The following is a 144,179-nucleotide window of genomic DNA, read 5'->3' on the forward strand; positions in this document are numbered from 1 at the left end:
ATAGTCACTTTAAAGGAGCAACTAGGCTCTGGTAACGGGCTGAAGGTAATAGTCATCAGTGACCTTTAACAAAGAGTTTTACAATATCACTAAAGTGAGATAGGATTTAGTTATTTTACTTTTAATTAGAGAATCATATCTTTTTTTTCTCTCCATCAACAGCTCTCACGTTAACACATTTGGCAGTGAATAACAAAATGTGAGAAACGGAGACAATGTCCCAGCTGTACCAATTGTAACCATTTTTCAAAGCACTTCACTTTAGTGTTCTTAATATATGCCCTTCTCTTTCCTATCCCCCATTTTTATTTTTTTTCTCTCTCCGTGCTCTGAGAAATACGTCAATCTCTTCTCATTAATGGAAATTTAGATTTTGTTTCTGCACTGATTTAAGGCAAAATTATGCATTCATGACAGAAAAAAGTAACTAGACAATCATATAAACCAAGACAACCTATGGACATGTCATGTAGTTAGTATATTCTGCATCTATTTACATATGTCTCTGAATTAAATGATTGCTTTTTGATTAGACCTCTGCTTAGATTGATGTAAAGTGGTGGTACATGACATCACTAAACTCCATATACTGTACCGATTAATACTAATGGTAATGGTGTTAGTTGTATCGCCCTTGCAGATAAAACAAAAAAAGAAAAGAGAGTCGGGGCAATCCTGTCCTGTCCTATAAATGATGTTATACTTACAATTTTTGGTTTCTTAAACACATGTACACAATGTAATTGCTGCCTGGATTATGTTCCCTGCTTTTCTGTAGTGTAGGAAGTGCTACATTTATGTACCCGCCACACATCTGGTGGGTGCACAAAACAAAGGACGCAGGACTGGCGACCTGCCTGTGGTTAGGTTTACTCAACAAAAGCACTTTGATGAAGTGGAAAGAGGGTAGTGATAATGATGACGATGATGATGATGATGATGGTGGTTTCGGTTAATAGCTAATAAAATAAACATGTAGTGTTTAATGCTTTAAGTCACTTTTGGCACCTTTTCCAAGTGCTGTAAGTGCCTGAACAGTACTATAAAAATATGCTATTGTTATATTGTAATGCAAGACCGTATATTGTCAGACAAAAAAAATGAAATACATTGTCAGTGAACGTTTTACATTCAGTCAACATTTTGCATACAATTGCAGTATAAAAAGGTCCATTGTAGGAGCAACCTTTCTCCTAGAAGTTATGTGAACATAAATGTAGCTGTTCAGTCAAACAACAATCGTTGCCTTTGAACAAAATCTGAGCCAATTACATTTGTCACCACAATGTGGAGACAGAGGAGGGTTGTTCAGTGAGATGTCAATCACACCACAGATTAAGTGAAAACACCTGTGTGGGTGGACACTGACTGTAGAGGCTTTAAAGGGATCAAAACACTATTAGTTCAGCCAGAGGCACTTACGTATGTGCAGCTGAATAAGAGTAAAACGTGTCAGGTTATAATGGCGCCGCTGTACACCTGCATGACTATGATTGGACATTACCAGTCAGCTGGTAGCAAAGCAACTGGTGAATGAGCCAATAATGGTGAAGCATGAAGCAGCAGATACCAATTCGCTAATGCAGGGTGCATGTCATGTGTTGCATTTGTCACATTTGTAAAATGAGCAACATTTAAGGACAAATTATGTGCCAATAAAGTGTTTCTCAGTTGTCCTAATGCATCAATAGTGTTGTTTCAGTGTTTACTGAACATGATTATTAACTGTATATAAGACATATGGTTAGGACAAGTCCCATAGAAAGTAGCAGCTGAGGGAGTTAAGTAATCACCAGCAAATAGGAGGCTGTGTACTCAACAACAAAGTGCAATCCTGGGTAAATCAATAAAAAAAATGTTCCCGACAAGAAAGTACATCTCAGGGATAAATCAATATTTTTTCTTTTTACCTTTGTTTAAAGAAAGTATTTTGGATCCACTCTAAAATCCCAATGATTTTTTGCTTTAGTTGTTTAAGAGATTGATAAATGACAAGATTCTCATTCCAAGCAACTCTTGGCTGATCAGTTAAGTGGCAGTATCTGGAACTATAAAACTAGTGTGTAAGCAGAAAGGTTGGAGTAGAGCTTACAGTCACACTCTGTATGTGTGCAGACTGGACAGTTTATATGTAGCCTGTAAATAGCTGCATGGAACACAATATGTGTGAATATATAAACATCATAGGCTTATCTGCATACACATGCAGATGAACACGCATACACTCTGAAAGGTACAGTAGTTATTTCAGCTCTGATTCATTTTCTCTCATTCATTCTAAGACAAGCAATTCATTCACCCAGAAGTAAAGCCGATCCTGCAATAGCTATCCAAGAACTTGCATTACAATAGAGCAAATGGATGACACTGTGACAGATTTACAAATCACATAAACCCACAGTAGGCCCCTGAACAAACAAAAAGAGCAGCATGTATATTCCTATTCTTGTCGCAGTTTAATATTTTATCACTGTATGTCATGTTCAAAGGCAGAACTAATTGCTGACATTAATTACTAATTTCACTGATGGCATTAGCGCTGATAAGTGTGATGATGATCGGATTAGTCAAGCTGTATTACTGTGTGCTTTCAGACCCAGAGCAAGATTGTGAGAGTACAAACATGGGGGACAATGACAGGCAGTAGTGGAAGAAGTACTCAACATCTTTTATACAAGTAAATGTAGCAATACCACAGTGTACGACTACTCTGTTGTGCAAAGTTTTACTTAAGTGAAGGTACATAAGTATTAGTGTCAAGATATACTTAAAGTACCCACAGTAAACGTACTCATTATGCAGTATGTCCCATTTCAGAATCATGCACATTATAGGCTGTTATTGGAAAAATAATTGTTGATTCATCAATGTGTGCATCACTTGTAATTGGTAGAAGTGGGGCTGATGACTTAATATTCAGCTGGATAGCTTGTGGATGTGTTCACAATAATACATTTGATCTAAACGTTTATTTCAGAGTGGGCTAAGATATTCTATGTCCTGAAATATTATGAATTATCACGTTATTCTATTATGTATAACTGACCACACAACATGCTTGAACAAATGTAGGAAAAACTGTCAACAATGCAGTCTCAGCACCACATATCCAGGGCTTAGTTATAGTGGGGAAAAACAGCACCGCCAAAACAAAATTCAATTGAAAATTTTTTAATATGACTTTCATGTTTCTGTCCTTGGTGACTCAGCATAGGTGTATCTCACTCTCCTATAGTTGCTTTAGCAGCTTAGACTGGAACTAGGTAAGTGAGTGTTATGTGATTTGTGTGAACAGATAGCCGTGCTGAGACCGTCCTGATCTTGCGACTTCCAGTTTTCCACTCGCAGATCAGTCTGGCATCTTGAGATAGAGAAAATTTGGAGCCGTTCGCCAAACCAGAATCAGCCAAATCAGCCGTGTTTTGAGGCGGGTTTAGGTGTGATGCAACGAGAAGCGACTGTTCAGTCTAAACAACATGGCGCCTTCCACGGATGAGATGAGCGTAGCTATCGCGCAAGTTTTATCCAAATTAGAAAGTATTCCTTCATTGAAAGAAGTGCAAAAAACGGCACTGGAGGCTTTTTTCGGAGGAAAAGATGTTTTTGCTCTTCTCCCGACTGGTTTCGGCAAGAGTTTGTTATATCAACTGGCTCCGCTAGTCGTGAAGAAGGTGGCGATAGACCAAGGTTTATCCAATCAGCTAACCAGTATTTTTGCCCCTTCCCAAAAGTTCTCCAACGGAAAGTTCCCAGATGGATATGCCGAGCAAATGCGAAGCAATCTATCTGGCGGAGTCAGGTTAGTGAACAGACCCTTTAGGGACCGTTCGGTATTTATGGTATGGACCACCGGAGGAAAATAGGGGAGGGTCATGTCTTTTTATTCTTTGTTGAGGGTAGGGTCACCCAACATTTTTTAGTCTATGAAGGGGGTCACCCAACTTTTGTATTCATGAAAACAGCAAAATTTCAAAGTGGCTTGTTTGGTGCATATTTTGTCATGTAGCTCTTACTCTCGGCCCTCCTTCGCTACCAGATGGGTCTGACCCCCTGGTGGCTGAAACGGGTAATACATTGTTTAAAAGATGAGTGGAATAATTACATCTGGTATGACCAGCTATTTTATAAATATCTTAAATAACACAAAACAACGAAATGGTGGTAGGTAATACATCTGATTTCATATACTGCTTTAGTAAAAAAAAGATTACCTGGCTAACGATGGGAGCAGCAGGACGCAAAAAACGAAGATTACTGTTGCACTAGTCTGGACATCTTGCCGTGCCAACCTTGCAATAAAAGTTTCCTAAATACCATGTATATAAATGTTATGTCAGCTTAATTGATTGTGGGTTTTGTGTAGATTTGGACTTTCATACGTTTATTCCACTTTGTTTAAATGGCGAAGTGGAGAGGCCTCGTTCACCTGTTTGGAGCTGACTGGTGAATGTGATGCTCGTATTGGCCTTGCTGGATACACCGTGACCCTTTTTGTGGATCTACTGATCGCTGTGGATTACTTTTTTTTCCGTGTCATTGGATTACGGCAAAATACGGATCTTTTTTCTCAACGTTTTATGGTGTGACTGCGCTTCATTTCTGCGTTTGGAGAGGCATCTCAACAGACTGTAGGTCGGACACTGATTGTTCACTGTTACATTTTAGTTGAATTTAAGTGTCGGGGCATTCCGCCACCGTCTGTCTATTGCGTTCCAAAACAGCCGTAATTGATTGATAAGGCCGAATTGTTAAATTGTTACAATGTAATTTAAAATCTGCTTTAAAAATAAACATATATGTTTTGGAATATAATGTTCAGCTTCGGCACCTATGTGCTAAAATATACAATGACTGAGGACGAGTCCATAGCAACCAGTGTTAAATTTGTTGTTTCCCAGTGTCCTTTACTGAATGGTCTCAATGTTTTATTGTTTTATTTCATGTGAATACTAGTTTACTAGAGGAGTAACTTAGTATTTGAAGTAATGCAGTAATGCAGGAAATGTGCATTTAGTTTCTATGCTTATTGTGTTTCCACAATGTTAATGAGTAAATCTACTGAAATGGCCACCACACCATAACAGATGAGAGTGATGTGTAAGATGAGAAAGCAGAGGTTAACTCATGTATGTCATGGCTGACAAAAAATCACATGGCATCTGTACATCTTTGCTAATCACAAACTAGCACATAAGAGGAGGGTCATGCCTCTTTTTCAAATCATTTTGGAGGGTAATAGAAAGATTATTACTGGCGAAGGGAGGATCAAGTCTTTTTAGCCTAAAGGTCCCAAAACTCCTCCAGTGGCCCCATAAATAAATAACGAACAGTCCCTTATGCTGAAATCCACATCTCTGCATGTTGTCACTATCTTCAGCCACTAGAGGTAATTAATACTGTATGTTTTGCAGCAAATGGTAAGGTGTTGTGAAACCAAGCAATGCAACACTTTTGTAATGTGTGGCAAGCTGTTGATATGCAATCAACAACATGGGACATATACCGTAGCATCCACCATGGTTTTAACAGAATTGGCTTTGTTCACCAGGACAGATTCAATTCAATTCAATTCAATTTTATTTATAGTGTCAAATCATAACAGGAATTATCTCAGGACACTTTACAGGTAGAGTAGGTCTAGACCACACTCTATAATTTACAAGGACCCAACAATTCCAGTGATTCCCCCAAGAGCATGCATGAATGCGTAAGTGCGACAGTGGCAAGGAAAAACTCCCTTTTAGGAAGAAACCTTGGACAGACCCAGGCTCTTGGTAGGCGGTGTCTGACGGTGCCGGTTGGAGTTATGATGAACAATGGCAATAATAGTCACAATAAAGATATTGTAATAGTTATAATAGTTCATGGTGTCGTAGAGCGCAGCAGGGCGTAACATGGCGTGGCAGGGCGTTGGCCGGACATAGCAAGTCAAAGCCAGGCATTGCAGTGCGTAGCAGGGTGTAATAGGGCACAGCAGGGCGTAGGGCATGACCACGGCAACAGCTGCCACCATGATGTAGGTGCCATCATGATCCAAGATGATGATGCTGGGCGGAAAAAGAATATAAGGTCTCCGGGGAATAAGCTCCCCGGAGCTATGTTAGTAACAAGCATTTCTGTGACACGAATACACACAAATGGAAAGAGAGAGGAGAGAGAAGCTTAGTGTGTCAAAGGAGGTACCCCGGTAGTCTAGAACTATAACTGCATAACTAAGAGCTGCAGAGAAGGGGATATAGGGAGGCTGTGTTCCGTGATTGTGGCTACACACCTTCCCCCGCCAGTCTAGGCTAACGCTGCGACTCATTACTCCCTAAGTATATGTAAGCTTTCTATGAGGAGAAGCAGAGATAGGGTGGGGGTGCGCCATGACTACACACCCACCCCCGCCGGTCTAGGCAAACGCTGCAACTCCTCATACCCTAAATATAGTAAGCTTTCTATGAAGAGAAGCCGAGATAGGGAGGCAGTGCATCATGACTGTGGCTACACACCTTCCCTCGCCGGTCTAGGCGAACGCTGCAACTCCTCATTCCCTAACTATAAGCTTTATCGAAGAGGAGAGTTTTAAGTTTACTCTTAAAGGTGGTGACGGTGTCTGCCTCCCGAACCCAGACTGGGAGCTGGTTCCACAGGAGAGGAGCCTGATAGCTAAATGCTCTGGCTCCCATTCTACTTTTAGAGACTCTAGGAACCACAAGTAACTCTGCATTCTGGGAGCGCAGTGCTCTAGTGGGAGAATAAGGTACTATGAGCTCTTCAAGATATGATGGTGCTTGACCATTTAGAGCTTTGTAGGTCAGGAGAAGGATTTTAAATTCAATCCTGGATTTTACATGAAGCCAATGCAGAGAAGCCAACACAGGAGAAATATGATCTCCCCTCTTAGTTCTTGTCAGAACACGCGCTGCAGCATTCTGGATCAGCTGGAGAGTCCTAAGAGTTTTATTTGGGCATCCTGATAATAGGGAATTACAATAGTCCAGCCTGGAAGTAACAAATGCATGGACTAGTTTTTTCAGCATCGTTTTGAGACAGGATGTTCCTAATTTTGGCAATGTTACGAAGGTGAAAAAAAAGGCTGTTCTAGAGGTTTGTTTTAAGTGGGCGTTAAAGGATATATCCTGATCAAAAATAACTCCTAGATTTCTGACAGTAGTGCTGGAGGCCATGGCAATGCCATCTAGAGTAATTATATCTTGGGATAATGATGTTCGGAGGTGTTTAGGGCCCAGCACAATAACTTCAGTTTTGTTTGAGTTTAACATCAGGAAGTTGTAGGTCATCCATGATTTGATATCTCTAATGCATACTTGAAGTTTGGCTAGCTGACTGGTTTCGTCTGGCTTGATTGATAAGTATAATTGGGTGTCATCCGCATAACAGTGAAAGTTAATTGAGTCTTTCCTAATAACTTGCCTAGAGGAAGCATATACAAGGAGAAAAGAATTGGTCCAAGCACTGAACCTTGAGGAAAGCCATGGCTAACTTTAGCGTACTTAGAGGATTTATCGTTGATATTGACAAATTGAGATCATCAGAGAAATAGGACTTAAACCAGCTTAGTGCGATTCCTTTAATGCCAACTAAATGTTCCAGTCTCTGTAAAAGGATGGTATGGTCAATAGTGTTGAATGCAGCACTAAGATCTAATAAGACAAGTATGGAGACAAGTCCTTTGTCAGCAGCAATTAGAAGGTCGTTTTTTTCACCAGTGCCGTCTCTGTGCTATGATGCTTTCTAAATCCTGACTGAAAGTCCTCAAATAGACTATTCCTATGTAAAAAGTCACATAACTGATTAGCGACTACTTTCTCAAGGATCTTGGAGAGAAAGGGAAGGTTAGATATAGGTCTATAGTTGGCTAAGACCTCAGGATCGAGGGTGGGTTTTTTCAGAAGAGGTTTTATCACAGCTACTTTAAATGACTGCGGTACATAACCTGTTAATAAAGACATATTGATCATATCTAGTAATGAAGTGTTAACCACAGATAACGCTTCTTTAAGTATCCTCGTTAGGATGGGGTCTAATAGACAGGTAGATGGCTTTGCTGAAGAGCAAAGCCATCATTAATTGTTGAATGTCAGCATTAATTGTTGAAGGTCTATAGGAAAAAAGCAGTCTAAGTATATGTCAGGTCCTGTCGTTCTTTCTATCACTCCTGCATTCAAAGGTCAACCGTTAGAAGTTAAGGGCAAAAGGTGATGAATTCCATCCCTAATTGTTATAATTTTATCATTAAAGAAACTCATTAAGTCGTCACTACTAAGAGCTAGGGGAATAGATGGCTCAGTAGAGCTGTGGCTGTCAGTCAGCCTGGCTACAGTGCTGAAAAGAAACCTTGGGTTGTTCTTATTTTCTTCTATCAATGATGAGTAATAGTCTGATCTGGCATTTCTGAGGGCCTTCCTATATGTTTTCATAGTGTCTTGCCAAACTAAACGAGATTCTTCCAATTTGGAGGAATGCAAACAGATGCAAACTGATCAGAACTAAAGAAGTGCTGATAGTGTATGGTACATTAATACATTAGTTTTAGTGTTTTACTGAAGTACTAATAATAAAAAAGTGTCACCTCACAATTCTATAAACAGAATTTCTAAAATGTTAGCATCATCTCTTTATCTCTACATTTTGACACACTTTATTTAACACATAAAAGAAGTCCATGATGAAGATACACATTTTCCTAGATCCTCACACACAGTTTTTGTTTTATGTACTTAGATTATACAGAACATTTGGAAAAGATAGAGTAAGTCAAATACATCTATGATTGGCAATAGTATATGGAAAACACCTCAATGATACATTCTCTTTTTTCAATAACAGCTGACAACCAACTAATAGTATGGTCCATTGTGCACTGAGTAGGAACCAATCAGGATGACTTAAATGTCAAGACCTCTAGTTGTTTTTGTCTTTCTGCTGCCAATCAATAAACTTGAGTGTCGGGCCCAGAGAAAAATGTGGCCACGGCTTGCTTCACAATTTATGAGAGCTCTGTTTGAACTCTGACAGCTGACATTTTAATCTCAACACGGTCGAGCCCACTGAAACTCTTTCTCATCTTAAATGAACCCACCTTGTCTTATTACAGGCTATCAAAGTTTTGGTCAGAAAAAAGGAAGGAAAATTATATTTTAGCAGAACAGGTCACAGGTTCTATTTGGATAGCAGATGTCTAATGCAAGGAAAGAGTAATATGTGTCAAACGAAATTATGAGTATTTGTAAGCAAAATCAAAACCTGTTTTTACCTGTGTGTTAATTATAGATACCTTTTATTATTGTATGCTATTGATCCAACATCTTAACCATACTGCTGAACCATTTATCAACATTGTGTCAACCAGGATCCTTAAGTAATAATTCCCCTAAAAATATGAATTTGTTGTTAATATCAACAGTTCACAGGAAGAAACTTGAACTCAAGTCATTGTGAAGCAGTGCAATTCCAGTGAAATGGTCTGTGGGTCTCTCTCTATTATTTGCTTTGGGTGGTTTAAACATTCCACTCACAGACATTGATTACAACAGAGTCAGATGCCAAAATAAATGGTATATAACACTCAAGCTGAAATTAGCTGGCGCAGCTCAATGTCAGCCTACTTCAAAACTACTTCAGTGGTTCAGCATTATTCCTTTAGAGCAGGGATTCCCGACCTTTTAAGTTGTGTTCTCTTAATGTAAAGCAATGTCTACTTTTGATTGCTCGTTACAGACTTGTGAGTTGGGAGCGGTTCATCTGAGGAGTGATTTGACCTCACTTAATGTTTCTTTTGAATCATTTTCAGAGGCCTCAAGGGGTAAAACTATACAGTATAACAAAAAAAGATCAGAAAATATAAAATAAAGGTTACGTAGAAGAAGTATACTTGGCCGTGGTTTAGCAGAATTTCATTTTTTCTTACTTTGTCCTAGTTATTAGTTTGTGGAGCATAATTTACATTTTCTGAAGCCAAACAGTTGCCCTTCATACCAATATTTAGAGGTACATACTACTTTGTTTTCTATGTGCATGTCACTTTGTGTTACAACATTCGAAAGAGCCTTTTTCAACGATTTACACCCCTTACTACGAGTTTAAACAAACTTGACTGACTCTTGAACTCAGTAACATTTGCTTGGCTTTAAAACACTTGGATTGTGCTGCTCTATGAAGTAATTTCATCATCAGTTTTTGCAGTAATCTGCAGTTGCCAACAACACAAAACACCAAGTTCAGAATGACAAATGCGACTACAAAAATCGGGACGACTAATTCCTTTAATGGGGTAATGCCACGTTGTCGAAGATAGAGGGTGCCAACCCTTCTGAGAGGTGCAATATGTCTCTCTCCCCTCTTGGAAGTAGTTGGATCGACTGACAAAGTTGGCAATTCTAGCTCACATTTTTAGGGACTGATAATAGAACTCCAAGAATACAAATTAAAATGGGTTGCTTTCCACCTCATGCCACCATTTACTGGGTTAAAAAAGTACTACAACTTAATTTTCCATATTCTGTCACGTCACCTTTTTGACATAGGCCTACACGTCTTATTTAGCCATGGATACAGTGTTCAGCAAAGGAGTATGCTATCACATAGTAACATTATACAACAGTATCAAACTTTATACTCCCTTATGTTGGTCAGCGTGTAAAAATGCTGCCTGCATCCTGATATAACTCTGTACATAAACCACGAATGAGGGATGTTCCTCAATAAAACCTAGCCCAAAGTGTAATAAGGAGAGATGTCCAATAAAGCCTAGAACTCACGGAGCAATGGACCAATCCTTATGTAGCATGATGAGTCACTCTGTCGCAGAGAATGTTCTCAACAGTGGAGAGTACATGCACCCATACCCATGGAGGATGGAGATGGAAGTATGACACATTTAAGAGTTCGCCATATGTCTAACCAGTGTAACAACAACCTTGGTAATGTGACTCATAGTCTACACTGCAGAGAAAGGAAAATAACTCAAGAGGTAGGTTAAGGAAATGATTTTAAAATTAAACAAAATAAAACAACAGAGATGAAAAGGAAAGTTGTGTCTTCTCATATAGCTCTGGATTGTTTGACAACAAAGAATAAGTCATTATGGTATTAACCAGAGAGAAAGAAGTAATATTTGTTTTCTGTCCTATAATTGAATGTTCATGTAGTCCTGTAGCTATGCTCTCAAAGGACTGGAAAGCCTCTCTGACCAGAGTGAATCATCTGAATAATGAGTACTCAGAGGCTGTGAGGTAAAAACCATATTGATAGCTTGTAATACACATGCCACACTCTCTAAAAGCTGAAAAGGCTGTTGGTTGCCAGAAAGCTTTGAAGTAAGATCTCACCTCCTAACCTACCACCATTTCACGTCTCTTCTTGTTTTCTTCTGTTCTTATTAGGGAGCTGGCAAAGACTTCAGGCACATCATCCAGAACTACTGCATGAAATAAAGGAATACATCAAAACATCTGCTGTGACCTGAGTTTGTGCGTGTATATACATTCATTTATCTTTGTTGTAGCTAACAGGATGCCTTGTTAACCAGCAAGAATTCATAATTTCTAAATTGCATCTACAGAGTCAGCTTCCAGCTTGTCAAGCTTGTGACCTAGAAAGGCGGCAAACAAGTTTTTGGGTCAGAGCGTTTTTCATGATGCTCTCTCGCTCTTTCTCTCTCTCTCTCTCTCTCTCTCGTGCACACACATACAGTACATATATACACAGAGGCAAATTTTGGACTGGCAGGTAATGCAGGAAGGCCAGTTTTAGAAGGCATCAAATATTCATGTGTCTATAAAGTGCTGGCCAGGTTTTCTGGCCCGCAGGTGTATGCTGCTGCCTGTGCTCTTTTATCACTGTCTGGCTGCAAAGACCCTGAGGTGCTGGATCCTTCATAGTAGTAGGCCTATGATTGGACATTATGGGGGAGCCAACAGTGAGCAGGGCCAACAGATTCTCACTCTCATCTCGTAAAATACGGACGCTTGGTCATCGGCTGGCACAGCAATGTTATAAAATATAAGTCAGGCTGAGAGATCAGCCTTATGCCTCCCACCAGCCGCTGTGACAATGTTTCGGTGATGAACACCTATACCAAGTGAAGTGGGGGAGACAGTTGTAACACGGGGTGAGTAACACTACCATTTCCATGAATCAGGGATAAGATAGGAGTCATGTGACAGTTTCAGTTTCCTCAGGCTTCCTTAAGGGATCCCACATGGAGGTTTTCCAGTCTGTGTTGCTATCTCTCCTGAAGCTACAGCAGAAAATCTAATTGAGGTAAGAAAGTAAAAAAAAAAAAAATAACAAGTTAATATTTTGTTTAGTATTTCTACCGTTGCAGATAATGTTGTATGAGTTATACCAGGTCAAACTGTAGTTTCTCTAGTAAAGAATGGTGTATCAACCTCCTGCTAATTTCAATGCACCATGCTAATAAAGCTAGCTAAACAATGGGTGACAGTGGCGGGTAGGTTGTAACACGTGTTATGAAAGTGTCACAACCACCAAGTGTGGTTCAAGCGTGTTTTATGTAGCTTTTGGGTCCACCAGGCATGCACTCCAGGCCTGACCAATTTCATTTGTCACCATTTTGACTTAGATTAACAATGCATTTAATTAGTTTTTTCTTGTCACCATTGTGACTTAAGAATGCATTTAATTTGTTCATTCTGTGGAATGGGGGTAAATATGTTTATGTTAATTTGCTCTCACTCACACACACACTCACACACACGCACATACACACACACAAACACCCATATCAATGTGCATGTACACACAAAACGCACACGTGTGCATGCACATACACTCCCCATATTCACACATATTTTATTGTTGCAGCCATTCGTTTAAAAAAAAAAAAACTGTTGTTGTGGCATATCACTTGAGTACCCTTAGTTTATGTTCATTTTGTCTACCTTTTACAACTTACCCCAGTATGTGTTACGTAACAAAGGACCACCTTGTATTTGTCAACATCTCACAAAGTCTCTGATATAGTTGAAGAAATTTAAATTGTTGCCATTTGTAGTAGACACATGTGGGTACTTTGCCTAAAAGTTTCAGATGTGTGGCTAAAAAAAGAAAGGTAGTTTTAGTTGCTGAAGAAAAAAGTGTTACAACCGTACCCGGTCTCTCTGCTCCTCTCTGCTTTGTTTATGTCACATTGACTATGAGTGCTTCATTATTTATGAGGAGATGTTTGCAGGAGGATTGTCTCTTGGCTTCAGTCTAGACAAGAAGACATTCAGCTGATAACAGTGTATTGCATTACTACTGGATAGGAACTCTGGACTTATTCATCTGTGAAGTAGGCTAGGCTATAGTGAGTGGTGTTCCAGAAACTTCTCGTCATCTGATTCTCCAAAGTGAAGCCAAGATATGAGAGAGAGAAAGAGAGAGAGAGAGAGAGAGAGAGAGAGAGAGAGAGAGAGAGAGAGAGAGAGACACAGAGAGAGAGAGAGAGAGAGAGAGAGAGAGAGAGAGAGAGAGAGAGAGACTCTGACTCTGACTCCATACACACTCGCCTCAGACTCTCCTCTCTCTTCACTTGTCTCCCATCATCACTTCCCCCTACACCTCTAATGTTTTCCCATATCTACTCCAAACTCTAGCCCAGTTGAAGTAATTGGTGGAGTGGAGGAAGGACACATTCACTCTGTAAAGGAGCAGCAGCTGTCAGCAAAAGAGTTGCGATAAAGAAAATCGCCCGAGGGGGATTGAAGCAGACGGAGAGCAGCGGAGACAGGCGAAGGCGAAGGAAAGGGGAAGACTGCTTCAGGTGACCGAGTCACGATGGAGGCGCGCGGCGTGAGTGATTAGGGAGCACCGCTTGTGGAAAGCGCTCGCTTTGTTCAGGTGGATTACAAAGTGAACAAGCATCAGAACTGACCGGGACCGCCTTTGTCTTGCTATTTCACTTGGACGGATTATCTCACAATCATGAACGTGTCGCCCCCGGACCGCAGGAAAAACGTGCTGCGAGAGCTGGCTTTGGAGATTGGCATCCGAGTTCTGCTTTTCGGAGTTTTTGTGTAAGTAAAGCCTCGAGCATCTGAGATTTCCGATCTCTGAACAACATTTTTTTTTTTTTTTTGGCATGATGTGCCCTGGCTATGGCTATTCAGTTCCATGACTGGCGTTATCCATGTTCCTTGTAGCCTATGCTTTAGAAACACAACACCTGTATTCAGGTCCATTTGCCGCGGTGTGGTGCTGGACGGTCCCTGTGTTGAGCCGCAGTTGAATGGCAGATCACTGCTGAACGAATAGGACAGTAGACAGAAGCTGAGTTAACAGGTTGCAAAAAACAAAAACAAGTTGAATATCCCACAGCATTTTTTTTTTTACTTCATGTCATAAATCAGTGTTTCACTGTTCAGCTCCACTCCAGCTTTTCTTTGATGATAGAGACACTCATGTCATATAGAATATCATAGGGACATTTTTGGTCTGATTAGAGATGGCTAGAGAGAGACAGAGGCAGCTTCTTTGACCACTTCACAAGAAACAGATCTAAGGGAAGCCCAGCACAGTGATATGTGAGAGAGTGACTGCGTTTAGCTTTGGAGAGAGTACTGACTCTAGAGTGATAGTGAGAGAAACAAAGTGTCTCCTCTGTGTTTTCTGACCAAGGTGGGAAATCTGTAGCATGAAAAGTTAACCCTCTCCTTGATTTCATTTTGTCTATGGAGAAGGAGAACCAGGAAATGAGACAGGGGAAATGCAACGCTACCAAGCCACGGCCAATCTATGCTCAATACAGTGATATCTATGCTCAATACTTCGTAATAATAATAATAAATAATTCTTTCTGCAGAATGACACTTTGGGGAGAAAGAAGGTTGTGCCTCACATGCAGCAGCCTTCAAAACTAACATAAATATGAAATATTAATTGTTTGTCTAGCCTGGAGTGATTAAACGCTTTGTTTGCATCAGGATTGTGTCACGTATCAACTTTCTGCTTAATAACATCTGATAAAAGCCCCAGGTAGGCTACTTTCATCTGAAATGACTCACCTCGCTGTGGCTTTCATTCCATCTGTGGGAAGAAGAAAAAAAGAAGTCAAAAATCATACCTACTGATTTGGAGTGTTTAGCTACACTCTTTACATAGCATGTGTACATTTATCATTAACATCTGTCTTTGGGCTAAGTGGTCCAGCTGTATGTGTGCTGTCTAAAAGGATTATACAGAGAAGAAGAGCCTATGCTGCATGTTCAAATTGTTTGGGGGAAACTCAGCTGGAGGGATCAGACCAAAGAATGAAACATGTCAAGGGTGGAAGCATTAAGCCTTCTGGCATAGCCCTTTGTGTGTTTGCACGCGCGAGTCTGAGGGTTTCACATTTGTGGCTGATTTGTTATTGCGTGTCAGTGCTCGAGGCTAAACAAAAAGCAATTTCACACAATATCATCATCATCATCATCAACTAACTGCTGTATGCTGCCACAGAAGCCCCTGTCAAAAAGTCCTTGATCGCTGTAATGAATTGAATTTTACTCCCCATATTCCCTCTTCGCTATACAGAAAGCAATGTAAAAGGCTAATAAACCGTGTTTGTAATGGGGCCCCTATCAGTAAACTTGATCTGCTTTGTACTTAACAGCAGTGTTCTTAAACTAACACATGAAATGAATATGGCTCCACGGCCAAGTTGACTTCTTCTACGTGACTATGCATGCATACAGACATGCAACATCAAATGCCACATGTACATGTCGTCTTCATACCTGCACATGGTGAAATTTTAGCATGACATGGGCAGTTGTGATTGGATAGTGATAAATACTGGTGAAACACAGAGCAAAGAAATCCAAATTCCATTATGTAGTTAATTGTATTTTTATTGGATTTAAGTCACACAAATAACAATGTACTATTGGTATTTGTGCTTAAGATTTCTTGGGGGAATTGTTGTATTGAACCAGCTTTGTGCCTGGCAGATCAGAGAGAGCTCTGTGCCCCGTGGGGCAGCAGTTCCCTGTTCTTGTCTCACCTCAAAGCCCGAGGTGAAGGCAGGATAATTGGGGTCAACTAGAATCGCCTGTTTTCTTCACTGGAAGTGTAAAGGACAGTTTTTAGCTGTCTTCTTTTGTGTCTGCTGTTCAGTGTAGATGTCATATACTGTAGTTTTATCTTGGGAAGAAAATGGCAGCCTTATCCGTGTATGTTTACCAAAAAGATTTAGCAATCGTGTATTGCTTGCCTTGCTTTATTGCTTAGTTAAAATCCTGCTTCTCCCATTCAAATTACAATCTTATTGCTTTCTCTGCAGCTCAGTATTACATTTGACTAACTGGAAGAACCAATCATCACCAAACATGTACTGTACCAAGGGATGCTGAAATTGAATTAATGAGTCCTTAAGTTTGGGCTCATAAGCTGATATGAATGCATCAGAGAGGTGTCTTTAATCAGAGATAACATATGCAAGTTCTGTCATTCTTTTTGTCTTTGACAGAATTCTCACTGTGCGTGGTCACCCACACAAACTGCTCTTGTTTTTCTCCGCTACACAGTAAACCACGTCTTTGTACTCTCTGAGGACTGTTTCTGTAGGAGAGGACATTTTAAACCCAGTGCCCTGAATTCCCTGCATTACTCACATCCACATTTGGTCAAAGATATCCTTTTTTTTGCCCTTGCTTGCAAAGCTGCCTGTCTGTTCCAGGCCTCAGGAGGTGCACTGACCTTAAGTGACTGGCCCAGCCTGTGACGGTTGACCCTGTGCTGTCAAACAGGTAATGCCATGTTGTCATCATAGCTTGGTGGGAACCCCAGGAGTCACACATCTCTAGAGTTCAGAAACTTCAATCTAAATGAAAATAGATACTTAAAATTAGGAAAAAAACAAAAGCTGAAAATTGCATCAGAGTTCTTTTTCTCCTGTGGTTAGCTACTCAACATAGAAAGGGAGGATAATGAGATTGGTGCTATTTTACTTTTCTTGTAATCTGGAGCAAATCAAGCAAGAGCTGAGACAAATACAACAAAGCCATTTCTTCCTTGAGTGGCTGTGCAGCGGAGCTCTTGTCCTCAATCAATCAAGTTTCTATGTGTTTTTTCCCCAGCTCATAGTTGGACACTTGAATAAACAGATGGATTCCAGTAACTATAAGAATACTGGCTCAAGGGACAACAGGAGACAAAGCAAGAAGGATACATGGACAAAAAGAAAGAGACAGAGTTGGAAGATAAGATGGAGGACGTGGAGTTAGAAGGATCTAGGTTGTTTTGAGATTTTGCAGATTAAAACCTGAGGCATAGCCAATAGAGAGGCACCAAAACCACTCTGAAAACTCTTTATCAGGGCAATCTAAAAGCTTTGCGATGGAGCGATTTGGTCAGGGAAAGATCAGCTGTTTTACAGGCTGATGTACATAACAAAATAGAATAGCTAATAGTTTGTGCCAGGGGTAACAATTTGAATTTAAGCTCAATTGTCTCTTTTATTGCAGAGAATTATAGTGATTGAGGAGGACTTTTCTTTTATTGCATGTATTTGCATTGAAGCATGCCCGAATGTCCGATATGAGACGAGCTACATACCCTCTAACATTGATCTGATCTTGGAATTTTAAGGATAATAATATAGTTGTTGTCAATTGATGTTAACAGCGTGTGCTCGAAAACAACACCAGTCATTCCTCAAAACAGAGTTCTCCTCACTGCATATCATCCTCTCCTCTCAGGCCAAGGCTTAGGAGCAGCCCTGGGATTCAGCCCAGAGGCTTGGCAAGGCTCCGGAAGCCTTGTGAGATGTTGGGGAAGAGTGGAATGTCAGGCCTTAGACTGTTTAAGAATAAGTGGATTGTTTAGCTTGCCTGTTAAAACTATAGTGTGCAACTATTTTATATTAATGAATGTCCGTTACATTCAAGCCATTGCCAAATGAGTTGATACAAAGCTAATTAAGCCTATCAGCTCCCCACAACTCTCTCTGTATTTCTCAGTAGGGCTATGTTTACAAAATGGTGTAGTCTGGCGACTCTCGCGTGCAAAAGCTTGGGTGATGATAATTACTTCCATCGTGTTTTTTTAATCCTCCATGTCCTCCTTGGCTACTAGCAACTGTGTGGAGGAGGGGTGGGGGTGAGAATATATTAAGACGTAATTACAGAATATTAATACATTGAATGACTATTGCAGAAAGAAATGCGACCATAAATAGATTAAACAATTGGGTTTGATTTAATTACTTTATAAGTACATTTTTGTGGTAATGTACTGACACTAAAACACTCTAAATGATCTCATACTTCACTGACAGAAATTTTGAAAATAGTTGAATCTTTAAATAGGATGTAAGTAAAGATATTTCCTGAAAGGAAATGTTCAGCCAAAGGCCACAGGTGTGAGTGCCACTTTAAAGATTTATTAAATGGTGTTTAATATAAATCCCTGTAATCTGAAAGGCTTGGTAATACTGCCGATCCCAATCCCCCAGAAAATGCACTCCACTCTGCAGCCCTGAAGCTTTCAGCTCTTTGTTTTTATCTCACTTGTCTGCATGGTTTAGTCCCAACGGCTCTTCCCATGGGCAAAATCAGCAAAAACAAGCTCACTCAAGCTGATTTTACGATAGCTGCACAGCGGGTAATGGCAGAGAGCTGAAGTAAAATAGTTGCTGATGAAGAAAGCCCAACATCTAGCATTCAGAACCAGGCATTTTTCTCAGAAGCTGGTTGACCAAAAAAAGGCACGTGATCACTGGAACAGGTGGTGAGAAAGAGGACTCCAATGAATACCTACCTGTGTTGCTCTGTTTGTGACATATACATACACCTCAAGTTTGTTTTGGTCTTCTATTGTGGTCAGAAATGACTTTTCCAGAATGTGACTCTTAAAACTAGAGTAATCTGCTTTTTGTTTACTTTTCACTGCATGTGTGATTATTACAGTGTATTCTCTTGCCAGGTTTCGTAATTTTGGCAGCCAACATCTGAGGCACTGAATCACAGGTCATGCAATCTGTAACCCTTATTATCTTGAATATGAAGGAAAAAATGAGATTGACTGTGGCTGGAGGGAGGTGGAAACAAATTCTGACTGGATTGACCATAGACGGAGGGAAAACAATGACCGAGTGTGTCCTCCAGTTCATGTTCATTTATTGATCTTTGTCTGAAACAGTACAGAGATACCACCTACTGTTGTACATCATTATGCAAAATCAATCTGATGAATTACTTAGGTCATAGCTTTTGAAAAAAGGCCGTCTATTCAGGGACATCCAATTAAACCAAACAAAAGAGAGATAATTCGACAAGTACAGATGAAAGAATGAGAGGAAATACATAGATGGAAAACAAAGCCAGAGGTACAAGGTTTTTAAAAGGACTTGTATGCCAATTTTAATTAGTGACCATAAGAAAAACGATGAAATAATGGAATATAGATGGATGGATGAATGCCAAATCAGAGAAAAGAAAAATTGTGTAAAGAAAGGATGGACAGAATGGAACTATTTGTGTTAAGGATAGTTTGGATCAACAAACTCTGCAGGTGCTGTGACAGAAATAAGCATTATTCCAATGAGAACAGAGGCAGCAGACTATCACAGCAAGACCAGGGATTCCTTAACAGCCCAGTCTGTCACCGCTCTAAGCTACTCTGGCATTTCATTCTCCACTATCGTTTGATCAGCTCATTATGTCTCGCTGTCCCTGCTGTCATCTATCCAACCCCATGTCTTTATCCTTCCACAGACATTAGATCACTCAGTTACTCTCCATGGGCCATTTTCACCGTTTCTTCTTAAAGGAAAACCGTTTTTATGGAGATTCCGCCGTGAGTCGATTTAGCCATTCGATGATGAAATGTAGACAGAAGAAATACTATTGGATGCACTGCCTTAAAATTGTGTTCAGATGTGCATGTCCCTGTGGTGATCTCTTAACTTTTAATTTAGCACCATCATCAGGTGAAATTTTTAATTTTTCCAATGCGTTGGTTTATGACTAAATATCTGGTACAAGTAAAAGTCAAAATTATCTCTTCTTCTCCATAGACAAAATGAAATCAAGGAGAGGGTTAACTTTTCATGCTACAGATTTCCCACCTTGGTAAGAAAACACAGAGGAGACACTTTGTTTCTCTCACTATCACCCTAGAGTCGGTACTCTCCCCCGTCACTCTCTCACTTCTCCCTCGCTCTATCACCTACTCCCCACACACACACACATGCTGGCTCGACGCACACACCAACGCAGAAGTATAAACATCAGGCCACTTACGTAGGCTACGGTGAAAGCTCTGCATGGAGCCTCCGCAGAACTGTAAAACAGGCTTAAGCATCACTTATATGTTGCAGCTGGTAAAGATGGGGCAAATGTTAACACATGTATGCACTGCTGGGTTGCTAAATCTATAATAATACATCATCATTCATATGTTATATTTTATATTACTAATCTGAATCTGCAAAAAAAACTACAGCTGTCAAATAAAAGTAGTAGTAAAAAGTACAATATTTCCCTACAGTAGTAGTAGTAGTAGTAGTAGTGCAGTAGAAGTATAATGTAGCATTAAATAGAAAAACTCAAGTAAAGTAAAAGTACTTACAAATTCTTAAAGTATTGCTTGTGTAGTTGCAACAACACTGAGTGGCCAGTTTATTAGGTTTATAACCTTCATGACAGTACAACCTTGGTGTACCTATATAAACTGGCCACTATGATTATACACACAGAAAATAGAAATACATAGATTTTTGCATAATTTTGCATATTTTTGCATAATTCTTGTGAGTTTATGACATCATGTCTGAAATGTTTGTGAAGTGTTTCATCTTCGGTTACAGCCAGTCTTCACCTGTATCACAAAAAGATTTGGGAGAAACCATAACCAATTTTCCCAACTAAATGGTGTAGTCATTATTTACATGTATAATAATCAAATGTTCTCATATTTTGTTGCAGTCTTCATCCCAAAACTGACTGAAATCCAAGCCCCCCCCCCATAGCTCGCATTACAAAGTGAAATTAAGAAAATGTATCAGACGCCGCCATGTTTACAGGGGGCAATTAATCAAGAATCCAGTCATTAAGACCACAGTCACAGTGGGGATTGTGCTTATGCTGGTAGGCATTTTGCTAAATGAATATGATATGCTGGAATATAGCTGCTACTGTCATACAACTAAATTGTACATTTCTGATACTTATTAACTTATTAAATTAAATACTGCTGCAAATTAATCTGTTTAATCCTATTTATTTTACCCCGAAAAAAATAAATTCACAATCTTGATGTCGAAAATGAAAAACATGTCACAAACGATTACGAATATGTAGATAACACTTTAACAACTCCAAGCCCAGGAGATGTAATTGATGACAATAATATTATAGAGACATGCTATTATATGTATGGTATGTGCTGTAGCCAATACCATTTGTCTAGAAATGTTCCATAAGAATGTACCCATTAGTCTAGTAAATGATGAATTATTTGTTCCTGTCGGCGGAGAGAGAAAGATCCCTGCACTGCATTACACTTTCTCCAATCGTGATATTTCTATTCTATTCTACTCATCTCTCTCTCTCTCTCTCTCTCTCTCTCTCTCTCTCTCTCTCTCTCTCACCTTCTCTCTCTCTGTTACTTCTTCTCTCCATTGCCCCTTTCTCAGGTATTTTCTTAGATCTGCTCCATTATTGTCATTTCCAGCGTTATACTCTTATCTGTACAAAGACAGATGAGGGGCTGAGGAGATGAAAAAGCCCTCCTCCAACACACACACACACACACACACACACACACACACACACACACACACACACACACACACACACACAAATGCAGCAGTCTCCTGGCCCAAATCTCAAAATATATAACAAGCAAGCCCCTTCTGGAGAACCCTTCATCGTGTCTGTGTGTGTGTGTGTCTCTCTCAGGCCTCTGGGTTTTGCTGTCAGATCAGACTCTTTCCTTGATGGTTTGCTTTAGACAATGCACTGAAGAATGATAGCTCACTTTTTGCCACAGCAAGGTGACTCACATACTGCATATAAAGTGTGTTATAGTCAACGGGAGGAAAGAGGTAGAGACATTGTATCTGACAACTTTTATAACTTTAAGGTAAACAGCCATTGTGTTTTGTATCCATTGAATTTGCATCAGCTTTACAAGTCTGCTAAAGCTGGGAACAGGCGTGGTTGTTATTGATACATTTAAAGACCAGACCCTCCTCATGCAACAGCTCATTTTATTACACACATATTTTAGTCTTGACAGCCGAAGGAAGCACATATTGAACAGTGGACACCACACTGAATGACAGCGCGACTATGATTAGAGTTGTGTCATAAGGCAAACCCCAAATTCTCATGCTGACTTCTCAATGACGACGCCAGTCCTTTCAGGTGAAAGGACTTTCATACTGTACCAACATGACATTACAGGTCGATTGCCAAAGACTCCCAAAATGACACATACGGCGCTTTTATTTACTGCCACATGGTGGCGGTTTAATTATGTGACCGTAGTAATGTGACCATTCTATTTAACCCAACGGGGCACAATTTTAAACACTTAGTAAACGCTGTGAAATGGAACTAGTTACATTTAGGCAACACAAATTTAAATCACATGGAATTTCAATTATTTTGGCTGATAAGAGCTCTTTTCAAGGCTGTGTGGGTGTGTAATGCCTGAGAGAGGGCTTGATTAGCATCTTTCTCTTTCTCTCATTTTGTTAGCTTTGTTGCCTTTATCATCCGACCGTATTGATTAAACGTGCCAAATCAGCGAGCTAAACTATGATAACTTAATTCCCGTTGTTTTAAGGACACTGGCATGCTGCCTCTTTCACCTTGAGAGCAGTATCTTTATCTCATTTTCTCCCTCCGGATCCACCCTGCAACCCCTTTAACAGTTTGAAATCCCCTGGTTTAAACTGAAGGATATAAGGTCAGTACTTTCTTCTTTTTAGCCATCAATCATTTCCAGAATGTCTGTTTATTGGGAGACAATATTCTGCGTCATGCGATTGACATAAGAGGTAATAAAAATAGGATGCTCCTGAGCTGGCTGGTTGGCTCCCACTCTGTGACTCTCTGCCCACGCCACATGGCTTCACCAAGCTGTTTCCTTAAACAGGTTAATCAGCAAGAAAAAAGAAAACACCTATTTGAGTGTACAGGGCTTTAGCTGGGATTTATCCTTACATCCTTGTGTGTTAGTGACATGTGCAATGGGAATATTTTTTATTCTTACTACTATCCTCGGGTATTGTTTGTTTGCACATGCAGATTGTGGAAATCTAAAACAACATCACAGGAAAATGAGAAAAACAATCAAAATGACAAAGGATATTAAAACTCATGACAGAGAAGAGTGCTTGACACAAAACAAACAAATAACCAGGAAGGGGAAAACATAAATTCAAGCCGTAGCAATGAAACTGAAATAGCCTGAGGCACAGTGAATACACTTACTAATACAGATCAGCAGATGTATTGTAAGTGATTATAGATCCATGAAAGTATAACATCACTTTGTGTATGTTTGTGTATTTGTTCATGTTTGTAAGAAGAAGAAAAAAGTAATCGTGTATTGAATTGTCTTCAGTTTGTATCTGTGAGTGTGACAGCATGCGTACATGGTTGTGTGTGTGTGTGTGTGTGTGTGTGTGTGTGTGTGGGCATCTATCAGTGCACCCTGGCTCCTGATGCTGCAGCTTTAGCACTCTGCAGATGCTGTTCGGGGGTGTGTATTTTCAACCTCGCTTTGAATGAACAAAGAGCACAAGGCTGGAATCTCTCTCTTCGACTGCAAAGTCGCTGTCGACTTTGATATTTGCTCGAATGAACAATGAGCATGACAACACTGATAAACGTCAGCCTTGTGTCCCAGTCCCATATCTGTGTCCACCATCACTGCAAGTGAATGTGATCAGGGTGTCTCTGTGTATTTCTTGCCACCTCGCTTCCTTCCTCTTGTCTTTTTTTTTTTTTTTTTCCAAGCATGGTTACCCTCAAGGCCTTACTTCATATACAAAAAAGTACACATATGCACAGTCGCAGTTTCTTTATATACCTTCTGTTGAGATTTGAAACGCTAGATGCTCGCTTTGAGCTGTACAGAGACACCTTAACCTCTGTGGCTCACAGGTGTCAGTTATTCTACCTGCAGATTTCATTATCCGTGCCTCAGCAGTCATGTTTTTGTTTTAATAATCGTAAATGTCAAAGCCAGGGAATGTAGTGAAACTCAGATTTGACCTGTAGATTTAAACATTTTAAGGTTAACTGATTAATACATAATTCCCATGTGTATTCACACTTCAGTGACTGGGTTATCTACAGGTGGCAGGATAATTACAGAGCACTGGGGTGAGCGTAGCTGGAACAATCTCTCGTCCTAAATGTACAGCAGGTGCAAATAGTTTAATTTCATACCAGTTATTAAAGAAAAAATCCACCATAAAACAAATAGGCACAGTTAATAAGCAGTTATTTATGTATTGTGTAGACAACAGTGGAGGTTGACAGCAGAGTGCCAAACTAAAACATCAATGATAAACATCAGGTATTGCTGCCAGGTACTTAGAATTATGCTTCTTCCTAGAGCAGCCATTCTTAAATCACTTGAAGAGAACGAGATGCCACTTTCTTAATAAATGGTAGCCTCAATAGATTGAATTGTTGCCAAAGCACGACTTTTTTGAAGGATGCTGTGGAAATCACTTTTTCCTACCTACACTGCAATTTATAGTTAAAGCAATAGTTCATTCCACTATGACATCTAGTCATCATCATGCATAGTGGAAAAATAGGAAATGAATGGCTAAAGTTCATGTAGATGAGAAGAAAAGTGGGGTACACCACAACATTTAACAACACTTCATTACAGAAGTACTCCTGTGCACTACAGTACTATATAAGACCCTCCAAAGATTTTTTCGTATACAAAAGATCGAGAAAAAGCACACCACAATTGATGATTCGACTCCAGTGGGCCGGTAAAGTCGATGCGTTTACTCATCAAGCTCAATGAATATAAGCTAACACCTGTGGAGCATTTGCAAAGCCTGCTGGCAAATCATCTGCACGTGGCAGCCTGGCTCCTTGCTTTCCTGCTGTGGGTTGGAAACTTATCTTGCATGCCCACCCCCACCACCCCCGCCAGGCTTCCTTGGTTCCTGAATCCCTCTGTGTCCCTTTGGCTTTGTCCTGCCAGCTTCAGACCACTGCATTTCCTAATGCCTGTCTCAAATATGTGTCTCTGACCTTTCTCAAAGTGTCTCTGGGGCTTTTATCGGGAACAGACACCTGTATTCTGACCAAGCCAGCCCTTGTTTGCTTCTCATTATATACTAGCTTCTTTAATACATCTTCTTGAATTATCCAATATGAATGGGTTATTGAAATTAAAATGACCCTGCATTTCCCACTGTATTCCCCAGCAGGGTTCAGCGTGACAAGGATGACATTTTCTTTTTTTCTCTCCCATTTAGCCAACTTGAGGGATCTCTCGAGGGAAGCCAGAGCTAGCTGAGTGTCACTCAGTATCAATCCCACTCACCTCCTCTCTCCCCTGCCTGTGACAGGACCGGTGCTATGCTTTCCAGACACATTCGGTCAAAGGCCTCGACTGTTACCACGAACACAAACAGAGACAGAGAGATGGGATGTGACGTTTATTGCACTCGCAGAATTCTGACTTCAGAGTACAGTATAAGAAGCCTCTAGGAAAATACACAAATGTCCTTTTTGAACACATCCCAGATTATGTTGATTGAATGTGATTATAATTGCTATGCAGTTTGCTGTATGGCAAATTGAGATGAGGATATTAATATTATGAGTGTAGTTTCCCTTAGTTGTGTCTCCAAACTTCAGCCTTTGAATCCACTGCCATAACCTGCCACACAACCTCACCTCCAGGCTTAATACCTTCTGTTTCTACACATTCCCCCCCCTGTGTGATCCCTTTCCAGCCATTTAAATGCAGCCTCAAATTACCTGAATTTAGTTTCCTGTAATCCTAAGGCAATCTAGTAGATTGTTTGCATGATTGAAACTTCCATTCCTAAAAAGCACAGCTATCCCGAGGCCCTCTACAATTAACACATAAAGACATATTAGTTGCCAGGGCAGCAGTGCTTTGCTCTGGTCTACGGGTCCAATAATGAATCAAATAAAACAACATAATGAAATTAAGAATGTATCCTTAGTCTGTCAGTCGGCTTCCCTCTTTCTCCACTGTGACCCATCTCTCATCGAATCGCAGTGAATTTATTCAATCGCAGATACCTGTGGTTGTCTTTATTTTAATCAGGCCGAGCCAAAGGAGTTAGATTTGATTTTGCTAGAACAGCAAATGCAGGATTTTTTTTTTTTTCTGTGTCGAGTAAGGAACGGAAACTTGAGCAAAACCTGTGCTGTACTTTTTCCTTTCAGCTGTGTTTACTGTGTAAGTTGTGGCAAATGTGATAAACCGCAGCTCACCTGCTGTGACTCTCATCCACCAATCATTACAAAATTCTCTTCTGGTGGTTAAACCATTGTGACTCAGCACATTTCTCAGATGCACAACTCTGAAAAAGCTGATGTGAGCTGAGTTGCGCTGTGAAAATATATCCATTTAATGTACGTATGCAAAATAGACAAAAAAAATGACCCACATTACTTATCATTAGGTGCACTTAGTACCTTGTAATAGCACCCTATACAGCAAGCTGACATTTAATGTTGATTTTGGAACACTAATCAGTTTCTGTTAACTCTGTGTGATTTGCCAAATAACACAACACAGTAGTTCAACATTTTGGGGAATATTAACTTTCTCGCTGTGAGTTAGTTAGGAAGTTCCATACCACTCTCGGATCTGTACAGTCAATATGAAGCAAACAGTCAGCACCTGCTTTGCTTAGCTTATCACACATTATATTGTACCTAAAATAAAAAAAATAAAAATACTTTTTCCACTCCAAGATGGGTGGATTGTTCATGTAACATAAGTCCTCTGGGAGGCCCAAGTTGGACTCGGTTAACTTGTTCTTATACTGCACTGTAAATTGTATTCTCGTCTTTTATCTGTTTTCAATTATTTGTTTTTTTTTATCGTTTTTAACTGCTCTTTAATGTTTTCATTTTTTAATCGTTTTTAACTGTTCTTTCATGTTTTATGTAAAGCACTTTGAATTGCCCTGTTGCTGAAATGTGCTATACAGATAAATAAAGCTGCCTTGCCTTGTCTTGCCTAAAAGGTTAAACAAACAAGATCAAATTAGTTAGTGAGGTTAGAGGTGCTGATAGGCAGATTTTTTTGCCTTTGGATAGAGCCAGGCTAGCTGTTTCCCCCTGTGTCTTTATGATGAACTAGCCGGCTGCTGGCTGTTGCTTCATATTGAACAGACAGATATGAGAGTGGTATTGATTCTCTCATCCAATTCTCGGCAACTACATTTTCCAAAAATGTCAAACTACTCTTGTAATTTATACATTCTATTACAATGCTGTTCTGACTGTAACATAATGCTAATGCGGACTTACAGTGTCTTTGTCCTTCTACGCCACCCTGCCTTTATGGTTCTTCATGCAAACATGAATATATGCACTGTGCAAGGTTATAATAGTTTTGCATTTTTCATTAGTTTTTATATTTATTTCATTTTGAATTTTTGTTTTCAAATTCAGTTTAGTTTTAATTAGTTTTTAAAGCGGGTTTGCTAGTTTAGTTTATTTATTTATTTATTTTTTTTAAATGCTTAGTTTTAGTTTAGTTTTCATTAGTTTTAGTGTTAGTTTTAGTCTTTTTTTTGTAATATGGGTTATTTGCCAGGGGCAAGATTCAAAAAGGTCAGAAAAAGTATTGTGTGATAACTCAACAAAAACATCATACCATTTTAGAAATATGTAGGCTATTCACAATGTATTCAACAATAACACCTGTAAGTTACGTAAAATGTACATATGATGAGCACAAATATGTAAACAGTCTACACAAGACGCCGCAGTAAGTGGAAAATGTGTAAGTGACGTGTTCCAGGAAAAATCCTAAATAGACAATAGACTAAAGAAGACATACTGTACATGATGTTTTGTTGTTACAGGTGTTTTGAACTTTGGTTCGAGTAAAGTGGGGAACTTTTAGAAGTCAGTCGACTCACAGTTGTGTAGACATGCCCGTATCAATCCACATATTAACCCACGCTTCCTCCCACTTTTGGTGTTCCTGCGTATTTACTAACCAGCAGCTATTGGGTCGCTGGTGAAAGCCCTCCTATAGTGTTCTCTGTCATGCTGCCTGGCCCTGTATCCATACATCCATGCCCTGTACCTGTTAGCTTCTGTTTCGGGGGAAGAGGGCTTTGCATTCTCCTTTACCTTGTTAAGGTAAGCTAGGTTAGCCTCCTTGTGCACGCTTCTCAAATGTACTTTCAAATTCGTGGGATTTTTTTACCACCTTCCACTGCAAGGCACTTGCTTTTATCTGACGCAGTCATTATCAAATAGGTCTCTGCCGCTTTCTTCCGACTTTCGGTACCGCCATGATGCCAGGCGAGGGGCATATGGACTGTGTTGTGTTCAATTTGACATGGAATGTTAGAATTTTTGGGTTCCCAGTCAGAAACTATATAAATGTCTATGGTATAGACTGTATAAAACAGGTCTATGGTCGGAAATGTCAACTCTGAAAGATATAACGTTATTTGCTCTATGAAAGACATTGACTTGGACGAAAGCTAAGGACATTTACTCGATAATTTAATTTAATTTTAGTTAGTTTTGCAAACAGACATTACAGTTTTAGTTAGTTATCGTTTTTTTTGTAATGCCTCGTTTTTATTTTTATTTCAGTTAACGTTTTTTCCCACCTAGTTTTCGTTATTTCGTTCGTTTTCGTTAACGATTATAACCTTGGCACTGTGTCATCATCAGCTTTGTGATATAACATAAAATACTTTACGACTTAAAAGTAAAAAAGTAAAAAAGAAAAAAACAATCTGCTCAGACTTTAAGGTGTCCATCCAAGCAGTTTGTTGCTGATTTGTACACACAGACAGGCCGCCACTGGGACACAACTCGGCCAGGAATCAGAAAGCCAGCAAACAGTCTGTTCAACAATTCTCTCTCTTCACATCTCTTATTATTTCTGCTTGAATCCCTCCTCATTTTTCTACCAGTACAACATTCCCAAGGCCCAAGCTCTTCACCACTGACCATTTAGCTTTATTGACCAGCCCAATTCTCCAGTTGGATTTGATGGCGAGTAAGAGGAGCAATGGGACTTTACCAGTGGTAAATGAACCAGAAGATGCACTGAACAGAGACAGATGGGAATTTCCCCCAGGGCTCTTCACATCCTCTCATTCTAATAGCTTGTAAATCTCATAAATCAGTTTTTCAATAGCTCCCTGCTATATGATTAAATGACTGGAGAAATAAGCAGAGAATGACATGTGGGTGCCATCAGAGTGAGAGAAAGACTGTGATGATTGCCCACTTCTGATCTGATCTGGAGGGAAAAGTCAGTTCAAATTCTGTCCAAGATCTAGCAGATGGCCAGCTCCAATTCTTTCTCCCTCAGTCCCTTCTCTATACCCACACAGCTCGCTCCTATTGCCCAAATGTGCACCTCATGAGAGTGCAAATGCAATCAAATATGAATTGACACAATGCACTGCATCCTTTTGAACGTGTCACTGGTTGCAGCAGGCCACTGTAGTACTCCTGTGAACAGCAGCGGTGAAAGAGTGACAAGGTGAGGAAAATAGCTCAACCTTACCACTGGGGAAGGACAAGACTTGCCCCGAGCTAAATGTCAGACATCCGACAATCTCTCGCTCTGTCGGGGGCTCTGCACCTCTGTATCGTGGACATTGCAAAGCTCCCTCATATTTAAAATTTCTTTTGAGAGGTGAAGGTCACACGCTCTGTCTGCTAACTGAGCTATGCAGCTGTGGAGCTGCTCTGCGGCCTCCTGAACCTGTAGATAAACGCTGTGTGACCGCAGTTCAATAAGGGCTCTCAGTGTTTGGTTCTCGCTCGACCGGCCCCTGCTAGCAGATAATATTGCGATCGATATAGATGGAAACTCAGCTCATGTTTGGATATATCTGTGATAGGCTGATGCACGAAAATACACACTGACAATCAGCCAAAAGATTACTTTCACACTTAGTTTAGTGAAAATGGGAGCTTGCCTGAAGTTAATCCAACTAAGTTATTCCACTCTTCTGTATGCGTCATTGCTTTGCAGCATATCTAACTAATTAAGGAGGAATTTCTAGATTTTTATTTTTTTTACTTTCTGTCGTTGTGGCACAGCAGAAGATATGTATTCCCAAGGCCATAGACACAGATTCTGCAGTGCATAGTAAATCAAGTGCTTTTAATCAGCTGCTCCTACTGTTCGCGATGCTGCTGTATGCTAAATCTCCGAAATGTTTCAGCAATTCAGTTTTATATCCTCGGCTGTGGCTGCACTCGTTGAATTAGAATATACATCCAGCAGAAATGGAAAGGAATCGGTGATGATATATTGGCCCAAATTGCAGAGCTTTAATGAAGAGGATTAGGAATGAGACAAAAAGCTAAAAAGTTCCTGAGTTAGAAAAGGTCAGATGTGAAGATTTAAGGACTAAGACTTAGGTGTAGTTATGGACTGCTCTTTATGTGAATTGATGTGAATGTATGTGGCGTATCGCGCACCTTGTGGTCATTGAACATAAATTAAACCATTTACAGAAAAATGTTGCTTCCCACTACTATAAATCTAAAGTATTTGAAACGTGTGATGCCAACAGCGGTTATCTAACAACTTCACACATTCACCTTCTAACCCGTGTCAGTTAATCTATAATGTTTTGGCCCCTATATAAGCCATTATGACTTTGCTCAATAACGTCTCTACACAGAGCAAACTGAAGCAGATAAAACAGAATGAGGTGCTCCCCAGGCAGCCAGCATGCGGTGCTGAGTTCAGGGCTTTTTTGTGTGCCTTGTGTTTATGGGCACTTAGAGAGCTCATCTATTCTGGCCAGAGATGATGTCAGAAGGCCTTGTATCTCTTTGTGGCACTGATGAGAGTCCGATCCTTTTTACACTTCTTTTGTGCATTTTGGAGAGATTATTTTTTCGACATGGTTGGTGTTTCTCACTATCTTTATTCCCTTCTCTGTCTCTTCTCAATGTCTCTATAGCTCCTGCCCTCATAGTTATCTACAGAAAGTGTTGAAAGGGTTTTAAGAAAATAAGGAAATAAGCAGAAAAAAGGGGAGCAAACAGGAAATTAGCCACAAACATAAGCCTTAAATGACACTCCTGCTGTTATGCAGGCATTTCACTGGGCCAATTCTGAGTTTTTTTCTACTAGAATGCAGCCCACAGCCCCCTTCCACCCTCTCAGTCGCTCTCTTTGAACAAATGTGATTACAATTATTTCCCAGCAGGATAAATTGGGGTGCATACTGTGTATGTCATTACCTCTCCAAGCTCTGACATTAGCTCTACTAATATGAATGTTTTCCACATTATCCTTCCTTCCTCCCTCAGACAAATGCATACTCCGTCACCACCAGGCTGTAAATGACGCGCTCCATACTGCTTTTATCTCAGCCTGTAAATTACAACAAAAGTAAAATTCATTTCCACAAAGGCCATGCTCGTCCATCCATGGAATTAAGGATGAAGCCTTGATTCCAACTAATCCAACTGTGTTTCACATATGGAGCCTGGAGCCCTTAAAGTACATCTTAACCATATTGGCGTATTTCTTTTACTGTAATAATGATGGTTGGAAAAGAAAAGAAAAGAATTAATTGTAAGTCACTTTGGATAAAAGCGTCAGCTAAATGACATGTATACAACAGCCAAGGGAAATCCTTTGAGGGCGGTATGGATTTGTTGGAGGAGATTGGATACAAGTTCTCCAAAAGAATAATATTACATGTCGAAAAGGCATTTTAAGTCATCCTGCCCAGCAGTGATGGTGAAAATATCTGAAAATAGATTGCCATAATGAAATTTGAGGTGTCCATTGCAATCTGTAGCGCATCATTGTGAGGTGGACCACAATCAGCTGTATTTCCTTGAAGGACCTTAGACCGAATTGTGGCCACTGCTACATATTTTCTTGCCTTTGTTTTGCTAGTTGAGGTAGCACAATGGTAATTACACAATGTACATACATTGAAAAACTATTCCAGAAAACTATTGACCATGAATCAAAAATGGGGTTTGATATTATGAAAGTCTTTAGGATTTTAAATTTAAAACCTGATACAATGGCCCATGTTTCATATCCCACTGCAGAAAGTTTATACATGCTATGCAGTCCAGCCATTAGGAATTATGGACGGGGATAGAGTATTCCAAATTTGGCCCCTCATTCACATCCACTCTAATACCAACACCACCCACATTATGCAATTCCAAGACTGTTTAGGGACACCAGTTTGCAGAAATATTCAAATACACCATTTTGAAAAATGGCAATGAGGCTTTTTCCCTCGCCAAGAGTAAGCCTAACTTTGGAGCGTTATTTAGCCCCTTCCAGACTAGCTTGCATGACATGGTTGGTACCAATGGATGCCTTACTGTGGGTCGTCTAGCTTCCTATGATACTAATATCTTCACTCTAGCTTTAACACTACAGCAGGATTTGCTACTCTGCCTAGCTCCTCACCGTTGCCACATTCAGCCTCTCCTGTCATATCTGGCGCTTCTTCACACTTTTTTGGGCCAGAAATTTGACAATTTCCTCCCTGCTCTTTTTTATATTATTTTTCTCTCTGTACCCTGTTTTTTCTTTTTTGATCTCCTGATTTTTGTTGAGACATTCTGACTGTCTCACTGTCAGTTGCAGTTAGCCTTACATATTTACATTAGCGGCATGTGTGTTCTACACATCTGAACGTGTTTTACAATTACTACAGGGGGTGGGGTATCAGTGTGGGCTGTATCATGTGTTTTAATTAAACAAATGTATCATGTAAATACATATAACTTGTATTGTCAGTGACATAAGTCAGTAAGTAAATTGTTGTACTTGATCCCATTAAGGGGTCAACCATAGACCTTTGCACGGGCCCCACCTGGGCCAGGGTCATCTGTACCATTTGACGGCGGGCCTCGTGCTGTGTGCATTCTAACGTGAAAGCAAATATTGTGAAGATGAATTGTATATTTACCTTGGGGGAGTAAATGTGTTTGCCTCAAATTCACTAAGACGTCAGGGGTTGGATGCAGAAGTCTAGCAGAGTGACAGTTCGACCAGAGCTGTATTTAATGACCTGAGAGCTGTGTGTGTGTTTGTGTGTGTGTGTGTGTGTGTGTGTGTGTGTGTGTGTGTGTGTGTGTGTGTGCGCGTGTGTGTGTGCGCGTGCTTGCGTGCGTGCGTGCTTGCGTGTGCGTGTGTGTGTGTAACATTTCCTGTCAGTGAGGAGAGAACTGAAGAAAGGACAAGCTGGGAAAATGGGAGTAATTCAAGAAGCATATTGTGTGTCATTTGTTTGTCATCTTTTGTTTGCCACATACTGTAACTGTAATGTGGCTGAAGTGAATCATGCACAAGGAGAGCATGCCAGGATTTGCAGATATTTACTATTTTGGGATTCGTTATTTTAAAGGATCCTAGAATTGTTAGTGGCTGCACTTTTTTGCTGATTTATTTTTAAACTTACATGGGCCTGTTCTTTTGTGTGACGCACACACACACACACACACACACACACACACACACACACACACACACACACACACACACACACACACACACACACACACCAAGATTAGTCTTCACAATTCTGTTCTGCTATAACAATAGCAATGCCTTCCTCATTCCCCATTTGAATACCAAATTCCCCCAAAGAGAGTAATAGTTTTTACATTTTGTTGCAAGGAGACAATATCCTAGCAACACAAAAAAATATTATTATATTAATAATATTTGGATCTCTTCATTGCTCTAGTAGGTACAGTATCTCACAACCCCAACGGTGGAACAAGCAACCTCTTTTTGTTGCAGTGACAAAAAGACTTTGTTGAGACGACAGAGAACAAGGTCGGCCAGGGCCAGGGAGGGCGGGAGGAAGCAGGAGCATGCTAATTTGTTTCCACTCAGTAACAGTGTGACACAGCAGAGCTCTTCAGTGGAGGTGATCTTGGGTGAAGTTGCCCTGCTTACTTGGCCTCATGTCCAGTTCCTTTTTTTATTGTGCCCTGCAAATGTCGAACGTCCCTTAACCAATATACATTGAAATAATAATGTGCTAATAAACTTAAATAAGAACATAAATAAGAGCATGATCAGACTGTGCATCAGAATGTGATACCTGATACAGTGAGTTTGAGAACATGAGTAACTGATCAGTGTATGTTTGTTCTTTGCCACAGATTTACAGAGTTTCTGGAACCCTTTGAGAGAGTGATTCAACCAGAGGAGCTTTGGCTCTACAAGAACCCTCTGGTTGAGTCAGACCACATTCCCAAGAGGGTCATGTTCGTAAGTACCTGCTCTCTAATTATGCATTCCTCTTATTACAGACTTGATTGCCACTAAACACTACTTAATTCTTAGTAATCTTTGTGGTGCAGAAATCCTTCATTTAGGACGATCAATACGGCAAAGCCTCTTCTTTCCACTCTCGGGTTGAGGCCTGAATCATGTTGATAGCTATGAGAAGGGCTTTACAGAACTGTGATGCTTAGTACTTACAATGTAAATAATCTTCTCTCGGACAGAAGTGGGCGGTGAAAGGTTCAGCGGAATTTCTAAGCAAGAAATGAAAAAAAAAATGTCTCTGGCTCATGCTGTACACATTTCACACATTTCTTTTGACAGTGCAGTTCTCAGTGACAATCACTGGCTTCAATACACTTGAAATACAGCATAGCCTACTGGGCATTACAGAGCTCATTCCAGTATTGTTGTGAGTCATACTGCACATTGTTTTCATACTCGGATGGCACCAAATGGTCCTATAAGAGTGATTATGGTGAAATATGACAACACCCACGATGCCAAAACAAACAAGTTGTTGTTATACTGGAGAAAACTGCACTAATACTATTCCCATCTGCCACCAACATAGATGACTAATGACTAATGACATTTATGGAAAAGATTAATATCATTCTCATGTCTGTACCAAAGTACGATGCTAAGAGGCCATTAGTTTAGCTTATCATAAAGACTGGAAGCAGGGGGAACAGCTAGCCATGCTCTGTCTGGAGTAAAAAAGAAAGAAAAAAAGCATGCCTAAATTTAAATCTCCGGTGCCGGTGTGGAGTTATGCGGTGTAACTATTTCTTAGCTAACAGATTCCGGGCTCTGTGACTTTCTGCTGTCTTGTCGTCACCGTGAGGAGGTTGCCATGCAACCAGTAGAGACACCAGGGCCATGTTCTTCAAAAGTAGCTTAACTAATTCAGGATAACAAATAGGCTAAACAAATCTTGTTTTTGTATTCTCATCCGGCTAATTTGGTTCTTTGAAAGCAGGTGGAGAATTAGCTTGGCTAACAGTGCTCTCTTATTTTGAAATAAATGCAAAATTACTGGAGAGTTGAAACCATGAGCAGCATTCATATGATTGGCTGAGTGCTGATCATGTGATATACATGATGTAGGTGTTTTGAGAACTGTCTCAGCATGCACTGAGGCTATAGATTCATTTATAATCTTATTTCATGTGTTTCTGCGTTGTTACTGGTGTCATTTTGTTCTACACTGTGCTCCACAACGTTTCCACACTTTGTGTATTGTTAAACAGTCTACAGTACGAGTATGTTGTGTGTGAGGTCCTCCTCATGGACTAGCAAGATACTTTTAAGTGATAATCATCAGCCTGTTATGAAAATGAAACCTCACTAATATCGCTTAAAAGCAGCTTTGATTGCATGACAAATTAAATGCCATATGTTCTGGCGCCATTGGTCTTTGTAACAGTTAGAATCTTTTAGTTGAGTTTATGCCCTATACACTTTACTACTGGTTCTTTGTTGTTTACAAACTTTTATTTATTTTAATTGTATTCTTATTAGATTTATTTAGTTCTATCGTGTATAAATGTAGGTACGTTTTCATCATGACTATTTAATTGTGATAAGTACAGATTATGGTGAGTTTACAAAAACCTGCATGTTTTCATCTAAAATCCTCATTTAATCAACTCTTTTATTATAAATCTAATAAAGCAAGCCATTTGTATGTGGTCATTACTTCAGGTATGTGGTTCACAGTAAACCGTCTGGCTCATGATCCAGGTAACTGTTAATAAGCCTGCCCTTTTGCAGGTTTGGGTTTATATGAACTTAATCCAGCTTTAAAGAACCAAAAAATCCATGTGTAATGTCAAATCGTCAACATTTCAATATGGATAACTGTATTATCTACGGGGCTCAGGGGTCATAGCACCAGGACGAAAAAATAGATAAAAGATTTCCAACGGTTCTGTAACTTTAAAAATAACCTGAACATCCAGGCACTATTAGCAGAATGTGCTTCACATGAAGCAGAACTGCTTATTAAATCTGCTGTAATATGAATACCTTCATATTGTGTTTTCCATACTGGTGCACAAAGACTGAAATTGAGTCCTGATTATGATCGGGTGACCATGTTCTCTTATATAATAAACTCTTTTCAAAGAGTGATCAAGCAATCTTTCACAGACTTTACAAGGCTGCTGCCCTGATGTAGCAGGATTTGCATGACGTTGTGAATTTTAGCTGAATGATCCACAGTTACAGTTATTCTCTGACAGGCTGATATGTTTAATTCTGTACAGCTTGACAGCGCTTGATCCTACATTTTTCAACTTGGGAGCAAAACGTGCTCTTTTGGGGGGAAAAAATTTCCATAAAGCCCTGTTCATGCTATTTTAAACAACTGGACCTTGGGGTCAAGTGTTGTCGTATCCAGCCCATATCCCAGATGTAAAAGACCCCTTACTAGACTACTGAATATAAGAATATTCCATTATATTTTGTATTTTGACTTGTTACCTGCCACCAGAATTTTGTGATTTCCTTGCCATAAATATAGATGTTTTTACCATAAATTGGTGCCTAAAAATGTATCAGAATGCAGGGATTGAAGTCTTTTACCCTTACAATTTTATGTGTTCCCCCAAAGGCCAATTTTGAGTAAGGAAGAACCCTGAAGTATAATCACAGCCATAAAAACATATTTAAATTGCAGAATTAGAGAGTTAAAACAGATGAAAAGATGGAGAACCAGACAGACAATATGTACAGTGTCAACAGAGAGAAACACGGACAATCGAACAGACAGACAGTGACAACATAGAACAATAGAGAATGACAGTAACAGCATACAAACGGCATAAACAGGCAGTATGTGTAAATTTGTTATAAACGTGTGCTCTTTAAAAAGTAGTAAGCATTGTTTGCCAGTTACTTACATTAAACGTTTAAAAATCTGTTACATAAGGTACTGCTTATATTATTTCACCATCTGTACACAAATGTATTTAGTGAATGCACTTGTCCGTGGGTGGGGCTGCATGGGTGTGGTAATGTGGGTTGGTGTGGCTACAGTGCCAGGGCTGAATTTTTGTCCCAGTCCACCCCTGGCTCCCACACACACATCAATCATCTCATTATGTACAGAAAAAGCTTCAGAGTAGGTGGTAAGCACTAACTGTCACTCATTTCAAGCTAGAAATAACAGCAGGTCGTGTATACTTTAGTATATGAAATACTTGTCCCCCTATATTAAAAAAAGGCTGAATAAATGTAATATCAACAGTAGATACTGTAGCTTTGCTCCACTTAATGATATTAAAAAGCATTCATGCCAGACCAATTTAACCAATAATAAACATAAATGGGTTAAAACATCAACAGAAGTGCATTTGCTCAAATAAAACAGCTTTAAATTGTTCATCAAAAAAACATTTGTTATAAGCATGTGAAAGTGCATTAATTTTAGCCTCTACCAATCAAGCAGAAAATTCACATACACACAAACGCCTACAATCTGCATGTCTGTGGTGCTGAGCATCCAGCAAAGGACGCAGTGGATCAAACCATTGCAAGGCAAAGGGTAGGGGGGGGGGGGTTCACCATCTTTTGAAATTTAAAAACATGCTTTTAAGTGTCTATTATCAGCAGTGCAACATCATTGAGTATTGTTAATACAATTGAAATAGTTACAGTGATATATTACATATATATACATTATACATAATGTATACACAGTTTAGATGCAAATACACCCATAGGAACAGTGTGGCACAAGCTGTAAGATGAAAATTTGGCCAAGACATTCAAATATCCTCTGAAAAAAGGTTTTATTTGAAAGATTGACCCCGAAAACGTAGGAAAAGACCCCAAATATGTTGGTTAGCAGTACATAGACCCTCCAATATTAACACTATTTAGAAAACATTGAAACTTTGCTTTATAACTTTACAAAAAGTATGTTACATTAAATCCATGAAGGTATATTTTAATGCAGAAGGGTATTAGGATACATAAAAACTAGGAAACAGTTTCTCCTGGGTTGGACCTTTGTTGAGTTAGATTGACTGGACTATAAATCCCTGAGCTTATCTACAGTTTATCTGAACTCTATTATTTCTTACTTCCTTTTTCAACATGCTTTATTAAAAATGTTGACAGTTTATATTAACTTCAATGTCCATGGAGCTTTGCTAGTGGCAGGCCACTAAATAATGAGTGGGAGAGAAAGCCCCCCCCACCCACATGCCTCTTTTGGGAAAATGCTCCCAGTGCTGAGACCCAACAGTCAGGCTTCTTCAATGTCATTGCACTTGTCATTGACAGTAGCCCTGAAGGTGTGGAGAATTTATCTGGCCATTAAAAATAGTCCATAGAGGGGATTTACATGAAGCTACATCATGACTCACTGCGACCTTAAGATATATGCTGTATTAGCCTGTGTGCGCCCTCAAGAGAGTCACTCTCTGTGCTTGTTATTTATTGTTGGACCCAATGATCTTAGAGTACTAACCCACTGATCCGTATAGCCAAAGGTCACATTATAGGAAGAGACTAATAGTGTAGCATACAGCCCTCAAATCAGCGCCTATCAAAATCTCATGTTTCAGGAAATCTTTGCTGTTCCCATGTTCTGCAAAGTTCCTGTAATTCACAGGTAAAACAAATAATTAGCATGTCCAGAAAAAATATTCAGAATGAATCTAAGTATAAAACAAACTGAAATTGATTGAAAATTATTTGTACCTGACTATAGCCTGCATTGTTGGCAGTGAGAAGAAGTTCCCTGAGAGCCGCAAATGTGAATATAGTCCACCCTCCAGGCAGAGTTAGGTTAACTAGGTTACAGTTATTCATTTCACGTTTAAACAGACGCACATACAGAATGTATCTTTTGAAAGGGAGTTTTAAGTGAACGTGCCAGATCATCTAGAAATGTGAAAAAGATCATAATAAACCTTAAGGCCACATGCCAAAAATGCATCTCTTTATTAATATATATATATATATATATATATATATATATATATATATATATATATATATATATATAAATATATATAAATATTATGAGACAAGATAATTTACGCTATAGCTACGCGAGTACTTTCGACCCGAATCAGTGCAGGCAACACGGAGTAGCTGCATTTACCATTACAAGCGTCCCCTGAGCTAAAACGGCAGGTGTCGGGGCAAGTTTAAGAGTGCCTTTGTGCCTCATACACAAACAGACACAAAATGCAATTATGTCTGTGCCACATGAACAGGGCCCTTACGTGTCAACAAGATGCCTTTTCAACTCAGACATTGTTTAAATTCACCTACCCTGGTCCTTGTCTCGATCCTGCCGGTAGCTAGCTTGCCCTGCTAGCTGATAGCCGTTAGCTGTTAGCTGCTAGCTGCTAGCTGCCGTCCGGTGAGTTTATTCAGACAGGCTTCTGTGATAATCATCCCAATAACAATACGGTGGTGTGGTGGATGTCCTGCATAGGACTGATCATGCCTGAATTTAAACAATGTCTGAGTTGAAAACATATCTTGTTGACATGTAAGGGCCCTGTTCATGTGGCACAGACATTTCATTTTGTGTCTGTTAAGAGGCACAAAGGCACTCTAAAACTTGCCCCGACAACTGCCGTTTTAGCTTAGGGGACGCTTGTAGTACGTAGTTGCAGCTACTCCGTGTTGCCTGCACTGATTCGGGTCGGGGTTTTTTCTATCGAAAGTACTCGCGTAGCTATAGCGATCAAGATTAATGTAAAAATTGGCCGGAATTCTCCTTTAAGAGGCAACGTGTTGCATTAGCAAAGCTATTCTTAAAATGTTACAATAGAAATAGAAGGTTACTCTAAGGCAGGGAATATCAGCTAAACACACTATGGTCTGACTGTCATTGTCTCTTGTCATTGTCTCTGTGGCCCAATACCAATGACCCCCTAAACCCTAAGCCCTGAACCCTCAGGGACTTAATTGATGTCACCTGGTAAGTGCGTAAGTGGGCGATGCTGCAAGTGCAAGAGTTGGTTTAATAGAAAGGGGATAATACTTTGCAACATATCACGTTACCTTGAAAAAACATGTACAATTGTAGGTATGGGACTTTATTATTTATTTTTTTTTACTTTTTTTACGGCCAAGGCAATTCAGGGAAAGGTGGTGATTCATGATTTGAATGCCTTCCAGGCTCACAGAGTGGACAAGAGGTAATTGTCAAATAATCGATTTACTTGTTTTTGTCGAAGCAGCACCATTAAGTAGTTGCTCAAAGTCCTGAGTCCGTGAGTGTGGACATTGGAATTGGGCCTTTTTCACAGCAGACATTTTGACTTGTCATAGTAGGAAAAGCACAGGTGTCACTAACAAGACTAATGATGGCCCTGTTCTATTCAAGTGTTCCAGTGAGAGTGACAGTGACAGTGAGCCAGAATGCACAATACCAGGATTCTGAAATCAAAGCAGCTGAATGGAATTCAGCCATCATTAATTTGAGTTTTTACACTGGTGCTTTTTGTACTGTGACAGGTCAAAATGTCTTCCATGAAAAAGGCCTATTGGGCCTGTGAGAGTGTGTGTGTGTGTGTGTGTGTGTGTGTGTGTGTGTGTGTGTGTGGGGCTCTCACTCTCCGAGCGCCTCACCTGCCTTTAACAACTCATCACCTCTCCTTCATATTAACCATGGCTCTACTCCAACTGGTCGCCAGATCATTATCTCAACTACTGATCATCTTCCATCTTCCTGCATGCTAATCCTTGATCCTCCCTGAGCCACTCATCCTCGTCCAGCCTAGTCTACCATCCATTGCCCCTCTGCCTCAGCCAGTCATCTTCTTCTTACCACTCACCCACCATTCCCTGTAGTGCTGCAAATAAACCACAACACTGACAAATCACAGTTTAAACTTATCTAACCACTGAGTAGACTGCAGAGGGCCCAACGAAAAAAGGATTCGCAAAATATTTAGAGGCCAATTGCATCGTTGTGGTTCAATAATGATTGAGTGTCACTTAACTCTTTTCTGGACTGGAAAACTAATTCAAAATCAAATTCCAACAGTATTCTCCCGTCATGGAAGTTTTAAAGGGGAACTATGCAGTTCTTTTTAGCTTAATTTACCTTAACTGAAAAGCTTCGGAGTCATTGGAATGGTTATATGACTTTGTTCGAGTTGAATGGTGGTCGTCTCGCTTCCCCCTAGCGCCTGTGAGTGGAAAAACCACCCTTGCAACTTTGGGCCGGCGAGCCTCCGGGCTTACTAGCTGTCTACCTCAGTGGACATGGCTCTGTGCGTTCGCCGGCTTCTTTGAAAACAAATGCACATGACCTGAGGGAGAAGATGGGAGAGGGGAGAGTCGCCAACGAGTTTTTACAACAGTGTTGCCAAATATCTATTCCGAAGCTGTAGGGGGAGCTCTATAGAGAAACCTGCGAGCAAAGAGCGAGAAAACAGCAAAGAAATTTCCCAAACTGCCCCTTTAATCATTCAATACTTCTTTTGGGGCAAAAACTAAACTTGTATCTCAGCCATTATTGAAGGAAAGAAGAAAGACATCAATATGACGGGTGATTCCAAACTTCTGAATGGTAGTGAATATCCGTGCCCACGTCACGATGACATAAACAAATCGTGGCTAATTTAATTTCTAAGTCAGGTAGTGAGTAATAATTCACAAATGAAACATGAGCTGGCATATTCGTCTGATTTCCGGCTAGTAGTAACTTTTAGTGCACTTGACTCCAATTGTGTGAAGAACTTTGGCTCCAGCTACTTTAAAGTGGTGCCTAGGGTACAAAATTAGTTACAAACTGGCAGAGTTAGATGGATGTACACACGGCTGAACTGATGAACAGCACTTGAGGGAAATTTTGGATGTGTTTTATAATAATGGAACTGAAACTCTGCCTTTGTTTGTACTACATTTGTTGCTTAAGGCAAAGCAAATATATTAAATTTGGCCAACATGTAATTAATCCATTCTGAGGCATGAATAATTACCAAAGTGCTGTGGAGGCCCAAATCTTATCAAGTGAGGAGCAGAATTTCCCCTCTTGTGCAGGCAAGAGACCCGGATGAACAATGAAGAAGCTTGTTTGTCCCCACAGTTTGCCTTGTTAAAATTAACTCTGAATAATAGATAGGTTCATGACATTCACTGAGGCAAAAGTTATTTGACGATTAACCTGCAAAACAGACCCCGTGGAAATGCTGCAGCAGCACATCTCTAATGTCACGATAACTATACTATATATATATATATATACTTTTTTTGTTTTTATTTCCTCCCAGGCAATTTCTTTCCTCACCCCGCTGGCAGTGATATTTGTGGTGAAGATAATTCAGAGGACGGACAAGACAGAGCTCAAAGAGGCATGTTTAGGTACGTGGAGCCAATTACTTGAAATGTCACAAATGTGATGTTGTTTGTCACAATCTTATGAGAGGTCTTAAAATGACAGCATACATATTATAGTTGCTGCACATACTGCATTTGTTGAAGTTTTTAATAACTACAAAATATCATCTTTCCCCTATGCTACCTGGAAGCATGGGCTAATTGTTCACCTAGTACCTAGGTAAAAAAAGTAAAAAGTACTTTATTGTGCTTAATGGTACAGATATTTCAACTCTGTGTGCTACAGTCAATATGCTACCACACAAGTTAGTGTTAATCACAGAAGCCATGCGTATTTACGAGTGTTTAATATTTTTTACGCTATTTGTTTAATTTTCACAGCATATGGACATTTCTCTCACACTGATACATTTATCTGTGTTTTAAGCCCCCAACGTCCCAACGCACTAGGATTAGGCAATGGGTATGGTTAGGGTTATGGTTAGGGTTAGGTGCCTTGAAGTCAACGGTCGCAGCACTGCCTGGAAGTCGATTAGGCAATGGTTAGGGTTATGGTTAGGGTTAAGTGCCTTGAAGTCAATGGTTGCAGCGCATCCTGGAAGGAGACGTTGGGGGCTTAAAACACCATCGAGCCCCCCCCCAGAAGCTTTGGCACATCTAAGAGCATAACACAAATCCAGTTAAAGAGACACACAGTAATGAATCTGGTAAAGTGAGTGTAGCTCAGTGCATCAGTGTAGTGATGTAACACAGATGCAGTGCTGTATGTAACAGGCCACCTGCAGGGAAAGCACTTCTACAAGGCTTCATATTAGTCGTAGAGGAAAACAACCCTCAGAGGAACAAAGACTAAAAGGGAGCCCATTATTCTGACACGATACATGATCATAGTTTTGAACATTGCTTTTGAACTAATGCTATCTCTAGACCTAATGAGAAAGACAGATCTTAAAAGCATTTTTTGGGCTGGGTGTGCAGTTAAAAAGTACTGTACTAATTTATTTTTACATTTCAAGCTTAAGTCACAGAAAGGTAGCCATCCCTGTATTCCTGCAAATGTATTGGGTTTAAAGTTGGCCGTGAGGGTCGTCTAATTCTAAATTCACAAATCAAATTTTCAAACAGATGTAATTAAGCTGGGAGGGTTTTTTTAGTTAGATTTTCTCTCTTGTAATACCAACGGAACTTGGTTTTGCTTATATTGTGCATTTATTGTTTGAAACAGTGCAATCTGCAATCACATCCGCCTCTTTATTTCCCTTTAGGAGTAAAAAGGACACAATGTTCCCTTTGTAGAGTTGTCCAGTAACCATTTATCATTCCCAAACTCCTGCAGCTTAATTGTGTGATTATCCATCAGTCGAGATTTTGAAAGTTTGATTATATTTTCCAAAAGATTTTGCTCTGAGAATGACACAGAAATTATTCTGCAGCAATTATTTTTAATTTAGGTTTCAAAGCTAGAACGATATTATTCATCATCTTAATGTGAGATCTCGCAGAGACTTTATTGTTTGGTGTGTGTTGGGGGAGTAATCTTCCAGTTGGTGAGACAATGAGAGCTATTTTAATAGCAGGAGTTTGTGTGGTGTCTGCATATCTGGTGTAATTTGTCAAAACTTCAACCATAGCTTTGATAATGAATATCAAAAATCAAGACACTGTTATAAAATATTTAGACAGTAGGATGTCACTAAGAATTGTTTTGACATACAGAGATTGGGTTCCAATCAGCCTCAACAGATGGGCTGTCTATATGAGTTGAATGCAAAGGATTTTGGTAAAGTAATGGCAGAAACGCTGTTTTTACTCAATGGGTCTCTAATTTCCTGAGACTGAACCCTAGGGGAACCACCACTGCAAACTCTGGGGTAGGTGCATGTGACCAATTTTGATGACCAGAGGCACAAGCACAATCCTAATGCAGCACAGACCAAAGAGACTTACGCTGGTGGAATACATTATGAGGAGGAGGAATGCTGTATCAGCAGGTGCACTTGTGGCGAGCTGCAAGAAAGGCCAGTCACATCAGTTTCTCTCACACCCTTTAAAAATTGCAGATGCAAGGCTAAAGTGGAGGCACAAAACCACGAGGCAGAAATATACAATATAGCACATTACTAATATAGCACCCCACATGCTACAAGGTCAGAGGATATATGTGTTCGACCAGCTATGCCATTCCAGCTAACTCGGCAGACACTGGTTTGTTTGGTATGAGGAGGAGGAGGAGGAGGAGGAGGCATATTAATTAATACTTAAATGACCATCAGACTAAGTAGACTATATACTGTATGAGCTGGAGCAATAGATTTATACAGTAAGTGTTTGGCCTGGGATCTGACAAAGCAAACACATTGCGGTTTATTGTCCCATTTTTCAACTGGTCAAACAGAACATGCCTCATTTAGGGGTTTCATCTGATCTGCCCAGAGTTTGGCCAACTTAACAAGCTGTTAAATAACATTGACACTCTGCTCCTCTCAGCAGCTCAGGAAGATAATATGCTTGAGCTCTGGCAACGTGAGGTGCATTCAATTGACCTGCAGACTACTGGGATTAACGTGTGAGGGCAGGAACTCTGGCTAATGATGAGTCCTAGTGGATTTCCTCGCAGCTAATTAAATGAACGCACAGTTACAGTGCAATGCCCACCTGTCAACCAACAACAGTCCTGTTTCCCATTACCAAAGTTGAGTTGAAGCAGTTATTGCTTTACAGTTAAATAGGCTCTAAGTAGGTGCAATCATTTGCCAGCACTGTAGAGATACCTTTTCTCCCAATTGGTGACTATTTTTTTGATCTGTCTATAGCAATGTCAGTATGTCATTGATCTGTTTGTCCACTACTTGTACAGAAATTCATGGTGCCCATAGTTTAAATGCTAAAGACTTTGGTGACAGACTTTTCCTCTAGGGCAGGGGTCTTAAATGTTTTTTAGGCCAATGACCCCTTAGCTGAAAGAGAGAGTGGTTCCCAACCTGGGGTCCGGGGACCCCTCAGGGGGGGCGACAAAGATCAGAGGGGGTGCGCAAGTCTTTATCTGGTTTGAGGTAAAAAAAATATATTTGCACATGTTAAACAAATTATGATAATACACTAAAATATATCATATATACAAAAGTCTGTATAAAAACTATATATTTTTGTTCTGGCTTAAAATTGTAGGCAGGCTACTTAGTAGGCCAAACCTCCGGGACCTCTTAACCTGGGACCCTTGCTGTCATCAGGTCAGCTGCTAGCTGCTATCATCCTCGTTTTTCCTGCCGCCACGACATCACTATTTTATGAATGAAACATGACGGAGAAATGTAAATGTGCTGATTACTTCTCTGTATCAAAAAAGAAAGTAAGGCTCTATCTCGAAAGTTACCTCAACTTCGGTTACGGAGGGGGGGCTCAGCTTTTCTTAGACATAAGTAGGGGAGGCACCAAGGAAAAAAGGTTGGGAACCACTGCCCTACTAGGTCAAATAGACGGTCTCACATTACCCCTGTTATCAAGGCTCTTTGCTGGCTTCCTGTTGTATATAGGATTCAGTTAAAAACATTTTTTAACAAAGGCTAATAGCATTTAGCTCAGAGCACCATTGTGCCAAAGTAGCGTCACAAAGCTGCTAGCGTGGCTGTAGACCCTTAGCTTTGTTGAATGATCGTTTACATTCAACTATATCTATTGTGTGTGTGTGTGTGTGTGTGTGTGTGTGTGTGTGTGTGTGTGTGTGTGTGTGTGAAAGTTAATGTCTGTGTTTGTGAAGCTTTCACTGTGCTTAAAACCTGCTTGCTACTGTTGCTGCTTATAAAGTATGAAAGGCTTCACACATTTATCCTGACAGCCATCTGTCCAGCTGCAGGGGGGAAATTCCCATGAACCTAATTGGCTTTTTTATTTGTACATTATGTCAGAAGAGCAGACAACCTGCCAGAACCTGGATTGCACAGATAGTAAAAATCAATTATTTTACTAAAGCATCACAGTTTCCATGAACGCTGCTTACATTCAAAATGCTGTGTCAACCTCGTCTGTTTAACATAAGATGCTTATTTGACTATGTGTGTCAATCTTCCTTCTCCAGCTGTGTCCCTGGCCCTCGCCCTGAATGGAGTCTTCACGAATACTATCAAGTTGATTGTTGGCAGGTATACTGAACAAACTGAAACATTCAGGCTTTGTCAGTGATGCTAGAGATTAAACGGATAGTTTGAATATTTTGAAGTACTTATCCATAGTCAGTGTATTACCTACTGTAGATGGCCTCGATCAGTCAGTTTGTTTGTGTGATTCTGTGACTTTGTAGTTTTAAAGGGTTAGTTTGGATTCACTGTTTTAGTCTGGTGGCTTTGAAGAGAGCACAGATAACGTCTTCAGTTCCCCGTCAGAAAGGACTGTCTAACAGCAAGATAAAGTGGTGAAAATATTCTAAATATAGTGTTCACTTAAACTGATATTGACTTTTTTTTAGGTGGGTATTTTTTAAGTTGGCTATAATATGTTTTACTGCTGTCTGTGTTGCCCCCCATCCACAGCGGTACATTGCTTAGCTTAAGTGTCGGTACTCTCTCCTGTCTGCTTCTCTAAACTGGGGGTGTACCAACCGCCATCTACTGTAGGTAATACACTAAATATGGATAAGTACCTCATATAACCCCACTTCAAAATATCCAAACTATCCCTTTAATCTGTAGGCTCTGTGCGATCACATTTTCCAGCTTTCACTTACTGGATTTATGGACAATGAATTGTTTGACAAGTAGATGGAATTATCTCCATCAACGACACAGAATCCGTTTTTTTTTTTTTTTTTTGATTTTCAGACCCAGGCCCGATTATTTCCAGCGTTGTTTCCCAGATGGACAAGTAAAGGGGGATGCGAGGATGCTGTGCACCGGAGAGCCAGATCTAGTCTCTGATGGACGCAAGAGCTTCCCCAGCAGCCATTCCTCCTGTGAGTATCAGTTTTCAGTCCAAGCTGTTCACCATCCAGCAGTTGCAACACAATGCCAAAAGATATCAGAACTCATACACTGACTCATTAAAACTGCATGCAACTGTAGCTATTCACTCAGTTTGATCTCGACGCTCTGAGCAACATTTCACCAAGTAAAAAATACCAATGTGTGCTGACTGTGTGTGAAGGTGTTTACTTCACATAATAATTACATGTAGGGACGAGTTATCATTCAATTTATACATCCTGAGGCAGCTTGTCGAGATGCTCATGGGTTTGGTTGATTGAGTCAAGCGCATTTAATCTTGTTCATTTGGTGTACAGCTGATGTTGAATGCACACCTACTGTTTCAGCTTCATTGGACTTCCTGCTGTGTTCAGCTGTGCAGGCCAATTTGGGACACTGGACTTTTTTTTTTTTTAACCATATTGCTTTCCAAGCTGTTTTCAGTTTCAGCAGGATGTTAAATAATTCACATGTTTTTCTGTTGTCCAGCAGATGAATGTTATGTGTTGTGCTTGGAGTGTTTGCTGTTGGCCACACAGATGTTGAATAGCTGCTCTGAATTATTTGGTGCACCAGGCATGTAAAGACACATCTATGATAAAACATACTGGTGACTGCATGGCTTAGAAGTTTCTTTTCTCTCTTGCTCTTGTGACTCAGAAAAGTCCAACAACAGTAAAATGTTTACACTGGAGTTACACTGAACGTCTTGCTATCTATTATGCAAAATGAAAAATATATCTTTATATCTTCCAGTGAGCTGTGCCCAGACTGTTGCTTGCTTGATATTTACAGTATAGTGTTTTCTTTTGTTCAAACATCCTTATTACAGGGCGCCCAGATTGCTCAGTCGGTAGAGCGGGCGCCCATATATAGAGGTTTACTCCTCGACACACCAGGCCCAGGTTCGACTCCGACAAGCGGCCCTTTGCTGCATGTCATTCCCCCCTCTCTCTCCCCTTTCATGTCTTCAGCTGTCCTGTCAATTAAAGGCCTAAAATGTCCCAAAAAAACATCCTTATTACATTCTCACCCTGGATGCACATTCACATTTAACAAGGTAATTGTGCAGAATTCCAGAAGTACTGCAGGTATGTGTAAATACAAATGCATACAAGTGGTTGGCATCCAACTGATGGATTTAATTGTTGAAAAGAAGTAAAAATCTGTGGCTCTGTGAACATTTTGTACTCATTTGTTTGTATGTTACAGTAATGTGGCAAGATGTAATGTCGTGTTGTTTTAAATTGATGTTTTAGCATAATGTTAAAGCTGCATATACTTCTCAGACACATGCTTTAAGAAAGAAATGCTGGCTGTGTCCCATTAGAAATAGCAGAGGACATTTCTCTGTAATTTACTGCAGCACTGTGTATGGATTACATCCATCTCCGCAGCAGCTCTAATAGCCTTATGTTGTTGCGCTGTGAGTGAGAAAGTGATTGAGAGAGCCGTGCGACGGGGGATACAGGGAGCACCAGTATGCCAGCATGTCTAGAGAGCAGAAGAAATCCAATTTCCTGTCTGTGTCCCCTTTCACCAGGACACTGCTTGTTGGACCATGCATACGTTACAGAGCTTTTACCCAGGCGAATCTGGCAATGAACAGAGAATAGGGGCAGACCATGGGGCAGACTGATAGCAAAAGTGGCATCTGGATGTATTGCAACACTACTTCTGGCTGGTATGAAGCCTGAGACACGGACTATAGGTAAAATAAACAGTTTTGCATGTAGAGACTCTGCATGGTAAAAATAAAACCCAAACTAATCCATCAAAATCAGCCAGGACAAAAATATAAATATGCACTCGGCTTTTGTGTTTGATGACAGCTATTTAAAAAAATAAATAAATAGAAACACAAACTATTATTGCATTTCAAAGTTTTAAAAGCTGCTCGGGTTCTCTGTGATTTAATTATTTTCTTCACCTCATTGCAAAGTAGCATTCATTGGAGTAGACAGGTCCCAGAAAGAGAAAATCAAACAGATAAATACTAACTCCCCTGAAACCACTGCACCAACACGGCTGCAAAGCAAGCAGGTCCTGAAGCATTAGCTGTAGCTTGTCCCCTTCTTATTCATATTCATCTCACATCTCTTCCTGTGCATATTAAGCCATTAGATATGATTAAAAAAAATGAATCCTGTGAAAGGGACCTAATCACATCTTTGAATCTCCACATTGCTTCTTTCACTTGAACACATCTTCCTGTATTTAAAGTAATAATCTTGAAGATTTCCTTTAAATACATGTCTGTTAAGTCCCTATCTAACACAATGGTGATTGAGCCTATGGCTCATGGTGATAAAAGCCCTTGCATTTGATTGGAATGTCCATCAAATTAGTTCAGTATCTAGAGAGAATGACACTCCTGCAAAGTGTGCTCTCATATGTTTACTATAACTCACTCAGGAACACTTCAGTCCGTCTGGAGTGTCCGAAGAGGTTGAGAATCAGCTTGTGTTGGAGTGCTACCGCAATTATACAGCTAATAATGAGTTCCTGTTGGGCTTTTGTATGTCAATGGGTGAAATACATTCAGAGCCCAGTGGTTGGTTAATATGCATCACTTCTGATGGGAGGCAGAGGGGTGTCTCACGGGTTCTTGCAGGGGTCAAAGGTCAAATCCGAAATGAGAAAGAGAAGGAAGATGGCTGGGAGATGGAAAACAGAACTGCTTCTGTCAGTAATTGGTTAGACAGTTTGTGTCTGCGTGTGGTCTGGTAGTTCAATGATATATATTTTAACAGAAATACTGGGGAGGAAGCTAAAGAGACTGATATTATTATCACTATTAGACTATGCAGAGGCATTGACCAGAGCATGACTCCACTCTTTGAATCTACAGCCAAACCCTGTACTTTGAAAGAGCACTTATCTACTTTGAAAGTTATCCTCTGTGTTCACTTGTCAAAAATCATAACAGGTTCAACAGAACACCTCCTCATTTACTGTGGCTTCCTTTTTTTCACATACAGTCTGGGCTACTTCTCCTCTTACCACCCATTCCTTCAGTCTTCTTGCCTCATCGCATTACGCATTTAGACCATTTTGTATGAGCTTCTACCCAGTGGTCACCCAGCCAACCTCCCTCACAACTGACCCCTTCCATCGCTACCATACTTACACACAAAATGAAGTCATACTGAGCTCAAACGTACTTTTAGGGGCCTTTTTTACATCTAAGCTGTTTTGTCGCATTTCGTCCGGTTCGGTTTAGGGTGGTGAGAAAGCTCATTCTAACTCTGGTCCACTTAAAAACTGGGTTCTCGGTTCGGGTGTCACATAGAGGATTGTTAATGTTTTCATCCTGGTTTGATATGCCTTCATAATACACCTACATACACATGGGATAACTGTGTTGATACTTATCGCATATTGTTCTGAAGCTGATAGCCTATGTCTCAATTCTACCTTGTTTACAGAAATCACCCCCATGTGCTCTTTAAAAAAGTGCATTCAGACTTCTTCTTCACTTGCATCATCTGAACAAACCTGTGCTTGTTTAACGATGAAGAAAGCAATCACACTGCACTCATCCCTCTAATTTTTAATTGCACGAAGCGGATTTATTACCAAGATGTTTTTTCCTTTTGTTAGCCTCCTCTCTATCCTCTGGCCTTTCAGGGTCCCTTGCTGCCTCTTGGGGAGCATCCTTCAGTGGTTGCTGGGTACACCTAGTATTCATTGTGTCACCCTACTGCTGAAAATGTTTTGGCTTAGTTAATTATGCTAATTTTAAATGGAGAAATGTGTTTATGTGCGCATGTAGATGTGTGTGAGGGACACACACTCACTGTCCCCACTCATGTATTATGCATATCCCCGAAACATTACTGTTAGTGTAGTCCTCAAGATGTTGACTCTCTGTGTCTGCAAACATATTGTCTGTATGCAGTATGGAAATAAAACAATTTTGCTTAGTTTCATTAAATCTATTCATACAGTGTTTTGTTACAATTCTAAACTAGTCAACAGACTAGTCAGCAGAATAATGTGCATTTCATATGTTTCTGTCTTTATTACCACTTAGATTAAATTGCCATAAAAGCCCAATACTTTAAAAAGAGACACATAGGTTTTAAATGGACCATTAGCGCAATTTTGGAGCCTGATACCTACAATGTCTAATAACCAAAAACACCCTCTGAGAGTTTGGTGACCTGTCCACCATGTTTCCTATGCCTTGCTTTGTTTTCAAAGCATTCTTGGATAAGCTCCAGCCCGTATCACTCTGAATGAATAATTACAACAAGTAATAGTGGTAAACTGGGTCTCTGCTGGATCCCCAGCTTTGTTGTGTGCACTGTGTTTAGAAATAAATTGAATTTGGGAGATGGATTTGATTAATATAGAACAAGAGAAAAAAACCCAAGTAAGAAACCAGAATAAGCTATGTATTGTTCAAATAATGCAGATGACATTGCATTTTGCGATAAGGAAATACATGTTTTGATTGCTTGATAGAAACTTAGACGACCAGTGTTTTAAAAATGTGTGATTTTGTCATGTAAAAGTGCTGTGGGGTTTTCCACAGTTAACGTGTTTAGTCAGATTTACTCGTTCATGGATAATTTAGTTCTGTCTATTCAAATGAGTAATGTAAAGTCTAAGCAATTGTTAGAGCTATTAAAATGAATGGTGTGAGCTTCTGTGTGATTGGAAAAGTGGAGAGGTCGCCCAGAAGTGAGATGTATGGGCCCCGAGGGATGCTGAGGCTGCGAGTCTCAGATGGATTGTTCATGACCTCTGAACAGAACTGGACTGATGAACTGAGCCAGAAAGCATGAAAGTAATGTGTTGTTGTCTGTTGAACACATGTGGCATACTTTGTGGGTGGTGATGATGACTCTGTGCAGGATTTTATATAGCACAGGGTGTCAATTCATTTTTAACATATTGTATCCTCTCCACATGGATTGATATAATTGGTAGAATGTATTAACTTGGTTAATCTAGCCCTGGGTGAATTCAGTTTCCAAAATTCTATGAACTACTGGTCCGCTTTAAAGCTTAAGGACCCATTGGCCAAATTTAATCTTGCCACCTTAATCACCATATGGTTTCTAGTAAGTGAGATTGTATAGGCCACCCAATTGGCACATACACTCAGCAATACCGGATCCATTTATTTAAGCTAGGCCAATTCGAGGCCATGAATTGCCATGACATTCTGCCCAGAAATTCATGGTTACCAGACGATGACGCCTACTGACTTTGACGATGCCCTGAATTTTCCTCGAGCACCACCATCAGGTTAACACTTTTGGTATGTGAGTGAAATCCTTGAAAAATCATTAACTTGGATATGAAGGCTGCGACATCAAGAAAACACAGTGCACCACACATACCTATGTGGAATCCAACCAAAGTCCCATATTAGACTCAGTTCTGTTAAAATATTCAATATAGGAGTAATAATTAATTTTTTTAAATGCAACCAAGCAAACTACATCACATCCATAATTTCCAACCCAATATCAGCCCGTACCAGCCATCCAATACATTGGTCTCAATTGCCCAATGGAAATTGCTGAGCTCTTGTAATAGAGCCAACTTCTGCTCCCTGGCAGCAGGACAGCCACTGACTCAGCTGGGCTTTCTGCCTCTGCCCTTTCTTCACACCATCCGTTCTCTCTCTCTCTCTACAGGCTACACATGTGTCCTGGTGTCCTAAGTATTCCTGGCCAGTTTGTGGGTTGAGTGACAAATGGGCAGCTGATGGGTGCTGTTTGGCCCGCTGCAGCAGTAAACTAATGACCCTCTCTCAGCACAACCTTTCAATTTATACAATTAGACCTCTGCTGTTTCTCTTACACTAACCACCATCAATTAAGACCTCTATCAGCACAGCACTACCAGCAGCTTAGCTTTCACTGCGACCTCAGACTCTCAGGCTATTGGTGGGTCAGTGCAGAGGAGGTGTGATGTTGTGTAATTTGGGACTGACATAGTCTCCTCTCTTATCTCAGTTCGACAGTGTTTGCATAGAAACCAGTCTTTAGGAATCTTATTTTGTACTGTGTATTGGCTCAGGGATGCACACTGACACCACATTCAAACTCGCATCACATCGCTTGATAAGTCTCCAGTGTTTTGGTTGTGCTTAGTATAGCTGTGTAGATCTGGATGTCTGTTTGTCTTCACCTGCTCTTAGTCACCTGTCGCACACAGTGATTTAGTACGGAGGCATTTTTTCTAACAGACTGAAGTTTCATTCCTTAGTGAGCTTACCTGCGAGTGGTTGGCAGTGGACAGGCTGCAATCTGCCATCTGCCTTCTTTGTTACCTTTTTCTGTCTAAAATGCTTTGTCATCGCACAATAGCTGTCCATTTCATTGTTGGTTTCATTATTTTGCACTAACTGTTGCACACTTGTCCCTCATGCAGTGTAATTGACTTTTACAAGAAATTCCATTGAGACATGGTCACAGTTTATGTCTTCGCTGATATACAAGAGGAGAGTTTATATGAATGCTGTAGGTAAATTTCAATGTTGACCCTCTTCTCTTCTTTTTCTTTGTCTGCCCACTTCTCTGCTTGCTAGTTGCATTCTCCGGACTCGGCTTCACTTCCTTCTACCTGGCGGGGAAGCTGCAGTGTTTTACGGATCAAGGTCGAGGGCGTAGCTGGCGTCTCTGTGCCATGGTGCTGCCTCTCTACAGCGCTATGATGATTGCACTGTCCCGGACCTGCGACTACAAACACCACTGGCAAGGTCCGTCTAACAGCTCAGACATGGGACACATGAATAGGATTTTCCTGTATTAATCAGAATTAATTTCACCAAAAATGCTGCTTTGTTAAAAACTTACATAGTGTTATATCTGCTTGTGTCAGCCCGAGAAGGATTGCTGTGCGGAAGTCTTTTTCAATCACACCTGGCTCAAGGTGTTTTTATAATTATTATACAGATCATTTATAAGTCAAACTCAGGGTGATGCTCATTTCATACAGCTGTGCTGCTGTAATTTAAACATGTGTCAGAATGGCTGATCAAAGAATCAAGGAAAGGCTAAAATAAACTGTACAGTAAATCAGGCTGGGCAGCTTGCTTTTTTGCCCCACAGACTGAAAGTTGTGTTGGTTAAAATGCTGTTTTTTGTCTGCTATAGCATTTGGATTTCCTGAAAAGTGCCTGAGATGACAGTGAGATGGCATTAAATTTAGCAGCCTGGAAAGAATATTATAACTACAAGCTTGAGTTTTTGCATTTCTTGTCTGGAAGAACTGGAAGGAGACTTTGGGGGGACAGAGGGAATGCATATGTGGTTGGGGTGTGGGAGAGAATATGTGGTATGATTACAGCTCTGTCGTATGGTGTTAATTAGTTTTAGAAAGCCATATGTTCATGGGGAGCAGGGCAGCTACAAAACAGACAACTCTTTTAACAATCAGGGTGTACAACACATAGAGCAGTTACAGGCAAGCCAATCACTTTCTGAGTCCTCATAGCATTTCTTGGCTCTACACATACTTTTTCTCCTCCCTCTCCCTGGCAGACTGTAAGTAAGCAGCAATGGTGCAGCCCATTAAACTCGAGGGGGCCCCAATCTGCACTCAGTGTAAACACAAGATGGGAGCTCCAATTAGCCATGGCTGCTGAGCCATGTTTGATGGATTATATTCTTACCATCCCTTTTCGCACTTTGGAGGTGGGTTCGGTCTGTCATCTGGGGGGAGAGGCTGGGTTTCTGTCAATGAGGCCACCAAACTAATATATTGCATCAAGTCACAGTCTATTACATTCAGTTGACAGCAGTCGATGAAACATTTACAGAGCAAGCTCATGCATTGTATAGTTTACAAATGGTGGAAAAAGAAAGTACATTATATTTCATTTCACCCAGAAGGAGAAAATAAAGGGAGAACGGTGAGCGCTATATGGAGAAATACCATTTTTGATATTATGGAATCCTCTACTTCAGCTGTTCCAGCCACCAGCTGGCCATGTCACATTGATCTATACCCAGCAATATTGCCTTAATATTCAGCATGGCAGTGTGATATTATATGAGGTATTATAGCTTAAAGGGGGGGCAGGTATAATTCCAAACTGTTCAGCGTAGATGACAAAATGACAGAGACAGCCTGTCCAGAGGCAAGAACAGAATCATCGCTTTGCCTTTCAGTTTACTTTCATCATGCTCTAAACTAGCCAGGAATGATAAATGCTGACTGGAACACTATTGCACATACAGTACAGTGCAGTAATTCCTAAACAATTGTGCTCATTCCAAGAGCAGGTGTTATTTTTCTTCCTCCGCATAGGCTAAATTTAACTATAAATACATCCCTTAAAATATATGTGTTTGTGTGACTTTGCAGACGCCTTTGTTGGAGGAGTGATCGGGTTGTTGTTTGCATACATCTGCTATCGCCAGCACTATCCACCCTTTCTGCACACGGACTGCCACCTGCCTTATGCCAGCCTGGCTGCTGCCGCCCATACGCCCTCGCATCCCCAGGACGACCCGCTGCCCACTGACAATGCCACCACCCTTCCCCTGGAGGGCTTGACTGAAGGGCCAGTATGACTAGTGTCCACCACCGAGACTCCCCCCAACACCCTCACCAAGCCACTGAAGCCACCTCCCCATTCCCAGTGACTGACTGGCTCTTCTATACATTCCAGTGGACAATAATACACCTCACCCATCTCCATACTGTTGCACCCTGTCTCGGTGACACCTACATTTTTTTCCGTTTGTTTCGCTTTTTATTATTATTATAATATATCTGGATCTTGCTCAGCAGCCGTGAAAGTCTATATTTAGATTTATCTACGATTATGGGACTTCACCGCTGAGAGGGAAGAGAGAAAATCATGTTGAAAACCAGAGAAAAAAAAAAAAGTCTTACTAATGGCTGTGAAGGAAGATGAAAACATTGCTAGTCTTTGCTGGGATTGTTTTGGCTTTATGAGAAAAGTGGTTGGCAGGTTGTTTCATGCTGGAGTATATGTATTGTTTGGCTGTTAAAGGATTGGAACAGCAGGTTGGGGAGACTGAGAAATCCCCTAAAATGTCACAGCAATCAAACCATGAAATCAAACCACTTAAACTATTAGATGATTGTATGTTGTATGTCACACTATGAAACAAATTATGATGCTGCATTTTCATTTAAAATCCAAGGACATGGGCACGGCTTTTAGTGATTTTTGCAACATAATGCTAGATATAGAACTTACTTGTACCAAGTAAGAACCACGTATTCAATGTTACCTAACTTTACTCTTCTGCACTCACCCATTTTTTGTTATTCCGTTTCTCCCCATTCTCTTGGGGGCTTGTATAGTTTTCCAGTGCAGTCCTACATATCACCCCTTCCCCTCTTCTCTTCTCTCCTTGTCACCATCCAACTTTGTTTTCCACAATCCCTGCATTTAGCAAATGTTCCTAGAGGTTGCACGGAGACATAAACCAAAATCAATGAGTGCAATCTAGTACAGGCGGGTGGGAATGACGTGGTGAAAGTGTGTTTGGACAGCCACAAACTCAAATCTGATCCTGCATTAATCCTCATTAAGGAAGGTCAGCCACGGCTGCTTATAAGCACATTAGGACTGTATGAGGTGCTCCACGGATTGACTGAGCATTGCAAATGGCTTTCAGCCCACTGTAGCCCCACAAATAGACAATCTAGCATTCAGGAGACGACAGGCCTGAACCCGGGGCAGTGATGGTGATGTATTATTCATCCATTAATGTTCCATTATTTATGAAAATTTCCAGCCTTAATTTAGGGACATCACGTCTAAACAAACCAATAGACACCAAAGATTTGTAGGTTTTTTTCCTGCTTGGGTTGTATGCAACCTGTTATGCTTTATTAAACAAACAATATGACACAGCCAGATTACATCAACAAAGCAATTTGTAGCCTTACAAGTTTTGTCTGAAAGGATGGATCATTTTGTTGCCTTGGTCTTTTTTTTGCCATTGCTGTGACATAAATGGGAAGGTGCAATCTCAGTTTACCTCTATTGCCCAACCAAGCTACATAGGAAGGCGACGATTATATATTTGCACTGAAAAAGTGAAGGGTCAAAAAACAGGACGTAGCACATCAAAACGGCATGATATGAAACAAGCAGCAAACCAAATGTAGAAGGTTATTTTGTTATTTTATTATCTTGTCAGAATGTTAGTCAAGCCTATTTGTACATTTGTCTCCACTGTCAAAAGACCACACGATTTTATGTGAAACAGCCATACCTTCAGCTGCTGTTTGCTTAAACAGACAAAAAACTTCTCTCTGTTCAAAATTCTTTTATTAAACACAATTTACTCAAATCAGCCACAATTAAGCCTCTATCACTAATGCAACCCATTGGCAGCTTCTGTGTGCGTTTGCGTTCAGATTTTGATAAAGCCTGTCCCGCACAGATGCAATACAAATTACTTTACGCAGAATGAACCTTTCATTAGAAAGGAAAAAGGTGCTGGTTATGCACATCAGACTCTGTGATGGGAGAGTTGATTGGAGAGAAACTTGTAACCTCCTGGCTGGTTCCACATTTCTTTCAGCAGCACCGGCCCTGAGATCTGTGACTGTGAGATTTTGACACCTTGAGACAGATTTGGGGATGAAATGATTGTGACACAGATGCATTGTGTTCTATTGACCTGCATTCACCTGACTTGGCGGCCTGATGTTTGTACTTCATTATGTATTGTATGTCATTTTAGTATTATCCTATTAGATGGTGCAGTGTATATTGGAAAAAATGTTGTTCAGGAGTCATGTCTGTAACAGTATTTTCGCTTTATCCACAATGGATGTACGTTTGCCTTCAAATCATTCCATGATTTGTTTTAATTTGGTGCTATACATACTTTTTTAGCAGTAGGTGTCACTTTTTTTCAAATGGTGAATGCGTCATTTTGACATGAAAGTTCAATCATTTTCTACAGAGAAAAAAATCTTATATTAGAGTACATATTTCTTTTCTTTTTAAAATCATATGCTCAAGGGCAACCAGTGCTTGTTATTCTGTGGATTCTTTCATTTCACCTTCCCATGGACTGAAGGTATAAAAGTAACTAAAAAAACAAGAATTATATAATATTACCAATTATAATGAATAGATGTCTGAAGAAAAAAAAAAATTTAAAAAAAAGAGTAAGACTTAAGTAAGACTTATGAATCTTTGTTCATGGCATGCCAGTTCCATTTGTGAGAAAAGACTTTTCTATGAATAAGCATGTCTGGCCTTGAGAACTCTGAACTGTGTTTTGCCGTTTATATACTTTATGTACAATAAAGGACTGCAGCTGTGTGGAATTTGTCTGTGAAGAAAACAAAGGAGCCTAATATATCTTGTCAAAGTGTGATCGTTGGAGCCTAATTTGTTCCTGTGATGGGAATTATTAACATAAGTATTTCTACATTATTCCTTATATGCAAATGATAGTCTGACATAATGCATCCACAGACCTTGAATGAGCTGTATCCCAAGTTCAGTCCAATTAATTTATGCTTCAATGGATCTGCTGTCAGATTTCACAGTGCTACTGAGGCAGTTGAGTGTGTGTGTGTGTGTGTGTGTGTGTGAATGTAACTCTGTTCTAAATATGTGTTGTGCCTTTCTGCATCAGTTGTGTTGCATTTTGTTTAGACAGTTTCCAATAAATGTGTGTATATCAGTGTTTTAGTCAGGCTGTTGCTTCTTAGAGCTGAGGAAACTTTTTCCAAGACATTTGTTCCTATTTATATCACTACTTTTTAGTCTGTATGTTAGCCGTCATGTACTTTCAAAACTAACTTTTCAGAGTAGTGTTTTTTAGCCATGCTAGAGATGGCAATGAGTGTTCAGTCAGTCTGCCCACCACTTTGGTTCAGACTGAAAAATCTTAACTGTAGCCTTGCTACATATATTGCATGTGTCTAGAAAATGAATTCAAATGACATTGGTGAACCCCTGACTTTTCATCCAGCGCCATCTTCAGGTCAAATTTTTTATTTTGCCAAAGACTTTGGTTTGTTACCAAATATATGCAAAACTAATGCAATTCCCAGTGGTGATCGTAGACTAAATTTCTAAACATCTGTATAACAGAGTATTTACGACAACAAAGAATGAGGCAATATGTAACAACAGGAGCAATATGTACATATGTAACAAATCAGATTAACACAATATCAACACTAGCGTGACAAGCCAGACCCACATCCAGATGTTGGTCTGGGAACTCACCATTGACAGGGCTCAATCTGAGGGGCGGGATAAATGGTTGTCTTTCAAATTCTCTCTGCACGCAATAGGATAGCGCTACAACCAAGCAGAGCAATGAAGAAGGTAGCGGAGCTAGATGATAGATTAAACTTTTGCCGTATCCGGTCGGCAAAACTCCGAACACATCTTCCTTTTAAGATAAGATAGACTATTAATCCCTATTATTAATTAATGAATAGATATGGCATATTGCACAGTTGGAGGGAACAAAGAGTGATAAATAAATATGCATAGTGCAGAATATTGTCCAGTGATGGATCATATTGCAGAAACAGCAAGCAGTGCTACATTATGATGTTGCATTAAAGAGTCTGACTGCTGCTGGAATGAAGGACCTGCGGTAGCGCTCCTTTTTTTTTAAAGAATTACTTTGCCGTTTTTTGTTCTTTTCTCAAAGTCTTCCAGAGTCGCGGCCAAAGCCAATTCGAAAGACCGTTGTTCCCAGCAGCAGCAGCCATAAGCCCGCCCACCGACTCTATACACAATGTGATTGGCCGGGCCAGAGTTTGGTTTTTCCAGCTCGCAAGCCAACAGAGAGCTGCTAGACCCCCTGGTTGCAAATTACATTTGCTGCCGCTAGGGTGTGTCTAGATTTCTAGGCTATAACACAATAATGCTTAATAGAACTCTGTAACACACTCACACATTCTGAAACAGCTGGTGTTCTTAGCACATTGCACAGCTAGAAAAAAAGCCTTAAGAATGGGGGCCCTTATAGGGGAGGTTTAAGGGGGTTTATAATTGTCATTGCACAATGTGCCAAAATGAGTGGCCATCAGGGGCCCCTTTTTCCCCAAAATGTTTTGGGGGCCCCCCATTTGCCTGGTTTTCCTTTTCTGACATTGAAATATGTCTAAGGTGGTGCACCTGATAAAGATTAGCTGCTACTCTAATCATGTGGGCATAATGATGTTGAAGTTTTATATTTTCCAATACATTGGTAAAGTATTGTAACCATCAGCCTCAGCTGTACTTCAGTTGAGTGCTTAGCACTGTGCTAAAACACTTAACTATGATGGGGAACGTGGTAAACATGATGGCCTACCTGCTAAACATCAGTATGAGAGCATGTTGACATTAGCATTTAGCTTAAGGAACCCCTATGCCTAAGCATAGGCTACAGCATCACAGAGCAGCCGCATGGCTGTAGACTGTTAGTGGGCATGTTTAGTCATATGTACTTTAAGAACTAATTAGAGTAGACCAGTTAACTTGATTTTGGCAAAATGACCACATGCTCCCAATGCATTACATCAAAACTGCAGATAATTTGGTTTGAAATAAATTCTTTCAAAGGGCTGAAAATTGAGTCGCTGAATGTTTCATTCAGGCTTTTAAGCCTCATGGCCTTGTTAAAAATGGTCCCTGTTATAGCAAGACAAAGACACCATAGATCAATAAGGTTGTTACTCTTAAGATGCTGCATGTAATACTCTCATACTCAGTGTTTTCAAATTGGTATTTAAATAGAGAGGTCATGAGCCTGCGGTTACATTAGTTCACATCAGGAAATAAGGATCGTAGCATGGTGATTAGATGTTGTAAAAAGAGCCTTGTAACTGTGCACAGCAAATGTATTTGTAAGCGCTGCTGCTTTGTTGCAAGGGCTTAGCTGCGCTTACAAATGTTTTCCTGGTAAACATCTTGTGTAGATAAAGGGGTACTCCACTCCAGCAATTTAGTATTGCACTTCCGTAAAGTTTTGGGGGTCAATGTCATATTTATACAACACATTTAAACAACTCTGGTTGACCAAAGTGCTGAACAAGACAGAATGTTATATACAAAATAATCACGTCAAAATAGTTACAAATAAAATAAACAAAAACACATTAAGACATTCAACACCCACACTCAGCTAGGGCCAAAAGCCCGAGTAAAAAGGTGTCTAACATCCATCCATCCACCCACCCACCCACCCACCCACAATGGAAGGCTATTCCAGAGGACGGGAGCACCCACCGCAAAAGCTTGATCCCTTTACTTTTTAGCCTAGTTTTTGGGGCATCCAAAAGCAAGTGGTTGGTTGACCTTAGTGTTGTGACTAGTGTATGGCAATGTAAAAGTTCAACCAGATTCAAAGGGCTGAAACCATTTAAAGCCTTGAAGACAAGACAAAAAATGGCCGCACAAAGACTGGAAAAACACAAGGAAAACCTCTGAGGGAAAACTTACAAAACTAAAGCAGGGAGGAATCCAAAACAAAGGCCCAGGCTACACACGCAGACAGGATACAGGAACAAACTGACAGCACAGGAACACAAACAGACACAAAACGCTCTGACAAAAGACAATGGAAACACAAGGGCTAAATACACTGGGTAATGAGGTAACGAGGGGCAGGTGACACAGCAGGTGAAACATATTAGGAGAGACAGGGTAATCAACAAAGGCGGGAAAACACAGGAAGTAAAACTCGACATGACAAGACAGAAAACCGACTATCAAAATAAAACAGGAAACGGAACATAATACAAAACAGGGAACAGAACTATACACAACAAAATCTACACAAACCACAGAATACAATAACCACAACACTAAAGGGCCCAAGGCACTAACAGGATCACCCACATAAGAATCTCAGTCTTACTTTCACTTAAATTGAGAAAGTTAAAAGCCATCCATTTTATGTCCTTTAAGCAGTCTAACACAAGCTGCGCAGAATCTTCACAGTAATTGTAGTTTTTATCGGCAAATAGATTTGCACATCATTGGCAAAACAGTGAAAAGCAATATTAGTTTCTATAACATAGAACTATAAACTATAATATAGTTTCTTAAAAATGGGCAACATATATAGTGAGAAAAGAGCAGGGCCCAGAATGGAGCCTTGGGGGACCCCACAGGTTAGAGGTGCCGTGGTCGGGGAGTAATCCCCTAGGTGGGCAGAAAAACTCCTATCTGTCAGGTACGAAGCAAACTATTTCAGGTCATAACCTTTAATGCCAACGCACTGTTCTAGGCACTCCAAGGGAATCCAATGATCCACCATGTCAAAGGCAGCGGTCAGGTCTAAAAGCACCAGAATGGCGGAGCTCCCTGAGTCTACAGTTACAAGAAGATCATTCAAAACTCGTAAAAGTGCTATTTCAGTACTATGACGTTGTTTGTTAAAACACAAAAAGGGATTATTCATGAGTGTATAAAATCTTAATTTACTGCTCACTATAGAGTGAACTGCTGAGTGTCTATTATATAGGGAGTAATGAATTAGTAAAAGAGGGAGTGTAGTATAGCTCATAGCCGTCACACCAAATGCTTGCTCTTGGGAGAATTGTTGGGTTTATGTAAATTGTAGAGTGTGGTCTAGACCTACTCTATCTGGAAAGTTTTTCTTAAGTAAATAACCACAGAAAATGAAATGATGCAGTAAATTCGTGAAAGCCTGAACTTCATTCACGTTATTGTTATTAGTTATTTGATAGTTAAATGCACACACGCATGCACGCACACACACACACACACACACACACACACACACACACACACACACACACACACACACACACACACACACACACAGAGAGGTAGAGAGGCATTTACTGCAAGGAGGTGTATTCTCATGAATAACTGTCATAACCTGTTGGCTTGTAAAAGCACTCAGGGAATAATGCATGAACTCTTGTTCCAACCTTCCTGTTCACTCGTTTTGCCTCCTACAAATGCCACAAAGCCTTCTAAGAAGACAGTTATGGCTTAAATTATGTCTGAGCTGTAGTAAGGTTGAAACTTGTAGTTCTGCAAGACAATGTTTATGTATTATTACTATTATCATTTCATTTATGTTGTTTTTGCATTTCAGAAAATGTTTTAAAACAATGTAATATGGAACTAAATGGGTTTAGTTTTTATTGAATGCAATTCAAGCAATATAAATGTAGCTTTTTCTTAAAAGGAAACCATTATCTTTTGTGTATTTACTGCTCTTCAAAAAAGCAAATGTATTTCTTATCTGAAATTAAACGATGGAATAATCGGTAGAATACTCGATTCCTAAAATAATCGATAGCTGCAGCCCTAGAGTGCACCTTTAGGTTTTGACAAAGTTTTTCTGCCAAATGTTTTTTTGTCACAGCTAGACTGTGTAATTTTTAGATAACATTTTAGATAACGTTTTTGGGACTAATCAAGTTCAACTTTAACCATAGTTTTGTCCCTGTTTCCTACTGCAGTAAGTAATAATGTAACCATTTTATGGAATTGTTTCATAACAACATAAATAATGAATACCTTTTTTCTCCCCTACTCCTCTAATTTGGTATTGCTTTTTTGACAAAATGCGACATTCCTGAATAATGAATGGATCTGGATTCTGAAGAATGTGGCAAATAAAGGAGTCTTCGGATTGGCTCATAATTAATGGATCAGCCAAGGAATGTGAGACTTATCTGTTAGAAGTCTCTTCGGTGGAGCTATAACTGATATTAGAACATCCAAGGCTCCCCAGAAGTACAGTGGATATGCCATTCACATCTTTAGATTACACAAGGCACATTAGTGACTCTTTCTAAATGATGGCTTTTGGGCAAAGACATGTTTTTCTGTTCTTGGGTCTATGACTTGGTCTAACTTCTTCACAGGTCTTACTCTGAAATGGAAAAACAGAATCAGATCTTCAAACATGCTGTAGATGCAGATTTCCATTAAAGGGTTCTGTACAGGTCTGCAGGTTTATGCACTGATATACTGACAGCATTAAGAAAATAATATGAATTGTATTCAACATCATATGGGTTGAAAAAGCTCTTCCTGTATACTTTTTGAAAGGTATTATAAAAACTGTATATATGTAAGGCAGCATGCACAATAGATTCAGCATGAATCACAGCCTAAGTAGATGCTCCCATTCGTAATAGATCAATAGCAATGAACAGACAGCTGTAGATGTACCTTTCATGCTCCTGCAAATTCCTCGGGGTACTGTGCTATATTGCAGAACTCAGTGAGTTCCGTCATGTCTGCCTCATTAATAACAAACCCCTTTTCTTTTAAAGTGCAACATTCAGTATAAACCATCAAGGAAAAGGTTCTGGGGAATTGTCAGCAGAGTGAGGGGCAGGCTTGCTCTCTCGTTTAAATGCTAAGTACTGATTGCACTATTGTTTGGCTCACTCAGAGAATTGATCCACATCATTCAAAAATGTGGCATAGTCAAAAGTTAGCAAAGGACAAACACTTGAATGGAAGAAAAGAGGCATTTTCTAAAGGAAACCTTGTTGATTAATTATGAAAATGGCTTAATTATGAAAACTCTTTTCTGGTGCTCAGCCAACTTTAACTCATTTTATGTAATACTGAAAAAAAGGAACTAATGCTCTTCTATGAAAAGATTTATTCTTTAAAGACCAAGTTGCAGGTTCAACACATTCTCACTCCCAACTAGGGTTGGGTACCGAAACGCGGTGCAAATAGGGCACCGGTTCAGACGTAAACGGTAGTAACGAGACCGAATAAGAACGAATATTTTGGTGCCTGACTTTTTTTTTTTCAGAAGCATTGCTGCACGGGACGCTACGTTAACGTTAGCTAGTAGCTGGATTAAACACAATGGTTAAAATGCTGATAGCTTACGTTAAGCGGTGTAAACTGTGACTGTCTTTCCCTGTAGAGGATTCCAACAGCGCGACATAACAGTGCGTTGTCGGAAAACAACACAGACGGTGCATTTACTTGAAACTCGCCAGCCTTGTGGTGCATTTTAAGTTATTGTAAAATACCCTTTTCCCATTTGGTACTTGTTTTGTCGTTTACCAGCAATTTACTGGTGAAATAAGTCATTGTTATAAATTATTGTTATTACATTGTTAATCAATTATTTAATTTTGACCATATGGCCTTAGCAATAAACAAGCCGTTCTTTAATGTGGTCAACTGTCGTTTTGTGCTCCTTTTTTATATTTTATATTATATACATTATAAATATATCATATTTCTGTTCAGGCAATGGTTCAGGCACCGTTTAGGCATCGGCACCATTTTAAAAGTATCATTTTAGCACCGGTATCGGAAAAAACCCAAACGATACCCAACCCTACTCCCAACTCATCACATGGCTTAGTCAGGACCCCTTGGCATCACACGTTTAACACTCTAGGTACCCTCTGGCGTAATTTTTCAACATGCAGGGTAGGGTAAGGCAACACATTTAATGAGTTAGGTTTAGGAAAAGATCATGGTTTGGGTTAGGTTTGTTGGGTAACGTACGTATGTGATGGTAGTTACGCAGGTGATGTTAGTTACTTAAGATATTTAGGTAACTTAAGTTACGTAGGTTTGCGTACGTAATGTAAGTTAAAATAACTTTATAAATAACTGACCTTTGATTTGACACTGGACACAAACAGCTATGTCCTGTGTGAAAATCCTGTGTTTGTATGATCCATCCACTTGGACCTCCTCCCTATGCAGACGTTGCTTTTTATACTACGGCACTGCGTTAACCTAACTTGATTACTGGCAGTAAGCCCTGAAGGCTAACCGTGCAGATCCACCTGGCCGTGCGACGCTTCTGTCGCGTCGCGCTCCACTTTATTCCTATGGGTGACGTCAAGCGACTTTAACGCGCCTGCTAAGCAAAGCCAATAAAGTACAAAATAAAACACCCACATCAATCATACACACACTTGAAATAACTATATACATAAATATATAGAAATAAGTAATTATACATTGCACAGGGTGCCATATGCTTATAGGAGGCCCTGTTTTTGCTTTGACACAGCTCCAGCCATTACAGGGTTAAAATTTCAATATTACACAATATTTCATATTTGGTATCTATCGACTTGTCTGCTCATTGGCTAAAAATGTAGATGGGTCTTATAGCATTTAAATCTAACTGGTCCGAGCAAATGTCGCTCGAGTACACGTGGGCTCAGATCGCGTCAGAGGACTCTTCATCTTTCCATTGGTGTATCACAGGCAAACCTGCACCGATTGGCTTATACCAGGTCTCTATGGAAACCTAAGTGCATACAGTGACGCCCACATCAAGGTGGTAGCAGCCTCAGGAGAGACGCGAGGAAGCAATACAAATACGGAAATGAAAAACAGTTTAGCGATTTTCCGTTGTGATTCGGCCAGAAACGTCAAGATTGTGAGGCGAACAGCTCGTTTTGGATATAATGGCTTGGATATTCCATTTACTTGGACTCTTGGTGATTTAAGAAAAAAACATTTTGGGCAAAGAAATCCCCGCAGTGGCTAAAGGGACAAGGAAAAAGGTATGGATGCACTAGACATGGGCTGCGCTGTTTACGCTGTATTGTTTTATTCTCTCTAACTTTGTAGCAGTTGTGTAACTGCTATAAATCATCTTATGCTTTGTGTGTGGGCTTAATGGAATCCTGATAGTCTAAGCTTTCAATTGGTGTGTTGCATGGCTGTATATTTTGAAGATGTAATGCTTTAAAGTTATAAAAACGTTTATGAATGGAGGTTACAGCGACGCCACAGCCACAAGGTGTACCGTACACAGTACAGTGAACTTTAAGAGGTTTTAAAAGAAGAAACACATTTTTATTCAAGCCTATTATTCTGTTTGATTCCATTACTTTCACATTGCCTCCTCCCTGTCTGTTGAACTTCTACTGCATTCTGTTGTTGAATTCACTCCCACACATTTCCTTCACAGACCTGTGTAAATGTGAAAACAGTGAATGTTGAAATAGCCTTTCATACAAAACGAATAACTACTCAATGAGGGGCAAGCGGTGTTTCTCAGACTGTAAAACAAGATGTGAAATGTTTGAAATTCGTGCTGCTGAAGTTAAGAAGTTTCAATCTCAGCTATGGCAGTTATGCATAAAGTGGATATCCCCCATTAAATCGGCAGGCTTAGGCTCACTCTGGATGTCATTGTTTTATGCTCTTCTTTGCTTTTGCTTTTTCATGGGCGTTACTGATGGCTGAGGTGTGAGAAGAGCTAAGTGACACACCGAGAGAACAAACCCAGTCTGCACTGTCAGCACAGCTAAACTCGGATGTTTGGCACTTCTAACCTTTCACAAAACTTTCCAAGGTGTAAAACTTTTAAAAGGTTTCACAAACTGGTGGCATTTAGGGCTTTTTCATCATGAAGTAAATGCTTCAATGTGGTTGGTAACCAGTGATATAATGAAGAGATAACTCATCTAAACATGCTGGAAAAATCTTTTTTTTATGAGCTGGTGTTAAATGAGTTTTTCACCCATTAAATGGCTCTAAGGCAGCCTGTCAACCACTAGACAGGAAGCTTCCTCTACAAAGATGTCCGTATGCAGTGGGCTGTTCAAGGAAAGGAGTCAGTCATTAAAAATAATGAAAATTAATAAGTATAATCTCCATGGTAACATTGTGATGCACTACTGCAGTAAGCCAATATTGTCAACACTGCATACAATGTTCTCTAAAGCTAAAGCAACTGGGAGCTTCACTGGAGGAGAGCTAAAGGATTACAAAAAGTATCTGCTCTGCACCAGGTACAGCCGCTACAGGTGAATTGCATTATGCTAACAGCTACTGACCTAGTTGTGAGGACTTTTAAGAAGTGGAAGACCAGAAGAGTGTCTGAGCCTGCAGGGACTCTGAAGAGAAAGCACTGCCATGGCTGCGTCAGCTGGTTGCTAACATATACTGAACAGTAAATCGCAAATACACAGTCCAGTGGATCTGATAGATTGGGGGAGAAATCTGGAAAGTGTTATAGGTTTTGGTTTAAAGTAGTTCTTTTTATGCCATGCCTAATTCCCCAAACATGTTTGGCTACCTTTGATTAGGATATATAAGAAAAACATACTGGAACTTAAACAGAGAATAGCAGAACATACGGTATACGTACTGCACGAGAGAACTTAATGGAAATAAATACCCCACTATCATCCTTTAAATATATAGAAATAAAGAAGATATCTTTATAAAATCAAAAGGGAGATGTAGAGAAGTTGCTCTAAAAAAGGGAGGGATTTTGGATTTCGGAGACATCCTTTGGGCTTAAATTAATTAAGGAACTAGATTTGAAGCCATTTTTGTAAAGTTTTATGGAATCTCTGCTGTATAAGAGATAGAGGAGATTTGAGTATACTGTGGTTGAGTACAAAATTTGCTATTTTGTATTGAAAAATGGACAATCAATCTGTTTACACATTTAAAAATATTGTATATATTTTATTATTTATTCTATTTATTGAATTTAGAGCATAGACTAACAGTCTATGATTTAGAGTCAATATTGTATTCTGTTGATTGTAGATGATTGTAATCTTGTTCTGTATACCTTACATTCATGGTGACTGGTAAGTCTAATTGATAGATTGAAGAAACTGGAAACAACCTCTGGAAACACCCTGATGAAGGCAACAATATACAGAGAAAAAGGTGTGCAACGTGTTTAATTTTGACAGACTTTTACTCAAATTCACAATGACCTGCACCTCACTGTGTGCTCATTCTTAGAGACTAAGAAGTTAGAAACTTGTTTTTCATGTAGAACATAATCTGGCTCAACGAATGTACATTGCTGCGATAAAGCCTAACATCCGGCGCGTCTCTCACGCACCGAATATCCATCCCCTTCCGTTATTTCCGCTATCTATTTCGCAAGAGCTCCTTTGCTGCATCTGGGGCGTAGCGCCACCCAGGAAGCTTGTCATTGGTTTAAAGAAATACAAGTAAGCCAAGCGATTTCCCCCCCTATCCCAGAATAGATAAACGGTGTAGCCAGGCCTTACTCAAGCGCTGTGGAGATGTGGCAATGCAAGACTATGTAGAACATAACCATGCTTAGTTTGGAACCTATAATTCTAATCTACATGCCATCATATTGGTCAGATGAATATTAGTTATATATGAACATGGGATGTGATACTCTACTACATGATCTACAGCAGGGGCTAGATCTAGTAGCAGTAATAAAGTTATAGAACTGAAAAATCTAGTGATTTTTGGAGATTTTATGCATTTTTGTAAGAAAAGTAGAAATATGACTTGGGTGTTACAATCAAACAAATTAGCACATGTTCAGCTTGTTTTTCTGCATGACTCTGAGATCCTCAAAACCCAAACAGCATGTTTTAAGTTGTACCTTTTTTCTGTTCCTGTACCTCATGCAGGGAGTCAAACAACATTTTGCTGAGAAAATGATTAAATCTGTCAACACTGATGATTTATTTTAGGAGCTGCATTTCAAAATGACAATGTGATACCAACTCCGCCAACAGCACAACAGTTTTAAAACTATGCGTCTAGGGGGAGAAAATGATAGCAGGTAATGTCTATCTGCAGTTGACACATGGCTGGCACCTTTACAGGTTGGATCATCAGGTTAGTGTTTGAGATACTGAGTGATGTTCATCGTAGCTTATTTTCAGAATAGATCATTTGGTAAAATTAGTCATTTTTATGGACATAATCTCTCCCAGATTAGTTTCTATAAATCTGTACTGAAGGTAAAAGTTTAATCGACACCACTGAAATATGGACTTACCTGTATCTGCTATCTACAGACCTGTGGGATGAAGATGCCCCAGAGAAGAAGAGGGGGTTATCTCAGCTCCACCAACCTCTCCATCAAAACACCATGCCTGATCACTCCTCTTTCTGATTCTGTTTGTGGTGTGTGCATACAGTATGCTGTAAATATGAAACACTACAGCAGATTCTCACAATGATGTGATGTGGCAGGTCATTGGAAATCTCCAATGTGCTCCAACAGAATATGTGTGTTTGCACATCTGTGTGCATCAGAGAATAAAAAGAGCTTAAGTGAGCAGGAGAAGAAAGCCCAGTGTTGAATGAATACATATTTTATGATAACGAAGCGCTATGGACCAACATTAAGCCGGCTGGTAGACCTGGTAATGCTGAGGTGGAACCCAATCCATACAAGTCCATACAAACCCATTAAGGCAATCCGATTTTTAAACGCCTATAAAGCAATTGCGAAGATATTGTATTTTAAATCATGATAAAAGCACAGGATAGCAGAATTGGATTTCAGATGTATGTCTTTAACATTCAATACACCAGCTGAGACAACTGCAGCATTGCTGCATTCACTGTGGGAAAAACAGAACAAAAATGACCTTTCCAATATCAGCTCAATATTAAAGATGTCTAAAAGAATCTATGTGCCACAAGTTAATGTTGTAAGATTTCTATTCTATTTCTATATAGGTTGATGTTAAAGGGTAAGATTGCATTTTTTAAAGTCTGGTTTAAAACAATATACTCTCATTCCCTATGTACATGGAAAGAGTTATTGATTTATGTACAGTAAATGTACCTGCTCATACTGGCCGTATAAAGATCCCTTCCTAACATCATTCCAATGTAAGTGATGGGGGAGAGAATCATCAGTCCTCGCCCTGTGCTGTACAGCATTAGCTATTGTCCCACATCAACCCACATACTGTTTTAATTTATTGATCTATGACAATCACAGTGCAAAGGAAAATAACAGATCCCCTAACAATTACAGTTGCCCGTCTGTAAGAAAAGCCCTGAGATACAGTCTTTTCCCGCTGAATGACTCGAGTAGCATTAGAAACCACAGGACTACCTGTCAACCTATTAACAGACACACTGACTCTGAGGATACAGCATGCACATCTCTGTGCATACTCCCATGCATACACCAGGGACGGACTGACAATCTATGTGTTCGGGAAAAGTCCAGAACGGCCGTCCAACCGACAGCTGTCGGCACAAAAAAAGTCTAATAAAGTGATATTAACAGCCAACAGCAAGGGGCGCTAATACGATCACTTACTGTATATGCTACGTGTAAAAAAAAAAAAAGCTGAGGAAGAAGAGTAGGACTACTAGTCTGGCTATCACCATAGACAGTTAAAGAAATGAAACAACAGATCCCGTTGCTCTGGACAGAGACCAGTGAAGGATATTAGAAGCACTTTTCCAGTGATGGCTGAGCGTTACTGCGCAGCCTCCAACTGAGAGAGACGACGTAGATGTGATGTGAGCAACCTGTCTGAAAGTTGGAAGTCTTCTGGTAGCTGAGCCAGGAGAAATCTCAATCATTCCGAATCTTGCAGAGACGGAGAGCGTAGGTATATGTGAGATAACATAGGCACAGGCTAACTATTGCTAACTAAAATGCTAGTCAACATTAGAAATTAAACTTAAAACAGCTAATGTAAGTCAAAACTGCCTGGGAGCTTCTCCTGTACTATACGGTAATTCCTCTACTATACGACAGTAAGTCCCGCGGTTATGACACAATTGTTAGCCTATTTTTACAAAAACGTCTGCTACGGAGCCATAACATCAGATACAAGGTAATGGAGCCTTTTATACATTGTGTTTCTTTAGAAATAAACAATGGACAAATAGAGTCTTTAAACGCTTCAGATGTGAAGTTATTCGCTGTCAAAGTGACGTTAAAATGAATGGCAGTCAATGGGATGCTAACGGTGGGTGAGTGCTTGTTAGCATCAAAATGGCGCCATAGGAGCTACGCTTGCCAGATGCTCGCTTACCCCCTTGGCTATCACCAATCCACAGCCTGGTCATGATGAGGGACAGACAGCAGTTAATTTCACATCAGCAAGAGGTAGGCCTACTGGTAAGTGTCAGGAGCAGGACACATTATAATAGGCTGCCTTTATCCCTATCTTAGCAGATTGCATAGTCAGCTATCAACATGCGTCATGATTATGAAAATGACGTGCCATTTAGTGCTGTCAAACTTAACGTGTTTAATCATTTCTGTTAGGTTAATTTAAAACATTAAACGCGTTAGAAATTAATTGCGGGTTGACCGCGATTTCACTTGGTTGTATATGAGAGGTTGTAGTGAGCTAACTTTTGCTGCTAGGATGAAGACTATGGTATTGAATTAAATGGGAAACATCAGGCATGCATTGGTACCACTCTAAACGTGCTAACAAACAGGGAAGGGGGCTAAATAATTCACCAAATTTAACCAAAGTTTAACCAAAAAAAATCCTAGCTTGCACTTTCTGTCTGTCTTCCATCAGAGTGCAGTTTTTCCTTGTCTTTCATATTGGCGTTTACTATTGTGGAACTGGCAAAGACCTGGTGGTTGTTTGTGAAAGAGAAAGACAAAATGTTCTTAATTTCACAGCCTTAATATGAATCAAAGTGTAATATGACATTGACAAAATGTTAAATAGCTTATTCAATGCTAATTCTTTAACACAAAGCAACACATATTAATAATAGCTAATAATCTATCTTTAAAATAATTTGTTTATTCAGGTTGAAGATAGTTGCAGCACGAAAAATGACAGGTAGAGTGCAGGGAAGTGCCAGGATGTCCCAGGATGCTCTACATCACAATATTTCAAACAGCCCAAGTCAGATAGTCACAGCCTGGAACAATTTTTTGCTTACCACCCTCAGCAAAAGCCTAAAAACCTGTCTCTACAGCGAGTGTTTAGTTGTAAAGATGGTACCATCCGCAAATGACTAATAAACACAACCCCAATTATCATCATTGGTTTTGAGATGTTACTTGCTGTGAATACCTGTCTGATAGTCTGATAGGCTACAGTATTATGGCATAGTATCAGGACATCCTGGCTAGTGTCTGTCGTACACGGCTAGGGGCGAATGGCCGGATGATGGGCCTATTTGGGAGAAAGTCCAGGGCTGTTTTTTAGCCCCAGTCCGTCCCTGGCATAAACTATATATTTGTGTGATTGTGCACTCATGCATGTCTGTGTTTTTTTCCATCCACTTGCCAGTCTGCCAGTGGTTAGGACGGCCCTAAAAAGAATGAGAAATCAAAGCTCAAACGTATAATTATTTTGTCAGGAGTCGCACCACCTGCCTCTTAAAAGTAGAGAAACACCAATAATTCAACAGATACAATCGCTCATCGCGGGTTACAAACCTGTGTGCCTGGTTATATCTCTGCTTTGCAACATCCTCTTGTCTTTCACTATCACACTGAGCTTGCACTTAAACAAACCCAGCACTGATATCTAACAACATACTTGCTCATACAGTAGCCTATGTGCAGTGAAATGCAGGGTGGCATACTCTTGATGCTGTGCTTTAAACACGTATAGCCTAATCCTACACCTGTGGGTTGAGACAGTATTTAATGACAGTAGCCTATAACAGTGAACAAGTGAAATAACCTTCATGTCAAACTTCATCAGTGCGCTGACAATAGGTTTGAGAGGAGACCTTGTACCTGTAGAAAGGCTTTAAAACGTTTTCAGTCACTAAATACACGTCATGCCCTGGTTTGTACCATACTGCTTTGATGGGTGCAGTTTCTGTATGTAAAATTGCTTAACTCCCACAGCCAGTGAGGGAGCAGAAACAAATATATCTTTAACTGAGGAATTCATTTGTGCATGCTCAAAGCAACAATAAGCTTCATGCATGTATGTTTTCTTACTTTTATATTTGTTCCTACACAATACAATAAGAGGAAAGTAAGAATCCTATGTGAGATTCAGCAAATGACAGCCAAGTCGCTTCTTACCCGCCTGAGTGCGTTGATGAATTGTATTTGATCTTAAATTGAACGTGCGTGCCAATTTGCCATAGCATAGGGAAACGCCCCAATAAACCCATACTGTATAAGGGCAGCAGACCTAAGTGTTGTGTGCAAACAAAACCACAAGCCACTGAAATATGACAGGTAACATTTAACTCAGAAAAAAAGAAAAGAAAGTAAAGGGAAAGGAAATGCCACCTACAGTAAGGGCACAAACAATATTCTGCAGAAATAGAAACTTTACTTAATGAAGTTTTGTTGAGAAAAAAAACTGGAAGGTGTACCATTGCAGCCAGGGGGGGATTTTTAACATAGGGGACATACCCGGTTCTTTTTGTTCACCTGTGACTAGTGAACCACCCCATGAATGACTCTTGGTTTTGTTTTTTAAATGCCATATGTTGAGAAACTGAAACTGATTTTGGAGCTGCCTTGATAACTACTGAAGGAACTGTAGGGTGATGTGAAATGGTTCGGGTGGAGTGAGGGTTTGGTGAGCAAACAGAGTCTCAGTCAGAAGACATCCAGTGATATGGAGTGATGAATAAGAGCAGGGAGAAGGCACGGTTTTATGCAACACCAGTGGTATTTTATTTTCTTATCATTCAAAGTGATTTTTGATTCATTGCATTTTCTGTGTGCTGCAGAAAGGGATAACAGAGATAACAATACAATTAGTGACAGTGGTCTATCAACACATAAATTAAACAATTATACAAGGAGATGCGAGTTTACTACTCACAACTGCACAGGCTTTAAAAGATAATTCAAACAAACAATCTCTCCACATGGCTCATTGCAGATGTCTGGCAAACAAAGGAATCCAGTCAGCAGTGCATATGTTAGCAAAGTGACAGTAAATCATGACAAGGCATAAAAACACAATCAAAAGGATAGCTTGTCTCACGTTAACATATGAAGACGCACACAGGATGCATTGGAGTGCTGGCAGAGAGTGCAAAGGATGAGCCAAAGGATAAATAAACAATGTATAGGCAACAGGTGAGGTGGGTGTGGTCAAGTGGCAGGTGGCAAAATGATCCTTAAAAGAGCAAAATAGAATGGAAAGGAAATGGAATGGCAGGAGTCTTTTCAACTACAGTCAATATACTGTACTACACCCAAAACTATATATATTTTAGTGTCTTTGTGTGTATTGGCTTACGTGTGGTCTAGGGCACAACTAGTTGATCTTATCAAAGAACAAGCGGGAAGTACCCAAGTGTTGATAAATGCCACAAAATATTTATGAATTATTTGCATTACAGCGATTACACAATTTAGAATCAAATCAGGATCAATCACATCATCACATCCATGAAATTATGATTGCTAGAACTTCTTACACCTAAGTCACTTAGATTTATAAGAGCATATTCAGCATTTGTGCATCCTCAAGTAACGTGTAAAGTTAAAAAGCTACTGGAGAGGGCAATATAAATTCACTCGACCTCAGAAACAGTTGAGCTGAGAGTTACTTGTCACTCGGGTAATATCGGACCATTCTGATTCTGATTCTGATTTTAAAATTAAAGGCTTTGAAAATGTTCAATTAAAGCTATCACCCTAAGGTGAAATAAGTCCTTGTAAACAGAAGGTTTCATTTTTAGAGCAGTCTGAAAAAGAGTTTAAATATAGCTTTAATTAGCACCCTGAAAAAGAGTAAAAATATAGCTTTAATTGGACATTTTCAAAGCCCTAACTTTTAAAATCCTACATCAGAATGGTCCGATATTAACCGAGTGACAGTGTGGGGTGGTGTACTATCACTTTGAGGTGAAATGAGTCTGTCTAAACAGGAGGTTATGTTTTTTTCCCGATCAGCCCGAAAAAGAGTTGAAATATAGCTTTAATTGGACATTTTCAAATCCTTTACATTTAAAATCCTACGTCAGAATGGTCCAATATTACCCCAGTGACAGTCTGGGGGTGGTGTACTTAAAAACACTGTGATTAAGAATCTACTGTGTATTTAATAGTCACATGACTAGAAAGAGCCTATAAAGAGATTTATTTTAATTTCTTTTGTACTGTACTGTATTTTATGTTACCAACAATCATGTGCACACTACAACGCCTCATCTTGCCTGAGGCACAAATAAATGTCTAAAAAATATCCATCCCTAAAAGAAAAGTGCCTCTCTCTCTCTCTCTCTCTCTCTCTCTCTCTCTCTCTCTCTCTCTCTCTCTTAAAGGTCAAGGTAAATATCATGAAAAACACCTTTACGTTTCCAAAACTATTTTCATGGTGAATTAAAGACAAATTCTCTTTGTTTTTTCAGTCACTGTTGCTGTAGAAGAGAAAAGCAAAGATGGCATTCAATAAATATATTTTAAGATCGCCAATGAAAGCTACACATCAGTTCTAAGCAGAGATGTGTTGAGCAAAGGGACTCAACAGACAGGATGAATATTTAAAGTGTCTCCCTCCTTTCCTTATTTATTCATTTCATCTATTTAATTGGTTTCCAGTCCCTTTGCCTGGTTCCAGTTGATGAATCACAGATTAATTGCAGACTTTTCTTTCTTCTGAAGAGCTTGTGAAAGTTTGTCAAAGAATCTACAGCATTTTCCTCAACTGAGGAGGCCATGGTTTTCTCCAGTTTTTTGGGGGTATTTTCAAAAAACTGTTCATGCCATTTTGTGGGTAGCTGCTGTTGGTATCAGTCTGTGATTTCCCTAATTAAACAATAGTTGTCCTTTAACATTAACTGTATAAGCTGTGTGATGGAAATGATGTCTTTGTATGTATGGAGAAGCAACTGAGGAAAAAAAGTGGATGTTTATGGACCAGCAACCTTAGGAGTTTACGGATGAAATTGCCTTCTCACCTCAAAAATGATATCTGCATCTCCTCTGCATTATTCAGTGGCAAATTTTTTGTAGGTTTGTTTGTGTTGGGCCTTTTTTAAACACAAATGATATTCATGAAATCTCTAATTGCCTCGGTTAGTTAATTTTATGCACACAGACAGCCTCACACACACAGACGTACAAGCAGTCGGCCAGCCCTCTGAAGTGGAGATGATGTGTGAATCTGGGGCATGAACTGACTGATGTTCAGCGCTGATGGGCATTGGCGCTGCCACTCTGCCAAACCCATGAGGCGCTCGGAAGAGGAGAGGGACTACAGCTGGCCTGGATACGATTCTCCATCAAGACTGACAGCAACCTGGCTTCAGTGGGCGTAGAAACACATGGGCCATACAGGACCACTTTGAGGATGCTCATGCTGCTGTTGTCTTCTACTCTGTGAAATACTTTGTGAAAAATGACTTTCGCTTTGTGAACACTACTACCTAATTCACAGATGTATCCATCCTAACAATGAGCTGAGAAATCCAAATCAGAGATTTGGTCAGAATCAAATGGTCAGGAAAGATGATTTGGTTTGAGGTTTACAGATTCAAACTTAACCTTCCCAGTACATTTTAAGACAGATGAGCCAATCTGATACTGTCTAATATTAATTCAACATCTTAGAACAACTCACGTAGTGCATGGGGACATTTTTATGTCAAGAATGGAAACAAGCCAATGAGGGATGAGTTCACAGTGAGGTGAATTTGGTTGTTTGTCTCAGATTTTTGTTATACTGTACAAAGGATTAAAGGATGTGAATGTATCAGTACCATTATATATTATATAAATAAAGTCACTTTACGTCGCTTACTCATTTAGTGGGAACATATGTGTGTCTGGAAGACAGTTTTGTTGTTGTGTGTGATGTGGTTCTTTTTAACAAATCAATTTGAATTTGCCCCAGCATTTCAGATGTTGCATTTGGGATGCGTACTCTTGGCCTACTTCCCCAACTCTTTGTACTGCCTGTATCATCTCTGTTAAAGCATTATGCTGCTTGCCACTACAATAAATCGGTTACGAGTCTCCTCTTTTCTTTCCTGATTAGTGCTGTCATTGCTGTCCTATTTGTTGCTGATGTACACTCAAAGGTAATGGTAGAACTGTTGCTCTTCTAGACTCTCCCCTGCATGGTATTAGATAAGGCTCTGAAACAATGCAAGTCCCATTTTCCGACTCCATCACTTTACTGCTTGCTTACAAGAGCTCATGAAATGGCAACAACCAGCATGCAGGTTTTCATCTTAATCCTGCACAGATTGTTTTGTCCATTTGGGGCCAGGGGCACAAGGTATAAAACATAGACTGTATAATAATAATAATGGACAAACCTTCCGGGCCTGAAAAGTGAAGCCAATGCGCAAGTGCCTTAAACCTGCATTCTATCTAATTTCCAGAAGGGGGGCAACTCCCCTGGTTGCAAACAGAACTCTGTTTCTATAGAAGTCTATGGGAAAATGACCCTACTTCTCACTTGATTTATTACCTCAGTAAACATTTTCATAATGAGTTAATGGTCTCAATCGCTATTTTGTAAATTATGGTCCCTTTTATTTTAGAATTGACTATAAAGCAGAGGATGCTTTAGGGCGTGGCTACAAACCGACCTGTCAATCATGATAGGCTTAGCAATCCGTATCCATGGCCCTGTGTAGAAACATAACACATATGTATTTTCACCTTTTGAGTTGATGAGTTGAAGAAGAAGAAGACTTTATAGATTTATTATCCCCGAGAGGAAATAATTTAGTTTTTACACATTCAACATACAGGTCCGTAATACACACACATGCAAAATTGACCTATACACGTGCATTAATGGAGAGATGTCAAGGGAACCTTGGCACCACTACAGCTACTAGTCCACACTCGTACTTGGTCCGTACAGGGATATGAACAGACAACCCTCCGGTTCCCAAGTCAAGAGTAAATGAATAAACAGTGTAGTATTTATCTGTGGAGTCATCACTACAAGCGACAACTTTGGCATACAAGTAGTGATGTGATCCACTCTTAATATGAATTATTTGACTATAGCTGCTTTCAATTAACACAACAGATAACACTGACTGGTTCCTCTATGGCTGAAATAGTGTTAACCAGTGAAATTATCAAAACTTAGCTGTGAAAATGACAGTAAGGCTCTAACTCAGAGGTTATAAAAAGAAAGCCTGTGTGTGTGACCCGTGTGCACATTTGTGTGTAACTAAGACATCTGCTGAAAAAATAATTGTATTCATTAGCATGATTGCTGTACTTTTTAGTTCAAAACATCCAAAACACCATACAAAAACATAGCGGACCAAACGCAAGCTTTTATTTTGAAAAGTCGAAGCTCGCGCCGGACAGCACCAGCCAGGAGGGCATGAGACGGCGGGTCTCCAGGCTGAAGCCATACCCGACTCAAACATCCTTTCGGTCCCGGTGATTATTTGTGAAATTGTGCAAACGACAGCCTTTTCAAGGCATTTGAGATGAAGGAGTGGTAGCATGCAAGCTCCCAAATTGACAGTAATGTTAATGAGAAAATCTACTGAAATGGCCACCATAACAAAAGAGTGTGACGCGTAAGATGATAATGCAGAGGTTTAGTCACATTATGTCATGGCTGTAGAACAACAATAAACAATATTGACCTTGTAGTTGAAAAAGGAGCCTCATATAAGAATGACATGTCCTCTTATGGAGTCCATTCATTCGCATTCGGAGATCGACACTTTTTGACTGACAAGATGGCTGATAGCGTAAACAACAACTGATAAAGTCAGTCGTTCAAAACCTTTCTTTTTAGTAAACTCTGTATACACAAACAATGTTCTCAATGCTCCAGTTCATGTGTAGAGCCCCTGGTGATACTTGGAGCAAAGTTTCATGTTGTGTCGAGCCTTCTTAATGTTTTAAAAATAGTGATTTTGATGCTATCATAGTAGTGCCCCTAGTTCTCCCATACAAAAGGCCATTTGACCGAAAAACGAAAATACGGTAAATCTTAAAAGTGGTGTTTCCGTCCTAATTATGCTTTTAAACGAAAGTTTGACTCGGGTACGTTCACAAAAAAGACCCTAGGTTGCATTTTGGCTACGGTTAAAGGGAGGGACTGTGCCCATACTGGGCAGCTTTCAGGTATGAGGTATGAAACTGAGAAAGTGACATTGCTGGAATAAACTTGGCAGATCATGTTCGCTGTGTTCTCCTGGAAAGGTAACGAAGTTAGAAAATTACTTGACCCCTCTTTATGTCCTTAGGGCAATAAAACATATTGCCTTGGATTTGCAAATACACAGTAAGTAAAAAAACAAAAAAACACTTGGCAATCTATTCATCCCACCAGCTAGGTCAATGGCATGAAGGCTGGTGGTCATTACAAGCTGTAATTGCTCTACAAATTTTCCTCAGAGACCACCAATGTGCACAAGACTGGATTTAATTCTAATGAAAGAGTTTCCCAGCTTTTTACACAATAGTTTATACACATGCAGCACTCATATGCAAAATATGGAGACAATTGTTATTATTACTGATTAATTGTGCATTAATTGTGGATGATGTTTACTTGTTGCCTTGGTTACTACTGTATCAGTGGTAATGAGCTACAGTTCCACTCCATCAGCCTCCTTGTTGTTGCTCTGCTATAATGGCTTTTCTTACAAAACTGTTCAGAAATAAGACCATTTCCACCGTGCCTACCCTTCAAGGAGGTTACTGTAGAGTAATAGGCTATGAGACATCAAACCTGCTCTGAATGTCTCTTATTTAGCTCGGCCTTGGGTCATTTCCTAATGGAGAGAGCTTTGTTAGCTGTAGATGATTCCTTCCTTTTGCTTAGCAAACAGGAAGAGATAGGTTTGTTTATCCAGTCATTTCCATCTAGGCCGGCATGCCTCTTATCCATCTAAGGGGCTTTGTGAAGAACGAGTGAATGACGATGCCTTCAGGCTTGGCAAAGGGGTTCTGGCTGCTTGGAACACCTAGGTTCAGTAATGTATAAAGCAGAAGATGTACAGTACTGGCTCTACATTCAGGCCCAGGATTTTTACTGCTTATGAGGATTCTATAAATATGCATGAATCATAACAGTGATTTACAGATTATTTCCTGTCTATGAATCAGCTTGAATTTTTTTTCTCCTTTTTTTAGCACCCTGTAGCCTCATTGTCTTCCTTTTAACATCTCACACATAACTGCATCCTCAAAGGTTGTTTAAGAATGTGCTAAATATTTTTTGCAAGCTCTAATATCAAATTATTATGCCTTGTCTTGTTTTCTCTGTCATCGTTCTCACTTTGAAGTGATCTATGAGTATTACATCTGCATGAATTTTGTAATTAAAGATCCACAAAAGGTGCTCCGACTCCCGGGTTTCATTATTACTAATTGAAGCCCATTTCATCCCAGGCTGTTTGGGTGCAGACACATCTGTGATGCACCAGTAAACAGGGTGGCCTTTGGCAAACGTGTCTTGCAACAATCAAGATGCAGTTGCAAGGATTTTTCTCTGAAACACAAAAGTATTTTATTAATGCATGTTTTTCAAATACACCTTTATGATATGCTTAAACATGTCAAGGTGAATAAGGGGTTAGAACATTTGAAAAAAAAGCTAACTCCGACTGCCACCTTTCCATCCGGCAATATTAATTCCCTGATCTGGAGCTTGTCCATCTTCATAGCTAAACTCAGCACAGACGCCTCAGCAATATTTCATGTGAGTTCACACTCATCAATATGTATTGCTAATCTTCTTATTCCACTGCCAGTTGGATTACCTGACTGCTGATATGTTGAATAAACCTCAGTGTGTTTTCCCTCTACTTATTTCCTTGAGCTCTCTTAGCTCGTGACTGTGTCCGGGCAGCGGATGCAGCCAGTAATCATTTAGTTGCAGATAGTAGCACAGCAAAAATTGCAACATATCCAGGAATTCCATCTTATACCCGCCATGAATACAATCTGCCATGAAAACAATCTGATAATGTGAAGACATTCACAGGCACGTTCTGCTCCTTCTCTTGTCTGCTGAAGAAGCTTTGTTTGCATATGTATCGAGTGCATTCCTGCAAACACAGATAATGCGTTATACAGATTTAGCAGGTTTGGGTAATCTCCTACATCATAAAGTGCTGTGTTTGTTCTTTAAATTAAGCAGGTATGCATCATTTGGAATAGGATATTTCTGCTTACTTTAACCTTGTAGTGTTAATATTGCAAAGCCAAGAAAAGTCAGGGGAGCACTAGTCTATATCCATGACTTTCCACTTCCGGGATTGCTCCGTTACCGACGCAAATTGTACGGTAAAAACTATGGTTAACCTTTTCTCAGATCTCTGCAGGGTAAATCCAGACAGTTAGCTAGACTATCTGTCCAAAATGTGTTTTCTGCAGCACTACTATAACAGCTTTTGAACGTACACATGTTCCACCAAAACAATTTCCTTCCCGAGGCTATTTAGCAGAGGCGCCGTTGCTCCGTACGGCGCTTAGCACCGCCCAAGATGATTGTGATTGGTTTAAAGAAATGCAAATAAACCAGAGCACATTTTTCTTCCATCCTGGAATGCTGTGTGGACTCGCCAGACCCTCCTCTGCAGCGCTGTGGAGTAAGGTCTGGCAATGCGAGACTAGGAGATCATCACAGTAAGCCGTATCTATTCTCTCGGAACCTTGAATGTCTGTACCACATTCTGTACCAATCTGTCCAGTAGATGTTTCAGATATTTCACAGGATAAGTAAAAACCTTACCTGTTAGTGGCTCAAGTGGAAAAGTCAGGGAATCACTTAAATCAATTGGATTCATCCTCTGGGAACCATGGATGTCTATTCAAAATTCCATGGCAACCCATCTGATGGTTTTTGAGATATTTAGGCTAAAGCGGTGAACCGATTAACATTCCATCCTTAAAGCAGCAAGCAAGGCTAAAACCACACACTATTGGTTGTTGTGCTTTTGACCATAAAATCAATAAATGACATGTAGTCTTATTTACCAGCTGCAGTGAGGAGTCATCCATGTGAACTTTAACAACTCTTCCCCACCCACTGAGTAACTAAAAGGTCAGTGCTGCTTCTCCCATCGATAGCAGTTAGACGTCTGACTCAGCCACGCCCACTGGGCAACCATGCTGCTGTGAAATGTTTCCTGCTGCAACCTGTTTCTAATTAAGTTCACTTCAATAAGCGCTTGCCTGAGATTAAAAGACAAACACGTATTTGCTGATGTATACAGTACAGACAGCATAGGGGGAAATGTTTTCTTTTTTTTAGTTCTGGTGAGCATGCACACTTAAACAGCACTGATGTGCTGCGTTTGTCCGTCTAAATGTTTCATTTATTCATTTCACCGTGACAGCTATTTAAAATTGCAAACTTTCTTGAATGACAGCGGTTGTGCAATCAAATATTCATAGAAAAAAAGCTATCTTGACACATTTCAGGGCCAGGTAATGGGTGCTAACAGCAACACAGCATTCAGGGGAAAAAATAAGGCTTAATTTCTAGTGACAGTCTCAGCCCCCGGTCATCATGTGTTTTTATTTAATCACCTGATCTTTTAGAAGGTTATGCAGCCTTGATTTGTAATACACCACCTATAAAACTACACAAATTCAATATATAGTGGACAAACAATCCATGTACTAAGGCTGATGTATGTTGTGACTTATGGGAGGTCTACACAGCCGACATGTTTTTTTTTAGAGACTCATTTAGTCCAGTGATATTTTCTCCATAGTCAAGTTCCGAAAAGTACAGATGCTGTGGACCTCTTTTGGTGCACACAAGATCAAATTTGAATGTGCTTTAGCACCAATATACAGCAAACCGTAAAGAAAGTACGTCAGCAACTCAGCGGAGTTGGGTGTTGATGTGATTTTTCAACACTCCAAAATACCTCAGTAATATCAGGGGAGAGACAGTGGGGGAAGCACGAGGTAGGAGGAGAAGTCAGCAGAAACTTGCCTCCTTTCGACAGCAGTTCAAGCTGAAGGTACGCAAACTTTACTCCTTTGTTGTCCAATATCCTTCTTTAAATTGACAGCCCATTCATTTTCTACAAGATTGGTGCTCTTTGCCACCAACTGAGTTACTTCACATTTTTGCTTCGCCCTCTTTCACAGGGGAGTCTCTGCTCTGACATTTGCACATTTTCCATGTTTCAATATGTTATAATGTGTCAGGCATTGTATCTATTATGGATGCTCGCTGAATCATGCAGCTGTTTCCCGACCCACTAATATTCCCTCACCTTCACCTTTATCTAACTGTTGTCTCATGTATATTTTTGTTATCTTGTTGCTGCTGTTTTGCTTTTCCTGTTTGTCTTGCTGCTTGTGTATGCTACTCTTGTTCTCTTGTTGTGTTGTCTGATGCTTGTGTGCTACATTGTATGTCATTTATGTAATGTTTGTTGTCACATGTAATGCTTGTTATGATTGTATGTAAGTAGTGGATGTGTTGGAAATGTTGGATGTGTGATGCTGTCTGCTTAGACAGATTTGACATTTCTTATTTAGTCCCTACCCCTCTCTCTCAAGAGGCCAGGATGCAATTGTAAATAAGAATTTATTCTTAATGACTTGCCTGGTTAAATAAAAATAAAATAGAAAATAAAGTATGTTAGAACAGAACTAGTTCCAACAATGTGTTTTTTGACCGTGTCGGATACTATGGACACTAAAGAGCTGCCTAGGCACAGATTTATATAAGAAAGACTCGCTTTAGTAGGAGTTTGGTCCCTTCTGCAACAGTAGCAGCCCTGATCTGCCTCGATGACACTGTTGTGAGCATAATAATGTCTCCATGAAGATTTAGCGTACTGTCTATATCATTATCTTGCTATAGACCTATATATGTATGTTGCTATGTGCGGCAATACATCTAAATCTATGCAGTTACGGCCGCTAACAGTTAATACATACCCCATATTTGACATAAGTCATTTTAACTCCCACCTGATCATAGTCATCAAGACCCCGTACAGCTGACAGTCTGACAGGTGATGAATAGCTGGCTCAAATCGCTGGCTGTAACAGACAAAAGCTGTAATCAAAGTGTTTGCAAAGCAAAATAATCCACCAGCTGTTCAGAGAACAAGAAACAATTCAATTTCCTTCACAAAACGCAGCCCCCCGCCCCCCACCTCTGGGTCAGGTCTCGGTTCCCTGCCTGGTAGGAACGTGATCAAACTTCACCTTTGTCTTTTCCACTCTGTTGCACTTTATCTCACTAAACTCCTCTCTGCTGCCACCCTGGTGTCTCTTCCCCTCTCCTCCCTCCTCGTCACTGCCTTGGGATCACTGCAGTGGAACCTGCTCCCATCTCAGCAGTGAGGATGATTGATTACCCGTCGGCACCCAGACTCATCTGCTCTTACCATCACTGCTGCTCGTTTTTAAGGGCTGCCATTGGTCACAGCAGGTCGCCAGAGCCAAAAACAAGACTGTGACAGACTTTGGTTCCATTGCAGTGTTATAAAAATGCTCTAATCTTGGTCGTTACTCCAACCAATTTCAACTCTTGGCTCTCCAAGAGGTGAATGACCGTCCCACTCCAGTAAGAAAGATTAAAGTCACTTCTCGTCTTCCATAACAGACTGTTAGGTCGTCCTTTAGTCATTACTGCATCACATTGTCTTCAAATGTAACCTCTGTTTATCACTCTCTTTTTAAATGACTCTCTCTTTTCACAGTACTTACTTCACCATGATAGCTTTTAGAAAGTTCGTAACAAATACTGGTTATAGTATGTCCTTGAAGCTGGAATTGTTTATGTGCATTATTGATGTGTGAGAGGGATAAATTAGCTATGCAATGAAACAGATCTCATTGAAATTACTGTGCAATTGTTGGGTGATCCTTTTTGTTGTGTGAATAATTGAAGTGGCTGGTTTTGGAGCTGAATATAAAGTTTGATGACTTAATAATTAGCGATAGAGGATCAAGGCATTATGCTGTGATAGCGTAACACAATGGTGGGCAGAGAGAGGGTGTGTGGCATTAATCTCGGAAGCTCTATTGTAAATCACCTTTGTTCAGTGATTTACATCGTGGCAAAAAGATACATTGCTCTTTTACTATAATCTGGATTTTATCTGGCAAGGACAAGACGTCTGCTCAGACAGGAGAGAGCACAACACAGAAGAATTACATAAACATCCTGAGATGAAGATTTACTTTTACGTCAGGGACTGTAAACAAACTAACTTCCTTACAGTTTTTCTGTTGCTGTTGATCTCTGTTTCTTTCTGGAGGCCTTTGCAAATCTTTGCCACACATATTGTTATTTCTTTCACTCACTCATTCACTCACACACACACACACACACACACACACACACACACACACACACACACACACACACACACACACACACACACACACACACACACACACACACACACACACACACACACACACACACACACACACACAGACACACACACTCATTCACACACACACACACACACACACACACACACACACACACACACACACACACACACACACACACACACACACACACACACACACACACACACACACACACACACACACACACACACACACACACACACACACACACACACACAGACACACACACACTCACTCACTCATTCACACACACACACACACACACACACACACACACACACACACACACACACACACACACACACACACACACTCACTCACACACACACACACACACACACACACACACACACACACACACACACACACTCATTCACTCACTCACACACTCACTCACTCTCACACACAAACAAACACACACACACACACACACACACACACACACTCACTCACTCACACACACACACACACTCGCACACACGCACGCACGCTCCCTCACTCACTCACTCACTCCCTCACTCACTCACTCACTCACTCACTCACTCACTCCCTCACTCCCTCACTCACTCACTCACTCACTCACTCACTCACTCACTCACTCACTAACACACACACAATCACACTTACACCAATGGTCAATTACATAATATTGAGCTGTCATGCATCCTTGCTTTTGGAAAGTAATCTGGCTTAATTGAAACTGGGATAATTAGCACATAACTTATCCCCACACATGCGCCAGTGAACATGCGAGTGCACACAATGTGTGTATATGCACGTGGACACAGATGTACACATGATTACATGTAAGAGGTGCGAGATCAGCTGCAATTCCTTACGGTCTATAGGTTGGGTACATTGGAAGACAAAGAGAAGTTGTGATAATGAGTATCTGAGCTTTAAGTGGATGTCAGGCTTTTTTTCCTCCTTTGCAGGCATTAAGCTTGAGCTTCCTTCATTCTCTGTCTACTTCAACTTGAGTTTCTTGCTTACATTTCAATGTCACTCTCTCCATTTAGTCTCCATTCAATTTTGCATAAAATCGATATTCTTTGTTATTATAACCTGCACGATCAATACTGCCAAAGCATCAGAATGCAACGAGTTGTCACTGAGATAAAGTAAAAAATAATTTCTCTCTCTTCATTTCTCTTTGCTCTCTTGGTCACCGTATCTAATAATGACTTCAGTGTATCCCTGGCAAGTGGGTCTTCATTGTTGCCTTCACAAACAGCTGTTTGCCAGGGAGATACACTTTCTCTTAGGTGTATAAGAGAAACTAACTCTATAAAATGACGATTTATACTAAGTTCACACCACAGAGCTGAATAACATTGTTAGAATGTTAGATGAACTCATATTACGGTAGTGTGAGCACATTTATCCAGAAGGTGTGTGTGCCCAAGGCTGTAAATGAATTTATCACAACTGAACTTTCTGCCTTAGGAAACCAAGTATACAAGGTTTGAATCATGGAAAAATAAACTAGTGATTACTGTTACAAACATGATTTGCATGACTGTAAGACGTCTAAAGCTTATTGTGTTGTTGGAGATTTAAAGGCTTCATCATCAAATTAAGCTGGTGAAATACTTTGAGAACTGCTCTCAAGGCCTTTGCACCATCCCTATGCTACTCTTCCTTAGTGTAACTAATAGGCGTTTGAGTAGCCTCGTCTGCCCTGCATATTGAATAAAGTCTTACTGTTTTATTGACACATCACACACCCAAGGTTTAATTCATTTAGTTTAAACTCCACTTGGGAGATGCTGGTTTTATTTAACAGCATTCTATGTCTGATCGTCCGCCACTCTGTCATTTATTAGACCTTAATAAAACATCAAGAGGGAGGCCACAGCAAGAATAGTAATAGGTCATTCTGACAGCCACATCAACATATGTAGTTTGTGTTGATGAGGCATCGAGTGGGGCTCGGAAAACAAAAGCCCCATTTATGGTTCTCTTGGGGTCAGGTTTACGTGACACTGTCTACATTAAATATTTTTTCTACAGTCCCTGAAATGAAGCTGACAAATGCTTGTTTAAGGTTAGTGTATGTGAATTCATATTCATCACACAGTTTCTCATTGTTGAGTGCCTAGTGTTTTTTTTACTCTTTCCCTCCAGTATTAATATGGTTTGGTGTCTTTAGACAATGGCTCAGAAAGGTCTTAATGACCAGTGTAATCCATAGTTTAACTATAACCTCCTCCCCCCCCACCACCACACACACACACACACACACACACACACACACACACACACACACACACACACACACACGCACGCACACACACACAAAGACTACAAAGAGACCAAAACAACTACATGAGAGATGCAAAACAGATGGAAAGAGACACTAAGTGACCACAAAGAGTCTCACAACTATGGAAAGGAGCTAAACAACCACAAAGACACACAAAATAACTACAAATAGACAAAGCAACCACAATAATACTCAAAATGACTACAAGAGACACAAAATGACTAAACAGAGACACAAAATGAGCAAAGAGAGATACAAAGCAACTACAAAGAGACGCAAAGTGACCACAAAGAGACAAAATCTCCAAAAAGAAACACAAATCAGCTACCAAGAGACCACTTAGTATTTGAGCTTTTGATCATATTATTTGATCTTCATGAGCAGACTCCATCTGCTCAGTTGTCCTGGAAATGTAAATGTTCAAATATTAATCTACAGACTTCTCCCTCATGTTGGCTTAAAAGTCCTATATGTGCTTAGAATATTTTTAAAGGTCGAAGCTGAACGTTTAAACTCAACATTCAAATATCTACCCCCCCCCCCCCCCCCGCCTTTTGCATAAAACACATTGATGTTAATCCATTGGCACTATCCTACAAAAGCACTTTCATTTTCACCTCCTACTTTACACCCAGATGTGGCTCAGACACCTTTATTGCTTTACAGAGATATTGTACAGATACATGGCCTTCATTTGCACTGAGTTGATGAAAATCTCTTTATGATGAAAAATATATCTATGCATGCAGTACAGGGGTAGCATCCTCTCTCATGGGCTTTCATGAAATGATGATGCCCAGCAATGAAGCTCATTATACATGTATATTGTCAACCAAAAGCAAAGCCTGTTTCTCTGTAGTGAGGGTGAAATAGATGTTGAGCAATCAAATGGTAATTCCCTGAGGTGATCAATTCCCTCCTCTTCTATAGGTAAAAGGTGATAGTATGTATTATAAACCTAATGGTTCATGTCATCATGCCGTTTATGTCCTCCGTGTCACTCCTGATTCTACTATATTTATGATATATAAAATGGGTCCATTATGTGTAATTTTCCCAATGTGAAGAAATTATGCAGCCTGAGCATAAAATGATGAGACATTTTGCTGTTACAAGCCAGCAATTTAAAATATATTTCATAGCAGCAGAAGTAATGAAACAGTGCTGCCAATTACACAGATGACAATGTCTTTACTATATGACTCATTCAGGCTATCATTAATATTCATATGGCAGATGTTCAATTCAATGAAAGTAAATCAGAGATGTCTTGTGGGGATCTCTCTTTTCATAGTGTGACATCATAACTCATTCTGACATCTAGTGCTGTAACCGTCAAGCGAGACTGTTTGAAATATGGCAAAAAAGCTGTAACACATTCTGGAGGCAGGATTCAAAGGGCTGGTCCATTTGTGTGGATCTGACATGCTTCATAAGCAACAGAAGGCCTGGTGATGAGAAATCATAAAAACATTTTTTTTTAGCAACCTCAATCTCTTCAAGTGAACTAAGACGTGACATAGAAAAACATTAACTTGGATCTCCCATATGGACCGCTACGGTTTTAGAGAAATCAGTGAGAATGTTATGGCCCTGTTGCCTCTGTTTTTATCTTCCCTATGCCCGCTGTGCTCGCAGAGGGATTTCTGCTGATGTGAAGATCAAGGGGATGGCAGCCAGGCAGGAGAGCCGAAATGACAGCATACAGACTCTGGGGGGGGAGCTTTGGCTTGTCATTAATTCTCTGTTTTCTGAGAAACATTTTTAAAAAAACATGACGGGGCTGGATTTTGTTATTTGTTTTGTGTGTGTTAAATGTTTGGAGGTTTTGAATCCCGCTATTCTCTCCATCTGTTGAATCACTGACCAAAGTTCACTCGTTTTTTTGGCCCGTGCTCTAGCACTGTCCCTTTTAGCTTTTTTTCTTTTCCTATTTGCTTATCCTGTTCCAGTATCAGCCATACCCTCAAATTATAACGTCAAAAATAAAATTCTCTAAAGAAAATCTCCTCCTGCTTAGTTTTAGCTAACATACTACTTTTTATGAACTCTGAAATATTTAAACATAGGCTCTTCTGGTCTGCATGCCATGAATCATTTCTTCAACATCTTATATCCGTCATGAGCAAATATTTGAATATTTCCTTGTAGGGAACATCATCGGTTTTGTATAAATTAATATACAATGCACGCAGTATATCAATAAAAACATTTCATCATGCACATACACACATCTAAAACAAGGGTGGGTATACAGATGCGAAGCAGAAATAAAAGGGGATATATCACAGAATCAAATTACTATAATCAAGTGGAAATCAGGCTCAGTGTCTGAATGAGGAAGTGTTGAAAACCCATCAACCAAAAGAACTGTTAACGACTTAATTTGCTAGTTGAGTGAAAAAACATACGATATGGATGTGCCTCAAGAAATGCTCTATAATAGAGGCACATCAAGAGGTAGTTTGACAGTAGATAATAGATAGTAAATTGCAAAAAGGGACAGAAAAGATTGGCTGATATTGGTCCCTGGCTGTCCCTGGACAGGTTGGAACAGAGAATGTCATGGCTACTATATATATATATATATATATATATATATATATATATATATATATATATGTTTTCAACTGACCAGGACAACTCAGACAAATCATTCCTAAAAGGACACTTTGACATTTTGGGAAATATGCTTGGTAGTGGTCTCACGCATTCAAGTGAGAAAATCAATATAAATTTAATTTCTGTGCACCCGCTGGCTACTCTTCCTCCAAAGAAAGAAAGATTTAGTTTTAATCAAAACAGGTATTGAAAAAATATATTCTTTTTTTAAGTCTTACCTTCTGCCTAATGCATCCGTTAAATAGGGAAAAATGACTTAAATGAGAAATGCTTAAATGAGATCCTTTAGACACTGTTCTCACTCTCATTCTCCAACATAAATCTAATTAAATCATACAGAGTCGATTTTTACCATAATTTCTCTATTTGGTGAATCATTTGGTAGATTTCCACAGACGCCTAAGACAATTCCGGGTATCAACTCAAATACTAAGGAATTTCTACTTCTGCATCATCGAGAGCATCCTGATGGGGAACATCACTGCCTGGTACAGAAACAGCACGGAACAGGACCGCAAGGCCCTGCAGAGAGTTGTTTGTTTGGTCTGAACATACTGTACAATAGGCGGTACCGTACCCGGCCTGCCTAAAGGATATTTACACCAGGCATTGCAAGAAAAAGCCTAGGAGAATCAATAAAGATCCAACAGCCTTTCCTCCCTGTTGAGGTGAGGAAGAAGGCACGGGATACACCGAGCCAGCACTGAGAGGCTCAGGAGGGGCTTCTACCCTCAGGCCACTAGCATCCTAAATGAGGACACTGCCTATACACAATTCACTATCATGACTTTTTTAATGTGAACTAACAGATTACATTTGACATAAATTGTATTTTTTTATATGATTTCATATTAAATTAAATTAATAAATGTTTTGATGGAATAACTCTTCTTTATTTTATACAACTGAAGCCAAAATGCATGACATATCGTTCTTTCTTTGACATTGGGGAACGATATTTAGTATGCTGCTGTTGAAGCTGCTCAGATTGTATCACATTTATCAACAATTTATTAGAGTCATGACCTGTCAAAATGATATTCACAACTTTGGTAATCTCATGGAAAACAGCTATGCCTAAATGAAGTTTAAAGACGTGCTTCAGAGAAGAGCGAGAAATAGTTTCATAATTCTATATCAGCTCATCTGTGTTCCTAAAGACAGCAGTCCTGCAGTAATTATGATGAATACGACAGATTATGTGTGTGTATATTAAAAGTGCAGAAAACCATGATCATAAGATGATTTTAAAAGACATGAGATGTCAACCAATTGACAATGAATATGCAAATCAGAAGAAAAAAATTATGGGATTGGTTGAAAAAAAAAGAATCCAGTAACCTGACACAAACATGTTCATTTGGTCTGTCTGCCACAGAGGGAATATAAGAAGATTGGAATTCCTTTCCTGTATACCTGGATCTGTACATGGACTTAGTTCACAATATGTCTAGTGAATCAGAATCATTTAAAAAAGTTAGGCATGTTAAAATTACCATTTAATTTGAATGATTTTACTACATCATACAGTGTGTAAATGCAGTATGTGGGACAGTTGAAAATCCAGAGTGTGAATGTTTTATTACAAGTCCCTGAATAAAATTGCCTAAAATAATATTTTCTACTATTCTCTTGTATGATGAAAAACATCATTAACAGTGCTGCATTTGTAATCAATGAACCATGAGTGAAAAAAAGTGGAAGAAAGAAGAAAGTGAAGAGGTAACATTTTGATGGTATAAAAAATAAAAAAGTCCTCCCATGTCAGTGTCTCTCCTACAATGTCTCTACAAATGAGAGAAACGTGCTTTGTTGTAATTATGGAAACTTGTTTGTGCAATAATCACAGGAAAAAAGGATCCATCTTTCTCAAAGAGGTTTCATGAGAATCAATCAAATGCTGTTATCTGGTAATGGTAACCCTTTTTGCAAAACATTACACACAGTGATTTGTAAAACTCTACACACACTTTCACACCTTAGACACAGATAAGGATTGTGAGGTTACTTCCTTGTCATTACAAAGCCCCGGATTGCCAATGACCACACTAATGAACGAACTGGATAATCACATCCACCAGGTGTGGAAGCACACATGTGCTAATTTGAAAACGCAGCACTCAGGTGTGCTATAAAAGGCAGCAGGTGAGTTCACCTGTCTTCAACAAAAATGGAAGGCGCTAGAAGAAGAAGAAGAAGAAGAGTGAGAGTGAGAGTGAGAGTGAGAGTGAGAGGGGGAGCTCAAAGAGGAGATGAAGGAGGTAGAGGAAGAGGAGAAGGAGGAGATAGAGGAAGAGGCCTAGGTAGAGGAGAAGGAGTTTGAGGAAGAGGCCTAGGTAGAGGAGAAGGAGGTAGAGGAAGAGGCCTAGGTAGAGGAGAAGGAGGTAGAGGAAGAGGCCTAGGTAGAGGAAGAGGTAGAGAAGGACTTGAAGAGTTGATAGAACCTGAACAAAGAAGACGAGGACCAAATTTGACTCAAGAAATCCGTGCAACACTTATTGACCATGTTATCAACCATGGACTGACACTGATGGAAGCTGGACGAAGAGTTCAACCAAATCTCAGCAGAAATACTGTTGCGTCAGTAATTCGGACATTTCATCGAGAAAACGGGTAAGCTAACCACACAGTACATTGAAACTGAAGCTTGCTGTACTTATCATCAATATTGTTTACTGTGACATTTGACAGTAGGCTGCATGTGTATTTTTTTTTTTTATATATCTTTTTTTTACATAGGATTGAGGGTCGAGGACACCAAGGTGGAAGGGGCCCTATGTTCACTCGTGCACAAGAGGCCGCCATTGTGAACATGGTTTTGACCAATAATTGTATCAGGCTGCGAGAAATCCAAGCCAATATCATCAATGATGACCAGATTTTCAATAACATCCAACGAGTCTCTCAGTCAACATTTAGGTCGAATCCTCAAGAAAAATCAAATATACATGAAGCAACTGTATCGGGTACCATTTCACAGAAATTCAGAGAGCGAAACATCTGCGCAATGAGTATGTGGAGGTATGTGTTGTTCATCTTACTATGGTGTGGTATTGTGCACTGCTCATAATGTTCTGGCACAAGAAAATACTGTGCAATAGATATTGAATAACATCCTATTGTCTTTTACTGTGTTTCAGAGAGTCTTGCAAATGGATGCTGCAGAAATTCAACATGAATTTATATGTGTGGATGAGGCTGGATTTAACCTTGTGAAAACAAGAAGAGGGAGAAATGTAATTGGACACAGGGCAATCACCAATGTGCCAGGGCAGTGAGGGGGTAACATCACCCTTTGCGCTGCTATTACACAAAATGGGGACCTCCACCCCATTGGCAAATCTGGGACCCTATAATGCAAATCTAATACTTGCATTTCTTGACAGATTGCACGAGATTGTGACAGCATTAAACCAAGTGGACCAGCTGCGGTACATTGTTGTTTGGGACAATGTCTCATTCCATCGGGCTGCTCTGGTCCAGAATTGGTTCCATGAGTACCCTGAATTTGAAGTTTTATACCTTCCCCCATACTCCCCCTTCCTGAATCCAATAGTTGGTTTTTTTTCAGCATGGCGGTGGAAGGTATACGACCTGCGGCCCTATGACCGTTTGCCCTTCATTCAGGCCATGGAGCAGGCCTGTGATCATATCGAAGCAGCTTCTGTGCAGGGGTGGATTCGTCACACGAGGCGATTCTTCCAACGGTGCCTTGCCAATGAAGACATAGCCTGTGATGTGGCTGAAATCTTGTGGCCGGCCAGACGATCCAGCCAGACGGAGAGATGATGAATAGTTACAGTGTTCTTGTTGCTTTTACAGTAGTTTTTCTTCAGGGTCAAAGTGTATGTACTTCATGCAGTATTTTTTTATTTGTCTACAGATTTTATTTGTTTCATTGATTTCATTGTTGGTTGATTACTGTAACTGATTATGGTAAGAAAAACTTCAAGTATTGAAAAAAAATACTTGAAATATTCAGTCTGCAGCATCAGTGTTGTGCAGTGCTTGGTAAGTTTATAGTAGGCCTATCTGTGTACATTCTCCCTATATCTCAAACTAATCCTGAAGAATGTTGTGGGGTTCACTTTTTTTTTTTTTTGTCATCTAAATTATCCCTTACATAACAATGTCTGGCCAAATATCTAGCACATGCTATTTCCTAAAATTAGTTTTTTTACAAATGTGTTTTTTATTTATCACAGCAGTGTGAAACTGGCTGCAATAGTGTCTGATCATTGAGGACTGGTTAAATGAAAACTAATAGCATTTTCACAAATATGTGTAGGTTTTGACTGAAGTGTGTCATTTTGCAAACAATCTAGGAATTATGCAAATTGAGTGTGGCGTTTGGATAATTGTGATTATATTTCGTAAAAAAGAACCCGGTTTTCAAAATTGCGTGTAAACAATTAAACTGTAAATCATAACAGAAAAACTGTCCTTGTTCTGATTTATTTATATTTCTGTACTTTCAGTCCCTCATTATGACGGGTCTTGTTTGACTCTCTATATTTTCTTTATGTTGCACTGCAACCTTTGCCTCAATTCACCAGAAGAGAGAATCTTGAATTTGAAGGCTAACTTCTGCCAGACTGTCATAATCTAGGAACAAAAATCTCAAGGTGTTAAAACTCTCCAATGAAATGTGGCCTATTCATAGTTGGCTATGCATGACAGAACACAAAGATTTGACTGCAACAATTTGAATATGTGTGATTAAAGGCTATAGGAGATAAAATAAGTCAATCAAAAATCATCCAGGACATTATAGGTGTTTCTCCCCCGGAGTCATGGCTGTGTGTTCCACTGACAGCTTGTTTGACTGCAGGGAGCAAGTGCCATGAAATAAAAGGCGGAAAGATTTGGACAATTTGTACTCCCAACAGTTACTGTATATAAGGCAGTTTATATTTAAGTTGCACAGCTGTGGTGGCCTAAAGCCGTTCACTGTTCTCCCTATTTCATTGTGTGCTGCTTCCAAATCCATCAGATTAGAATATGACTTTACACCTTCCTGCGGGACGCTGCTCCTAGCAGTATGCCCACTCTGAACCGCGTGGGGTCTCTCCAGTATTTCAGACTCTTCTGCACCCAGTGCGCATAAGCTCATCAGTGTCTGATGGCAATCATACAGGGGGCAAATTATAATGACTGCTAAGTTGCTGGGATAATCATTAGATGTTGTTAAACATTTATCAAGATGTAATGCAAATTCAAATGATGGGAAAAACCAAACTATTTGAGTAAATAAGTCTTTTTGGTGTTTGGTTTACTCCGTGGTGTTCTTGTTTCCTAACTGCGTCACGAGTTATGGATCACGCTGTGCTTGTGCAAAACCTAGTGGCAGTGGATGACAGACTGCGGACAGAACAGACTGCAATATCACTTTTCCGCATGTTTACATGTTTATGCTTGTTGAACAGGTGTACAATAAAGTATTGATGTTTTACTCGCAAAGTTTTTATTGCACTTACAGTAACGGGTGTAGTTGGAGGAGCTCAGCCCTGGGTTAGGGTTAGGGTTAGGCCAATGGGGAAACACCATCACCCACGTCATCACACACTCTGACCAATGGTGTAACTTCATCACTCACTCACTCATTCACTCAGCGACTCAGTGACAGACTTTCGCGTTTATAGAGCTGACCTCGCGCTGCATTCCACCTATGAATGGGTTTTTGACGTCCTAGATTTAAAGACATCAAACTGTACTTTTAGAATTAAATGGCTTGTACAATATTTGAAAAACAAGCAAAGTATTTGGCATATTTTATGTAGTTATATTTTGGATTTAATTGGTGGCTTTAAATCAAACATTGGTTAAAGATCAAACAATAACATTTCCCAGGTCTTAGTAGAGATGTACCATCTTAACCCTTACAAAAATCTATATTCACAAATCAAGCACAGAAAAAAAATCGAAATTCAATCTCATTTTTCACTTTTACAGTGGCTTGACTATTGGATGTAAAAAAAAGAAGAAAAAAAGTACACATCACTATAGAATGCGATAATAACAATTACATTTTGCTCAATAAAAACATTTGACATTTTGAAAGAATGTATTAATTAAAATAACATTTTGGTTCCGCACTGACAGATGTGAGGCGCCATTCGTGGAACCCTGTAACACTGGGAGTTGTTCCCACACGGCGTTTTCATTTCGAAACACTATTTTGCTTCCTGTTAGGATTCTCAACAGAGCCGAAGGACAGAAGCTAAAAAGTTGTAGCAGCTTTTGGTCAACAAATGTTAATGTAGCGTAAATACTGATCAACAATAATGATTCCATACACTGTCAACATCAAACTCGCGGCTCGGACGTTGACTGGCACTCTTAATTTGCAGAATAAAACCGCTGTAGATTGGTGAGTAACGTTACTGCATCTCTTCCGTTAGCATCATATTGTAGCTGGTTCATTTGTTCAATACGCTCGAAACTGCTAATTACGTTGTATGTGTTTCGTTATATTGTTCCCTTTCGTTGCTGCATGGAAAGATGGCAGTTATATATGATGCTGACATTGAAGCTGTTTCTCTCAACAAACAGAGAAATATGTAACGTTAGGGTGTCTTGTGTCATGTGATGTGATGTGATGTGATGTGATGTGATGTGACAGTTTGCTGGGCCGGATGCATTTCTTATCTTCCCATGGTAATCCAACACAGACCGTGACTGCAGTGTGACTTCCTTTAATTTATTGCATTGCCTGCAACGTCTAGAAATATATACATATACATATATAATACCTTTGCACTAGAGATGGTCCGATACCATTTTTTGCTTCCCGATACCGATACCTGAACTTGCGTATCGGCCGATACCGAGTACCGATCCGATACCAGTGTGTCATATATTTTATTATGTTTTAAGAACTGTATACTATTATCCCTGCATGGATGTGATATTATTTCTATCTTTGTTGTCGGTCTGGCTCAGGTTAAACTCTTTGTGAAACATGAATGCCACAGAACGTTCTTTTATTATGCAGTTTGACAGTCAGTTATAACGGAAAAAGAACATAAATAAACTACTTTAACATATTTTTTCTTTAGGGCTTTATTACGTGGTATCGGATCGGTGCATAAACTCCAGTACTTCCCGACATCGATACCAGCGTTTTAGGCAGTATCGGACCAGTATCGGTATCGGAACAGCTCTAGTTTGCACCAAGTTTAATTCCGCATAGTCCACATGAAGCTGGCAATGATTCATATGTTCATTTTGCAATACTAAGAACTCTCACTGCATTGGTCATCTTTAAAAAAACAAACACTTAAGGTGTAAATCGTGTGGATCTTCTTTACCTCAGGCAGGTAGACAACATGTGAATCACATGGTAAATAAGTCATATGGTAAATAAGTCATATGGTAAATAAGTCATTATTTCTGTTGTTAATGGTGTAGTCTTCACCTGCAGCTGCTCTTTCATTTTTCCTGTTATTCGTCTCCTGTTTTGGTTTACAGTCACACACTTTTTTCAGATGTGAGTTGAATCAGCTGTTGCACCAGGACTCATTAATCGAAAGTCTTTTGTGTACAAAAAACAGATTTACAGTTTATGTAAAAGTGTCCAAATTTGATGTGGAATTGAGTTGTGATTTTTGTGCAGCCTGGATGCGGTCCAGCATCCACATATACAGATGTTGTGTGCATACACCAAGGTTATAATAGTTTCAATTATTTCAATCAGTCTTTATTTTAAATGTTTCGATTTAATTTGACTATAATAGGATAATAACTCAGACCCTGATGCACACTGAAAGGTGAAGATACAAGTAGACATTGAGTGGTCTTGTGCACTTGGCTCAATGTCCCACGTGACTAACAAACCATCTCTTTTTATTCTGTAGTGGAAAGAACTTTCAGCTCCCTCACACCTGCTTCATAATTCACTTTCCTCTTTATCTGTGACTCTCCTCTTCCCATCATTCTCTCTGGCTGTAGGGGATGGCAGGGGCTGATAGCTCAGGGATGTCACTCCAGTATTCTTATCATCGATCCAAAGACGTCTCAGACTATCCAGGTGTTGGAGAGGCACAAAGCTAATGTGGTCAAGGTGAGTTTCCTCCGTAAACTTTCTTTCATCTGTTAAATTGTTTGTATCTTCATAGTAGGGCTGTGACCATCGCTAACGATTGTTTTCATTTTCGATTATGCTTTTGGGGTTTTTTCTGAATGAAAATATTAACCATTTAGTCTATTAAATGTCAGCAACTTGTGAAAAATGCCCATCACAATTCCCCACAGCCCAAGTGATGTCTAACCATCAAAAGCCCAAAGGAATGTGATTGACTCTCAAAGAAACAAGAAAAGCAAATCTACCAATTTGAGAACGTGGAGACAGCAAATGTTTATTTTTTTAAATGGTTGGAACAATTAATCAGTTAAAATGAAATTGACTAATCAGTAGATGAGTAATAGTTGCAGCTCTGCTCCATAGGCTAAGAAATAGAAGTTGATGTCTATGTCAAGCTGTAAACACAACAAACTATTTGGTCTAATTAATGTGAAAAGAATATGTTGGATTAGGAAATTCTGTTTTGGGACACTTGTTTCCCTTCTTTTTTCCTATTTCTGTCTTTCCCAATCTGTTCATTGAATACCTGATTCTTGAAAACAGAAATATCTTACCTGTTGCACTTAAAGTCAGCATCAATGTAAGTGAAGTATGCTTTGTAAGCTTTATATATCTTTCTATATCTCCATTGCACTGTATGTCATCCTGTATGTCTTTTACATATATGCCAGCTTCTTGCAGAATTTGTGCTTTCCCTTTCAAATACAAACAATACAATACATACCTGCTGTTAATACCAGTATTAATGTTAGCATTGTGTACCCTTGAGTTCAGTTGTTTGCGTCCCTCTCTGGCAGACACATTCACCTCGGCTTCACTGTGTAAAGCAACACTGATAAAGGTTGCTCCTGTGTTGATTGATCGTCCTATTGTGTGTGTGTGTGTATGTGTGTTTTATAGGAGGGTAAATAATGGGCAATACATTCTACGGTGATTATCAGTGTCTGGGCTCAATCCGAGACTCTAATTCCTCACTCCAAAGAACACTTTAATCTTGTAAAGCACCGCAGGCTATTCCTCACCACCCAGCCCGACACAAGAAAGCTTGCTGAATAAAAAAAAAGAAGTAGCCAAATTAAAGAGCATCTCTATTCAGGAACAAATACACAGACATAATCAATTATTTAAACACCAACTTGTTCATACAGTCATTTGTCTTTTTAAGTATAGAGCCTGCATTGTTTTCTATAGGGTCTGCATTTTCTTTTCTTCAGTTTTCTGTATCTGTCTGCCCTAAATTATATGGACTGTAGTTATTAGTTAAAACCTGTAAACGCACTAATACAGAACAATACCTGTTCTAGGTAGATCTACGGTTAAGGAGAAGATTGTTGTATCCGTTGTGTAGGCAAATTCATCATCGTCTGTTTCAGATGGCAAAATGTGTGTGTTTTGTGTTTGGCAGGTGAAATGGTCCAGGGAAAACTACTACCACAACGTGAGCTCTCCCTACTGTCTGCGGCTGGCTTCTGGAGATGCCTCAGGGAAGATCATAGTGTGGGATGTGGTCAGCGGCACAGTCCATTGTGAGATCCAGGAGCACTCCAAACCTATTCAGGGTAAGAGATCTTGGATTGATTCTTTGTCCATCAGTTCTGTGCAGGAAGTGGATATTACCCTGGCTGCACTGCCAAGGAGAAATTAGTTTTCATTAAGATGCTCTTGCCATCATTCTCTGTCTTTTCTCTTACTACGCCTCCATGCTCTTCATTCCCACATTCTCCTCTCTGTCTCACTCTGCTCTTTCTCTGCCAGACATGGAGTGGTTATGGAATCAGGATGCGTCTCGTGATCTGCTGTTAGCCATCCACCCTCCCAACTACATCGTTCTGTGGAACGGAGACACAGGCACCAAGCTGTGGAAGAAGAGCTACGCTGAGAACATCCTCTCCTTTTCTTTTGACCCCTTTGACCCCTCCAACATGGCATGTAGGTGAACACCTCACTGTCCAAAACAAACTGACTCAGCTTTAGTTTATTCACTGGTTCACTTTTTCATTTTCTAGCCCACATATACACGTCATGTCTTTATATTTTAGCTGGAGGTCTTATATTTATGATTCATCGGGCTCACACATATCAGAGAGACTGCGCCACCTCTAGAGAGATGCATTGCATTCAGTTATGAGAACCGTTGGTAGATAATAATAGAAAGAGTGAACACCTACAAGTATTTGGGCATTGTTTTTAATGATAGGCTAACATGGTCACATCATGTTGACTTATTGATGAAAAAATTAAGTCCACGTGTATACTGTATGAGGAAGTTGCAGTCCTTTAAGGTGAATACTGATGTGGTGAGAATGTTTTTTTTATGTCAGTGATATGTAGTGTTTGGAGTTACTGTGTGGTGGGTTGGGGTGGGAATGCTGGGATAACCGAGAAGGCCAGGATTGATAGAGTGACTAAAAGGGTTGGAAAAATAGTGGGACAGTTAAATACAGTGGACCAAGTATATGAAGACCGTCTGGCAACAATGACACAGAAAATAACGAAGGACCCGGGTCACCCTCTTCATGGTAATTTGACTGGCAGGGTTATGGAACGTAGTGGTAGGCTAAGGCCTCCTGTGAGACGAACTAAGCGGTATGCTCTCTCTTTTGTACCTCAGACTATTAGACAGCACAACAAGCACTTGAAACGTACATCTTTATAATTTCTGTACTGTATTTCTGTATTGTATTGTATATTGTATTTATTGTATTGTATGTATGCTCTATTTTTTTTATGGGCATTAAGGTGCGTATGAGCACTGTAATTTCCATTTTTATGGATGAAATAAACTTGACTATTGGTAACATCTCAACCATCTTCACTTGTTTTGGATAAATCAGAGATAAATGGAAATTGATATTTGTTCATGTGACGATGCAAAGTACAATACTAATAAAAAACTTTTTTATTAAATCTTTCTTGGCAGTGTTGACCAGTGAAGGAATAGTCTTTATCACAGACTTTTCCCACTCCAAACCACCGGGCAGCGCTGGCAAAAAGGTCTACATCGCCAGCCCCCATGCAAGCCCCGCCCACACCAAGCCTGCCCCCGCCGCTGCCCCGGTCCCTACTGGCGCCAAGAAGGCCCTCAACAAGGTCAAAGTGCTCATCACCAATGAAAAGCCCACGTAAGTTGTAATGTTTTAATAAATTGATTGCATATTTAAAAGCATTTTTAAAATCTGTCAGGCTCTGCCAGGCTTAGGGCATCTATAGCTACAAAGTGTATGTATGCGTCTTTGACCTGTAGTGATTCTTCACCTGTCAGCGTGAGTTCATTACGTCACATCACGTCCTCTGCTGCTCTTATTTGAATAACCAAAGTTTACTTCCGATAAATAGTGAAATACAAAATAAAAAGGTAGCCCAATACCGTGCCATTTTTTGGAAAAAAAGCTCTCAACAGGTTGTTTGCCTGTCTGCATCTTGGTTTGTTGAAATGCCAAATAATACAGTTCTTTTCGCTTTCTGTGACTTGTGTTGCTCCTCTCCCCTTTTCATCAAGTTAACTGACATGTTGAAAGTGAATTGTGAGAATGTGTCTGTTGATAGAGGGATCTATCTGAAATGATGTTCCTGTATGAGGATGAGATAACAGGCTCCGATATGTCAGAATAATAATGGATTTTGGATCATGTTTTCATTTTGTGCCTGATCTTTTTTTTTTCTTTTTCCAACTATTAACTGTCATGATTTGAGAATAATTTGACCAAGTTTAAATTTAAGCTTTTTTGAGGTCATATCAATTAAGTGTAGGTCTGGTGATAAATCAAGGCAATTGTGACTCCACATCTTTTTAATACCCCAACTCACAAGAAGTAGTGACTTACCTCATTTTTATGCCATTAAGTGACAAACTTGTGTATCGTGTAAGACAATACTTTTTTTAAAAGTTGTGGCCGATCAGGGACAAAAGGCTTGTTTGATGTGCTGGCAGCTTCCTGCCTGAGTGGTTGCGACTGTCGAACATGCTTATTTATAGCAGCAGCACCCAGGCCTTTCTGTCCACCTACTCAAACAGCTCTAATTACAAACACTCCATTAATCTTACTTTTCTTTATTCTCTCTCTCTCTCTCGTCGTGTCAGTTTCAGTCTTTGTGTCTTCATGTGACACATTCTTCCTTCACCTTTCACGCGTTGTGTAATTGCTCTGGAAAATGCTGTAGTCCACCAGTCAGTCACTTCCTTTTGTCTGTGGGTCAGTTTTTGGTGTTTATCAGTGTTACAGTATCTCTCCTCTCTGGCTTTGTCTGCCTGTGGTTGATGGATGGGGGATTTAAACAAGACTCTGCTCTCCCGGACTGTTATCAGAAACATGTTGAATACAGTACTATATCATGCACATTAGTGTCTCATCAGGCATCCATTAATCTAGTTGTTAGCCAGCACGGATTTGGTCCCTTTATCACGATAATAGACATCAGCTTTCTAGACAAGCATGCCTGTTGTCCATACACAAACACACATGGACACACTCATTTATTTATTTTTCAGCAGAAATGTAATATACATTATATATGTTGTAAAAAGTGAGATGTCCATGTCTTTTTTCATTATAAAGCAGGTTGAGGTAATTAGAGCCCGACCGATAAAGAATCTTTAAGGCCGATACCGATATAAATATTTGATGATTTAAAAATCCAATAAGCCGATATATCGGCCTATATATATTTAAAAATAAAATCCAGAAATGCGTAACAATGCATAAACAGATTTCCCTATTTGTAGTTATTTTTAGTACTAAAATAATATGATAATTAGGTTTGGGTACTGTTTGGATTTTTACGATTCCGATTCCGAACCGGTACTTTTAAAACAATTCCGATTCCTAAACCGATTCTTGAAAAATGACATCAAAGAAAGGCTCTTTTATGGAGTTTTTTATTTTTATTGAAAATTATTTAAATTTAACAATATATTAACGTTTTAAAGTACTGAAATATATAATAAGTAAACCTAAGTCACCTAACACATAACTACAATAATTTAACAAATAACAGTTACACTATTAACAAGTAACAACAAAATAAATGTTGTTGAGTTGGTATGCCAACCAGCTTCAAACTTTAGCAGTTCTTTTGCAGAAAAATGACCATATTTGCCTTCTCTGGCAAGATACCACACCTCTCCTGACTTATGGCATGTCCTGCAAAGGAGAAAACTCTCTCAGATGGTGTCCAAGAGGCCTGGACACACAGGCAGGGGCGCCATATAGGGGGGGAAAGTTAGGACAATTCCAAGGGCCCATGACTGACAGGGGCCCCAAAATATAGGTACAAACTAATATAAAATGGTTAAACCATCATCATTCAGTATGTGTGTGTGTGTGTGTGTGTGTGTGTGTGTGTGTGTGTGTATGTATATATATATATATATATATATATATATATGTATGTGTATATATATATATATATACATATATTTATCTATATATATATATATATATACACATATTTCTATATATATATATATACACATATTTTATATATATATATATATATATATATATATATATATATATATATACACACACACACACATATTTCAAATATAATAATACAATTAATGATCTCTTTGTTTTTACTTGTTTTTGGCAGTAAAAGTTAAATATCCCCATTGACCAAAAAGTGAACATCCATATTGACCGACCAACCCCCTATATCTGCACGAAATGGTTTGGTCCTGCCTCAGCGCACTCACTCAGTGACGGTGTTTAGTTGCAGTCAGTAGATGCGCCAGAACTACAGTGACTACAATGTTACCAAGTAACGTTAAATCAAAATCTGGGAGAGAGGAAAGACAAAGGAAAGGGTGTCAAACTGTAACCCAGTTTTTCACCAAGAAAGTTGGGTAGCCTATAGTCTGTGAGTGGTATTAACCTGTTGGCTTAATGCCCATAGTGAAATAAGCTAGCTAGCTATAGACTAGTGTTAGCCAAAATTTAATCACCATTTAATCAGTGCAGGGAAACGTTTAGCAAGCTATTCATATTAAGTCATTGTCCCTGCCCCTTTTTAACAGACTTAACAACAGATGAGTCAGCAGCACCCCAGTCTCCCCCTAAATGTGCCCCTCCCTGTCCCAGTGAAGAAGGTGAGCAACATTGTGTTCAATGACATGCCAGTTAGCATCATTGCAGGGAGTCTGTGGGGATTTCTCTGTCGCTGTTGCTCTTTTTACCATTACAAAAAAGAAAATGAAATATTTATTAATGACAGAAATTCAAAAACAATTATTTTCTCACATAATGATCATTATGAAATAAAATAAAAAAACAACAACCTACTGTCTGCACTGGATGCTGGACAGTTGGAAACAGTGAGTAGCTTACCTGAGTCTGCATGTAAGATACAGACAATATTAACTGTATTGAACTACAAGAAGCAAGACAGTTGCAAGCCTTTAATTAGAGCTTATGTTAGAGCTTTATGTAAAGCATGATGGGACAGTTAGGTCCTAGAGATGTGGTGACAACAGCTGCACAAAGGGGGCCCAATTAGATTTTTTGTCATGGGGCCCAAAATTCCTGGCGGTGCCCCTGCACACAGGTATGAGTTTGAAAGGGCAGACAATTTGAACGATAGACTAGCAGAGCAAGTGTAACATGTTTACTAGTGATCACGTGCAGTCAGTGAATGCTTAGTATGCTTTTACGTCCGTTTTGGTGAGCCCAGAGGGAAAATATGGCATTTTAAAGCCTACATTTACGATAGCTAGCTAACAGTAGACTACAGAGAAAGTGTGATATTTTTACGTCCGTTTCGAAGCGTGTACAAAAAGCCGTCTATCAACAGTGATTGTAGAGTGCATGTCGGAGAATAGCGCGGACACGTGCTTCACACCACTCGGCAGAAAAGGGAGGAAGAAGAAAAGAGTCTGCCGCTGTCCGGAGCGACAGAGGGAAAATATTTCAGTCGGAACCAAAATTTGCGTTCTAATCCGGTCCGAATACTACCGTTTGCGTAAGAACCGGTTCCAAAGTGGAATCATTTGTCATTATAAATGATTCTGATGAATGAATATTAAAAACAAAAAAACCCGATAGTTTGGAAAATGCCTAATATCGGCCGATAATATCTGCCCGCCGATATATCGGCCGATAATATCTGCCCGCCGATATATCGGCCGGGCTCTAGAGGTAATACATAAATACTAGGTATGCACTAGTCTCGCTTGCCAGACCTATCTCCACAGTGCTGTGGAGTAAGGTATGGCTCCTCCACACATAGGAGATAGGAGAAAAAAAACCTCCAGGTTGTTTTCATTTCTTTAAACCAATCACAATCGTCTTGGGCGGCGCTAAGCTCCGGTTGCAAAGACGCTGTCTCTGGAACATTTGCACCCAGCTAAAGAAAACACCACATACATTATTGAATAAACTTAACCATGCCATATTAACTGTTCACACAATACAGTAACGTGAGCTATTTAAATTAGCTGGATACATGGTTAAACGTAATTTGCTCTTACCAGTGTATCGCCGTGTGTACTTCCATCCATAGCAAATCCCCCCCCAGTAGGTCCCAAAACGTTCCACTTAGAGAGTAAATGCCGTAAACATATTCTCTGTAAATCTTTACAATCATTCCCCGAACAAACCAAGCAGTCTTGCCTTTTTGCACGATCCAAATTTTCTTCAAAACTTGCCATTTTCAGTGTGTAACATTAGCTTGCTAGATTGGAGGTTCTGGTTGCTCTGGCTGCACAGATCGGATATTTTTGGCCGATACCGATAACCAATATTAACATTGCTGTTATGGCCGATATTTACCGATGTCGATATGATCTATATAAAACAAGTTTCTGTGTTAATTGTATTTTGTACGTACTGAAAAACACGTTAATACTGTGAATTTGGAAAAGTAAAGTCTTTTTTTTAATATGCGAAGTATAGAAAAGTCCAGTTTAACTCCCATCTGTAAAAAAAAGTTTGGATCATACATCAATAACTGAGAATCATAAAACAGAATATCCTGTTTAGGTGTTATGACTAACCAGGGCTTGTCCTGGGTGGGTGGGGGAGTTGTTGTGTTTGAGAAGGTTTTTTTGTCTGTTTTTGACATTTATGAGAGTTTAGAAGGTTAGTTTAATCTTTTCTTCAGTTATCAGCCTCAGTTATAAAAATGATGGACACATGTGGTGCCCGTGTACAAATCCAAGCCAAAGTTATGATTTATGCACCACTGCCTGCCAGTATCATGTTGTGCGAGTTTATTCTGTATTGTCTAGACATCAAATGCTCAAGCTGAAGTGACTACATAATGTATTAACACTGTATTTGATTTGAATGTCCTCTGGGTCATTAATGTTTATTCAAAATGATTAAACAATGGAAGGCGGGGAGTTCTTTCGGAGCCTCAGTCCTCCAAGGTTGCCTCCTTGCACAACTCTCACAACTCACGTGTGCACGTGGCAATATAATGTAGGATCCACACACTGCTGCAAACGCCATGCCTTAATCACAGCAAAGAGAGATGTGAGGAGTGTGTGATGTTTTGGTAATTGTACAGCCAAATATTTTGCGAGGGTTTGGGGTTACAGGACTTTTTCTCCTCTTTTTCTGTTTTTCCTCCTTCTCTCTGAAGCAGTGTTTGTTCGCATCTAAGACACAGACGTCTCTTTCGCTGTTTCTTTCTGATGTTCTGCCTTTGGTGGCTCAGCCATTTCAGCCCGTATCGCTGCCTCGCCTGACATCAGTAGGCTGGTTAACAGTGTGATTTAGCTCAGCAACTCCCAAAGGTCCCCCTATTGAGTCAATTGTATCTGTTGCGCTTTCCCCAAGATGATAATGATCTCCATTGTGTTATAAAGTTTGTCTCGCCTTTATTTGATCTCATGGTGACCTAGAGGAATGAAGCTGTAGGAATGAGTTATTGCCATGGACCTGCTCATAAATCCTGTGAAAATCCGCTCTCTGTTCCTTGCTGATTGAACTGCTAAGTATTTGTGACTGCTTTGTTGTCGTGTGGAGAGATCAAACCTGGCTGCCTCCATGGATAACAGTGTTTGTAATACATTTTCATATGCATGAAAGAAGTTTCAGCCAACAGACTTAGTTTCACATTTTTTAGGACACTCAAAATAATGGAAGGGGTTTTTGTCTGACGCTGCCAACACCTGCTTAATTCATCAGCCTCTCATCATTAGATCAAATTCACTTTTAAGTTCTCCCTCATTTGCCTGACTCATAGAGGCCACAACAGTAATAACTTATTTATTCAGCCGTCTGTATGGAAAGACATGAATAAAGATCAAGTTGATCTTAGAAATGAGAGTTTTATTAAAACTTGTTTTCAAACTTTCTCATCCTTTATCACATTGATCTATTTAAATATTTCATATGCATGTGTTATTAAAGCAGAGTAAGGTCTGGCGATGCGAGACTATACTGTATCATGTGTCTGCTGAATAAGACTCTGAATTCATCCTGTTATCTAGACCTTCATTTCCAGTCATTGAAATGTACATTTTGCCTCTTCAAACATGTCCTGTGTGCAGTATATTGAGATTAAAACAAGTAGTACAAACATATTTCTTTTTTCTACTTTGTGTGCATTCCCGTCCTCCCTCTGCTTTGTGGCGATGTAGTGCGGAGGCGGTGACGTTGAACGACTGTCTGCAGCTGTCCTACCTGCCATCCAAGAGGAACCACATGCTGCTGCTTTATCCCAGAGAGATCCTCATCCTGGACCTGGAGCTCAGCCAGACGGTGGGCGTGGTGGCCATTGAGCGTTCCGGGGTGCCCTTCATTCAGGTGAGTTGCATGTACAGCAAAATGTGTGTGATGAGGATCTCAGCAAAGCTTGATGGAATCAAAGATTGTGGAAATCGTAGGCCTAAAAAGGGTTGACCTAGTTTTTGGTGGAAAGAAGGTGTCTCTCAGCCCTTTTTCAAATAGGTTGGTAGTTGTTGGGGAGACATTCCTGCTGTGCTTTTGGAAGTTACATGCAAAGACATCAACTGCAACTGACATCTTAGTTGGTCTGTGTGAGATAAATGAAGAATGGCTGTGCTGTCTCCCTCTAACATGCTTCCTACATCACCATCTTTCCCTCCCCTCAAATGAACCTGGTGCACAGTTTCTACTTTTATTGCATTACTCGAAGGGCTCTACATTTTTTTATTTTTTTTATATATTTTTTTTTATATGGATGATTCTTCCAGGAAGCCAATTCCCGTCCACGTGAATGATAAAGTTCTCTACTTTTCTTCCTCCCTCTGAATGCTCACCTCATCAAGGTCTGACTACTGCACAGCAGGGCCGTGCAGTCTTTAGCTACAGCAAAACAATCTCACCAGCTTACATTTTGTCTGACTTCTCGTTCCTTTCTTTTCGTCACATTCAGCAGCCCCGCTGACCTTTAGGTTTCAATTCCCTTCTTTTGGAGTCTGGATTTCTAATTAGAAATTGATGAATGCTGTGGGGGTATTAGATAGAGGATTTGTCACGGCTGCGGAGCCAGTAATGGAACAGAATATGTCTCTTAAACTCACTCCCTTCACTCTGCTTTCACTCCCAACTCTGTGTCTGTCTGTGAACAAATGACCATTGTGGTGAGCTGGTCATTTCACTGAGTTGATCTCATGGTTTTCCCAGTGGAGGTTCTACTCTATTTGAGCCATAATATGCACTTTGAAATATATAATCTTGAATTATATGCCTGTATGCATGGACCAATTTACTGTTCCTTAGTTTATCACTACAGTCTTTTGACAGTCTTCTGTGCGCATTAAATTGTGTTCTGTGCTATATTTTATTGTACCGGTCCTGCCATAAATCATACTTATTTTGGGTTGTCAGTGATCTTGTTTTAATAAATGTATCCATGGTTAAAAGGTGGAGAACAAGCCTTTGTAGTCGAGGAGTAAGTAAAATCACCGAGCAGGAGTAGAGGGGGTATTACTCAGCCGCCCAGGCTCTGTCCGGCCAATGCCTCCCTTCTCTAAGTATTATAAAGTGCTTGTCACACAGCCAATTTGCATGACCGATGAGACAGCCTCAGCAAATGTCTAAGCTGGAGTGTAGAAGCTTCAAGAGCCAAGGCAATATAGACACATCTATACTACACGCTGTCAGACTAAGCACAAACACAATGCACACAGTGTTGCCCATTTATCGGGTACATGTTCAGTAGCTGTACATATAATGCTGTCAGTGGGGGGGGGGTCTGGGTCTAAAATGATTAGTTGAAAAAGAACAACAAAGAAGACGCTCAAAAAAATGGAAAATGCCATATATTTACAAAAACTGTAGGCCATAACTCCTTTCTTCATCTCAAAATCTGTTCCTCTGTTTAAAATTGGAAAATATAAGAAAACCTAAGATAAAACTGTATTTATTCCGAGGGAAATTGCTGTGCAGCAGTTGCAAAACAAAGTTGGAAGGGTGTAGCTACAAAGAGTTTAAATATACAAAAGACTAGGATAACATAACAGTAACGGTAAGGTTTTTTTTTTTCACCTTAAGGATGTTGCTTAGTACAGTCGATCTTGTACAAGCATCTCAAAATGGATGCCTTTTGGTTGTTTCATCCATTGAGAGTGCATTGAGCCTGAATACATTCATTACCACTTGTGCTTTGGTGACTTAATATTGTTTTTATTCTATCCAGAACTAAAACACTTAAGCGATTAGTTGATTAACAGAAAATTAATTGGCAGCTTTTTTGACAATGGATTAAAAACTTTTCAAGCAAAATCATTCCCTAGTTCCAACTTCTCCAGTTTGAAAATGTGTCAATTTCTTATTGTAAATTAAATCTCTTTGTACTACTATCACTTTGTACTATTGTTCAACATACTTTTATAGGAATAAACAGCAGTTCACTTTTCCTGCTGGATGCATCCACGTTTTAACTGATAGCCTACAGAAACAGCGCCACTCTGCCATTGCAACTCAAATTGTGTAATTTTATAATACTGTTACTGACACCTAATACCTTTTTTAAAACCACGGTGGTTATGATATTAAAATGCCTTTTTAAAGGGTGGATTTAGTGATTTCAGGGCCCAGGCAAACACCGTCTTTCTTTACTTTTCACCCTTTCTTCCCTATGTCATTGGACGGAGAAGTAGGCTTACTCAAAAAGTTTTTTTCTGAAGTAAAACTAATACCGCAAAAGTCCTGCATTCAAATGTTTACTTAAAGTGCTAAACAGGCATGTTTTGAACAAGCACTGCACTAGTATATATAATAATACAAACTGTTGTTAATTGCAGCCCTATTTGTATCTCTCTGTGATGAGTAACAAATAGAATTGAACTACTTTGGTCTTTTTCAGACTGACATAAGGGCCTATAGCTTGATTCAGCTTAGCTTCTTTTGTGTGTGTGCGTTTGTACAAAATTACAAAATGACACACATACACATTGACGCCGTGTTAACTACCACCTGTTCAACACTAAGTCTTGATAAGACAGTCGGCAAACTTTGTCATGAACGCACACATCATCACCCGTCTCCCTGACTGCTCTCGGTGTTTAGGTGATTCCCTGCGCTCAGCGGGACGCTCTCTACTGTCTCCACGAGAACGGGTGTATCACCCTCCGAGTTTGTCGCACCACTACCACTCCAGAGGAAGCAGCAGGTATGAAACACCTTCACAGAGACATGCACACACACATACAGCACATGCTAGCTGTACTACACTCACTCACAAACCACTCTCACTCCTGTGATATCCCCCAAACTGCACTGCAGTCAGAGCTTCTAGCCTTTCTCTATGCTCAAGTGTGCAGTCTCATTGGTCTTTGGTTTGGTGTTATAAGCCAATGGGAGTCCACTGTCGCTGAATCAATCAATCTCTCTCTCTCTCTCTCTCTCTCCTCTCCCTCCCTCCCTGTTCACCAATTTGCTCTGATTCAATGCCATTCGTTTTTATCTCCCACAATTGTTGTTTCTTTTCCACTCCCATACCCTCTCATATGGTCTCTCCCTACCTTTTGAACACCCTTATCTCCTTCCATTTCTCTTGTTTGTTTCTCCATCCCTCCTCCTCTCCCTCAGACCCCGAGCAGAATGTCTACGAGCTCATGTACGACCTGCGTTCTCAGTGCGATGCCATCCGAGTCACCAAGACAGTGCGGCCATATCGCATGGTTATCTGCCCCGTCAATGAAAACAGCGCTGCGCTTATGGTCAGCGACGGCAGAGCCATGCTGTGGGAGCTCAAAGCCCACGCCAGCAAGGCTGTCGGCAATCCAAGGTGTATACAAACACACACACACACACACACACACACACACACACACACACACACACACACACACACATTGGTATATTTGATAGGGACCATGCATATTTATGAACATTGTTGTATAAAAAAACACCATGTAAATATGCCATAATTAGTAACAATAACTGGGCAGGTGGCTGAAATAGCAGGGAGGGGTAATGGTTAAAAGTTTGAATACTTTGTAAAGTGTCTTAAACTGACTTTAAATGACATAATCCTCCGACCTAAATTTAGTCTTCAGTGACTGGCGCGGGAAGGGAGTGCACAGAGTTTAGCTATCGTTGATGAGCCCTGCTTCCCTTTGACGGCGCACTCCCTTGCTGCTGTCAAGTAGACAGTTTTGTATTTCTCTCTTAAGTTGGCTTCCTGTGTGAGGCGGAGAGAGGTTTGTGCCTGTGAGCAGCCCAAACCAGAATTTATTTTTGGAAAACAAAAGCAATCTGCAGCACTGAATTAAAGAGGAATGGCATGCTTCAAGCTTTGTGATAATTATCTTATAATAGTCTTGTTTGAATTGATTTGCTGTGAAGATTCAGACAGGTGGGCTATCTATTTCAGGACTATTGAAATGATGGAAAATGTCTTTCGCACTATACTAAATTGATCATCAGATGCTTTCTTGCGATTGTTTTAAGATTCGCGTGTTCCCAAACAAATCCTATAAAGTTAGTTTGGCCCAGGTTTGATGTACTGACATGAAATATAACTCTCGCTACATCCTCTCTGTGTCGTGGTGGTAGCACGGTGTGCCGAGCATGTAGAAATAAATTAAAAAGAGTAATTTAGAGTGGAACATTTCACTCTGCTGTACCTGCTCAGTGTATAAGCTCCATAACCGTTTGCAGCAGTCATGAAAATACATTTTCTAGGAATCGTAGCTTCTTTTTTTTCCGAGCAGCATCTAATCAATACAAGAAATCAGTAGACCTGTCATCCTCTACGAATGATGCTGTCTCCCTCTGGTTCAGTAATTTATTAAAAGGCACATCGCATCCATTATTCACACAAGCAATATTCATGTATCACTCTACATTCACTTGGTTTCAATAACAGATGTTAGCTGTGCTTTCAAAATGTATTTAATTAATAATCTCTCTCCCCATCTGTGTCAGTTCGGGCCTTTCTCCGCTCTACACCCCCTTATCATTTTGTGGATCTCCACTGGGTCCAAACCAGAAAAGGATTCAGGATCTCTCTCTCAACAGCATGATCGGTACGACTGCACACATTACTATCAACACCATCTAGCAAGCAACAGACATGTTGGGGACTGCAATGCTACTAACTTTGGTGTTTCCAAGGAAAAATTTCACATGTAGTGGGTAGGAAATGGATAGACCCCTCTTCAAAGTTTGAATACGTTGTGTTAATTTCATACGTTAAAAGGAGACTTGACTGACAGCAACATTGAAGTCATTCCACAGATTTTCTATGGGATTTCGGCGAGGGCTTTGACTTGGACACCCCAGAACATCCACCTTGTTCTTTGCGAGCCACTCCACGGTAGCTTTGGCCTCACTCTGACTCATTCTTTTTACAGTCTTTTAGTAAGCCCTTAGTCCAGAAGCGGCACCTTAAGGTTCAAATGAGAAGTGCTGCTGTTTCCATGGACAAAGAAATGTTTTTTTGGAGGAAGGTTCTGTGGTCAGATGAAACCGAAATTTAGCTAATTTCATATACAATATTCATATACAATGACCAGAAATATATTCGGAGCAGAGAAGGTGAGGCCTTTTACCCCAAGAACACCATCTACTGTCAAGTATGGTGATGGTAGTATCTAGCTCAGGGTCTGTTTTGCTGCCAGTGAAACTGATGCTTTACAGAAAGTAAATGGAATAATGAAAAAGGAGGATTGCTTAATTGCAAATTCTTTAGGAAAACCTAAAATCATCAGCCAGAAGGTTTGGTCTTGATCACAGGTGGGTGTTCCAACAGGACAATGACCCTAAACACACCAAACACAAGTGGTAAAGGAATGTCTAAATCAGGCTACAATTCAGGTTTTAGAATGGCCTTCCCAAAGTTCACACTTAAACCCTATGGAATGTGGATTGTGCTGCAAAAACAAGTCTGTGTCAGAAAGCCAACACATTTAGTTGACTGAGTCAACTGCATCGACGCTGTCAAGAGGAGTGGTCAAGGATTTAACCAGAAGCTTGTGGAGGGCTACCAAAATGAATTGAGGGGAAAATGGCCAAGGGACATGTAACCAATTGTTAGCAGAAGACCCATGATTAATTTATAAAATACCCAAAATGCATGCATGTATTTGATTCCATCACAGAAAGAAATGATTTGATTGCCATGACATACAGTACATGTTCTTTACAAGTGTATGGAACCTTTTGACCACCTTTTGAGTGTTTGTGTGCATCAGGCCCTCTTATTTTTTTGTTATTATTTATTTTAGCTCAGTTAGTTGTGTGGCCTCAGGCCACCCCTTCCCTTTCTGCTTTTATGTGGGACTGTTAGTTTCTCCTCTGTGCACTACACAGGCCATTGTTATTCCCCAGCCTGAGCTGCTCTGCACAGAGAGTCCTGTGAGTGCTTGGCCCTTCCTCACTTTTGTCTCTTACCATCTCTTACCATCTCATCCTTTTTAGGATGTTTCCATCTCTCTCTCTCTCTCTCTCTCTCTCTCTCTCTCTCTCTAGTCTTCTCCACTTACCCTCTCTCTCTTCTCACTGTTGATGTAGAACAGAGCTGCTTTGAAAAGATGAATGTGGGTATAAAATAGTAATGAGATGAGACTTTCTTTTCATTAGTTCTTTTTTGTTTTGGTGTGTGTTTGTCAGTTGTATTCAGTGATGGTCAAAGTACCAGTGAGTGGAGGGCCCTGGGGGATGGAGCAGTAGTGGTTATGCTGGCATAAGGGGGGAGGATTTTCCTGTCTCTCCCAAACACACACACACACACACACACACACACACATGAGCTCTGTTACAAATAGATGTCTAGAATTCTTATAACCGCACACTTCTCTCCGAGCTACAAAAGATTAGGTTTATTCCAACATGTTCCGACTAATGCCTTCGTCAGGGTACAAATGACACTGTGCCACTCGACGTAGGATCACACCACAAAATCAGTCTCATGTCTATGCAGCCTCATCTGTGGTTGTAGCAGGAGCTACTTTGGGATGCTGTTTGTTAGTTTGTGTCTTAAGTTTTGCTTTATTTGCTTGTTTGATTTTTTTTTTCTTCTTCTGGCATCTTTGTTTATTGTTTATTAACACATAGTGCTCCAGATATGCCAGCTCTCAAAAACCTCTGATTGTGCTCAGGTGAGATGGTCTAACCTATTCCTAATGCACATTTTTGCAAGCAAGTGAACCACGTACTGTCAAAGACAAATAAACTATGAGATATCCATATGGATGGTTGCTTTGGGGTAGCTGTCTAAATCCTGTCCCAACCTTCCTCCCCAACCATTTACAGAGCCAAACTACTCCACAGATATTATTATTATTATAGATTATACAAAATACTGTAGAACATAGTATGAAACATTATAGGGAACCATTTAAGTATCGTTGTAATGCAGGCCATATTTTTTTGCTTCTAGACCTATCTAAATTGGATCAGCTTGACTAAATATGTGTATATCAACAGATATACAATATTAATAGGACTAGCCTAATTGGAGCTTTTATCTCATAAATTGTCTCTGTTATTTTGTAAACCAATGTCCAACCATAGTTCTAATATTGAGTTATTGCATATGAACTTTTGTACGTAAAGAAGTGAAGAAATAGTGAAATAAATAAATATTGATTTATTGCAGATTCCATGCCCTGGGTTAAGATGCAGGAAAAATGAAAAGCAAGGGGGGCATTAAATGGGACACTTCTCACATGTTGTTGTAGCAATGCTAAGCATGGTAGATTGACTGTGTTTAGGATTATTAAATTGTTCCATTAATTTAGTAGCAAATGTTGTGGTTTTATCTCCAGGTCAGACCTTGATGGCTGGTGAGGCTCCTCCTCCATCATCCAACCAGCAAGATATCCAGTTAAAGTTCCTGCTGACTGGCCTCCTGTCTGGTCTGCCGCTGCCACCATTTGCCCTTCGCATGTGTCCACCTCTTACCACCAAAAACATCAACCACTACCAACCCCTGCTGGCTGTAGGTAGGTAATAATGCACCACTGACACACAAGCACGTACACAACCCGCATCTCACAAATCTCACTGAAGAGCTCAGTGAGATTTCTCAAAATGAAACTGCCAATACGCTGATTCACAGTCATTTAGTCTTTCCTGTATATCGGTAGTTTAATTTAAAAGAAATAATGACACTTTATGATCCATTTCTGTGTAAAAGGGCCACATACACCTCGCGTAAAAAATATTAATAGAAGATTTTTAGGCTTGTAGAGCGGATCTCCGCCGAGCATACGCACCACTACGCGCCGCTCTCGTGCCCGGTGTAGCCAGATTCATTGATTAGAGTGGAAGCGTGGTGTTGGAACGTCCACTCCGTATACATTACACTGACAATGTAGCCAGCCCCTAAGTTAACATGAATTGAACTTTTAAGCGAGGAACGAGAAGCGAATTGCCTTTATGTGTGAAAACAGCTTTATCTCGCTCATCCGTTTGGGTGTGAAAAATAAGACATAATAATGCCGCGTTCTATTTACCTTGGAACTCGGAAGCCGGAGCTGGGAATGACGTCATACCCGAGTTGAATGCGTTCTATTTAAAAGTCGGATTTTCATTGGTTTCATTAGCTCTAGCCCGGTTAGCTATTGTTAGCAATACCAGTTGATAACAACGCATTACGCCGTTTTTTGTGCATGCAAACAGCGTAACAACATGTCCACAGATAGAAGTTGAACATGCCTGTGTGAACGACTGATTTAGTGACACAAATAAGACAGAAGTGCTTATAACTTTGTTACTGCAGCTTTCACAACTGTTGATACAGGGGGCAGCCATGTTGGATTTTGAACTCGAGCTACTGCGAGGTTGTCCGAGTTCCGAGCTCGTGAATCCGAGGTCAGGGGGCGTGTTTCCGACTTTGACCTCGGAAAATCCGAGTTCCGAGGTAAATGGAACGCGCCATAAGCACTCACTGGAAACGAATAGCAGCAGAGCATGACCTTAAACATTGGTTCATCACGAAACAGGAAATGAACAGCTACTGATATAAAGGCACGCATTAAGTCAAGCAGGCCTTTACCTCCAGCAATTCTTATTATTATGTGCGTAAAACGTAGGTTTTAATAAAATTTTGGCTTTACATGTCGTCTTTTATTATGCTCTTTGAATTCCCAAAAATGTAAGATATGTAGGTTGTATTTTTTGGAGTTGCAGAGTATTCTTAAACTTGCTGACACTTTTATTGAAGACTCTTGACACATTGCAAATTTTCATCTCTGAGTTTAAAAATGATGTGATTTCTCAAATGAAAGGCACACACCAGTACGTCTGAATATACAAATGTATTGCTGTGAATTAGATTCTTTGAGACAGAAAATATGTAATCAGCAGTCCATCGAATCTGACCGTGCGGTCTCAGCAAATTACCCAAAAGGCATCGAGTTAATCTGAAATATCAGCTTCCATTATTACTTCCAAAAGACAGCTGCTAGATGAGAGAGAGTCTCAATTTGAATGGGAAATTAAGAGCAGAATTGTGTATGTAATGTGTCTGTCTGTCACTTTGTGTATGTATGTCTGTGTACACACACTTCTGCCTGTGCACCAAATTCCATTTAAGGGCCAGGCGAACTGCTGTTCTTTGCCCAATGCAGCAAACCTTCAGTTTAGTTATTAGGCTGAAAAATAGGCTACATCCAGTCCCCTGACATAGCCCACATAAATTAATCCTACCTCAAAATACCTCAAAGATGCATTGCCTCCCACAGACCCAGTGACAAGCAGATGGATAATAACACCTTCAACCTACACATCTTACAACCATTTGCACTGGGTCTTTTTGTCACTTTGATATGTGCATCAGGTCCACAATGGTTGGACACAGAGATCTCTTAATGTCCTGGTAAAGCACAAATAAATGTGTTCTAAATCTGTGACACCAGAAGAAAATGTGAAGCCAAATTTGAATAATAAAAAAAAATCACCAAGTAGATACAATTACTTTTCAAAATCGTGCAAAAATAAGCAGTATTCTCTGCTCTGAGACGCTAGCAGCACAAAAAATCCTGGATGCAGAAATGGTGAAAAACAGTTCAACGGTCTAACTCCACAAATTATTACTACCGTACACAGTCTATAGTCTTTTTTTAGTTTTCAACAAGCCTTTTCTAACATGTATTATGTGTTTAGAAAGAATGTTTCTGCTTTACTCATCCTTTAAGTTCACTACATATTATTACTTAATGACAAACAGTTCTAAAAGGCCTCAAGGAACGACCACTGCTGTTCTCCATTTGATATTTATAGGTTTGTCTCAGGTGGGTTTTGTTTACAGTGAAGGGCCATCACTACCTGAAAAACAACAACCACCATTCTGTCAATAGCAGACATTTAAAAAATGCTTTTCAGTCAGAGACCTGCCATTTCCAATCACTGTATGTGTATTCTGGAGTGGGTGCAGTAGGGACTCATCACGCCACAGATGGTGTGGGGTTGACTTGGCACAGCTGGTTCCCAGTGGCGTTCTGAATCTCAAACTAGAACAGGACAATTGAGTTGTCTATGCACATCATTTGTCAGGACTCCATAGTTTGCAGAGTCAAGTAGTTAAACATTCTTTAGCTGCATTATTGAAATGTGCCTTTTGTTCCACTTCCTGTGAGCCGGCTTGTGAATAGTAAGTCTGGGCCACTGGATAATTACATTGGGGATTTAGATGGAGGGCACATCTCTGCTGAAAGGTGGAGGGGATGTCCAGGCGATTCAAAAGCTTGAATATGTTTAATTATATGGTATCTTGAGACTAGTAGTTTTCATTTCTAGCCAATCTCTTGTATTGTATGTATCATTTGTATGTAGTTAGGAATGATCCATGTTGTCCTATTGCAACAAGGTAGAACTTACAATAGCATTAAAATGGCCACATTTGGAGTCTTTATATCTGGTACTTGGTCTCACTGTCATGCTTTAAAATTCAATACATTCCTGGTTTACTATTGCAGTTGTCACCTCAGTAGTGATACCGAGGTTGGTACTGTGACAGGTGTTCTGGCAGGCGTTGGCATCTGTCACCTCTCTTGTTTACCAAGAGCCAGAGGGTACACCTGATCACTAAATCGGAGTGCTTGGCAGATACAGCTCAGACTGATCAAGCTCAGTCTCTTTCTTGGCCTCTGTTCCCGTCTGCATCAGGGTTCTCCCTAATGTGTAGTTGAGTTAAAAGGGGGACTCATTGAGTCAAAGTAATGTGACACCAGTCGGAGGAACAGCCAAGGAAACCAAGTTTTTACACCTTCCACTCTTTGCAAATAAAACAAGAGATGAGCTCACTGCTGATGGTGTGAAAGCAATAGGGAAAATTGCCAGTTACTTAGACAGAAGGCAGGGTTTCCCGTCTCTGTTATCTCTATTTCTGTCTCTCACTTTGCTCCTCTGTCAGTCTTCCGTGCTCCTTGCCCCCAGAGGCAAGGTAACAGAAGCTGTGCAGCCATACCAGCTACCCAGAAGCAATGCTGTCTGGTCTCCTGTCTAAAAAGCTGTAATCTTTGTGAGACCTGACAGCTCCATCAAGAGATCTTTCCTCTTCAGTGACATGTACACAAACACTGGAAAAAAAATGACATCCATTCTTAATCGTCTGAGGGTGGCGTGCCTAATTAATCAATCCATGCTTCCCCGGCAGCTGTTCTTTGCTGCATTGTTTGGATATGCAAAATGAAGTTGCATTAAGAGTAGAATTATGTATCAACACAAAGAAATATATACATTGGTCAAATGTGAGAAATAAACACCGATGTACTGATATGAAGGCAGCTACTGAGGCATGCACCTCAAAAAGCAACACAATTCTGATATGGACTTAAAACCCATTCTAAGCTCCAGCTCCGGTCTGTAAAAGGGAATATGAGTTTCATTTGCAGTCCACAAAAGAGTCCATTCAAATCCTCCAGTTTAGAGTACACATTATACTCTGCCACCACACACTTTTTTTTTTTTTTAAAGTTCAAATGAGGATAGTCCAGCTCTGTCATCAGCTGTGTTTGGTGTTGGAACTTTAGATTTAGGATTGTTATTACATTTAATTTCAATGCAAGACAAAGATTCCTATCATCAGGACAAGGATCAAATCATTTGCTCATTATGATGAAGCAGATATTGAATTTTACTATAGTGTAGAAGGTTAGCCGTGACACAGTTTTAAGCATATTTGCTGTGTTGTTAACATTGGCCAAACTAGTTTGACATTTTTGCAAATATACGTACTTGCTTTCTTGCCAAGAGTTAGATGAGAAGATCGAAACCACTCTCATGTCTGTAAATATGGTAAATATGAAGCTAGAGCCAGCAGCCGCTTAGCTTAGCTTAGCCTGGAAGCTAGAAACCGAGGGAAACAGCAAGCCTGGCTCTGTCCAAAGGTCACAAAATTCCCCTACCAGCACCTATACAGTATGCTCACTGATACATTTCTTGGCTTAGAGCAGTGACTTCCTTCCATGTTGTCATTACCGTGTCTTTGCCAAACAACCAGCAGAAACTCCAGAGTCCTTGTGACGGACCAAGAAATTGTGCAAACCGGTTAACTGCAAACATGCTTGAACACTAGTTGAATGAGCATCGAAGTGACAGAGCACTATTACAAATGAACAACTGCCGAACACTGAGCAGCATCCACAATACCATACTTAAGCTAGGTTCACGTGCAAGCCTTAGTGCTCATTTTGGACTTACGCCGGCTACACACTGCCTGCGTGGCGTGAGCGTGGCGTTTCTGTTGCGTGGCTGCTGCATGCCGTTTTCTATGTCTGCACACCAGAAACGTGTCTGACGCTGCTGCTGCTAGCCTTGTCTGTACACATGTATGTTTCCCATTGACTGCAGTCAAGCAGTAGTATACTTCATGTAAATATACTGATTTGACTACAGCAAAGACAACATCGGCACTATTGACGGCAAAATAGGCCGTCAATATTGTATTCTGTACAATTCTGTATTGACAGGTGCAATATTTGAAAATCGATAATTATTTATTATAATTTTTTTTAAATTACATTTATATCTGCATTTTATGTCAAAACCTGGAGACTTTTAAACATCAAAATGTCATTTATGAAATGTATTTGTGTCAAAATGACATATAAACATCATTGTATTTTGCCTGGAAACGCTTCCAACACGCTTGCGTGTCGCGTGAAAAATAGGCGTCGGTCCTATTTCTAGCATTAACGCGTTTTCGGCCGCGCCTGAGACGTGCGTGTCACACAGGCAGTGTGCGAGCTCCAGCCTGTTAACATGGGAGCTGAAATTAAAACGGACACGCCACGCAGCTGACACGCTCACACCACGCATCCAGTGTGTAGCCGGCCGTTCATATCATTTTTAAATGTGGCCCATATCAGATTCCAGTGTGAACTGCTCAGAGTTCTGAACTGAACCGCATGCGCAAAAGAACAATAACAAAGACGTCACAGGAAGCATGTGGTCGTATGGAGGTAGGGCTGTGCAATTAATCGAAATTTAATGGTGATTATGATTTCGGCTCCCAATGATCACAAAAACAGAATCATCGATAAAAACAATTATTTATTATTATATTTATTACGTTTTGCAAGTAAACTCTTATTTTCTCTTGTGTTCTGAATGCAAAAATAAAGTTTAAATAGGAAAAGTATTAAGGCAAATTTCACATTTGTGTTTTTTTACTGTTGATTTAACTTTTTTTTTTATTTCAGTAATTGCAACATCTTTCCAGAAGTCAACGAGTAATCGTGTGAAATTATCGTGATTTCAATATTGACCGAAATAATCGTGATTATATTTATTTTCCATAATCTAGCAGCCCTATATGGAGGCCACTGAAGTCAGACTTTACAGTTTCATTTATAAGTTCTTGTGCAGTGGAAGCCAGTGAATTCATGAGCAGATGATAACGAGGATGATGAGAAACAGAGCCACATTTTTAATTATGTTTTTTTGTGGAGCAATGGCTGCTACTTCTGTATGGAGGTGTGTGTGTGGATGTGAAATCAGAGCCAGGAGTGGTGGGATTGTGAAGTGAGGGACTCCTGCCAGCGCAGAATTGTGACAGATGTCGATCCAGAGTGATGTAAGAATTCAGACCTGTATCTGATTTAGGATCACTTATAGAAGTTGCCCAAATCAGAATTGAAAAGATCACCATCCATCCATCTACGTCCTCTTATCCGGGGTTGGGTCGCGGGGGCAGCAGCTCCAGCAGGGGACCCCAAACTTCCCCATTTTCTAAAATGTGGTCATTGGTACAGCAAATAAGCTACCATTGAGCAAAAAATGTGTCACTTCTTTTTAGTGCTGTCACTTAAACGCGTTATTAACGGCGTTAACGCAAACCCATTTTAACAGCGTCAATTTTTTTTATCGCGAGATTAACGTTGTTTTGGGCCTAGCAAACTTTGTAGTTTTTTTCACATGCTGTTGCAACAACTAGTAATGTTAGAAAAACTACAACACCACACCGGATCTAGCTAGACCGGAAACAAAACAACAGGCACGCCGCACACCCTTGTTTGGGTTTGCGAGCCGGCCAAAGAATAGTAGGCTAACGTTACGTTTTGAGTGGATGGCGAGCGCGAGACGCCGAAATGGATGCCAATAAGATTCTGAATGGAAAGTTTACTTTTAAAAAATTGCCAAATGGTTCCATTGACAAGACCAAAGTGTGTTTTGTCATTGTGAACTGAGCTATCATCGCAGCACGTCCAGTCTGAAATACCACTTGATGGCCAAGCACACAGCTGATGGCAATTCTCCGCCCCCTCGTCAAAGCCAGGCGACAATGGATGACTCCAGACAGAAGCACATTTGCACAAAGCAAGCCGATCCACTTTTCCATGTTGATAAGAGCATTAAAATGAGAAAAAAGAATTGGACCAAAAGAAATCTAGGGACATTTAGAATAGATAAAAATGTGCGATTAATGATGTTAACTATGACATAATGCGATTAATCGCGATTAAATATTTGAACAGTTGAACATTTTGTTTGACAGCACTACATCTTTTTCCTAATACCAAAAAAAAGAAAATAGTAATAGGGTAAACACATTGGCAAACATGAGTTGTTCTGGTCTGTTCAGTGTAAGTTAAAAGATCACGTTCCATGTGATATGTGCTGTTCACACTGATGTGTAAAAACCCAAATCTAAGTCACATTTGAGCAAAAAAAATGTCTGAACGTAGCCTATTGCATCTTTTTGAGCGGTCTATCTCAAGACACCTGAATTTGGCTTTTGATTCTTACGTCCTATGTTGTGAGTAAAGAGGCCATTTTTTATTTGCTGTCATATTTAAAGTATTTGTCCCAGAGTGAAGTGTTTTCAACAATTTTCATTTCTCCCCAAACCATATGGAGGGGCAGCATTTTTTTTGATCATCTTGATTAAAGTAAACAAACGTTGGCTGTGAGGCATATCAGTGACAGGAGTATGCATGTTTAACTCCATCCTCTCACTCCCTGCTGAAACATCCTACAGTCCCACATTGCTGTACATGCCATCTATCAGCTGCACAGGGAGCAGGACGGGAAGACACACACACACACACACACACACACACACACACACACACACACACACACACACACACACACACACACACCCAAATGCCTGTGCGGCACTGCCTATCACCACCTCCAGATGTTGTGTCAGCATGTAGTTGTCTCACTGAAGCCCAGTGCAAATTGAGCAGTCCTTTGCAGAGGGACTGGGCACATCAGCCAAGCTCCATCACACTCAGGATAATTATACAAGTAAATGTGCTCCTGCACGCCATGCCGGTGTTCCCCACAAACATAAAAAATAACACACACCCCCACCCCACCCCCCACACACACTTTCCAAGCATCATGAGTATGGACTTTTAATTTGCTTTCACTTCTGCTGCAGTTGTTTGTTTTTTCCCAACGCTCCAGAATTGAGTAATTATTTTAATTGCTGCGTCTTTCAGCTTCCTTGCCTAGGTTATAACCTCAATTGTTTTGTGCGTGTTACAACTACTTGATTTCCCCACTAATGTAAAATTAGCCAATTGCATTCTACAAAACCATGAAAAAGCTGTTGTAATCATTTGAGGGAAATTTCCATAATGTAAATAGGATGTCAGCTTTTTTATGGCTAAAAGCTGAAATTGTATTATTATTTTATTACTTGTTTTGTTAAAATATATATAATCGCCAATACAAATCAGTGCACAATACTCATAGTACAAATAAACATTAAATAAATAGCCGTAAGAAGCAAAATGCACCCTTAAAGCCCAGAGCGAAAATGTAACATCACTTGTTTAAATCCGCAGAAGATGCAAATGTACTCCAAATCATCACTACCAGGATACTCTTGAGCAAAGCACAAGATTGATTTGTTTCAACTCTGAATTTGAACCAGGCCGTCACTGAGAACTTTCCCTACATCTACATTCATGCTAAAGAAGTTTTAAGGCAAGGCAAGGCAATTTTATTTATATAGCAACAGTGCAATTCAAAGTGCTTTACATGAAACATTAAAATGCAGTTAGAAATGAAAACAAAATTAAAAACACATAGAATACAGGAATAAAATTCACAGTGCAGTACAATGAATTAAAAAAAGGCAACGTCAAAAAGAAAGGTCTTCAGCCTTGATTTAAAAGAGCTGAGAGTTGCTTCAGACCTGCAGTTTTCTGGAAGTTTGTTCCAGATATGTGGAGCATAAAAACTGAACGTTGCTTCCCCCTTTTTGGTTCTGATTCTGGGGACAGCAAGCAGACCTGTCCCAGATGATCTGAGAGGTCTGGGTGGTTCATAGTTTACAAGCAGATCCGAAATGTATTTTGGCCCTAAACCGTTTAGTGATTTATAAACCAGCAGAAGTACTTTGAGGCACAGGAAGCCAGTGTAGAGACTTCAGAACTGGAGTGATGTGATCCACTTTCTTGGTCTTAGTGAGGACTCGAGCAGCAGCGTTCTGAATCAGCTGCAGCTGTCTGATTGATTTTTTAGGGAGACCTGTAAAGACACCGTTACAGTAGTCAAGTCTACTGAAGATAAAAGCATGGACAAGTTTTTCCAAATCCTGTTGACACATAAGTCCCTTTAACCATTGATATATTTTTAAGGTGATAATAGTAGATTGAAGTAGATTTTGAGTTCATTTTAACTTGGTATATAGGTATAGTTAGACACTTTTACCTGATTGGTAAACATCAAAAAGAACTTTTAAGTAGAATTTGGTGTGATGTTCTCTGTTACAGTATGAAGAAATGTGGAAACAATGTCACTTAGTCAAAGCTCCTCAGAGTTTGTGATCAGAGGGTAAAATGCCACCTGCAGTATCTAATCAGGTGCAGTTTGGGGAGGGATGGAACTGTTGTGCTATTTCCCCAGCAGCAGATGAAACAGTGCAGTGTTCCTAGGCTATGAGCTGAGTGACACAGGGTTTAATGTGCCGCGTCAATCCACACCTACTGTACTGCAGTGACAGGGAACACACAGGGGTGTCACACTGACGCACACTGACATTTTCTCTCTGATCCTGCTGGAGGGTAGATGCTGCTACGGTAAGTAATGTTATGCCTTGTGACCTCTCGTCTTTCTGTGTCTGTCTCACATTTCTCATGCACCGCTCTTTGTCTCCATTTCTTCTTCTCAGGCACCAGTAATGGGTCTGTACTGGTCTATAACCTGACCAGTGGTCTTCTCCACAAAGATCTCAGTGTCCACTCTTGTGAAGTCAGGTAAGATTCTTGTTTCTGTGGATTAAATGTACAAGCAGAACATTTTCCAGGGTCAGTGGTTTTGTTCCCATTGGCGAACAAGACTAAATATCGTTAAAATGAACCCCAGCGGCCAGTCAATCAGCTCGAGGCGGATTGATTTTGTGTTGATTGTCATTAGAGTTTGCAGAGGCAATTGGCAATCACATAATTTGAGTGCCTTTTCAGCTATTGTGTTTCTTAGCTTGCTTAATGGGGGTTTCATCTGAACCTCGGCTGTGTATGGTCGTATTGACTCGAAGAAATTAAGACGACAGCCACAAGAGCAAAATGGAAAGAATCCAGACATAGAGATAGTGGTTAAATATATAGTGTATATGCTCTAGATTTTTACATGGTATGCATACTGTAAAATGCACTGTACAAAGTAACTAAAGTTACAAATATCACAATCATGATTTTAGTGCAGACTTCAAGATGGTAGTAACATTGCTATTATATGCAAATCAACTCATGAAGGCCACGTGTAATAATGCTTCATGTTGCTAAGTGACAATATAGTTACCTATGATGTACAGTGGTGAAGGATAACAGAAAGATCCTGGCACCACAGACTATGTTATCAAGCCAGAGCATATTTCCTTTTAAAAACTACACAGTCTCGAAGGAGCTGACAAAAATACTGCAGAGCTGCCTTGATAAGTTTATCCCAACAAGTAACTGAATAGTCAGTTTGTTTCCTGAAGTGTGTGTGAATGCACTTGAAAAAATGGGGCCAGCTTTGCATACCGTGCAAATCAATTCATCACAACAACCCAATAAATGGCATTAAATGCCTATGTTTTACTCTGTATATGTGCATGTTTGTGTTTATTTGGGGTAAAGAGAAGAAGATGGTGCGTTAAATTAGTGCAATATCTAATATAATGTTGCATATCTACCCAAAGCTAATGATGTAACACTTAGACACAGTAAGGGAGGAAAAGAAGTGTTCCAGTTAACTGTGACAAATAGAAAAAAGGACTTGTTACTGAGCGCAACAGAACTTTTAGAACTGGTTTAACAAGCTCAGTTCATACTAACTCTATACAACTTTCTCACAGTAGACATTTTGACTTGTCTAATAACATTAATGTAGGCCTCTGGTATTGTGCATGCTGGCTCACTGGAACACCTAAGCAGAACAGCACCATCATAAATGTAATTAGTTACACCTTAACCCTTTTCCTGCTGTGATGAGTCAGAATGTCTGCTGGGAGAAAGGTCTATTGATTTCTGGGTGAAGCGCATGTTGCATATAAATATCATTTTCCATTGTCACTTGGAATAAATTACTTTTTTTTTAATGGTGGAAATCGAGCCAAATGTTCAGGCTTCTCCCATAATGTTCCTTTAACGTCTGGCCAATTCATAATTTCCGTAGCTAATGAATGAACCCATCAGTCATGCATCAAAGTACACGGTATGCCATGGGCTGAGCAACATATCAATATTATATTGATATCATGATATGAGACTAGATATTGTCTTAGATTTTGGATATCGTAATATGGCATAAGTGTTCTTTTTCTGGTTTTAAAGGCTGCATTACAGTATAGTGATGCCATTTTCTAAACTTACCAGACTGTTCTAGTTGTTCTGTTATATGCCTCTACCCACTCTACCAGTCATATCTGATTATTTATCAAAAATCTCATTGTGTAAGTAGCATTTTGTTAAAGCACCAATTGTCAACCCTACAATATCGTCGCAATATCGACATTGAGGAATTTGGTCAAGAATATTGTGATATTTGATTTTCTCCATATCGCCCAGCCCTATGGTATGCAGTCTCATATGTCTATATATGTGCTCAAAAATTAATTAAAAAGATACTAGTTTATTTAATTTGGTTTTTGTCTTCTACAATTATCGATTAATTTGGTTTCAGAACTGTATAATTGGTTACGCATTACTCATACAGTAGCACTTACTTAACATCACATATTAAGCTGCTTTAGCATACAAAATGAAAATCAAGTAACAGGCTTTTCATTCTAATTAGGACAACAGATCAATTGTAGCAATGTGCTCGATATAAATCAAGCTTCGTTTCAGAGTGGTTTTGTTATACATTAAACCCTTTTGTCCTGCTGTGCTTCTGCACAATGTATTAGTTAATTATGGTCGGGCCACACCAAAAAGCGGCAAAGTCAGAACGCTGCACCGCCCTTTGAGTTACCCACAATGCAACAGCCAAACATCAACAAAGAGCAGGCTGCGCTTCATTAGTTAATATTCTCTAATGAGCAGCAAAACTATTTCACCAGGATTAATTAAGCACGAGATTGAATCAATTAATGCTCTTAAGAGATTGATTGGGAGCAGACACTATCCGTTCAAGCAAAGCCAGGCTCTCCTTAATGAGAGAAGTTGGTATCCACAAATGCAAAACTCCAACAAACTTTAATGAGCTATGCAACACAAGCATCAATTTCTTGAAATGTCTGTAGCTCCAGGAGCCCAGCAGCCCTTGCTCTAGCACAGCCATGCCAAACGAGGCCCTGCTCCCTAGCATCTCATTTACATTTAGTGGGGAAATCGACTAATTAATCATGTGGCCATTTACCATCTCATTACCGTAGAGTTGGTGCTCCTTTAGCTGGGCCCACTTCTGAAATATATTACTATCTCCCACTAGCTGGCTTGATTTGCTCTGCATTTCTTACACCTTCACAGTGGATTTTGTAGACGTTTTAGGTGTGTCATTTACCTCACTGCTTGCTTGGATGTAGTGGAGCAATATTTGACAGCTACACTGCAAATATTAGACAGCAGTATTATTCATTTAAATAAAAACCTGTGTGTTTGTTTTCTGCAGGGGGATTGAATGGGTGAGTCTTACCAGTTTCCTATCTTTTGCCACTTCTGCTCCCAACAACATGGGGCTGGTGCGAAATGAACTACAGCATGTCAACCTGCCTACTGGTAAGAGGCGCACGCACATGCGCACACGCACACACGCGTGCACACACACACACACACACACACACACACACACACACACACACACACACACACACACAGTGCGTTTCACTATCTTTGTGGGGACCCGTCATTGACATAATGTATTCCCTAGCCCCTTACCCTAACCTTAACCATCACAATTAAATGCCTAACATTAACCCTTACCCTCACCCTAACCATAACCTAATTCTAACCCTAAAACCAAGTCTTAACCTTCAAACAGCCCTTTAAACTTGTGGGGTCCAGCATTTTGGCCCCACAAAGCTGGTCGGACCCCACAAGTATACTGTATTCCCGGTTTTTGGACCTCACGAATATAGTTAAACGAGACCACACACACACACACACCCACACACACATATTATCACCTGTACCTAAGGCTTCCAATTCACACTTTTATTTTGTTCTCAAGGTTTCTGCAGCCTCAACAAAAAAAATAGACACTTCAGTCTCTCACTCTGAGACTCTCTTTTTATTGTCTTTCTGTGTCTATGTGGTTCTCTAAGAGACTCTTCTTGTTCTCCTTTAGGGGGTACTTACACACTCCTCCAAATTAGGTCCAAACTAAACAGTGTTAGGGTACTTCCAAGGGATGCCTAGCTCTGAAAATTAGATCCTATCATGGGTTCCTGCAGAGTGGCAGGTCTATTGAATCACTGCACTGCACCAGCAGAACTGGAAAAGTAACTTAAGGGTGAAGTAATGAGTAATTAGTATATATATATATATATATGCAATCTTGGATACAAATAACTGATGTGCACTTTTATAATTTTCACACTTTTGGCTCTAGAAATTAGCTTGGGCACACTAAATAATATGGGCACTATAATGGTTGGGTCACAGAGCCTTTATCCCTGATTCATTAAAAACAAAGGCCGAGGGTAAGTCATTTCTTTAATGAGTCTCTCTAAAGCACCAGAGTCGTCAAAGTTACCAGCCCACGACATTAGCTTTGGTTACAGGCTCACACACTTTTCCAACACACACAGACTTATAAATTAAAGTGACTAAGATCCTCCAAGGTGTCCTTGATTGCTGGTAGTGCACACAGACTGTGGGGATCTCAGTGTCATGTCTCACATCCCTGATGCACACACACTTCTGTGTGTTTGCCTCTTCACAGCAATACGCTTTGCTGTCTTACTAAGAGCTAGATGGAAAAGATCAATATCAATTTAATCTGTGCACGTTCAGGACAGAGATACAATAGGTCTGGGACGTGTTTAGCCTAGCATAGCACCAAGATGACAAGGAACGCAAGGGGAAACAGCTCGCTAAGCTCCATCAAAACTGAAAAATACACCTTTCAATAACTCTCAAGATATCTTATTTACAGGTTACAACTCATTCTACGATTCTTTTTTAAATCACTTGTGCGGTATAGTTTGTCAGCCTACTAACTTGAGTTGCAGATATGTTCTCACAGTATGTTACATACAATGGGACCTATCTTGCACCCGGCGCAGCTCAAAGCCCAACGCAAGTGTCTTTGCTAGTTTAAGACCAACGCAGTTGTCAATTTCCCGTCCAGCGCCCGCGTCGTTTAAATAGTAAATGCTCCTGCGCCCATGGGCGTGCTGGTCTTACAGGGAGGTGTGTTCAGGTGCATTCTTGGCGTATTGCTATCTTGAGGCAGCGGGAAGTGATCGCGCCATTGACCAACACAAACCTGGACTAAAGTCAATAGCGCAGCATTTCATTGTTATTTTAACAGCAAATTAGTAAAATGCGCCCAGGCTTATGCACAGCGCGTGCACACTATACTTGTTACACACACACAGGGAAGCACTGCAGCACACAAACATGCAAAATATTACAAATAACAATATTATGGTGCAAATCCGCTATCATAATAGCAATGCGCCAAGGTCCAACCGTGCCTGGCTTTTAAAGGGAATGGGAGATGACACTCTGAGTGGTTCATTGCATGTTACGCCCAAAACACACCTATGATTAATGAAGACACTTAGTACAACCCTTTTGAACTATGCGCCCGGCGCACGGATCCTTTTTTCCGCCATCAAAAAGTGGATTTGGACACGCCCTAAACGCACCTGCGCCATGCGCTTCACGCCGTGCGCTTAGATCGTTAAAAAAGGGCCCAATGTATTAATGTTAGATGTTACAATGACAAGTATACCATGCAGCATTTAAATTACTGCTGCACCTGGACAGCCTGGTCCAGCTTTGTTGACTCCAGGCACATTTGCTCAATTTTGTTACCGTTACTTGAGCTTATGTTCGTTATTCTTATTTACTTAGCGAAAGTGAGCATATTGTTTTGCATAAACAAGTACTCAAAACTGTACAAAAGAGATTTCGTACTTCACCTGTAAAACTAATCCACTAAGACGGACACCTTGTGCCCTTTACAGCTGGAGCATTTTCTGATAAGATTTGAGACTCTAGGATGGAAAATCATCTTCCTCGCTCATCTTTCTCAAATGTGGTGATACCTGGTCCCTGCAGCAATGATAGCAGCTGCTCTAAAAAGGATATATTCTTAATCTATAAAAAGATTTTCTGTTCGCTGCAATAACCGGGGGAAGTTGGTGTTGGAGATGTGGTAGTGAACTCAGTTTTCACAACCTCACACACCGTTTAAATATGTTGGATATGTACAGATGATAGTCATGTATTATAATTACATTATTTATACATGCATGATCATGGCCGGATCATGGTGATGTCTTTCCAGTAATCATCCACAGTAGTGGAAGAGCAGGAAGTTCTGGCGATTCGTGAGAAAGCACACCCTCGTCCCTTTGCATACTGCAGATGAAGAAAATGTGACCCCATTTGAGTGTTTATTGCTGTATTCAGGACGTCGATACGTGTGTGTTTTTGTGAAGGCGCATTTGACACGTGATAGGAGCCTGATGATTTGGAGAGTGAGATAATTGACACTGTTGAAACAAAAGAGGAAATGATGAAGAAGGGCTGTATAGTCTCTAGTGCACCACAGGTCTCCCAAGTTTTCCCAACACCATATGCTTAGCTATTTCATCCCCTCTGGTACACACACCAACTGCTGTCTTAACAAAACAGTCTGTTGGATGTCCCCCCCCCCCATCCCAAACCACCACACCAGCACTTCCTTAGGCAAATGTGATAGGATACACCTGAAGGGTATTGCTGTTTCATTTAAAGGGGCACCTTGATGCTCTGCATAATGTCTGCCCTTGGGTGGAAAGTTTGCAAATGACTAGCAGGTATAAGAGCAGGTGGCAGTTTGCTCTTCCTGCTCCAGCGACGTTGAAACCAGGACGCAACCAGCACTAAAGTGAAATGAGATCAATCAGTCTCTTCACAGGTGTAAGTAGAGATACCAGCATCTTGTGCCTTCCATCATCTCCTCCTCTCCCTCACATGCTCCCTCTCTCTCTCTCTCTCTCTCTCTCTCTCTCTCTGTTTGTTGTGTTTTCCAGGCAGATGCTTTGCATTCAGAGGCGAGCGAGGAAACGATGAGCCACCCATTGAGATGATTAAAGTGTCTCATCTCAAGTGAGTCGCCTGCTCTCCCCACCACCAACAAAACCAAATACCAACAACATCACAGTTACACACAACTAATGCTTTTACCTGAGACACACACACACACACACACACACACACACACTTAAACACAAACTGTGCATTTACATATAAACAATTTAAACCCACACACTATCTCAAATGTCACTCTTTCTATCTCCTTCTGTCTCTGAACATACTGTATAATTTCCTTATTACTGGATTGCTCTCGCTTGCCTTTTACCGAGGTGTTGTGATAACCAGACTTACATTTGAACACAGGTCTGCAGGAATTCATGTTGTGCAGTGTTTTGGATCGTACATTTTTCAGTCAAGCATTCATCATTGCTGCATCTTTTTTACTGCCACATTCAGAAAAATAACATAGGCCGGGGGAGTTGTCCAGTAGTGACAGGGAGAGAGAGGGTAACATACTTTCATACACTGTGGCTCACTGAGGAGCTGCCCAGCGCTGCAGTTACTCCTCTACAGCAGCTGAAGGTTAGGATGTTTGCTCTTGAGCAAACTGCATGGTAGCTTTTTAAGAAGGGGGAGCTTGTTACTTGGCCAGATTCGAGATCACTAGTCTGAATATTTAGTTCATATTTGCAATTTATCTCATTTATTTCTTGCTGTAAGCAGCTGTGATCCTACAGTGTGGTGTAAGAGTTAAACACAAAGCGGGGGAGGTTTTGAAAACTCATCCTTGTTGCATTTAGCTTCTTTGAGTACTTGCTTGAGAGCATTCATCAATCTAAAACTTCATTGCACAATATAAAAAACAAAACACACTTTCTGAAACATATAAACTTGAATTTATGCTGTCATTATTACTGCTGTTCTGACACATTGCTAATTAAGGCTGCACGATTATTTTGACCGATATTGCGATATGATTCATGATATTGGAGAGAGTGATAATTTTGTATCATTCCTCTCATTTTAATTGCAAAATATCAAAAGAAAGAAATATTGTGCCCCCCTGCGATTTGGGTATTTCATTAGTCCATATTAACCTTTTTTATTTGTTCAGGGAAGGTTCACTGAGAGGCAGCCTCTCTTTTGCAGGAACGCCCTGTTCACATTCACACAGTTACACACATTCATACCTGGAAGCTGCCCAGTACAACCACAGTCTGATCTGCTGGCCACTGAGCAGCTCCACTGGAGCAGTTGGAGGTTAAGGGCCTTGCTCAAGGGCACCTCAGTGGTGGCAATGCGGTCACAAGCTCGCGTTTCTAACCTTTAGGCCACCACTGCCCTATTGCGGTTTTGATAAAATTGCAATTAATTGTGCAGCCCTATTGCTAATTAGGTGGCAGACTCAGCATTCCATGTTAAGATCAAGTCCAAGTCACACATCAACCAGATTTTGAGACCCTTTTTGAAAACAACCACCACAAGAAACCTTATAGTGGGGCATGAGCACTGTATGTTTTGCGATTGAATGTGTGTGTATGTGATGTCCATCCTCAGACAGTACCTGGTTGTGGTGTTCAGAGACAAACCCCTGGAGCTGTGGGACACCAGGACGGGGACGCTTCTCCGGGAGATGGCGAAGAACTTCCCCACTGTTACTGCATTGGTACTAACAAATCTATATACTAATAAAAACGCGGCCTTTACCGATCCTTAATTCTGAGATGCTCGTGAAACACAAGGAAAAAAACCACAATTACTGTAGAAACTAAAATATAACAGTAATGACATGTTTAGGTATGCTCATTTTTTTTAACAACATAATACACATACATACATACATACATAGAAACTTACATGCATACATAAATATATAACATCTTTATTTTCATGCTCAATTAAATTCACAGCTGCATATCTGAACATCTCCAGTTTAAATACTTTACTGTCACAAAACACACGGTTGGTGCTGTAGGAACACCTATTGTTGACTCCTCCCTATGTTGATAGTCTCCTATGCTTTTTGACCCCTTTCTCTTCTTGTGTTTGTGTGGGCCAGTTAAAAGATTATTCTGTTCTCCAAGCTCAGCAAAGAACGGTGGCTTGATTAGGCCAGAGAGATGGTCATAAAAGAAGAGTTGTGCTGGGCACACTTTACAGTGGGGCTGTAAAATCCTCCATAGCACAAATAAAAAACGTGCTGGCCTCCCCCAGCCCCATATTGCTGTCTAATTTCCATATTGATTACAATCTCGAGTCAACCAGACTGCAGCCACAGTGCTACAGCAGTTAGACAGTACCACTTTCATGTATGTGTGCATCTACCGTACGTGCAAATCCTCTTCCTTGTCTCTATATGTGCTTTTTGCACTGCAATGGTTTGCTGTTATGCCAGCAAATGTGTGTTGTGTCTGGGTCTTTGTCTGGGTTTTTTGCAGTAACTGCAGCCCTATGTGTTTGTGTGTATCAACAGGAGTGGTCCCCGTCCCACAACCTGAAGAGTCTGAAGAAGAAGCAGATGGCAGCGAGGGAGGCCATAGCTCGGCAGACGGTGTCAGACGCCGAGCAGACTAGCGTTGAATCCTCAGTCATCAGGTCAGCGTTATAAAGCTTCAGAAATGTGTTCTTGGGAGCCTTCTGTCAAGATTGAAAGGTTAAAGGCAGAGTTAAAGCTGCTATGTGAGGAATTTAAATCAGAAGACACTGTGGCAGACAGAAATGTGTGCCACTAACAATTGGAATGTTTTTTAATTAAGCAGTTAATCATTCCAATTTAAAAGCTCTTTATTTACCCCTTATCATGTTTAATTGATTGATTATCTGATTACAAAATTCAACAATCCAGTACTATTCTCCGTCCACAGAAAAACCTTCTTTTTTTTTGGTCTGACATACTGTACCTCCACACTGCTGTCAGACGAACTCAAGTACCCCTATGACACCACCAGTCATGCTCCAAACTTGTTTATTTCATTTTAAACTGTATGCTATTTAACATTATTGATTATATAAAAGTGGATATTGTTGCAATAATGTTTTCATACAGTTGGACTGTCAGTTTGTCCATTTATCTGTCACTATTTCAACTGTTATCCATTACTTTAGGTAACTACTGTTGAACCATTACTTTGCCTTGCCAATGTCAGCTGCAGAATACCAAGACATCCATGTCCAGCCAAAATACGTCAGACTGGAAAGAGTGCAAAAACCTGACATGTTTCTCCACTACAGTCTCCTACAGGAAGCGGAGAGCAAGTCAGAGACCAGCCAGGCCATCTCAGCCAGGGAGCATTTTGTATTCACCGACACTGACGGGCAGGTCTACCACATCACCGTAGAGGGCAACACAGTCAAAGACGGCGCACGAATTCCACCTGATGTGAGTCCAGACAAAAAGTGTTCAACCTAATGTGCTACAGCTTTTACAGCTTTATGTTTTTGTCAGATTAAACCCTTTTCTTTCTTTTTGCTCGAGAACAAACAGCCAATTGAATGTGTGTGACAGTTTGCCCCATAATGTTTTGCACGTGCTCCCTCCACTGGTTCAGAGTGTATCTGTGGCTCAGGAGAAGAGAAAGTGTTACTGTATTTACCTGTAAAGCAACTTACGGGAACCAAGCTATTAATTTGCTGTGACAGCAAAATGGCCCTGCTGGTAAACAGGAACAAACTATTACTGATCACAGGATTTCTTTTCACCTGGATGACTACAGGATGCAGCGGTAATATCATAACAGCAGGAGGTTTCGATGACTTTACAAGTCGATGTGTCACCACTAACAAAGAGCCCTTTGGTTGTTGATTAAAGAAATGTGTTTAGTTGCCCAAGCATCCATTTTCCCCAGAGAAAGCTATTGTTTGAGAAGTCTTTTAGAAGACTTTGTCATCAGGATCTTTCATAGACTCATTATCTAGTTGTGACTTGTAATGCTGTCAAGCTGAATCATGCTATCGAGTAGATAGCCCCTTCTGTTGTTTGTTGTTGATTGCCAACATCTTTTGTCAATAAATACAGCACAGTTTCATAACTTGTCGTCACGAACACTTCCCCATTTCCTTTCATTCGAGATTGCACTCATTTTACTCCATACAGTATTTCTAAAGGAAAGCCACCATAGTATATCAAATTCTCAAGTTGATTACTTAGCAGCAGATGAGATTGTTAGACAGCCTGTGTTTTACCCGCTCACTGCATCTATTCACACCACACAGGCAGACGCTGGAGGTTTACCTGGGGATTTTTAAAGCCTTATTTTTGTGACTGCTACGGATTCATTGCTCAAAGATTTGCATACCCCAAAGGTTTTACAGTCCTTTCAGGATGGTAGAAGATCTTCATATCTCTGTCAGGAAACTGACGGAAACTCTCCTAAAAAGTTTTAGTTCTATCTTGCACTACATACACACTGAAGGTGAGCTTCACATCAGCACACTGTCTTGTGCCACAGCCTCACTTAAACTCAGATGTTGTGCATGTTTACCACTCGCCCACAGAGTAGGATGTTTTTATAGTAGAGGGAAAAGGCGTTTTTTATGCTGTTGGGCTTGCACTTTTTAACGACCCGTTGGTCGGCCTTATTAAAGAGGAGACGTTAATATCATAACATCATTGTTTTTATATCTATCCTCTAATTATGTGGAGGATGATCATGGACTTGTGATGATTTTTAAAGATTGACACAGGTTATCTCTGTACTTGAAGGATAAAAACAAAGTAAGCTAGCAGATTGTAACATTTTTACTCTATAATTTTGCGTCTGTAAATAATAGAAAATAATCCACACAGTGACGATGCTTAAATCAAGCCATGCTGTTAAAAGTGGTCATTACATGTTTAGGTTTACTTAACTAGCAGTTTTCAATGCAAGAATGAATTGGGAATCTTTGAGCAGGGGTCAAATGTGTAGCTGTTCTTCCTTATTTTTCCTTTCGCTCCTCTCACTGACTATGTGCGTTCCTCCTGTGTTGCAGGGCAGTATGGGCAGCATCGCCTGCATTGCCTGGAAAGGCGACACCCTGGTGCTCGGGGACGTTGACGGCAATCTCAACTTCTGGGACCTCAAAGCTCGTTTGTCCCGGTAAAAGCTAAACTCTTGACATTTTATGCACGTTTTAAGCCACTTACTACACTGTACCTACAGTACATTACATTACTACCTACAATTCAGCATTTATCTGTGCTTTGTTTTTATATTTTCCTTTCATTTTGATACAAAAAATAAACCTGCTAAGAATGTTCATGCACTGTATATGCTAATTGTTCTTACTTTTTTTTTTTTTTTTTTTAAACCAACGGGAAAGAAATGTGTGTTGGCTAGGAAGGAAAAAAACACTAAGCAATGCTACTGATGCTTTCAGGGGAATACCAACACATCGTGGCTGGGTGAAGAAGATCCGCTTCGCCCCGGGGAAGGGCAACCAAAAGCTGCTGGTCATGTACACAGATGGAGCCGAGGTCTGGGACACCAAAGAGGTAAGGCTCTACACACACACCAACCTTTGGCAGTTGCCGGTGACATGCCATTGTGACAAAATTGATTGGTTCGTTATACTGTAACACATTATAAACTCCCAGCATGCATCACCTGACTGCACTGCATAAACTTGTATAAAAATACAAAATCTGCAGCAGTCTGCAAGTTCATGGCAGTGGTTTACATTTTAACAGATTTACTGTGGCAGAATGAATGGGTTTGCATAGCACTGTAGTCACTGAAGCACTACAATATTGGGGTGAGGTATATTTAACTAATGTCCTCTCTCAAACTAATGCTGTGGTAATAGTATATCCGCTGTAATTGTCCTGTTGTAATAAAGAATCATTACAGTGCGCTGCACACATAAGCAAGCCCTAAAAGCTGTCACTGACATACATAAGCTCAACCATAGCAGGATGGATGATCCTGATTACTGTAAGCGACATGCATCCTCGCTTCCACTTTAACTTTGTTTACCAAAGTCATCAACATCATCATCCGGAAAGTCCTCTCTGTGCACAGTCTTCATTTCACCTCGTCTTGCACTCCACCTTATCATTTGATCTAATGTCACTGACTGGACTTATTTTGTGTATCTGTATCCAAGCCACAATATTTGTTAGCTTACCCAGCAGCAATGAGTTAAAAATTGAAAAGCAGATTGATGTGGACACCGATAGGTGCTTAGGTGCATTAGGCAGCGTGAGGTGGAGGGAGAGGGTCCCACTGGAGCTCTATTGTCTGGGTGGAGGGATGGGTTTTCATGAGGGGAGCTGAGATAAGACAGTTTTCAGTCCCCAGTCATAAAAGCCAGACAACAGATGGATCATGCTGCAGAGGGAAACGAGCAACAGCTACAGGGTTGGAAAAAGAGGGCGGAGCAGGAGAGAATGAGGGAGGAGATGAAGAGCAGGAGATATCTCTGAAATGCTTCAGTGCTCTGCTGACAGCTGGGTTACGCTGACTCCCATATAGCCCTGGGAAAAGCCAGAGAGAGAGGGTTTTTCATCCATCCTCTGTTTTTTGATCCAACAGGCTTTTGTTGATACAAAAATCATCTCGTATTGTGTCTTTCTCCCTTTGAATTTTGCAGAGAAATAGCTAGGTTTCCCACCATCTCCCCAGAGTTGTTGCAGATGCTTTAAAAGAAGCTTTTAGGTGCCACTTTGAGATAAACTACCATGGCCCTTCTCCTCTTGCAGGTCCAAATGGTGAGCAGCATGCGGATCGGGCGCAACGTGAACTACCGCATCTTAGACCTCGACTGGTGCACGTCAGACAAGGTTGTGCTGGCCTCTGACGACGGCTGTGTCCGAGTGCTGGAAATGGCAATGAAGTCCGCCAGCTACCGCATGGATGAACAAGACCTGACTGGTGAGCCAGGGGAACGAGAGAGTGTGAATGGAATGAAAGACAAATTGCATATAGAGGTTTAAGGGGGGAAATTGATTGGATCAAGGCTTAATGCTTAAGAAATGACATGCTTTTTAAATATCTATCCAATTACACATTGCAGTACATAATGGCAGCTGATGTAATACTACTCATGGTGGCATTAACAGCCATGGCCTAATATTGTGTTCTATCTGATCTGTGGGGAATATGTTCAGATCCAGTGTGGTGTCCTTACCTGCTGGTGCCCCGAGCGGCCCTCACTCTCAAGGCTTTCCTCCTGCTGCAGCCCTGGTCAGGAACCTTCACCATGGACATCACCCAAGTGTAAGTCTCAACTCTGAGTAAGTCACCATGAATGTGTCCACTCTAAAATCATCCCCTCTTATGATGTCACAAGTGTTACTAGAGTCAATTTTAGTTTTTTTTCAACTTCACCTGACCTGCATGTCTTCGGACTGTGAGATGAGCCCAAGAACTCCCAGAAAAAAGCAAATACTTGGAGAACATGCAACACCACGCTGAAAGGACTGGAGTCGAAATTCAAGTCATGACCTAGTTAAAATCTTTTATAAACAGCACTGCGTAAGCAAACTTTTTTTTACTGCTCAAGATGCCCTGAGCCAGTCTTCAAAATCAATATCAGTGCTGACCAATGCATTTTTTTATTATTTGTAAAAAGCTACGTAAAGTCTGATCCAATTCTGATCCTCAGTTTATTGAATTGAGTTGTAGTTGCGTACACCAGCTGAAAAATAAAAAGCAAAGCTGTTGCGAGCAAGTACGCAGAGCAGCACATTCATAGGGGCCACTAGTGTCATTTATTGCTATCAGCAAATCATGTGTCAGTGATTGGGCACAGCAGCTTTGGGTTAAACTGTATTTGAGTATGCAACAACAAACTACAGACTAACCTCCTCTCACCACATACAGTATGTCATTCACACAATAAAATGAGCATGACGATTGGTATATAAAGAGGTTTTTAGCTGCCAATTATTAAAGATGTTTGGCTCTGTTGATTTTAATGTAGACCTATTTTCATGCTGATTAGTCTCAGTTTCACCACAAAGATGAATCACTTGAAATGGGATCTTGGTCAAAACGTGATAGTACCATCCTTATTTAAAGCTTTAGCACGTATTTTTTTGATATTAATGAACGTCCGTTACATTCAAGCCATTGCCAAATGAGTTGCTACAAAGCTAATCAAGACTATCAGCTCCACACAACTCTCTCTGTATTTCTAATGCTACGTTTACAAGTGGCCAGCTATTTTCATAAACGGACATTTCAACCTCTCCGTTTAAAAAAATAACATCGTGCACAGCTGTCAGTTTTCAGAAAAGTGTTTACCCGTGTGTATATATGCCGTCAAGAGCATGCCAAACCTGTAGGTGGCAGTGTAACTAGAAGCTCGAGCCCACGTTAGCCAATCAGAATCCCGAAAATAGCAACAACAGCAACAAATCACTTCCTCTTTCTCGCTCTCGGCTGCCTAACCCAAGGGGGTAAGCGATCGTCCACAAAGCATACCTCCTATGGAGCAATTTTGTTGGCTATAAAGGCATCACCCGCCGTTAGCATCCCATTGACTGCCATTCATTTTGGCATCACTAAGACAGGGAATAACTTTACAGCTGAAGCGTTTAAAGACTTTATTTGTCCATTGTTTATTTCTAAAGAAACACGACAATGTATAAAAGGCTCCATTACCTTGTATCTGATATTATGGCTCCGTAGCAGACGTTTTTGTAAAAATAGGCTAACGATTGTGTCATAACCACGGGACTTACTGTCGCATAGTAGAGGAATTACCGTATAGTACAGGAGAAGCTTGCAGGCAGTTTCGTCTCACATTAGCTGTTTAAGTTTAATAAATAATGTTAACTAGCATTTTAGTTAGCAATAATTAGCCTGTGCCTATGTTATCTCCTTACATATACCTACGCTCTCCGTCTCTGCAAGATTCGGAATAATTGAGATTTCTCTTGGCACAGCTACCAGAAGACTTCCAACTTTCAGACAGGTTGCTCACGTCACATCTGTAGTCAAGCTCAGATGGAGGCTGCGCAGTAACGCTCAGCCATCACCAAAAAAGTGCTTCTAATATCCTTCACTGGTCTCCGTAGAAAACAACGGCGTCACTTTGTCCACTTATTTAACTGTCTATGGCCTAACCTCCTGGCCGGAGGTTTTATTAAGACTTGTTTTCAGAGGCGAATTCTCCGTTTGTGTGTAAACGAAGGGCACAAACGAAGGGAAATGTCTCCATTTTTCAAAATAACCATGTACGTGTAAACAGGGCATCAGTTTGGCTATGTTCAGTAGATTGTGGCGTCCGGTGACTTTCCCACGCAGAATCGAGTGAAGATAATTACCTCTTCTGAAGAGTCCATTATGTTTGTTTTTTTTATCCTCCGTGTCCTCCTTGGCTACTAGCAACTGCGTGGGGGAGGGGGGGAGGGTGCGCGGTCACGAAAGGCTTGTATCATGTGGACGCGCCGACAGTTTTGTTGTCATTGCTTACATTAGTTGTGAGCAGGACTAAAGGTCTCAGGTAATTGTGTTAAGTAATATATGAAATAGAAACTTATTTGTAAGTTATGTGATTTGATTTGTATTCTCCTATACCATCACACCATCTGCCAACCAGCCAAGCATTTAGTTTATTACCTTTATAAAAAAATGAACCAATTCACCAGAGTAAGCCACTCATCTTTTGTAAACAAGTCACATGGGAGCCAATAAAGGCTGCCCTTAGAGAGGAGTTTTATTTTAGTTTTTTCAGACGGCTACATCTCTGTTTTACTATAGCCTGATGTAATTATGCCCCATTTATCTGAGCCCTCAGTGCAACATTGCTTTCTTTCATTAAACACACACAGTTGCCTGATCATAAGAGGCAGCTATATTAGCAGCGCTCGCAGGGTGCTACCTGACCTCAGCATAAATGTTAGAATCAAATCATCTGCTATTGCCCGACACCACAGATGGACTTTTCTTAACAAGCAGGTTTCTTGGCTTCCCATGTAATATCAGTTCAGGTTTTATTTTAGGGAGATGTGAGAGGAGACACTTGACTGAGTTTGATCCCTCTGTTTCAGAGACTACAATGAGAAAGACGAGATAAAAGGCCTGATCCAGGAGCAGCTCAACTCCTTGTCTAAGTGAGTTACTACACTTTCGTTTTTGTGATTAACAGAGTTATTACACTTTTTAATGGTAATGGTTACATTTTCTATGTCACGCATACAAAGTGCCTAACCCCCATGGGTTTACAAGACACCAAAAGTACAGTTGCAGTGGTCAAACATTTCATTTCATTACAAAAGTAAAGTTATTTTACAGCTCGGTCTTAAACTAAATATTCTGCCTTCTCTCCCAAGCTTAGCTAATAAAATCTGCTACAAAAAAGGTTCCTTTCCTGAAGCACAACTCAAGTTTTTCATAGTCATTCACTCAAAAGTAATCAAAATAAATGAATGTCATTTAACTTAAAAAAGTACATCCCTTATGTCCTCATAGATAGGAAAGTTAAACAAAAAATGAAACTCAATTTCAGCTAGCTCGCACAACAAACAAAGTCTGTCCTCATCTGGAGTGGCATTAAACCTGCCGCTCTCTAGGGCTAACGGTAATGTTACTCAGCGTTATTGCGCACAAAGGGATCTTTGTCTTTTGTTAAAATTATACTTCACATAAAGTTCCACACTGTAGCTATTCTCTTTGAGACAATACGTTCATCATTTTTGTTTATACTATATATCAACAGACCAATGGTCTTTATACACGAGAAACATTTTGTTTGGGAAATTGGGTCCCAATTAAATATCCTTTTAAGTGAGTCTCTGATTTGCATTTGACATTTTAAAATGCAACGTTTTATGGTTGGAGATTCCCATCCCATATCTCAACTAATGGTCAAAAGTGAAGTAAATTCATGGATTCCCAAAAAAGATTGAATAGCTCCATAATGCACAGTGTTAAAACTTGTATGTTCACTAAAACCCCTAACACCAGAAGCATAGTCAGACACAGGACACACACACACAAATTATGGAGTTGTATATAAGTATGGAATCCCAGATTACCTCATTGTTTAACTTTGTTCCGATCCCAGTGCTCTACCCTCTGACTGAGCTAGAACACTG

General features: G+C 40.1%; 2 protein-coding genes across 2 annotated transcripts in view; both read left to right on the plus strand.

Annotated features, from left to right (window-relative positions):
• Nucleotides 1-13,783: 13,783 nt before the first annotated feature.
• plpp4 (phospholipid phosphatase 4) lies at nucleotides 13,784-56,281 on the plus strand. The gene is made up of 7 exons (XM_078273400.1): nucleotides 13,784-14,027; nucleotides 34,344-34,452; nucleotides 42,720-42,810; nucleotides 46,862-46,925; nucleotides 47,601-47,731; nucleotides 54,292-54,462; nucleotides 56,073-56,281. The coding sequence occupies exons 1-7, from the start codon at nucleotides 13,936-13,938 to the stop codon at nucleotides 56,279-56,281; spliced, it is 867 nt and encodes a 288-aa protein (XP_078129526.1). The 5' UTR covers nucleotides 13,784-13,935.
• Nucleotides 56,282-97,747: 41,466 nt separating this feature from the next.
• The window catches only part of wdr11 (WD repeat domain 11), a 57,161-nt gene continuing 10,729 nt past the window's right edge, over nucleotides 97,748-144,179 (plus strand). Inside the window, exons 1-21 of the mRNA XM_078272704.1 lie at nucleotides 97,748-97,944; nucleotides 99,525-99,636; nucleotides 101,063-101,216; nucleotides 101,413-101,586; nucleotides 102,578-102,779; nucleotides 109,241-109,406; nucleotides 112,137-112,239; nucleotides 112,659-112,857; nucleotides 114,000-114,100; nucleotides 116,843-117,019; nucleotides 126,652-126,736; nucleotides 129,576-129,682; nucleotides 133,153-133,228; nucleotides 134,714-134,822; nucleotides 135,630-135,751; nucleotides 136,388-136,535; nucleotides 138,128-138,234; nucleotides 138,515-138,629; nucleotides 139,836-140,007; nucleotides 140,244-140,352; nucleotides 143,133-143,195. Coding sequence (XP_078128830.1) covers nucleotides 97,859-97,944; nucleotides 99,525-99,636; nucleotides 101,063-101,216; nucleotides 101,413-101,586; nucleotides 102,578-102,779; nucleotides 109,241-109,406; nucleotides 112,137-112,239; nucleotides 112,659-112,857; nucleotides 114,000-114,100; nucleotides 116,843-117,019; nucleotides 126,652-126,736; nucleotides 129,576-129,682; nucleotides 133,153-133,228; nucleotides 134,714-134,822; nucleotides 135,630-135,751; nucleotides 136,388-136,535; nucleotides 138,128-138,234; nucleotides 138,515-138,629; nucleotides 139,836-140,007; nucleotides 140,244-140,352; nucleotides 143,133-143,195 — 2,687 coding nt within the window. The 5' untranslated portion in view covers nucleotides 97,748-97,858. The remainder of the gene's footprint in view (nucleotides 97,945-99,524; nucleotides 99,637-101,062; nucleotides 101,217-101,412; nucleotides 101,587-102,577; nucleotides 102,780-109,240; nucleotides 109,407-112,136; nucleotides 112,240-112,658; nucleotides 112,858-113,999; nucleotides 114,101-116,842; nucleotides 117,020-126,651; nucleotides 126,737-129,575; nucleotides 129,683-133,152; nucleotides 133,229-134,713; nucleotides 134,823-135,629; nucleotides 135,752-136,387; nucleotides 136,536-138,127; nucleotides 138,235-138,514; nucleotides 138,630-139,835; nucleotides 140,008-140,243; nucleotides 140,353-143,132; nucleotides 143,196-144,179) is intronic.

The sequence above is a fragment of the Sander vitreus genome, chromosome 17 (genome assembly GCF_031162955.1).
Source record: "Sander vitreus isolate 19-12246 chromosome 17, sanVit1, whole genome shotgun sequence".
In the NCBI taxonomy this organism is placed as follows: Eukaryota; Metazoa; Chordata; class Actinopteri; order Perciformes; family Percidae; genus Sander; species Sander vitreus.

Bases quoted from the DNA above. Each gene is read 5' to 3' on its own strand.
- plpp4 (XM_078273400.1), top strand. From the start codon at position 13,936: ATGAACGTGTCGCCCCCGGACCGCAGGAAAAACGTGCTGCGAGAGCTG. The intron at 14,028-34,343 runs GTAAGTAAAGCC...TCTTTGCCACAG, and splicing joins CTGCTTTTCGGAGTTTTTGT to ATTTACAGAGTTTCTGGAAC. The intron at 47,732-54,291 runs GTGAGTATCAGT...TCTGCTTGCTAG, and splicing joins CCCCAGCAGCCATTCCTCCT to TTGCATTCTCCGGACTCGGC.